This window comes from Vidua chalybeata, chromosome 14 (genome assembly GCF_026979565.1).
Source record: "Vidua chalybeata isolate OUT-0048 chromosome 14, bVidCha1 merged haplotype, whole genome shotgun sequence".
Classification (NCBI taxonomy): Eukaryota; Metazoa; Chordata; class Aves; order Passeriformes; family Viduidae; genus Vidua; species Vidua chalybeata.
In genome coordinates, this window is record NC_071543.1 from 3,736,537 (window position 1) to 3,860,540 (window position 124,004).

Below are 124,004 nucleotides of genomic sequence, written 5' to 3' on the forward strand. Positions count from 1 at the left end.
AGCTCACCTGGAAGTGGATTGCTGCACAGTGAGTCCCCTCAGCACACTCAGCTCAGTGAATCGTGTGCACTGAGCACACAGGGTACTCTGAATTAGGAGTTGTTTTATTGCCTCAAGACTTTCCTTCTCATCTTACTACTAAACTACTAATAAGGTTAAATGTGATGGAGAGAGCAAAGGGTTCTGGTTTGCTTGTGGGAGCACTCTGGAATGTCCTTTTTATTTTTCATGGTTTTCTTTGTGGGCTGAAAGAAGAAAAACACACTGGCCTCAGGAGAGGTGAGAAATTTTCATCAGAGGTGTCTTTGTTCCTCCACCCCAGTGTGTTAGCATGAGCTGTTATTAGGCAAATGCATCACAACACGACTGTAAATTCTCAGTTCCACAGAGATTGCTCCATGTTAGTCATCTTTAAAATGTACTCGGGAAAAGACAATTCTTCAGCTTGGATGTATCTGAAAATTTAGGTGGGGCTCTTTAACCCCCTGGCTGGTGCTGTGCTCACAAGTTGCGTCTCACTTTTGTAATGTGTCTCCATGAATTGCTTTGCAGTTTTTTTCTGCACTGTTGCCACTGCACTGTTCCTTAATTGTTCCCTGGGAAGGTGGGGATGCCCTAGCAGAGGTTGCCCAGAGAAGCTGGAGCTGCCTTATCCCTTGGAGTGTCCAAGGCCAGGTTGAACAGGGTTTGGAACACCCTGGGACAGTGGGATGTGTCCCAGGGTGGCATCGGATGGGCTTTAAGGTCCTTCCAACCCAGGTTGTTGTGTGACTCTGGGATGATTCACTGTGCTGGAGGAGTTTTACTCACTTTAAATTCCTATTTGTGATGAACAGCCTGGTATTTCAGCCTGTTTCTCTCAGGTCTGTGTTACCTGCAGTGGTCTTTGTCATGTTCTTTGCTGGTCAGGCTGTCAGCATGTTCATCTGAAACTGTAAAATCAATCTAGGTCATTATGAAGATGCTATTTGGAGCTGCAGAGGTAAAACCTTACTGAAGAGCAGTTACTGATTATTGCCTTTCACAGTTATCTATTTTTAGTTTTTGCCTTCTTTAAAATAGAATATTAGTAGGGAATAATAACAACAAAATGCCTGCCAATTTTCCTATTAAATCAAAGTTAGACATCAAAGGAAAAGCAAACTCATAAAGATTTTCTTCTACTCCCTCCTCGTGGATTTCAAATGTCACTCTTAAGGCTGGAGTAAAAACCTACACAGGTCACTGAAAAACCCTACAAAACCCACATAGGTCACTGGGTTTCCCCCACCCCCCCAGCAGGGTTTGGGATGCAGACATGAGGATTAGCTTGTCTCTCCTGGGCTGCTGGAATCACAGCAGCTTCCTGGTGCACTTTGTGGGGCTTTGCTGCCCAAACATTCCACATTCTGTGACCTTCCTGCTGGGTGAGATGGGGCTGGCATTGATGCTGTGCTGGTGTCACTTGGGCTGCTCTTGTCACCTGCTCTGCCTTACTCCTCTGCAGTGAAGAGAGGGGGCACTGGATTTGGAGCAACCAAATATGAGGAAAATGTCCTTGTGGAGCAGTCATTGGCACTGGCAGGGATTCTCTGCACTGATCTCAGATCTGCCACCACAGCTGGAGAAGGAGCATTGCAGCAGGTCTGGATCACACACGGAAAAGAGGGAATCTGAGAGAGACATGCAGTAAACCCAACCCCAAAGCAAGAGCTGAGATCCCCTGGGCAGGTGAACCTCCCACACCTGGGGGAGATCTGAATGTGTAAATACTTCAGTTAAAAGACAAACTTTTCTCATAGTTTTTTGGGTTTATTTCAGAAAAATTCTAGTCCTTGATTATATTCTTTCTGAAATTCCTGTTAAGCAGGAGTTAACATGAACAAGTAGCTCCAGCACTGAGTTGTGCAGTGAGGTTTAAAAATTGCTGTTCCCTTTGCCAGTGTTTCTTCTGAAATCTGGAGGTGCAGATGAGCAGATGGGTGGGTGTGTGGCAGCACAGGATTTATGCATTATTAGAAACCAATTCTTAATAAAATTGCACTTGTGGATGTCAGAAGAACCTTAAGTGAGTTATTCAGGCTGGTATTAAACTGTCACTAAATGCTCAGTGGACCTGATGTATTTGTTTTATTTCTCCCTTTGAGTACTCAAATGCTTTTGTTCTGGGTTTTTTCCCCCCTCACAATGATAACCTTTTAATCTTTTTATTCATTCTATGTTCAGCATAAATGAACCTGCCAGGAATATTTTATTAGTGTGATTAAACCCAGTAGTGGCACATGATTTCCCCTTTTTTACATGATTCTTGTAAGGAAAATCACCTGATGACTGAAATGGTGGTTTCCACTCAGATATTTATGATGCTCCCTCAGAATTTTTTAAAATTAAGTTTCATTTTAAGGTGTTGCTAATTCTTATTTATGTGTCTATAAATTGTCACCATGTCTTTCCTTTTAATAATTTTTATACCTCGTCTTCTTAGGAGGAGTAATTGCTCTGTGATGCTCAAATCTGAACTTAAACATATTTTCCATGTTGTCCATGAAGCTACAAAATTCCTGCTTTGTTTAATTTTAATTATGGATTCCCTTCTCCTTTATAAACACTGGATTTCTGAGGAGAAATCCCAGGGAATTTAGGGGAAGTTTTATATTCCCATTGTTCAGTATTTTGAGGATTTGTGTTGTGGGACTGGAATGCCACAACATTCTGGAAATTGAATTTAATCTGAAAAAACAGAATGTGGAGGGGTTGTTCAAATGACACAGTCCACCTCCCAGCAGGAATTTGGGTGTGAATCCTTGGAGTTAAACTGGCCACACTTTGGAGTCACCACCTGCCTGACTTTGAGGGAAATCTGGGCATGGAAACCTGCAGAGCTGTGGTGTCTCCACCCCACCAGCCCCATGTCGTGCTGATGTCCATGAAATACTGCACTGATTGTGCTCTAAACCTCTGGAAAATCTCCCCAAAAGCCCTGAATGAAGTTGTAAATCCATCCTAACCCGCCCAGCTGAAGTCTAATCTCATTTTTATTTATTTTTATGTGCTACTGGGAAGGATAAGAGAATATGAAAGAGGGAATGATATTTTTGAAATAAGATCTTATAAAGAATTTAGGAAATGATTGTTGAAGCTTTCGACAAGAAGTGTTTTCTAATTGCATTTCCTCCAAAAAAAAATGCCTTTCTGTAGTTTGTAGAATTTATTGGAGGTGTTTCCAGAGTGACTTCAGTGGACACTGCCTCTAATTTTTCTTACAAATTGCTCCTTAGAGTTATTGATGAAGAGCTCTCTTGATATATTAATTAATTTGGGTTTAGCAAGTTGCAGTTTCTGGTAGTAAGGTGCTAAATCTGTATTATTGACAGCCAGTTTATTTAATGTCATAATATTTAACTGCTTGCTTTGCTAATCTATTTATCCTGTGCCATTAACCTTTTGTCTTTTTATTTCCTCCTATCTTTGGAGCCTGTTTTAAAGCCATTTATTGTGCAAGTTCCTACGGCTCCCATGCACATTTGTGTTTAAACTCTGATTTTAGAGCCATTTATTGTGCAGGTTCCTACAGTTCCCATCCCCATTTGTGTTTAAACTCTGATTTTAGAGTCTGTTTCAGAGCCATTTATTGTGCAAGTTCCTACGGCTCCCATGCACATTTGTGTTTAAACTCTGATTTTAGAGCCATTTATTGTGCAGGTTCCTACAGTTCCCATCCCCATTTGTGTTTAAACTCTGATTTTAGAGTCTGTTTCAGAGCCATTTATTGTGAAAGTTCCTACAGCTCCCATGCACATTTGTGTTTAAACTCTGATTTTGGAGCCTGTTTTAGAACCATTTATTGTGAGAGTTCCTACAGCTCCCATCCCCATTTGTGTTTAAATTTTGATTTTAGAGCCATTTATTGTGAGAGTTCCTACAGCTCCCGTGCACATTTATGTTTAAATTGTGATTTTAGAACCATTTATTGTGCAAGTTCCTGCAGCTCCTGTCCCCATTTGTGTTCAAATTCTGATTTTGGAGCCTGTTTTAGAACCATTTGTTGTGCAAGTTCCTACATCTCCCGTGCACATTTGTGTTTAAATTCTGATTTTGGAGCCATTTATTGTGCAGGTTCCTACAGCTCCCATCCCCATTTGTGTTTAAACTCTGATTTTAGAGCCATTTATTGTGCAGGTTGTTACATCTCCCATCCCCATTTGTGTTTAAATTTTGATTTTAGAGCCATTTATTGTGCAGGTTCCTACAGCTCCCATGCACATTTGTGTTTAAACTCTGATTTCAGAGCCATTTATTGTGCAGGTTCCATCCCCATTGGTGTTTAATTGTGCTCTGCTGTTGCTGCAGGCAGGGCCTGACCCTGGGTTTGGGTTTTCCTTGGCTAACCCGAGGTGACACCGATCAAGAGCAGCAATTCCTCTTTCCCAGAGGCAGCCATTGACGCTCTTGCCCTGTTGCTTTGTGCCTGGCAGCAGTTGCTGAGCTGTCCCATGGAGAGCTGGCTGCTCTCAGCTCTTTCTGCAGCAGGAGGATCAGCAGCATGCAGCAGGAGCAGGCAGGGAAGGGCAGGAAGCTGCAGTGGGGAGGCCCAGCAAGGCACACTGAGACACCAGATTCCTGTGCTGTTCCTGCCCAGCTGATGAACAGGATCCTGCTGGAAAACACCATGGAGGCTGTGAAACAGGTACTGGGGGAGAGAAGGGGAAATTTTCCCTAAATTCTGTGAGAACCACTGGAGAAAGAGCCATAAGAACAGGATCAAGTCAGGCAGACCTTACTGATGCCAGGCTTAGGCCTCTGGAAGAGGTTTTGGATAGACAACTCAAGATTTATCCTTCTCCTTTCTCAGACATCAGTGTAGAACTGTTGGTATCAAATAATCACCATAAAATGTTGTCTGCTGATAAAATCCTGATCTGTGTGATTGAGCAAGGCTGGAGTCATCATTTATTTTACAAAAAGCCCTGGATCAGCTGAAGGAAAAAGCCTTTTTCTCTGATTATGTTTGCCCCAATTATTTATCAAATTATTTTGCATATTATTTGTTGTGAAGTCTTTGTGACTCCAGGATTAGAAGAATTCCAAATACAAAACCTCCCTGTGCTCCCAGCTTTCTTAGGTATTAGATAATATTGATGAAAGCAATTCCAATAAAATATTGCTGACCTCAGTCCCTGCTTAAGAAGCCTCTGTCTCATCTTTAGCCAATTCAAATATCTTTTTTTTGTCACCAGCCCAGTGGGTTTTTCCTACCACAGGATGGGTTTTATTCCCCAGCTCCTCCCCTCAGCCCTGCACCTAAAAATAACACTTGAAAGTCAGTTCTGGTGTGATAATTTCAGACTTCCTGTCTTTTAAAACAATTTTGACATTTCAGCCATCTGCTTTTTAGATTCCTATTAATGTTAACCCACCTTGCAAATTTAATGGATTTTTTTTATTTCCTTTTTATTTGTCTTACATTGTGGGAATGCATTCCCTGAGAAAAGTAATTTCATCTGCTCTTCTGCTTGGTTTTATCTGTAGCTCCACACAACAACATTTTTATCCAGAGAAGTCAGGGAAAAGGGGACAGAGAGGCCTGGGATGGCACTTCCTTGGGTTGATTCCCCTGCTTTTGTAGCAATTTAATGTGTTTATGGAGCCAGATGGAATCTGAGTCAATTAGATCGGATAAAACCATTGATATTTCATAAAAGCATCAACCCTGGGATTTGTGTAATGCTGTTAAATAAGCTTAAGATTTCATGGTGGATAAACTGACCTAGGAATCACTGAGTAGCACTGATTCTCTTACAGTCAGAACTGCAGAGTCTGGGTTGGATTCTGGCTCAGAGCTGCATGTTTGAACTAATGGCTCCAGAGTTTATTTGCATCTTAATTTATTTATAAAATGTATATATGTATAATTTGTAATTATAACCCCTCTGGCTGCTGCTTAAGGCCTTACACACAGTCAGCATAGGAACAGTTATAGATTATTGAATTGTGACTCAGAATTATTTTACCACTGCCTAAAAAGCCAATTTTTGTCTTTAGACAGTACCTCTGTGTATTTTTATTAATTGTTCTCAAAGTTGCCAGGCCAGACATTGCTCATGGCATCAAAGTTTCCTCTTCCAGGTGACAGAAGCTGAAATCCATGAGACTTCAACCTGTCCTGACTGCCAGCAGAAGGAGGCAGAGCTGGCCAAGGTTGCCTTTCTCAGGCAAAAAAAGACTCTGCTGGAAGGTGCTTTAATCCAAGAGAAATTGGAAGAAAAGTTTTACTCCAGGGTAAGCAAATATTGTTGAAAAAAAAGGTATGCTATATTTTATAGGTGCTGTAATGAAAGAATCTGTAATTCAGATTCTCCCTGATTTATGGCAGTGAGATCTGTGCAAACAAAAATAGAATTTGGGTCCATTTCATTAATAAAATGCTTGGGACCAACGTTCTCCTCAAGTCATTTGAGGAGATTTATGCCTGATTTATGGAAGCTGAAGGTCATTGCCAGGATGTCCTAGAATTTGGGTCCCTTTTGATATGTCTCCCCAGTTTGTTTTCTTCTGGGCTGTCCAAGCTGAAATGGCAAATTAAATGATGTGATAGGAGGGAACTGCCCATACTGGGCTTCCTTGCTCATCCTTTGCCATGGGAGTCTTGGAATGTGCAAGGATTCCACATCTGCAGTGTGTGATGGAGGCTGAGAGGGATACTCTGAGATTGCTTCTTGGAATTCCTGTCTCTGTGCCAGTGTCCCAAAGATGGAAGCTTTCTTGGTAGCAAGTGCCTCTGGAGCAGCTGGGGGAGCAGTGAAATATGCAGAATTCCCTGTGTCTCCTGTGGCTGTTCTTCAGGAGGGTCTTCCTGAAGGAAGAGCTCTTCTCTCCCTCCTTGGGAAGGGGTAGACTGAAGGCAGGAGCCTTCCTGCAGCTCCCAGGTCTCTTCCCCTGTTGATGAGCAGGCTGGGAGTTTGTGCTGTACCACACAGTTCTTTCTTCCTTAATAATTCCAGTCTCCAGAATTTTGACTCTTCCTCACTCCATACCTGAGATTGGAGAGCTTCAGTCTCAGGTGAGGCTTCACTTTTTCCCACTTTCCCCCTCTGCTTCCCTGCAAGGCCAGCTGCTTTTCCCTTCCTCCTTAGGGAAGTATCCTGTTTTTTTGGGCCATGCTGTTGGGCAGAGTTTTCAAACAGAATTCTTTCAAACCCACCATATTGTGGGTTGTGGAGTTGGAGGAGTGCTGCCCACCTGGCTGGGCTTGAGGGACTGGGTGTGTGCTCCAGGCCATGAGCAATGTCAGGAATACAATCCTGAATAATTCCATGTTTCCTTTCTGTTTCAGGACATGCTCTCACTTCTAGGAGAAGCACTCAGAAGCTTTCCCAAACCTTCAGTGGATCCCAGGGATTTGTGGCAAAGGCTGAAGGGTCAGGAGTGGAAAGACTGAATGAGCCATAACTCCAGTGGGTGAAGAACTGGAGAGAGCCTCCTGTGGGCAGTCAGCTCCAGAATTCCAATGATTTTGGATCTGAGCTGCTCTGGCAGTGATGGATTGGCTGCTGCTTTAATATTCCTGCAGGTGGAACCAGATCTGCCTGGCTGGGGTATGAGTCAACCCTTCTTCCTTCCCCAGTGCAAATGTTGCAATATATTGTAATCTGTCTTCATAGGTTTCTCAAATTCCAGAAGCCAACAGTTTCCATTATTAATCTGGCCAGCCAGAAGTATTGTTTTTTGTGGGATTACTGTGGGATTGCAGAGCAGCTCCCAGCTGCTGCCATCCATAAGGAAAATAAATGATTCCATTTGCCAGGGCAGGGAGGTGTAATTACTGCATTTCAGCTCAGGCTTTGCCCACTGCCACATGGTAAATTGAAAGTGAGCCCCAGGTGGAGGACAAAAAGCAAAGTTAACTATAAAAAGCAGTAGAATGAAATGCAGTATTTATAGAAGGGAAATAATGAGGTTGTAACAGAAATTAATCAGCAGGACTGGGGATGCCAATGGCTTGAGAAATGATAATAAATTAATCATGGAATCTATATAGGATAGAGAGAAAAAATCAACAGATTAAAACTGGGATAAGAATTGCAAGAAAATATTTTGGAATTTGTTGTAATTTTTCAAGATGATGAAGTCACCGTTATTCAAAGATTGGATCTGGGGTTCAGTACACATCCAAATAAAATGGAATTGTGCTGGGAATCTTTGGGTAAGACAATGAAATCATCCTCACTGTGGCCTCCAAAGCCCGGTGCTGCTCTGTGGGCACCTCTGCAGCCCTTTGTGGTCAAGGCTGACAGCAGGGGCTCAGCCCCTTGCTCCAGCCATGGCCTGACTCTCCTCAGCCTCCCATTTCCTGATTTCTCTGCATTCCCATCTCTGTGGAAGTCTTGGAGGGATATCCCTATCTATGAACCCACACTGTATTTTTGTGCCAAAGCAGAGAGAATTAAATCCCCCTGTTGCATTTTCTTCCCTCATTTTGGGACAAGAGCCCTCACTGCTGAAGTGGGGTTTGTGTTTCATGGAGTTGTTTCCCTCCCCGTGCTCTGTGTTGTTTATCAGAGTCCTTGAGGGCTGTTTAGCTTCTTGTTCTCACTTCTCACAAACCAATGGAAAACCTGGTGGGAAATGCTGGGATATAAACAGAAGTATTAGCCAAGGTCTGCCTTCTGCTGCTTAAGAATCTGCTCTGAGTGATTTCCCTGGGAGTGGATCCTGAGTAGGTCAAGCACCAGGTGGGAGCCCAGCCCAGTCCTGAGTGACTCAGAGCTGCTTGTCCCTGCAAACAGCTTTAACTGTCCATCAAAAATATTCCCCCAAAAGCATCCCCTTTTGAATTGTCCCTGCAGAGCACCTGGGTAATGAATAAACTCTGCTTGTTCCTTCCTGTTGCTCTGGAATCCTTAGAAATGTTTAAGTCCCTTAAATTTCCTGCCTTCCAATCTCTTCATGGATGCCCCACCTCTGTTCCTTACTTGTTTTGGTCTGCACTCCCTGGTTCTCTGAGCCTTTGGAAGTCTGCAAACGCTGGGAAAGGCACCCAGAATTTCAGGTGGAGCCTTAGAAGGGCTGTCAGGTGTACAGGGAGGTGATCAGGAACGGAATCCTTTGAAAATGTCATTTTGTAGCACAGATTTCAGCCCTTGCAGACCCACAAAAAGTGACTTCCATGCACATGTTGATATTTCTGTTTTCAGAACATAGACGCTTTCTAGAGCTACTGAAATTTCTTTGCAGCTGCTGTCATGGCTTTCTGTAAATCCTGAACTGTGAGTTATTTGGGTTATGTGTCTGACAGTATTTGTCTGTGGAAAAGCAGCCTGCTCACACACAGTGCCTGCACAGTTCTCGTTTGTTTGCATAAATGTTACAAACAGAACTCAGGTAACTCCTCAGGAAAATCAAAGCAGATTTTGCTGATGGCTGTTGGATGCATTTTCCTGCTGCTCACTACAGTTGTTTCATTCTTTTATCAGCAATGACTCTGAGTGTTTTCTTTAGCAGCTCTTAGAGATATGCAATGGAATGAATGATCCGAGCCCCTAAATAATTTATTTCCTAATCCTGCACTTTTTGAGGCTGGAGATCCAAAACTCTGCCAGGAAGGATGTGGGAAAGAGGGTGTATGATGTATCTTCCTTTTTCCCTTTCCAGGAGCTCCTCCCTCCAGCAGCAGATTTTTCTTTTGATCCAAAGAAACCTCAAAACTCTGGTCAATGAATATTGACTCATCTGCTGCCTGGTTTGTGCTTGCTGGGGCATAAAAGGAGCAGGGTGGCTCAAGAGGGATTCCTTGGGAAAAGCAGCTGTGGCTGTGAAACAAATCAATCTGCCTCTTCAAAGTGCTCTGCAGCTTTGCCTTTGTGGTTTTCATGCCACCCAGAGTTGGATGATTTAATCTTCTGGATGATTGCTGATGTGGGGTTCATTGCTCTGAGCTCTGTGGTAACAGAGAAGGTTTCTCCCATCTCAGTTGTTTCATGCTCTGTGTATGCTGATATCCACTTTTGGGGTGTTGGATTTTAGAACTGACTCTTTGGAGAAACTTACATTCCTCACATTATCATTACAGCTTCCCATGGGCTGGAGCACTGTAACTTTCCCTTTCATTTGCTCCAGCTTTATGAAAAACCACCCTGCACTCCAGGCTCCCTCATTCCTTGTCTTCTTTCCAGCCCTCTCTTCAGCTCTGGGAGTTTGTATCTCTAGGAAAAACTTCCATCTCAGTCCCAGCAGGCTGCTAGCCCAGCTCTGAGTGGGAATGAACTTTCAGTGTCATTAAGTCCCTGGATATGAGCTGGCAACAGAGCTGAACATTCACAAACGGCCTGTTCTGGTGGCAGGCCCTGCCCATGGCAGGGGTGGCACTGGATGAGCTTTAAGGTCCCTTCCAAGTCAAACCATTCCACAATTCTGGGATATTCGAGTTTGGATTTCCAGCTACTGAGGAAATCCTTTGTGGTCCCACTGGTCCAGTGTAGGATCACAGAAAAGTCTGGATTGGAAGAGACCTTCCAAAGGCCCCCTAACCTCCCCTGCCATAGCAGGGACACCTTCCAATATCCCAGGATGATCCAACCTGGCCTTAGACACTTTCACGGATCCAGGGGCAGCCACAGCTTCTCTGGGAATTCTATTCCAGGGCCTGCCTACCCTCAGTGTAAAAACCTTCTTGTATCTGGTCTAAACCAACCCTCCTGCAGGTAAAACCATTCTCCCTTGTCCTGAGGACACAGGGCCTGCTGAGAGCCGTGCCCCATCTCTCCTGCAGGCCCAGGTACAGGAATGTTTCCCTGGAGCCTTCCCTTCTCCAGCTGAACACTCCCAACACTTGGGTTCTCCTCAGGGGAGAGGGGCTCCAGCCCTCAGAGCACCTTTGTGGCCTCATTCCATTAATCCTGAGTCTTTTCTCTGAAGTTACAGGAAAATATGAAATGCTCCAGGCCCCTCATTGCCTCCTCAGAAATTCCCCTCTTGGGGTTGGGGTGTGGTGAGACTTGGGTATTTTTTTAGTTCTGTTTTTTACCACGGCCAGTTTGATGAGGTTCCAAGAAAAGGAGCTGAACTCATTTCTTCGTATTGGGAACTTGACAAAAGTTTTCAGCTGGTGGCACCAAGGATGAGAGCTGGTGTTCCCTGAGTGCAGTTCCCCCAAACCATCCATGTATCCTCCAGCAAGAGCTGCAGTGCTCCCAGCTCTGCATCCTTCAAGCATTTTCCAATCTCCTTGCATTCCTCAAGCTGTGGTTTTATTACCACTGGATGTGATTTTCAGAGAGTGACTTGATTGTGCCCCAGAGGGAGGCACTGGGTGTATGCAGATCAGCCCTGCCTGCCCTGGGGCTGCTTTCCTGACTGCTCTGCCTTTAAATGATGGCAAAACAGATATTAATCCTATCAACTACACATTTGCATTGTTTTCATGCAACTATTTGTCCTTTTTTTTTCTCCACAACTGATTTTGAAGATCTTTGGCAGCACTGACAACACCAGGGTGTGGATGGGAGATGAGGGGGAGTGGATTCCTTCTGTCAGGGTCCTCCATCTTCCAGATTACCCAAATAATTGATCCGGGTACTTAAAAAAAACCCCAAACATTTTCCAGCTTCTGGGCATGGATATTCACTGCTTATTTATTCATTTATTTATTCTGTAATAAAATAGTACTGCTTTCACAGACTAGGCTGTATGATCCATAAATACCCTTGTAAAATAGATTTGTAGCATGTAACAGAATCCAGTAGAATATTCTGTGAAAATACTTTTTTGTTGTTGTTGTTGTTGTTGATAGCAGTTTCAGAACATTTACATCCTTCATCCTGACATTTTGAAATAGAACATTTTTTTTCCTACAGAGGTAAGTTTACAGCATCATCACAGTATTATAGCTTGTTTAAAAATACATACAGCAGTACTGGTAATTGCAAGCAAGCTGTAGACTTGAGCAGGGGGCTGGTGGCAACTTCACATGGTTTCTACTTTATAAAACAATGACATTTATTAATATTACATCCATCACTTGGTTAGAAAAGATGACTTAGATGTGCTACTCACAAGACATCTGTCATTTCTCCGTGACATCACAGACCAGGCTATGGAAATAGAAACACTCCGTGGTACGGGTGGTGTTTAAAAAGGATTTGATGCCTAACTAAAAAAAGGAGTTTAGGCTGTCTCTTCCCTTAGGAATTTGAGTTCCATTGACACTGGATGTCCTTAATCCACTTGTGGGAATGCCACAAGCAGCTCTCAGCGCAGCCCTGGTGTGAAGGAAGCACTGAAATGTCACTGAAATGTGGGCCCAGGAGCAGCCTGGCAGCACCAGCTGGGACCCACTCACTGCAGCACCTGCAGTCCTGCTGGGACCAGTGCAGCACAACTGCCCTGCTTTGGACCAGCTGAGCTGCTTGGGATACCCAAAATCTGCCTCTTCACCTTCCAGGGGGTTTGTGAAAGAGTGAAAGCAACAGGTTGAAATTTACTGGTTCAGTTAATACACAGAAAATTGTGGTTAGGGTTGGAAAGGAGCTAAAAACTCCTCCCATTCCAGCCCTGCCATGCCAGGGACACCTTCCATTGTCCCAGAGTGCTCCAGCCTGGCCTTGGACACTTCCAGGGATCCAGAGGCAGCCACAGCTTCTCTGAGAATCTGTGCCAGGGCCTGCCTACCCTCACAGGCACTGTCAGTTTGCCCAGTGAGGATTAAAATGACAGAAGAGATTAAAAATACATCATTGCATTGGTTTTACTTTGCACAAATGAGACTAAATGTATAAATATATATATATGTATAATAAAGCTGTAGGAAATCTCCAAACTGCTAACAACTCTTAGAAATGAGATAAAACAAGGATGTATTTGCTTGGAAATTTCAAATTTGCAGTTCTCTCATGATTTTCAGGTAATTCAAGAGTACTTCATGGTGGACCCTGGATTTCTCTTTTTATGAAACAAGTCCAGGTGTGCTTTGGCAAATGCTCTTTTCTTGGTCTCTCTGATACTCCTCTTGTGCTTTCTGCAGTCTTTTCCCTCTGAGTTTCCACTTGTGGAAGCAGTAGGTGATGAGGGATGTCATCACCAGGGAGAAGATGATGACCAGCACGACGATGAGGGCGATGGTGGACGACAGGGACCCCTCCAGCTGCTCGCTCTCCGTATCTCTGGTGGAGTTCACATCAGCAAAGTTCTCATAATTTGCTGAGGCCAAAAGTGCAGCTCCAGGAGCCTCCCTCAACTTGGGCCTCATTGGGACTCGGGAGCTGTTCTCAGGATTCCTGGAGAAGCAGATCTAGGACTGCCCTGTCACCATCCAGGAGCCAGCTTTGCCTCGGGGGCTGCAGGCATGGGGGAGGCTCAGCAGTGGGGTTTGGAGGCAGGGAGAGCAGGAACTGCAGCCTGTGGCACAAAGTCCCCAGCACAGGTCAGCTTTTTCCCAGGTGCTGAGGTTAGGAATGTGCTGCCTTCTTCATCAAGGGGCAGGGAAGGCTCAGCCAGCTGCCAGTTTGGGATTGCTTGTTTTCTGCAAGAGATAATTGGAGAAAATCCAATCAGTTTTCCAGTCGTGGCAGAGCTTGTCCTGGGGCTGAAAGCAAAACAAGTGCTGCAACAAGTGTAACTTTCTATCACAGCAATTGTTTCAGTGAGAGATTTTTTTCCTTTCCCAAAATATTCCCAGAAGAGAGGGAAATCAAAGGCCTGATTTGTACCTTACCCACAGTAACAAAATCAGCTGCAAACGGGAGTTCTCACATTAATGAAGGGGTTTAACTTCCCCTCTTCTGTGTATCTGCTCTTGGACTGGGCTTGAATTTGGGATTTTAATCCTCTGGAGTTTTAATTATAGTAGGATTGGGGTTTCCTCACTGATTGCAAATCTGGGATCTGCAGAAAGGTCCTGGGTGAAAAACCACCCTGGATTAGTGGAGAGGTGAGCTCCCCTACAGGCACTGAGCTGTAAACTGGAATTTAACCCCCCCACACCCTTCCACAGTTCTGATGGAATTTCAAAGACTTTTAAGTCATTTGCCTTTCATATGAGCTGTGTGTGACAAATCCTAAAAAATTCACTCATCTGAGCGGTTCTGAAGCCCAAAGCTGCTCTGCCCTCCCCATTCCCTCCCTGATCCAAATCCCATTTTGGAGTTAAACCTGAGGAACAAGGCTGCTCTGCTCTGGATTCCTGCTTCCAATCGGGACAGGAGGATTTGCCTCGGGATATTTTCCTCTGAGGAGCTGTAAGCACGTTCAGGGCTATTTATTTCAAACAACAGCTTGCTCCAAACCTCCTCCACCCTCCTCCCAAATGCTTGGAGGGCCAAAATTAGGATTCAGAGATCTTGGAGCATCATTGTTTGGAGATGCTGTGTTTGATAGGATGCACTTTATCCTATTTATAGAAATAAAGTTCATCCCACTCAGGCTCACAGAGAACTGAGGGTCTCTTTTCCTAATTACCAGCACATTCTGATTAATAATAACCACTGTTTATATAGCTCAGCATTCTGTTGGTGCTAAAAGATGTAAATAACATTTCCTGCCAGTTTGGAACAATATGTTCACAGAGTCAGAGTGGAACAGGGATTTTGAAGGAAGTTTAGAACTCAGATTTTGCTGAGGGAGAGCTAATGGAAAGCTCATTTCACATAAGGGAACGAGTGCATCTCGGATGGACTGTGGCCCGTATTTGATGAATGCCTACAAGTGGCGCTGCTGGCAGGCCATGCATCAGGAGGGGGTGACAACAGAATATTTCAGTGTTCAACATCTCTCCCAAGTAGCCTGAAGAAAGCAACTGCAATAAAAGCACTTGAGAAGCTGAGAAATGCCCCTCTGATTTATGGAGCAGCCAAGTGCCCACCTCCCCGTGGAAGTCCAGGAGAGGGGAATGTCTCAGCACCACGGGAAATCTGATCTTGTCATACTTGCCTTAAGCTGGATCTCATCTCATCTGTGCCCACAGCTCTCAGGTTCCTGGGGGAGGAGAAAACAAAACCACAAAGTCACGATGCAGCTGGCTCTGTGCTGCTCCAGGAGGCGGCAGGGGTGATGTTTGTGACTGCCCCATCGGTGCAGGGAGGTGAAATTCCAAACCAAACCAGGAAAACTTTTAAATCCCAAATCTGCAAAGCTCTGCTTGGGCTTCGGCTGCATTTTGGGGAAGGAAAGTGCTTTTCTGGGCAAATCCCTTCTGAACAGCCTGAGGGGTCTGCTGGTGGCTGTGCTCTGACTCTGGAGTGACAGTGACCAAACCTGTGGGTGACAGCAGTGCCACCTCTGCTCCCGTGGGTGACAGCAGTGCCACCACTGCTCCTGTGGGTCACAGCAGTGCCACCTCTGCTCCCTTGGGTCACAGCAGTGTCACCTCTGCTCCTGTGGGTGACAGCAGTGCCACCTCTGCTCCCATGGGTGATAGCAGTGCCACCTCTGCTCCTGTGGGTGACAGCAGTGTCACCTCTGTTCCTGTGGGTCACAGCAGTGCCACCACTGCTCCCATGGGTGACAGGAGTGCCACCACTGCTCCTGTGGGTGACAGCAGTGTCACCTCTGCTCCTGTGGGTGACAGCAGTGCCATCACTGCTGCCTGAGGGCCAGGAATGCTCCTTGCTGCTGCTCAGGGATGGATTGGGGAAGCAGATTGGAGAGCAAAGGGTGGGAGACACCCCAAAAGGTGCCAGCCATGGCTGGAGGCCACACCTGGTGTGGGCACAGGCAGGGGCAGTGCCAAGGGAGCTCCAGGGAGAAGCTCCTTCCTGGGTGTATGGGAGGGGTGGTGGCACAAGAGTGACAGAGCTGCTCCAGCCTGGCAGAGAAGCAGGAAGGGCCAGCAGAGGTGCTGTGCTCCTCTCCAGGCTGCAGGAACACACGGAGGTTCAGGACTTGGGATGATCAGCTCACACCCCATCCACTGGAATCTCACTGGCAGCACATCCTCAGGAGGCACTTCCCATTAAAATCCCCCACACCTCTTCCTCTTCCAGGCTTTAGCTGAATCCCAGCAGCAGAGAATAAATAAAGCTGAGATTGTTTGCTTGGGTTTGTGTGAGTCATAAGCCTTCAGTGGCTTTGGCCTGAGCCCTGCAAACATTGCAGTCAGGAGCTCAGGGCTGGGCATGTTTCATTCCCACTAAAATATATTAGAAAGATTCAAGTAATGACAAAAATAATGTGATTTTTTTTAATCTGGAAATTTGTCAGAATAAACATATTGTGCAAGCACATTAGAATATCTGGAAGCTGAATTCATTTTTAAAGCTTTTAATGAAATAATAATGTTTTACCCTGGGACTTATACAAGCTCAGGCTCTTGGTGTAGCACGTCCTTGCCTTGGGATGGACTTTCCTACCCTGGCTCATGTTCCCTTGTCTTTTTTAGCAAGTTATAAAGTAAAGTACAACTCAGTACAAGATGGGGAAGACAAAATCTGCTCCTTGATTCGTAATATCCTTAGGACAGGCATTGCCTTCTCTTTGTTCTCCGAGTTTGACCTTTGAGAACCTCAGAGAGAAATAGATTTTTGAGAGTTTTTTACAGTTTTAGAGGGAGGAAAGTAAGAGAGGGTTGGAAGTGATTTGTATGAGAGGAACAAAGGAAATGACAGTAAAAAACCCCGGTGTCTCAAGATGAATTCAGGTTATTGGCATCTGTCAAATAGTGAATTACTGAAAAGAGATAAGAATGTTCATCAACAGCTTTTTGATTTCCCTGGGAGTCCTCCCTTTTATTAGGGCAAACCTTGCCTCTGTTTGCCAGACGTGGTAATAATGATGTTATCAGTGTTACAGTCAAGACAGAAATGACAATTTGCATTGTATTCCTAAAAATAAATAAATAAAATAATCAAAATACTGTGTGGAAGAGCAGACTTAAGTTTTATTGGATATGGTTTGGGGCTTTTATATAGTTGGAGAAGTCTGGTTTTTACTTCAGTCCGAGTGGCTGAGTTCAGTGAATGTCTGGGATTTTCAGGTTTCTTGGAAGGATGAAGGGCAGGAATCCCACGTGAGCTGCTGCAGCTCCAAAGGGAAGTTGCTGGCACATCCCTGACCCTCGGGATAACTCGTACCTCCTGATGGGGCTGGTAAAGAACGGCTGAGCAGGACATCAAACCAAGCAGTGAGGAAACGGAACAGCCCTGCTCTCAAAGGAACACAAAAGCAGCTTTTAAGGGAAAGGTGACCGCCCTGAAACCGCAAACCCTCCTTGGGAGCTGATAGAAAAAATCTCTTTGACAGCAGGAGAGCCTTGGGTTCTGTCTTTGTGTCTCATCTCCTCATCCTCTACTCACCGTGCTCTTCCCACTGTTGAGTTACTCCCGCGTTTATGTAACCCTAAATATATATTGATTTTAAACAAAGTTTCAGGCTTGCTTTCTTCCCTTTTGCCTTCAGCTTTCTTGTAAATCTCCCTGCTGCCTTTCAAATTGCCTCTTCCATTTTAATTGCATTAGGGAAGAATGCAGCTCCTCTCTCTCCATTTGCATCTTTTTGATGTGAAAACATTGGGATGAAAGGTGTCCCTCATGCTTAAACCTGGTGTGGAAAGGGCTTTTTCTCCTCCTCCCCCTGAGCTGGGGAGCAGAGGAGACATCAACTCCAGCACTTGTGCTCAGATAAAAGGGAGTGGGAGCAGTGGAGGAGGAGAAGGAGGAGGAAGGGATGGGAGAAGGAAGAAAATGCTTGGAAAAACACAGTGAGATGTTTTAGCCTTGCTGCATCTTCTATAAACTCATAGGAACAGAAGGCCAGGCTTTGAGAGTATTTAAAATAGGCCCATAAATATATATGTATTTAATTATGGATGCTTAAAATTCTTTTGGAAATACGCAGGTTTCAAGTCTCCAAAGTGTTGCCCAGTTTAATTCCTTGGGGTTCTGTGTCTTTTGGGGTGGGTGCTGCTCTCATACTCTGCATTTGTAGTGTCACCAGGTTCATGGGTGTTCAACACCACAGATTTCCCTGCAAAGTCCTCACATTAAACCTCTTTGTGCCTCTTTCTTCTATTTTGTTAATCTCCAAAGAGGAAACATGATCTGTATTCGATTTTTCCACGTGGTCACCATAAACCCCTTGTGCTTCCACCCAGTCCCAGAACCGGCACCTTAGAGAAAGGTTGGAGCAGGCCAATTAATCTTTTCATTAAGTGTACAAAACTCCAGCCCCGCTTTTATCCCAGTGAACAAGAGATCTCTGCCCTTCATTGCTGTTCAGCATGTTCTGCCCTTGTTATTCCTGAAGAAGAGAAAAAGGCTGGGAGTTCTGGGATCTCTCATTCCATCCCTGGCCAGATGCACGAGCCAGGGGAGAGCTGTGTTCCTAGAAAGGATCAGTATCTGGTGGGATCCTGATTCTCCCTGGGCTTGGAGAACTCTGTGTACAACAAAACCAGGTCATTTTAGAGCAGAACCTGATCCCATCTTCCCTCTGCTTGTAGGATCCTGAGCAAAACAGTCCCGTGGACATTTTTGGGATCCAGAGGGGCTGCTGTGGGCAGGGGCTGTGCTCAGCAGGGCCATAAATGCAAGGTGCTGCTTTCCTGGGCATTTGTTTGACAGAGGACCCACGAGAGGCTAATTCTGGTTATAATTTTAGTCGAGTAATCCTTGAAGAATAGATTAATTAAAGCCACAGGTGCATCTGAATTTAGGCTCTCTTTGAAGCTGATTTTCACCCCACTGATTTTCTTGGTGACCTCTGATAGTTTAATGTGTTAATTTAACCTAAGTGTGATTTGATAAACAGCAGCAGTTTTAAGGGTGTGATCACAGCCTCCTCATCACTGCCTGGTTTGGCAAATCTCAGCTTTGCTCTGTGCAAAGCCCAAATCCCTCTGGAATGGTTCCTGTTCCCAGGAGCAAACTGCACCTCAGCCATGGACACACTGAGCATTTGATGGATTCCTTCCCTAAGCAGCCACTGGAAGGCACCTGGGCAGATATTTTAACCTTCTTGCCAAGGAAATGTGAGGAAAGTTTATTATCCTGAGCACTGGAATGCTCAGATGCCATTTTTAGGGTGGCTTTAAATCTCCATGAAATGCTCCCCAGAAGCGTAAGGACTGAGTTGGCACAAACATGTGAGGAGGAGCCATTGGGGTTTATTCCCTTCACAGTAATAATAATAATAATAATAATAATAATAATAATAATAATAATAATAATAATTTTTTTTTTTTTCATTTAGGAAAGGGTCTGGTTTTTTCCTTCCAGGTATTCCCATCCAAAGAGGCTTCACTGCCTTTTAAAAGCTCTGCTGAGGTTGTTTTTCTCCAAGCACCACCACTATTCCTGCTTTTGGAAGGAATTTTCCTGCTCAGCCATTCCTGCCACAGGAGCTTCCATCACCAGCCCAAGAGTACACCCTGCAAAATGGGGATTCTTTGTCCCTTTGAAATGATATTTTGTGCTTCACTCACTGCTGATTTGGTTCAAACTCATTTTTTATGCTGCTCTTCCCCTCCAAAGACAGGGGCACTTCTGTCCTGTGATTACAGAGGCAGCCTGGGAATTTCCCCTTGGTCCATAATTTCAGATGTTATTCTGTGCAAAAACAAGCCCTGCAGTGAGCAGTCCCCAAACCTGCACTGAGCTTAAATTGCTCAGTGATTTTTTTTTCCCATTTGCTGTTTTTAGGCTCAGTTTGCCACAAAGTTACAGGATTTTGGAGCCAGGACAAGTAGTGCAGGTAGAGGTGGATGATTAATTGCTAAATTAGAAGGGAGATGGAAACTGAAAGCTGCTTAGAGATGAACTTAAATGAAAACCCCAAACCTAAGAACCCTCATGAAATACAACCTTAAGCCAATCAATGGCCCTTTTGTTCAATTCTCATTTTGTGTGCAGGTGAAGGAGGGATTTAATTCCAGCCTAACTGTGAAGGGATGAACAAATTAGATCGGGTTTTGTGTCCCCCTCCCTATTTAATCTCTCCTTTCCCATTTTCTCCTGCCCTACCAGGAGCAAGGAAATCTATTACAGCTGGGACACTGCAGCCTTTCTCTCGGATGTAAAATCTGACTGAAAGTCCTGCAGGGATAGATTTCTTTTAAAAAATACTTCAAAAGAGCAAGAGATTTGCTTTGTTTGAACATTCCAGTTTTCATCCATCTCCTTTCAAAAGAAAACTCTGCTGCTCTTGATGGACGGGCCCAGTCTAGGACTGCAATAAATTCACTGCTCAGGGAATTTCACCTTTAAATTGTGCAGGAAAATAAGAAGTTAAAGGGTGGGAGGGAGCAGGGGCTGGGAGGGGGAGTGATGAGTGTCAGTTTAGAGGCAGCTACTTTGTCTGTATATTTCTGGAAGAAAATCACATTTCTTTTCCCACCGCACAAACTGGGAATAGTTTCTGTGGGATCTGGGAGCTGCAGGTGAGCAGGAGCCCCCTTCCCTCCTCTCCCCAGCTGCAGCCCAGGGAGCTGAGCTGCTGTGCACTGAACTGGTCCCAGCGCCGAGGCTGAAGGAGGCAGGGAGGGAATGAAGCCTGGGAGCATTCCGTGTTCCAGCACTGCCCTTCCTTTGAGCTCCCAACCCCATTCCAGATGGGAAAAGTGATGTGGGTTTGGGGAATGGCTGGGAGAGGGCCATGGCAGCACTGCCGGGGCTGGGAGGGCATGGGCACCCCCAGGGGCTCAGCTCGGGGTGCGGGAGGGAGGGATAGGAAGGCTCAGAGATCCCTGGAGCCCGGGATGGAGAGCAGGGGCAGGTGTGCCCAGGGGTGCCCGCTACAGCTTTGGGAGCAGGGGTGCAGCCCCTGGGGAAGGGCGGGGTTTGGGAAGCTCTGGCAGCCGGGCAGGAGGGGCACCAACCCCGGAGGGTCACACCTGGCACACCTGGGGCCGGAGCAGGAGCCCGGTGGGGACCACAAGTGGCCGAACTGGGGGCAGCGGGGCGGGCAGGGCAGCCCTGGAGCCTGCCAGGGACCGTGTCAGTGGCACACGCTGGTACCGTGCCGTGCCACTCTGGCCCGTGGCTGTCCTGGTGCCGTGCCAGCCTGCACACCGGTCCCACGCTGCCTGGCGCGGTGCCGTGCCAGCCTCACAGCCCAGGCATCGCCGTGCCGTGCCAGCCTGAGTGCTGGTGCCGTGCCAGCCTTGCACGCAGGTATCTCAGTGCCGTGCCAGGCAGGTACCGCACTGCCCGGTGCCGCGCCAGCCCGCCCCGCTACCGTGCCGTGCCATTCAGCCTGCACGTCGGTCCCACGCTGCCCGGCGCTGTGCCGTGCCAGCCCAGTGCCAGCCTCGCACACGGGATCACGGTGCCGTGCCAGCCGTGCCGTGCCGTGTCCCCGTGGGGCCGGGATGCAGCGGAGCATCCCCGGGCTCTGCCGCAGGCGCTGCCCGCGCCGGGCGATCGCCGCTGCTCCCGGAGCCGGCTCCAGAGGCGCATCCCCCGGGCAGGGGCACAGTGCCCTGGGCACCGCGGGCAGGGCACGGGGCTGCGGCTGGGGCCATTTCGGGATGGCCCCGCTGCCCTTTCCTTCCCTCCCTCCCTCCCTCCCTCCAGCGCCCGCGGCTCCGCACAAAGGAGCCCCGCAGCCGCTCACTCACCTGCTCCGGCCACGTCCTGCGGCTCCGGGGCTGTCTACGGCTGGCAGCCCGGGCAGGGAGCCCCGAGCCCAGGCAGGGAGCCCCGAGCCCGGCCGGTGGCCCCGAGCCGACGCTGCTGGCCCGCGGTGCCGCAGCTGCAGCGAGGGTGGGAGCGCTCCACACCCCCTCGGCAGCACCATCTGAGCCCAGCCGAATTTGTCAACTTTATTTAGGGGGAAGAATGGATCACATGGGAGCCTCTCCGAGCTGGGAGGAGCATGCGGTGCGGAATCAGGTCACCGACAGAAACACGAGCTAGCCACGGCCACCGGCAGAGAGAGCCTGAGACAAAGGCAGGGGAGCTGATGGGAATTCAGCCGCTTTCTCCCCGTCTCTGGCCATTAAACCTGGTCATTTCACGCTCCTTTCATCAGGTGAGGTTTCCTAATCAAGTACGAAATAGAGTGCAATGTGCAAGAAACGTTTTCAGCTTCCGAGCGCTTTTGAGCACATTCATCCTGTGGAGCATTTCCACAGCCTTTTCTCTGCCCGTTTCTGGCTCTGCCCTGCTGTGCTGCATTGATCCAGCTCCAGAGAAATGGATGCTGGACCCATTCCCAAGCACCACATCCAGCAGTCCCGGTGGAATATCCACCTCTGTCTCAAAGCTTTAATTTGCACCTCCTGCTCAGACAAAGGCTGGAGGCTGCTGCCTGATCCCCACTGCCCCACAGGCTGAGGAATCCTTGTGGAGCTGTACCTTTTCCTGCTCCTTCTCATTCATTAATGGCTAGCAAAGCTTCCAAGCACGGGTAACAAGAAATTTGCCCCCCGATTGCTGCCAGGACCGCAGCAGGATCCGTGTGACTTTTAATATCATTGTTTATTTCATCAGCACACATTCCCAAAGAGCTGCGGTGAGTCTGGGTTATTCAGAGGCCAGGATTCAAGTGTGGATCCCTAAATACACACGGATCTTGTGAAGGAGTGGGCCTGACTTTTATAGGTGCTAAGCAACTGTTCTTGTGCATTTCCATCTGCCTTGAAGTCACATCCCACCCTCTCCACCTTCCTCATGTCCACACTCTGAGACAGAAATGTGCTTTGGAAAGTAGGCTGGCTCGTTCCTCTGCTGCCAGGAGCTTTCTGCCCAAAGGAAACTCCATCCTGCCCCACAGAAAATCCATCCTGAAGCAGGACACCCGATGGAAGGGAGTTGGGAGCCAGGGGAATTGCCACTGATGTGTCCAGGGAGGGTAAAAACCCAGGGGAGGGTGTCTGCTGCAGCCAAAAATGGCTCAAGCAGCCATGGAACAAGTGGCAGCTGCCTACAGAGGGACTTTCCTTCCTTCAGCTTGCAGAAAATTATCCAGCCTTGGCACTTAAAGGCTGGAACAGTCAAAATGTTGATTCTTGGCAACTTCTTAATGAAGCCTCTGGATTAGAGAGGATGTAAATGAGGATATCACACCAGGAAAACAATCCTCACATCAGAGAGCACCCAAAGGCAAAACTGAGTTCCTTGGTGGGCACTGCAGTCCTGGCTGGAGCAGAACTTCCCAATTGTTGCTTTCCTCTCCCCAGAACAGGGGGAAGCTGTCCCAGGCTCCTGCTTCCCGTGGCTCCAGAGGCTCCAGGGAGTGCAGCTGCCCCTGCTGGAGGGAGAATTCAGCCCCAGCTGGTTCTCTGGAGGGCAAATCAGCGAGAGCAGGGAGCTCTTTGCAGCTTTGCTCCAGCACAGCCCCAGCCTGGGCCTGGCCCAGGGAAATGGGAGTGCCTTGGGTTGGAAATGAGGGTGTGTGTTCAATTTCCATCTGTCAGAGCTGGGGCAGTTCTCTGCTGTTCACTGGGCACTTTTCTTTATCTCTCCCACAGCCAATCCTCCCTCCAGGAGATCTCTTCTCTTCATGGGCCATTAATTATTAATTATCTCCTGTTCATGGCCAGTGAGTGTCCCTGCATGGCTGAGAAAATGCCATCATCCCATGGGGAGAGGCTCCGCCCAGGGAAAGAGCCAAGCATTCCTACCTGGATACAATCTGACCTGGGGAACACCACAGCAGCCTTTGCCCACTGCATTCCCAGAGGAGCAGCTTTCTTCCCCACTGCATTCCCAGAGGAGCAGCTTTCTTCCCCACTGCATTCCCAGAGGGAGCCCAGGCCCATCTCCAGCAGCCCTGGAGCTCCAGAGGAAAACTCCAGCCTTGTCCAGGATCCTGCTCCAGCAGAAGCACAGCTGGCACTGCAGGAGGGCTGAGCCACCATGGAATGGGACTGCTGCCAGCACCCTGACCCACCGGCTGCCAGACCTGTTCTGACTCTGGCAGTGGTGTTTGTACCACTGCATTTGTATTTTTTAGTTTTCCTAATAAAGAGCTGTGATTCCTATTCCCATATCTCTGCCTGAGAGCCCCTTAATTTCAAAATTACAATAATTCAGAGGGAGGGTTTTACATTTTCCATTCCAGGGGAGGCTCCTGTCTGCCTTCCTTAGCAGACACCTGTCTGTTCAAACCAGGACGGGGAGATTTCCCCAGGAAAACCTGGGGGTTGGGACCTGGGCACTGTGCTCGCTGTATAGCTTCCCTTTGGCCTGGATTTCAGCCCTGGGAGGATCCATCCCTCTGCACAGCTGCTCCAGGTGTTTAAGGTTATTTTGTGACAATCTCTCTGCATTGCCAGGCAGGAGGAGACCTGCCAAAGGCTTTTCCAGCCCTGGTCACTCCTTATTTCTCTTTCATCCCCAAGTTCTTTCTTCCTCACCGACTGAAGTTTTCTGTCTCCTGCACTTCATGAAACTTTCCTTTTATATTTTTAGACACTGCTGCTTGCTGAAGTGTCTGATGTCAAGTGAAAATCTATACATAATGTGTATCTAAATGCATATTTATATAAATTCACCCATATACATATGCAAAGACCTGGGAATGCAAATTCCTCCCTGTTTGCATTGGTGCAAGGGGAGTTTTTCCTCTGGTTTTATTACATTTCACTCTCCCCAACACTTTGCCAATGAGCTCAGCCTATAAGGAATGTCTGAAAAGATTTAATATATTTTTATGCTACATTTAAGCTTTTCTTCAAATGCTTGTTCTTAATCCTCTATGACTAATCCACTCAAATTCCTCACACCATCAGATTTCCACTTCCTGACTCTCCTCTAAGGCTTGCCACAGGTCAGGGATTGTATCAATAATCTGAAGATTGTGGCTCTCAGGGAGCTGTTGACAGGGACAGTGTTGATTTGGCACAGCTCTATCTCCTCCAGGAAAACTTACAATTCTCAGAAAATCTGGAAAACCTTGATTTCAGTAAGACTTTAGGAAGGAATTCTGGGCTGTGAGGGTGGGGAAGCCCTGGAACAGAATTCCCAGAGAAGCTGTGGCTGCCCCTGGATCCCTGGAAGTGTCCAAGGCCAGGCTGGAGCAGCCTGGGACAGTGGAAGGTGTCCCTGGGTACAGGTGGGTGACCCAAGGAGATTATTCCCAGGGAAATGTTGTTTTTTTCCATGTCCATGCTGCTGTCAAGGTGCTCTTCTCATGCAGAGATTGGAGCAGGTTCCTCACCTTTAATGGTCCCCATCTCCTCTTGGAGCAGAGAATCAGGAATGTGGCTTTTTCTAATCCCAACAGAGCAGGGAGGCACTAAAACCAGAATTATTAAAAGCAAAGTTTCCCATCAACACCAGACCGTCAAATTCCTCCTCATTGGATAAAGTTATAAATATTGACTGCAGGGGAAGAGCAAAATTTAGAGGCAAACAGAGTGAAAGGAAAGCTCATCATGCAGAAAGTTTGTGCGGGATTGTTGCTCCCTTCCATCCTAAGTGGAAGGTTTGGCTTTATTAAGAGAGATAAAATTGACTTAATAAAAAAATCAGTTAAGAGCCCATAATGTAAAAGTGGCTCAGCCAGCACTGCTGATCTCTCAGTCTCAGTGATTTTAATTGCATTCAGCCTGGTCGTGAAACGTGGAATGAGGTCTGAGATTCCCGAGGCATTGTTGGAATTCTCAGGCTGCTCCCCCATCTCTGAAATGGCTCCTGAGGAAAACTGACAGCTCCTGAATCCTTTATTCCAGGGAGGAGGCAGGCAAGGGGGTGTGGTAGGAGCACAGAAAATACAGAAACCTGAGGCAGGAAGTCAGCAATTCCTCATTAATCTGCCATCTGGGGAGAGCAAGGAGAACTCCAGAGGAACTGAAAGGCGTTAGAGGTGATATTAATGACAGGGATGCTGCTGCCCAGGGCACAGAACTCCCCCGTGGAATTCCATGCTGCAGGTGTGCTCTGAGGCTGGAAGCCTTGAAGGATTCCTGGGAAGGTGCCTTGTGGGGGTGGGAGCTCCACAACTATCAGCAGTGCCTCTGGTTGTGACCTGGGCTGTAAGTCAGCACTTGCAAAGAGGAAATTCCCTTTGGAGGCAGATTTCCTGCTTTCCTTTGGCTCTGGGTGTGCAAAAGCAGCTTTAGAGCAGCTGGGGGTGCCCAGGTCAGGAGCTGGGGCTGCACAAACCCTTGGATCCTTGCAGACACTTCTGTTCCCGCACCATGGAACACTCCTGGCTCCGTGGCTGCTGCGTGAGGGGGAAATTCAGCTTCACAACTGAGAGATAAATCTGGATTTCCCCCGAGGTCGACTCCTTCTGTGCACGTGAATCCCCAGTGCTGGCGACTGGAGAGCTGCTAAGCTCCCTTTGCCAGATCAAAAACCTCCTGGGAAAAGCTTGGATCAAAGGATGAAGGTTCTGGAAACAGGGGCTAGAGTGCAGCTAGGACAGCCAGGCCTTGTTTTGCAGTGCTGGGATGGAAAGGCCAGGGGTTCCTGTGATGTTCTGCTGATGGGGCTCCTGTGTTGTCTGAGATGACCCTGAGGAACCCCAGGATGATCCCTGCCAGCACCACCCCTGGCATTCCTAGAATTTCCTTTTATTCCCTCTCGTCCCATGGCAGGGGGATCTGGATGGGCTTTAAGGTCCCTTCCCACCCCACCCATTCTGGGATTCTGTGAGAGAAAGCCCCTGTGGTTTCCACTTGCCTGTGCGTCCATCTCTGTTCTCTCATCCCAAGCCCAAAGATGCCCATCCCTCCTCCCTCAGCTCTCATTCCCACTGTCCGTGTCCCTCATTCTGTCCTGCTGTCCCCATCTCTGCCAAGGCCAGATTGGCTATCCCAAATTAATCAGCACTTTTACAACACAGCAGCTTCCTAACAACTTTTTCACCAGTCAGTCGAGATAAAACGGGGACAATAAGTTAATCAAAAATGCATTTGTAATGTGAACCTTGCAAAAACCAGGAATAAATTAACAACATGTGCTCGGAGCAGAACATGAGTTTGGTGAAGTAAAGTGGGTTAAACGAAGCAGGGAGGAAATGCTCTTGTTCTGCAATAAAACATTCAATCAGGGAGGTGCTCAGCTGTTCCTGAGTAACCCCTGAGGAGGGAAGGCACCAGAAATGGGCTGCACAACGAGAGGAAACACAGATGGAATTGCTGCTCGTTAATTTAGAATCCTCCACCCAGCCAGGCAGGGTCCTGCAGGAAGGTGTCCTCCAGCAGGTGCTCCAGGCAGAAGAGGTGGCACTGGAGGCTGCAGCTGGGGCTGCACCTTCCTCCTGGGATCTCTGACCCTGGGAACCTCCCAGCGTTCGCCTGAGTGTGTTCACCGGGCTTTTGTAAGCTGCAATGGGCTTTTGTAGGCTTTTGTAGGTACAGAAATGTTGTTCTGGAGTGGAGCTGGGTGGGTTTTCACACCCCTGCTGTCAGGGCTCTGAGGGAGAGGCAGCTGGTGTGCTAAAACAAGGGATGGACTTTGGAACGCTGCAGGGTTAGGGACTGCAGGGCTGGAGGCAGGGAGTGACACAAATATCAGTTTTCCTGGCAGGCAGGGACATGAATGTCAGCTTTCCTGGCTGCTCACTCCTCCCACTGATCCCCCATGCTGTTTTCTGGAGCAAAGTGTAAACATTTGCTGGGAGGTGTTTGGTGGCCCTGCTGGCAGTGGCTCCATGGGTTCTTCATCTGATGTTCAAATACAAATTTGGGATCTCCAGTTGCCAGCTCCGAGCTCAGCGTGGGGCTGAGGGCCAGACTGGTGGAACTGGGAAGCAGAACTGGGTGAACTGGGCTCTGCCCCCCTGTTTGGGCCAGGACAGAGGCCAGCTCCCACCCTGAGAGCCCTGTGGGGCTGAATAAAGGCAAAACACCAATATTTGGTTTCATCATTAGCATCGGCAGGGGCATGTTGGGCTGCAGGGAACAGGGCTGGTAAATAGGAACTTGTGGGGTTTCATTATTTACTTTGAAATAAATGAGGTTGTAATCCATCTCCTTAGTTAAGGAAATTGTTATCTTGGAGTCCTTCTGCTCTGTTTATTCTGAGTGTAAATGGAAAGTGATTCTTTGCTCTAAAGCTCCTAATCTCGACACAAAAGCAGGAGCAATAGGTTTAACCCCCCCCCCCCAGGAAGAGCAGGAGGTGTGACACTGCAGCAAGGCCTGAAAATCAATGATTAATGCTTTGGGGGTTTTAATTAATCTCCCATTTAATAATGGAGGATCAGTGGTCAAGGAGCTTCTCCAGAGCCACTCCTGGCAGTGGGATACAAGTGGATCAGGAGTGGGAAGAGCCAAGCAGGAATGTTTTGCCCAGAACCCAGCAGAGGTTACCTGGCTAAATCTGTGGGGTCGGAGGTTTGCCTTCCTCATCATCTCTGATGAAACCTCCAAGGGCCTGAGGGGCTCCAGGAGAGCTGGAGAGGGACTGGGGACGGGATGAAACGACAGGACACAGGGAATGGCTCCCACTGCCAGAGGGCAGGGATGGATGGGATCTTGGGAATTAGGAATTGTTCCCTGGGAGGGTGGGCAGGCCCTGGCACAGGGTGCCCAGAGCAGCTGGGGCTGTCACTGGATCCCTGGCAGTGCCCAAAGCCAGGGTGGACACTGGGGCTTGGAGCAGCCTGGGACAGTAGAAGGTGTTTACAGGGCACTGGAGGGCATTTCCAGTCCCTTTCCACCCAAACCATTCCATGATTCCATGATCAGACACCCTGGAAGCACCCCCAGCTTTAGCCCCTCACATCCATGATGGTGACATCACTGGGATAGCTTCTGTTGGCATGGGATCTCTGTGACAAACACCCCAGAGATCCCCTTGGAGGGTGTTCTGGAGCAATGGGTGTGTTCCCTCTGGAGCAGGAACCCAGGCAGTCAATCCCTGATGGCTGCAGCAGCCTCGGGGCTGTCTCAAACCCTGAGACAGGAACTGCAGCTGGAGGCAGAAATATGAAATATTAAGTGAATTTAATTGAAATGTGGAGGGATGAGGTTTGGAGAGTCTCAGACTGCCTGAGCTGTCTTGGGGTGATTTGTGGGCACAAATATCCCAAAGGAAGGGTTGTTCTGGGCAGGGCTGGCAGCCTGGGCCGTGCCCTCCCAGTGGGGCTCCCAGGAGCTCCCAGGTGGATTTGGAAGCGATCAGGAACAGCTCTGAGGGAGCAGCACGGCTCAGGCTGTGCCAGCAGCATTCCAGCACGAGCCCTTCCCAGGATTTACCCCGTTTTCCTTAATTTCCAGGCACAAAGGGTAATCAGTGTGGAGCTTCCCCATGGGGAAGAAGCAGTGGCTGGGGGCTGCTGTTGGATGTTGGGAACAGATCAACTTTAACTCCCTGAAGTTCAACCTCATTTTGAGGAACATATTGGGATCCCAGGGCTGGAGCTGTGCCCAAGCTCCCTCAGCCACCTCCAGGCCCACCCCAGGCCCTGGGGATGGTTTTTTCAGGACCAGGGGGAGGTTTTCATTTCCTGTGAGTCACCAGGTGCTCTAGGAATGAGCCAGCTGATCTTGTTCTTAGTCACAAGGGGTGGCTTAAGGAGACTGTTCCTGTTCTTTGTTCCATCCACTCTGTTCTGCCCAAAACACGATTTCCTCTGAGCTCTTCTGAAATTGGATTTCAACTGACCAGCAGCTCCTGAAGTTACAGAGTCAGGGAATGCGGTTTTTTTTGGAAGGGACCTTAAAGCTCTTCCAGTTCCACCTCTGTAATGATAATTTCAGGATTATAAAATCCACAGAATGGTTTGGGCTGGAAAGGACCTTAAAGCCCATCCAGTGCCACCCCTGCCATGGCAGGGACACCTCCCATGATCCCAGGCTGCTCCAAACCTGGGATGTTCCAAGGATTTCGGGGTCTGGGTGTCGGGGTGACCCCAAGAGTGTAGAAGTCCTCGTTTCCCAGCACGTGCAGCCAAAGAAGGAGTTGGAATGTGTAGGATCAGCTTCTCAAGATTGTTTATTTTCCCTTATCTATAACATTCTCTCTCTGCCCTGCTGAGCTCTGTCGTGCAAGTCGGCCATGGCATTCTGTCTGCCCTCAGGGCGGTGTTCACATTTTATACCAAAAACTCCGTGTGCCATGTTTACAATAACGTGCCAATATCTGTCATTTATGTTGGACAGTGTGTCTCTACCTCAAACTAATAGAAAAGTGTCACCATCACAGCAAGACATGTAGGACAAGGAGAAGGAGAAGGAGAAGGAGAAGAAGGTCAGGACACGCCCAAATCCCTCCATCTTGTCTCCTTGAATCCCATTCTAAAAAGCCCTAAAATTCTACTTTTTCACCCTGTGTTAATTCACCTACCACACTACTCAAATCCTTGTGGCTTGTAATTCCTCATACAAAGTTGGCAGCTTTTTCCACAGGCTAGAATCGAAGCTGCAGGTGTTTTTGACTTTATGCCAAGGTCTCCAAGCCCCAGGATCTCGAGACAGCCAGGGCAGCCAGAGGGATGTCCTGGACTCCAACACAGGGATGGGGCAAATCCCACCCCTCTGGGCAGCCCTAAGGAGACAGAACTGAAAACACAAACCCTGGCTATTCCTGAGGGAGTGATGGGAGCACACGCGAGTTCTGCATTCCTGATCCCCGCTGGGAATCTCCATGTCCCTCCTGCTGGGAGATGCACGGGGTGCAGCAGGATTTTTGTGTTTTGTGCTGCGTTCCCAGTTTTCTCTGCACAGCAGTCCCTGCCACACTCAGAAGCACAAGGAGTTTCTGCTCCCTGTCTGCTTTGGTTTTGCTCTGTGCTGTTTCTCCTGACAGCTGTTTGATAACTCTTGTGTTGCTGTTTGGGTATCAAGCTTTAGTGCTGAGGTTTTTTATTCCCAAGCGCTTGCTGGGAATAAAAATACACTTTATATCTGCTGTGTGTGCACGTGGCTTGGGCTGTGGATTCACAGTTCGGGGGGGGGGGGGAAGTCACTTCCCACTTCCCACCTGGTGTCACTTGTGAGGAGTCTGTTGGTGGCTTGTGGCTCTCAGTTGTTCCCTCTCTCAGGGCCCCCCCAGCTGGCACAGCCCAGGTGCCCTTGGCTTTGCTGGCACACCCAGCTTGTGCCCAGTGCTGTCCCCAGCACTCCCAGCCCCTTTTCCAGTTCTCCTGCCCCTCTTCCTCAGCCTGGGGTTGTTGTGACCCAGGTGCAGGACTTGGCACCATCTCACTCCAAAGTGGGATTTCAAATTCTTTTTATTTTGCCACTCCAAACCTTTATGCAGCTGCACCTAGGCTGGAAAAAAACACTTTTTTTTACTGGTGTATCTACTCTGGAGATCTCTGATAATTCTGTTACCCAGGAACAGGGAAAGCTGTGTGCTGGCCAAGCCCCTGTGTCAGCAAATCCCAGGTTTTGTGGTGTTTGCTTCCCCCCAGCACAGTTTGATTGGATTAGTTCAAAACAGCTTTCCTTCCCTTCGAGCTCTGTGCCAGCAAGGGAGGCTGAAATCCTGCCTCAGCAAATGGTGCAGGGCTGACCTCAGGAACGTCCCCTCCTGAAAAAGCCTGGAAAATGAGTTATACTTGAGAATTTTGCTGACTTTAATATCACTGAGCTGCACAGTTCTGCCAGAAGTGGGATTAGTGCCAGCAAAAGGAGCCCTTGGGACAGCTGGGAATTGGGCTGAGATTCCCACAACAGGACTGCTGTCACCTCCATGGAATCGTGTGGGCTACTCCTCATGGCTGTTAATGTGCAGATATTTAATTATTATTAATTATGACTTCTACTGATAATAATAATTAAAATACATATTAATATGATAAGACTGGGATAAATCCTTTCCCAAGGCTTTCGCATGGATGTACCCAGAGAAGACAAATCTCCTTTTTTAGAGTATTTTTGGGACGAGAAGCGACAGTGAGGAATTTCACCCCGTGAGCTGGGATGCAGATCCAGCACTTTGCAGGGAAAGCTCCTGCAAACAGAAGTTAATTATTCAAAAAGAATTCCTGTCAAAATGCCACTTCTCAGAGGCTGTGCCAACCTTCTGCTGGAGTGGCTGGAGATTCATTAGGAGCTAAGGAGAGGGTTAAGATTTATCAGGAGCTGAGGAAGGCTCCATCCTGACAGAGCAGCCCATGTACAGTTCATGGCCAGCATCTGCTGAGCACCTGCAATAAATCAGCTCCAAATTCACCTCCTGAGCCCCAAGCCAGCCCTGCTGAGCAGCTCAGGTAATGCTTGTACTTCCCAGGGCAGGAGGAACAAGCCTTGAAGCAGTTTAAAGCCCTGCTTCCTCCTGCCCCTCTCCAAATTAACTGCCTGGACACTAATTGGCATCCCCTCGGTGCCTGGAGCTGCTTCCAAGGAGCTGCAAACAAATGAACTCTGAAACAAGGCAGGAGCAGCTCAGAGAGAGCTGGCTGCTGGAGACAGAGGAGCAAAGCACAGAGCTGGGAAAACTCGGGTGCAAACAGCTCATAACACCTCTGAAAGAGAGAACTGAACTGTGGAGAGAGCAGCCCTGCCATATCCTGATTATTTAAAGAGAGGGAGGTGCAGCTGTTTGGATTTCACAGAGGAAAACAGTGGGAAAGCCTGGAATTGGTGTGGGAAGTTTAAAGCAGTTCCAGCCCAAAGCTGAGACAGAACCAGGTGGATCTGTCTCTCCTGGGGGTCACCAAGAGACAGCAAAACCCATTCCTGCTGTTCCTTTCCCAGTAGGTGATGCCTTGAGAGGCTCCTGGAACAGAGGCTGGACAGAGTTAAAGGAATAAAGCAGGGATTTATTAAAAGGCCTTCACAGGATTCACCTTGTGCAGTTCAAGAGCCCGGCTGAGGCTACACCCAAGATGGACCCTGGGTCAGGAGTTTTCACACTTTTATAAGTTTTGGTCCATTTCCATTTTGGAGTTAATTGTCCAGTTACAGCTCCAGGTTATGCAGTCCCATCCTCCCAGTCTTGCTCTCCTCAACTCCCTGTTGTTTGCACTTTTTGGGCCTGAAGCTGCAGCGGTGTCCTTGGTTCTGGGGCTGGAAATTTGTTTAGTTAGACAAATTGTTTTATCTAACTAAACTGTGAGGAGAACTTGCTAACACTTTATATGAAGTTCAGAGTTATATCCTAATGCAGTACAGAATCTAGAAAACATGAAAATTAAAACTGAAGTTGTCACAGGGAGCTGGGATTTGGCTGAGCCTGGGCAGAGCCGTCCCCTGGAGCTGCTCCCCTGGCAGGGCTGGGGGTGCCTCCAGGGACCCGGCTCCCCTGTGCCACAGGAGATTCCAGCTGGTGCCTCCTGTCCTGCACACCCTGTGGGACACATCCCTTTGTTCCTCTGCTCCCTTCCCCTTCCCCTGGAAGCCATCTCAGAAGCTGCAGTGGTTTCTCCTTTCCTTCCCGGTCCTTCTCCCTGTCCCTGCTCCCTCTAGTGTTCCCAGGCAGCTGCTGGCTCTCGTGATCTGCTGCTGAATTTTGGATTCCTTTTCCCTGCATTTCACATGAACTGGGAATGTCACCAGCTTTTGTCCCCCCTCAGGAGTGGAACCAGGGCAGAGTCTGCAACCTCCACTTCCCCTCCTTGTGCCAGCACCTGAGGCCAACTCCGAATCCATTTGATTTCCAGTTTTGATGATTTCCAGGTCATTCACTCACTCTCAGTTCAGTTTCAGATTTCTTTTCCAACCATTGAAATTCCTTTCTAACTCAGGGAGCTGGAAGTGTAATGGGATGTGACACCTGGGATTAGAGGCACCAGATTTTGGTGCCATTCCAACAGCATCCATCACACCTGAACATTGTGCTTGAGTTCACTTTAGACTCAGTCTAAGTTTAATTAAGTCTATAAAAGCTTTTGGAGCCGTGATATGTTGCCTGAAAATCAGAAAATGCAAAAGGAGACTGGAGATCCACGTTGGAATGACAGGATCGCTGCTGCAGAGGGAGGCTGGAATTAAAAACACCTCACAGAGAGATTGTTTCCAGAGTTCTGACTGAAATGTAACTGTTTAATGAGCTCTGAATTGTGTGTTTTTTAATATAAATATTACATTTGCATGAGAATATCTGGAAAGGGTTTTGGGATCATCAAATCCAATGCTCAACCAGCAGCACCAGCACTGTGTCCCAGGTTAGAGATGTGGCTGGGGGTGTGTTCTATTCCCATCTGTCAGAGCTGGGGCAGTTCTCTGCTGTTCACTGGGCACTTTTCTTTATCTCTCCCACAGCCAATCCTCCCTCCAGGAGATCTCTTCTCTTCATGGGCCATTAATTATTAATTATCTCCTGTTCATGGCCAGTGAGTGTCCCTGCATGGCTGAGAAAATGCCATCATCCCATGGGGTGAGGCTCTGCCCAGGGAAAGAGCCAAGCATTCCTACCTGGATACAATCTGACCTGGGGAACACCACAGCAGCCTTTGCCCACTGCATTCCCAGAGGAGCAGCTTTCTTCCCCACTGCATTCCCAGAGGAGCAGCTTTCTTCCCCACTGCATTCCCAGAGGGAGCCCAGGCCCATCTCCAGCAGCCCTGGAGCTTCAGAGGGAAACTCCAGCCTTGTCCAGGATCCTGCTCCAGCAGAAGCACAGCTGGCACTGCAGGAGGGCTGAGCCACCATGGAATGGGACTGCTGCCAGCACCCTGACCCACAGGCTGCCAGGCCTGTTCTCACTCTGGCAGTGGCTTGTTTGTACTATTGCATTTGTATTTTAATTTTCCTAGTAAAGAACTGTTACTCCTACTCCCATATCTTTGCCTGAGAGCCCCTTCCCTCCAAATTATTATAATTTTGAAAGTAGGGGGTTTACATTTTCCATTCCAGGGGAGGCTCCTGCCTTCCTTAGCAGACACCTGGCTTTTCAAACCAAGACAATGGCCTCCCGTGCCACATCCACGTTTTCTGAACCCTCCAGGGATGAAGACTCCAGCCCTGCCCTGGGGTTGGTCATCTAGGGACACCCAAGGACAAGGATTCCTCTGCTTTTGCAGGAAGAGGGAAGTGGCAGAGCTTCCCTCGCACAGGAACGTGTTCCACAGGCTCCGGGAGTGGGTGAGTGACAACTGAAGGCTGAGCTCTGCTGAGCAGCACAGCTAATTAGCACCTAATCTAATTAGCACCTCCTCGGCTCACCCCTCCACCCCGCCCTTCCTGAAGGCTGCTTGTTGGGATTTTTGGCACCCAGTGTTGGGCTGAAGCACAGCTTTGTCCTCCACGTGCCCATCCTGCCTGGAATGGGACCCGACAGGATGGAAAAGGAGGGATCCTGTGGGATTTGGTTCTCCAGCACATCCCTCCCAGCTTGGTGTCTCCCAGCACAGGGAAATGGAGCAGGTCATGTCATCCCCCAGCTAATCCTAGACGTTTCTCTCCAGGAATGCTGGGATTGTTGCTCCCAGCTCAGTTCCTTGGTGGCAGAAACTCCCTCACATGCAGGAAAAAGGTGGAAACCCAGCGCTTTTCCCTAAATCCCAGAACATCCCTCCAGTTGGCAGCCAGGAGCTGAGGACGTGGCCCCTTCCCCTCCTGCCTGGGTAGCTCTGAGGTATTGCTGGGGGATTTTTAGTGCCAGGGCTCCTGCAGGGCCAGGAAAGTGGTTTGTGCCCTGTTATCCATGGAGGAAAAAGCAGAAATTCCATTAACCCCTTGGAGACTGCACTGCAGGAGCATCCTGGGAGGGAGCTGGGGATGGGGATCCACAGGGGGGATTGGTGTCCAATTAATTCTTTCAGAAACACTCCAGCCCCCCTCCCAGGAACCCACCCAAACCTTCCACAAACAAAACTGGAGAGGTCCCAAGGCCTCCCTGTGCCCTGGGCATGTCACTCACTGTGAGTGCCCTCTCTGCTTTCCTCTTCTGCGGGCCAGAATTGTTTCCAGAATGATGAACCTGGAGGGAAATGCTACCACCTGGCAAAGTGAGGCTGTTGCCAAACCATCCTTCTATTTATTCCATGAGGAATCTCAACATTTTGGTTTTCTGCTTCAGTCAGGGCCAGAGGAAAGAAGTTTGGGCAGCAAAAAAAAAAAAAAAAAAAAAAAAAAAAAAAAGAATCTGAAGTTGAATCAGATCTTAAGCCTGAATTTAAAACAGGTGACATTAAAAGAACAAAAAAAAAAAATCCAGCAAAGAATAAAAAGTCCCTAATTCTCCTCCAGATCTCCCTCTGCTGCCTCCCTGTCCTCCCATCCACTCTTCCCATCACCTTCCCTTGCTCTGCTCCAATTATAGATCCCTCCAGGCAGAGACCTGCCAGTGTTTCTGTCAGGGAAGTGCCAAGCCCATCCTCGATGCTTTACAAATAATCACAGGCAACACATATTTTGTGAAATATTGAAGCTCTTCCTGTTAAAAAAAAGAGAAATCTCTCTGCCATATCAGACACGATGAAATGTCAGTGTGCCATTCTTCCTAAATTAACATCCTTCCCTCTGTCACTCCTGCTGTGGCACATGGGAGCTCAGGATCCATCTCCTCCTTCCCACAGGGAAGAATTTGGTTTTAAATCTGAGGCACAAACTTGTATACAATTGAATGCCTGAGGTGGGTAAGAATGAGGGAGAATCATCTCAAATCTTCTTTAGCTGCCTTTGTTTGCTGCCCTTCAACTCTTCGTTCCCTGAAATCACTCAACACCTGGAGGATGAGGCACCCTGATAAAGGCTGCAGAGTTCTCCTTGTTCTCCCTCGACTTTTCCAGGAGCTGAGCATGTCAGGAGCCTTGCAGCCCGTTCCAGTGCTTGACAGCCCTTTCCCTGAAGGAATTATTCCCAAAATCCAGCCTGAGCCTCCCCTGGCACAGCCTGAGTCTGCCGGATCGGTCCGTGTCTCACAAACGGGACAGACCCTGACAGGCTGCAGACTTAGGATTTATTATGTGTGTGTATCATACAAGCAAAAAGCAAGAGACACAGGAAAATAACAACATCCATGCAAACACAGATCAGAGACAAGATGGCAGCCCATGCAAAGCCTTTTTCTACATATTCTTTGAACCAATACTGTAAAAGAGAAGGTGTAAAATCATTATACTCTAACCAATTAGAAAAGGACCCACATAGTTTTAACATTAACAAAAGGACTTCTATGAACTTCAAATAATACACAGTAATTCATTATTTAAGATTGAAACATTTTCTATCTTTGCAAAGCATATATCTAGTGTTATGAATAAATCTAAGATTTAACAGTTGGTTTGTATGTTAACCTCTTGTCTGTTCATTTCGCAGTTCACTGGTTTCACCCCTGTTTGTATTCTCCTTACCTGATGCATCTGTCCTTATCCCCGGTTCTTGCTCCGGTTGTATTCCTTGTATTCTCCTTACCCGATGCATCTGTCCTTATCCCCGGTTCTTGCTCCGGTTGTATTCCTCTAGTTTTGATACCCCTGTTCCTGGGAAACTAAACCCCCCTTGTCCCCTCCATGGCATCGGGCAAGTTAGCTGCTGCTCCCTGAGACGACTTCCGGATTCCCAGGAGGCCTTGCGCAGGCTGCATATTGATTACCGGACCCCAGCCGAGGACTAAAGATGGACCTAAATCACAAACCGAAGTAGGACCTGTTCGATAATCTACATCCCCAGGACAGGAAAGTCTCAAAGGAGGAGAAAAGACTTTCAACATCCCTAGAGCTGGTCGTCGTAACCTGAGAGAGGTCCGAACAGAGTCACCACCCTAGACCAACAAGTCATAATCGAGTCTCTGGACGTATCCTCCGAGGGTGGAGACTCTGACCCTGCCATAATTGACAGGATCGTCTACCCCTCCTCTGGGACGTCGACTCACCAGGGAGTAGCAGCGGCGGGGCGAACCCCGTACCCCGGCCCCCTTAGGCTGTTTCTTTAAATAAAGGCCTAATCAAGAAAGGAGCACAAGGACTCCTGGCCCGGTCATTTACATCAATTGGGGGCTCGTCCGGGATTGGCCACGCCCACGAGGACCTAGGAGGACTGGCCATCCACCTCGGACCTTTGGTGGTCAGCTGGCCACATCCGGACGGCGAGGACCAGCCTACGGGGAGAGTCGACGGCTGAAGAGCGCCGGATTGGTAAGACCCCCGGCGGCGGGATACGGGAGGCGAGCGAGTGTGTGTGAGTGAGACGGGGGCTGGCAGCTCGGACCCCCGAGGTGATTGTGGACCCCTAGTACCGCGGTTCCGGACTCCCGCAAGGGGGCCGGCCGGGAACGGGGGGAAGCGAGAGAGGCCTAATACAGGCCCGGTGAAGCGAGTGAGACGCCTCCCTCAGGGGATAGTGGATTAGCTTCCCCTGATTACGTCGTGAGGTTGAGGGAGGGACGACCCGGGACCCGCTAGGACCTAGCCTCACGGGAGGTACGGGGAGGGAGTAGGGGCCAGGGAGGGCCCCCGAGATCTCCGCTAGGACCCGGCCTCTAGGTCAGGACCCAGGAGTGCTGGAAGGGGATAGCGCTGCCCCGTTGGGACCAGGCTCTGGGTTTCTGGGAAAAGGGGGAGTCAAGGACTGAGGGAGGGATTAGCCTGCTAGGACCTCACTCCAAAAACTTCCCCGCCCTAGGGGTTGGCTGTTGGAGGGACCCCTAGGTTTTATTTTAGTTGGTGTGGGTCTCCTATCCTCTTAGGTGTGCGTTTGGTTTAGTTTGTCCAACCCTCTGGGCAGGTGGAAGGGTTCTAAGTGGTGGTGAGTTGACCTGCAAACCCCAGGCTAACCCGGGCGCTCGGGACCCTGGGGGAGTGTGAGTTGAGCGCAGTCCAACCCTCTGGGTAGGTAGAAGGGTTTTACAGTCGTGGAGTGTTGACCTGCAGACCCTAGGTGAGTGCGTGGTGTGAAGTGTGTTCCTTCGGGCAGGTGGAGGACAGCTTGTTAGTGTGTTGACCTGCAGGCCTCAGGCTAACCCGGGCGCTCGGGACCCTGGGGAAGTGTGAGTCGAGCGCAGCAAGGATTAAGGGGACTACAGTTTTTGTTTTGTTCGGAACTGGTGTGGCCCGTTAATTGGTTTGTGGTTGGGCAAGGCCCGTTAAGAGTCTTTCCGGTAAAACCCTTAGGATGGGTCAATGTACTAGCAAGGGAAGCTCCCGTGGTAGAAAGGCCAGGAGAGTTAAGAACATTCCCCCGAACAGCCCCCTCGGGAGAATGTTAGATGACTGGGCAATAAACAAGGCAACCCGGGATTTGGATAAACTTAAAATGATCCATCTTTGTATGGAAATCTGGCCAAAGTTAGATATTGAGTGGCCGTGGTTCGGATCAGAGGATGCCTGGATGTGTGCTCAGTTAATGCAGCATTTGCGCAGTCGACCCGAGCCAGATGAGGAACAACTGGTATATGCTGCCTGTTGGGGACAGGAAAAGACTGGGAGGAAGTCTGTTAAGATCTGTAAGTTAAAAGAATGCAAGGAGGAGTCAGACAGGGAACAGGAAGGAAAGAGTAAACCATGGGATCCCCTAGACCACTTGCCTCCTCCTCTTCACCCTATAGGTCCCCCAGAACCCATACCACCTCCACTTACTCCAATTCCATTGCCCCCTCCACTAAACTTTACTTCTATACCGCTCCCTCCTCCTCCAACCCTTCCTCCCTTACCTACTTCTCCTCCTGACTCTATCTCCGTGTCACAAGCCTCCCCGTCTCAAATTACCAGTTCCTCGTCTGACCTATTGCCCTCAATTATGTCTCCAACTCCTCAGACTCCCCTTCCACAACCTCTTGCTTCAGTACATTCCCCTCCGTCTCAGGTGTTGTCTTCTCTGCCTCCCCCACTTGTTACCCCATCAGCAGCAGTAATCCCCTTAACCCCTATCCAGTCGCCCCTACAGACCCCCGTCCTTAATGCCTCCAGTGCCTTGCAAGCCCCTCAGCCCCAGATTTCCATCTCTGCCCCATCCCAACTCCCTGATTCCCTCGCTATCCCTACTTCTTCCCCAAGCACCTTGAGTTCTCTAGTATATCCTGAACACCCGTTAGCAAAAATTGCTACCCCTATGTTTGTATCTCCGTCACCAAAGGTGGTCCCTAAGCCTCCTCATCAGTGGGGGGGATCTCACTCCTTGGGGGATAATTCCATTGGAGCCGAGGATTGGCAAACCTCTACACCTCATAATAAGACCCCACAAGAGAGGCTAGATGAGGGCCCGTATTGTAACACAAGGTCTCGAACTATGCAGGCAGATCGGCTATTTCCCTTGAGAGAGGTACCGATGGGGGGAGTTTTTGGGGGGGTAGGATATGTAAATGCACCTCTCACTTCCTCAGAGGTAAGAGGCTTTAAAAAAGAAATGGGCAATCTAGTAGAGGACCCAGTAGGGGTATCGCAACAACTTGACCAGTTTCTCGGCCCTAATATTTATACTTGGGGGGAGCTCACCTCCATCTTAAAGATATTATTTAGTCCCGAGGAAGTGAAGTTGGTTCGGGCCGCTGCTATGAGAATTTGGGAAAGGGAGAATCAAACTGGGGTTCCTGCAGACCGTAAATTACCTGTAGAAGATCCAGGCTGGAACCCCAACCAGGCGCAAGGTAGGAGAAATATGGAAGAGTATCGGACTCTGATAATCAGAGGAATAAAAGAGGCGGTCCCCAAGGGAACCAACTCTAAGCTGGCGTTTGATTGTTGTCAAGAGAGAGATGAGACCCCTGCTGCTTGGCTGGGTCGATTGAAAAAGAACTTTCAGCAATATTCAAACATAGATCCTGAGAGCCAGGAGGGCCAGGTTTTGCTGAAAGTTCAGTTTGTATCCAAGGCATGGCCAGACATTAGGAGAAAGTTAGAGAGACTGGAAGACTGGCAGGAAAAAGGAATCAATGACTTGTTAAGAGAGGCTTTAAGGGTGTACTTGCGTAGAGAAGAAGAGAAAGCCAAGAGCAAAGCACGGATGATGGTTGCAGTGGCAAGAGAAAGTGTGGGGGTAGGGAAAGAAATGGCTGAAGGAAAGGAAAACCCTAATCCACCTGGTGGGAAACGTCCCTTAACAAAGGTCAGGCGGCAGCTTGGCGAGTGAGGCCCAGGCGGTCCGAGGATTTAAAATGTTATTATTGTGGAGAGGTGGGGCATTTTAAGAGGGATTGCAAAAAGGCCTCTCGAGATGAAGCCATCATGAGGGAGCAGGAGGCCCTGGAAAAAATATTAAGAGGACAGGACTAGGGGTGTCAGGGGCTCTATGTGTTAGGGGACCTCATGTACCATTCTATGGAGCCCTTGATAACTTTAGAAGTAGGTCCCTATTTCCAAGAGTTTGAGTTTTTAGTTGATACTGGTGCAGATCGTTCTAGTATTAACCAAGTTCCATTGGGAGTAACCATGGGAATTGAGACTTGTGAAGTTGTAGGGGCAGAGGGTAGGCCCTTTTCAGCGCCAGTTTTGAAAAGAATACTAATAAAAGGGAATTCCCGGGCGGGTCAGGTGGACTTGGTCTACCTCCCTGACTTAGATACTAATTTGCTGGGTAGAGACCTCCAGGTCCAGTTAGGCATAGGAATAATTCCTCAAGAGGGAAGGATGGTGGTTAAAATGCTGAGGTTGACTGAAATAGACTTGGGGGAAATAAGTCAAGAGGTTTGGGCTGAAAAGGGAAAATATGGACAGTTGGATATTCCCCCTTTAAAGGTACAGATGACAGAAGGACCTCCTATACAGGTTAAACAATATCCTTTGTCGTTAGAGAACAAAAGGGGTCTAGAGCCCATTGTCCAATCTCTGCTAGACGAAGGTATTCTAGAACCGTGTATGTCACCTCATAATACCCCTATTTTGGCAATCCGGAAGGCTGAAGGGAAATATCGGTTAGTACAAGATCTCCGGGAGGTCAACAAAAGAACTATAGCAAGACACCCTATGGTACCAGATCCTTATACCCTTCTAAGTAAGATCCCTCACCACCACGCATGGTTCACAACCATAGATTTGAAGGATGCCTTTTGGGCCTGTCCATTGGATCAGGAATGTAGGGACTGGTTTGCTTTTCAGTGGGAAAACCTGGAGGGAAGCAGAAGGATGCAGCTAAGGTGGACTAGGTTGCCACAGGGCTTTTGTGAATCTCCTAACCTGTTTGGGCAGGCTTTGGAAAAAGTTCTAGAGACCTTCACCCCTGAAGAGGAAGTACAGATACTCCAATATGTAGATGATCTCTTAATCTCGGGGAAGGACCGGGAGCAAGTTCGGAGAACCAGTATCAAATTACTAAACTATTTAGGGGAAATTGGACTAAAAGTATCAAAAGACAAATTACAGTTTGTGGAACCTCAGGTAATATACCTGGGACATATGATTGGACAGGGGTACAAAAAATTGAACCCTGAAAGGATCTCAGGGATCGTATCAATTCCGGCCCCAAAAACAAAAAGAGACATCAGGAAATTATTAGGCTTATTTGGCTATTGTAAATTATGGTTGGAAAATTACACTAGGAATGTCAAATTCCTATATGAAAAGCTGGTTCTCTCGGACCCCATAGAATGGACAAGAGAAGATGATGATAGGTTGGAAAGACTCAAGGGAGCCCTTATCACGGCACCGGTCCTGGGGTTGCCCGATTTAAAGAAGGAATTTCATCTATTTGTTAATGCAGAAGAAGGAATAGCACATGGGGTCTTAACTCAAGAATGGGCTAGTCATAAGAAGCCTATTGCTTATTTATCAAAACTTCTAGATCCCGTGGCTAGAGGATGGCCCACATGCCTCCAGGCTATAGCGGCCACAGCTCTTATAGTTGAGGAGGCCCAGAAGTTGACATTTCAAGGAAAAATAAGAGTATATACTCCGCATGATATTAAGGGCATCCTTAGCCAGGGGACACACAGGTGGCTCTCCGATGCCCGAATATTAAAGTATGAGATTATGTTGATGAACTCAGAACATCTAGAATTAGTTACCACCAAATTAGTAAATCCAGCCCAATTTCTGTCTGGAGAACCAGCCTCTGGTTTAGAACATTGTTGTGTGGACGCTATTAGTTTACAGACAAAAGTCAGAGCAGATTTAGGTGACACACCCCTTAGACAAGGAGAAATATATTTTTGTGATGGGTCATCAAGAGTAGTGAATGGGAAACGAATGTCAGGGTATGCAGTGATAAAAGTATCGGATGAGAAGGATCTAGAGGTCCAAGAGAAAGGAAAACTACCAGTACATTGGTCTGCCCAATTATGTGAAGTGTATGCTCTGAGGAGGGGATTAGAGCTTCTAGACGGGAAGTGTGGAACAATTTACACCGATTCTCGGTATGCCTTTGGTATTGTCCATACCTTTGGAAAAATCTGGGAGGAAAGGGGCTACCTGAACTCAAAAGGCAAAGACTTAGCCCATCGGGAAATGGTCAAATCTATCTTAGAGGCATTATTGAAACCTGAAGAAGTTGCAGTAGTCCACGTGAAGGGACATCAGAGAGGTAACACCCTAGAAGTGAGGGGGAACCGAGCGGCTGACCTAGTGGCGAAAGAAGCGGCCCAAGACCCAAAGGAGCCCGTTAGAGTTTTAAAATTAACGGATGCTACTAGTATTAATGGGGGAGAGGATGCCTTAAGGGAACCTATGATATTCTCAAAGCGAGAACAGAAAGTAATACAAGAACTAAACCTGCAACAAGGGCCCCAAGGGGAGTGGGTTCTTCCAGATGGGAGGAAGTTTATATGTAAAGCTCTAGCACGGAGAGTTTTAGCTGAGATACACCAACTTACTCACTGGGGGACTCAGGGACTGTGTGATCAATTTTTGAGAGAGTATGTATGTGTAGGAATATACGACATAGCCCGGGCAATAACTCAAAGTTGTATAACATGTCAGAAAGTAAACCAAAAGGTGATGAGAAAACCAATACCGGGAGGAAGAAAATTGGCTGAGCGACCATTCCAAAATGTGCAGATTGACTTCACAGAAATGCCACTGGCAAGAGGATATAAACATCTCTTGGTAATTGTAGATCATCTAACTCATTGGCCGGAAGCTTTACCCACCCGAAATGAGACCTCGGGGACGGTAGTAAAAATTTTATTAGAAAATATCGTCCCCCGGTATGGGTTAATTAATAATATTGATTCCGATCAGGGCCCCCATTTCACAGCTCGTATTCTTCAGGACACTACTGAAGCTCTGGGAATTAAATGGAGGTTACATACTCCATGGCATCCCCAAAGCTCTGGCAGGGTAGAGAGAATGAACAAGACTATCAAGACGGCGCTCACCAAATTGGTTTTAGAAACCGGTTTAGACTGGGTAAAGTGTCTTCCTCTTGCATTACTTCGGATCCGAACTCAACCCAGAGCAGACCTGGGGGTGTCTCCTTATGAAATGTTGTTTGGTCTTCCATTTCTAATCTCCCCTTTCAGTACGGCGCAACATGTAGAGGGAGAAGAAGCATCCCGGAGATATTTAGAAACAATCCTAAAAACACTAGAGGAACTCAGGAAAAAGGGATATCTCCCCCAGGCTCCTCCGTTAGAAATAAGCACTCATAGCATCAGTCCTGGAAACTGGGTTTTAATTAGATCTTGGACTACTACTCCTCTTACCCCACGATTTGAAGGACCATTTCAAGTCCTACTTACCACACATACAGCTGTCAGGACCAAGGAAAAAGGGTGGACGCACATTTCCAGAGTAAAAGGACCTGTGGAACCTCCAAGGGAAGAGACTGAACCAACAGACAGTACCCCAGCCTGGACTGCCATACCCACTGGAGCCCTAAAGGTGAAATTGAAGAAAACTCCCAAGAGCTGATACAGTCACTAAACTGCACTGGTAACAGTTTGTTATTGCATGGTATTGGTACGGTGTAACCAGTACAGGTGAATAAGTTTAAGTCTTCTGAATGTATTGAAACTGTTACATTAGACCTCCTTAAAGGATAGCTCTGCTTCCGTAAAGGACCTATCTTTCCTTGGACAATTACTCCTTAGGAATAACAAATTCCAAAACGGAGAAGAAGGGAGGGAGACAGGAAGGACGAGGTTTAAAGGCCCTAAGACTCAGTGCCCCCATGCAGTGAAGACGCGAAACGGAATCCCAGGAGGCAAGACCGGGGGAGGTCAAAGGAGAATGGCTCCTACCGGACTCCTGAGGAAAGTGGGACGGCCCTTTATGGAAGTGATGCTAATTATGGTTTTGGGCCTCTCTAGTACAGGAGGAATAGACTCCTGTATTAAGTGCTACCATCCCTTGTATGATGGGGAAAACTTGGAGTCTTTAGTAAGAGTACATACCAATTTAAGTCCTTCCTGTTATAATCAGTCCCAATTGGAAACTTGTAGCGAGGGAGGGAAGGTCTACTGGATCACAAGGAATACAGCCTCTTTTAGGCAAAGACTCCTAGGAAATTGTCCCATGAAAGATAACTGGTTATGCTTTGAGAAAAAAGATATAAGTGAAGGGGAAGTAGACATGATTAAAGAAAAGAAAGTGAATATGGAAACTAGTAATAAGGAATGGGAAAATCTAGGCGGGAAGAACTTATTCATTGATTTGGTAGAAAAGATCAGCAAAGAGTTGAATATAACTCGATGCTGGGTTTGTGGGAGCACACAGATGTTAGATGTGTGGCCCTGGGAAGGCATAAGTCTCAAACCAAGAGAGATTTTGGAGATCAAACAGATAGAGGAGGAACAATTGACCCCAGAGTACAGGAGAAAGGAGAGGTGGGAATTAAAGAACAGCGTGATTGGAGAAGAATGCATTTTACGAACGGGAAACAAGTTCCGCACCCCAGTGGGACGGATGGCCTGTAAGCGGTATTTAATAACAAAAGAAACGCCATTCATCATGCGTTGGGCTCCTCAGGAACCAAACCGGTATTGGAGTATAAGTAAAAGGGAAAGGGGGTGTGTATATAATGAGGGTTACAACTTGTTTGAATGTGCAGATAAAGGAATTAACCCCTTTTGGGGAACGAGATCTATATCGAAGTTTTGGGAATTCCCACATGAAATAGGGGAAGGGTTCTGGAAAGCTCCGGGAGATCTTTTCTGGATTTGTGGGAAAGCCGCTTACACTCATCTACCAGGGGATTGGACAGGCAGTTGCACCATAGGGATCATTAAGCCATCTTTTTTCCTACTCCCCAAAGAAGCCGGTCCCGGGTTAGGAGTTCCGTTGTATGATAATCTGAAAACATCTTCGAAAAGGGAAAAAAGAAGCCTAATAGAATTGGGAGGAACTCAGAAGTGGAAGGGAAAAATATGGACTCCTGAGGAGATCATTAAGACTTATGGACCTGCCACTTGGGCACAGGATGGCTAGTGGGGGTATCGGACCCCTATATACATGCTAAACCATATAATCAGACTCCAAGCGGTAATAGAAACCATTTCAAATAGAACTGCCCTAGCCTTAGACCACGTTAGTGACCAACTTTCCCAAACTCGCACTGTCGTCTATCAGATAAGACTGGCTGTGGACTATCTGCTAGCGGATGAGGGAGGAATATGTGGAAAGTTTAACACCACAGAGTGTTGCCTGGAGATAAATGATAGAAGTGAAGTAATTTGTAACATATCTAAAGAAATCAGGAAAATTGCCTATGTTGGAACACAGGAGTGGACTCCGCTTGTTAACACAGGTGGGATAATTTTTGGTCATGGAAGAGTAGTTGGTGGAAGAAGGTGGCATTCATTGCAGTAGCAGGGTTAGCTGGACTGCTATTCCTTCCCTGTCTCATACCATGTCTGATTAAAATAGTTGCATCTGCCATCCAATCAGGCAGTGTAATTCCCACTTCTCTAGACATCTCCTCAGGAAAAGGGAAAAAGAAGACTAAAATGATGAGGTTAGAGGGCACCGAAAGAATGACAGCCAGGGAAGTGTACGACAAATACCAAAGACTAAGAAAGTTTTACTATCAGGAGCCAGAAACGGCTAATTGACGCGGGCTCATGCCCGGTCAAAGTAAAAGAGGGGGGAATTGTTATGAATAACTCTAAGATTTAACAGTTGGTTTGTATGTTAACCTCTTGTCTGTTCATTTCGCAGTTCACTGGTTTCACCCCTGTTTGTATTCTCCTTACCTGATGCATCTGTCCTTATCCCCGGTTCTTGCTCCGGTTGTATTCCTTGTATTCTCCTTACCCGATGCATCTGTCCTTATCCCCGGTTCTTGCTCCGGTTGTATTCCTCTAGTTTTGATACCCCTGTTCCTGGGAAACTAAACCCCCCTTGTCCCCTCCATGGCGTCGGGCAAGTTAGCTGCTGCTCCCTGAGACGACTTCCGGATTCCCAGGAGGCCTTGCGCAGGCTGCATATTGATTACCGGACCCCAGCCGAGGACTAAAGATGGACCTAAATCACAAACCGAAGTAGGACCTGTTCGATAATCTACATCCCCAGGACAGGAAAGTCTCAAAGGAGGAGAAAAGACTTTCAACATCCCTAGAGCTGGTCGTCGTAACCTGAGAGAGGTCCGAACAGAGTCACCACCCTAGACCAACGAGCCATAATCGAGTCTCTGGACGTATCCTCCGAGGGTGGAGACTCTGACCCTGCCATAATTGACAGGATTGTCTACCCCTCCTCTGGGACGTCGACTCACCAGGGAGTAGCGGCGGCGGCGCGAACCCCGTACCCCGGCCCCCTTAGGCTGTTTCTTTAAATAAAGGCCTAATCAAGAAAGGAGCACAAGGACTCCTGGCCCGGTCATTTACATCATCTAGGAGTTTTCATATCGAACTATCAATAAGTTCTTGTTCTTTCTTGTTCCTTATGATAAATATAAATGTATTCACTTGGTTCTTAACTTCCTAGCTTCTTACGAGAAGGTGTTGAAATTTCTCAGCTTTTCTTAGCTTTATGTCTACTTTCTGGGGCCTTTTTGCACTTTTTAAAGTCTTTTCCCTTTTTATATTCTTACACCTGAGGACCAGAGAAATCCACTGATGGGAAGGGTCCCATGGAAATGGGAACTGGGAAGAATTTCAGTGCCCAGGAAGGTTCTGCCCTGAGATGGGGTGGGGTTGGCAATATTTGGGGGGAGGGATTGGGCAGGTGCTCCTGGGGGCTGAGATGCTCCAGCTTTCAGGTCTCTCTCCAAGAGCACTCTGAATTTATTTCCAGGCTGGAAATTGTGCCAGGAATTTGCGTGGCCAACATGGATCTTGAGGATTTGAGGTGACAGCTGGGAAAGAAATCTGCTGCTAAAGCTGCACTGGAGTTATTTCCCTCTTTCTGCCATCTCTCTCACTTCATTAAGAGCCCAGCCTTCTCCTGGGCTGGAATTGAATTATTTGCTTTCCCCTCCAATCTGCCTGAGGTGGAGTGAGCTCCAGTGGAGCTGGCAAACACAAACAAATCCCATCTCCACGGGGTTAAGGGGTTCAATTGTGTTTCTCTCAACCTCTCCTGACCAGAAAGTTGGGATTTGCTCCCTCTGCCTGATCCCTCTTGCTCCTGTCTGGAATTGTTTTGGGGAGCAGAAGGCTCAGGGCTGTGCCCCCAAAGCAGCTCAGGCTGTGTGAACACAGCAACTTTCTGCAAGTTAAATCTGCTTCTATTTCTGGATTTGAAAAGGAGCTGAAATACCAGTGGTGATGTAATGTTCATTTACATCTAGAGTCTGTTTCTATTTATTTTTGCTCCTATTAACTGCCTCTTGATTCCAACAGTTTGGTTTTTTTTTTTTTTAATCCACTGAGGCTCTCTTTGCCATGAACAGCTCATTTTTTACCTAAAGCCTGCCAGATTTTGTGCTTTATTCAGTCCAGAAATGAAGAAAAATGACAGGTAGAAGGGGAAATGGATGTTTCCTCCCCAAGGGAAGGCTCCTAAATTTGATAGGAGCTGTTTCTCCAGGAACTGCTGCCTCTGATTGCCACTGGAATGGCTCTGGAAGGAGCTTGAGGGGATCATTCACCTCGGCTCTGTCCTGGATATGCAGAGCTGGGAGATGCTTTGGGGTTAAGATTTCCTGGACCATCTTCCATAAACACGAAGAGATGGATTTAAAATACCTGCAGAGCTGATGTGCAGCCTGTGGCTCCTGGTGCTGCTCCAGTCAAGGGGTTCCTCAGCCCCAGGGCAGGAGAAAAAGGCAGAAAATCCTGGAATCACAGGGTTCTTCATGCTGGAAAAGACCTTTAAGATCACCAACATCGGCCACCACCATGGTCACATTAATCCATGTCCTCAGGTGCCATGTGTTTGTCCCTTGGACTGAGAGCTGAAATATTGCAGGTTTATTTTCCTCCCTGCTCTCATCTCCTTCAGTTTCTGGGCTCACTTTTGTTGATTCAACCTTCTGGGGTGCCTTTAATTTATCTTGTTCAAAGGTTTCGGGGACCACTGCCTTCCTTAGTGTTTGATCTGTTTTCTGAAGGGATAAATGCTCCGGTGTGGCTTTTTTAAACTGGGCAGAACTGGAGCTGGCACTGGCAGCAAGAATTAAAGCACAAGAGTTCAGCTCTGCCTTCAGAGTGAGCAGGGACTGAAGGATATTGAAGGATTTCGTTGTTTCTATGGCTATAAAATCCTTGGAGAATATAACCCAGCAGCTCTCTCAGTGCTCTTGCTCAGCAGAAGTCCAAAGAAATGCTCTCAAACCCTTTATTTATGGGGTTGTTGAACAAGGAGAATACAAAATTAAAGAGAGGCTCAGGATCTGTCCTGGAACTTCTCTGCCCCCAGCAAACCCTGTGTTTCACAGCTCACCAGCCTAAAAATGCCCCAATAAACCCAGCCAGGGGAAAGCTCTGACTCATTTTCCCCTCAGGTGGAAGTTTAAGGCTGCCCAGGTAAGCCCAGATCATCTGAAGCTGAAAAAATGTGCAGAGAAGCAACATGAAATCAGTTCTGTCCTCAAGGCTGGGCTTAACTCTCCTGCCAGGTGTTGTTGGGCTTGGTTTTTGCTGAAGGACAGAGCCCTATGCCGTGATTGAGGATCAGGCCAGGCTTAAATCTGTGTGGGCAGGCAGAGCTGGAGCTGCCAGGTGCTGCTGGCAGGGGTGTTCAGATCCAGCTGCACTCGAGTGATAAATGAGTGGGAAATGCAGATTAGCACAGGCAGAAATGGGAGGGGAAGCTGATTTATCTCCCCCTGTTTTAGAACTGATTTATTTCCCCCTGAGGTTCCAGTGGATCAGCTGAGCTTGGAACAAGCTCCAGTTGGCAGAGGGGCAGTGAGGGAGCAGGAATATCCCTGAGCATGTCCCAGGTGTGCTGTGTGTGTCCTCTGTGCATCCAGGGAACCTCCGGCTCTGCTCTCCACAGGGTTGGGGGTCGGTTTTCACTCTACCTGCACAGCCATTCATTTATTCCCTATTTTATACATTTAAGAATCTCTCTTTATCCCCACAGTAGGAGGGAACAGAAGGAATTCAGTCCTGGAAGCATCTCAGAATATCTTTACCACATTCTCCTCTTTTGCCAAATGGTTCTTTTTTCCCAGTTTCTCATTTCATAGGTTTGAAACTGAAGCTATTTAGAGCCTTCCCTTTCCCTTGCTTCTCCCTAAATATACTTTGGAGCTGCCAGAAGGGTTAAGGAAACACACAGACATCCCCTTACGGGGAAAATGGGGAAACACATCCCAGCCTCCTGCTTTTCTCTCTCCTCACAGCCGCACACATTTTGATTTTGTCATTGTTGTCTGGTCATTATGGGGAAACAGAATGAAAACAGGCAAAAGAGAGCAAATCAATATGCTCCAAACCCACTTTTTAAAAATCAGGTTGTTTAATATGGCCATGGGAGCTGGCACTTGTAGGAAAGGAAGGTTTTCATATTATAAATGTACAAAAAACTGGGAATCTGCCTACCTTCAAACTTCCAGCAGTTCCCTTGGACAATTAAACCTGCAGTTGTATTTATTGCATCCCTCATTTCCTCATTTGTGTCTCTTCCAGGGATGATATTCATCAACAATTGGGGGTTTGCTTTCCTGGCCAACACAGCTAAGGGACTGTAGGTATAAATATAAAATATAAATATAAATAATAGAAACAATTGCTCACAGTCTGTGGGTGTTACACAAGGGAATCTCCATTCTGGGATGCACAGGAACTGCTGGCTTTGGGATTTCTGGGGGAGTTCCAGCAGGGTCAATCATGAAATGAACAGGGCTATTGCCTTTATTAATGTTCAGCTCTTTATTAAAAAGATCAGCTGGGCAGGGGGCTCGACACAGAGCTCACCCCCACGCTTGTAGCTTTCCCAGGCAGCCAAAAGGAAGGAGGCGTGCAGAGTCGGTCACTGGAGTCCCGAGCAGCAGCTGTCCTTTCTCCTTTCCTTGTGGCACACCGGTGGCCCGAGGATGAGGAGGCGTGATGTGCAGAGTCTGCTGCTGAAGTCCAGAACAACAGCTGTCCCCACTCCTTCCTTGGTGGCAGCACCAGGCTTCTCAGAGCCTAATATAGTCTGTTCTTTCTTAGGTGATGGCGACGGTTAAAAGCCAGTCAGGGGATGTGTTTCCCTCTTCCTCAGCTAGGGCATTTGTCTAGACTCCTCTATTGTGTTCAGTTTTTGATTTATATTCATTTTTATCTCCTAAAAATACTCCCATGATCCTAAGGGGTTTTTATTTGCATGTTAGTCCCAGAATGGCAGCGTGGAGGGGTGGGAGGCCAGGTAGTTTAGAGAAAACAAACAGAGCAATTAGCTAATTAGCATTTCAATATGGGTACTTAGCTAGAGTTAGTAGTTTTCTTTTAGTGTTGCCATGGCAACTAGGAAAGCCCTGCCCGCGTCTCTGGGGAACACCTGGAAACTGTTCATAACAAATCAGGTGAGTGAACTCCAGGGCAGACTGTTCCCACCTCAGTGCTCCCCTCACTCCAGAGCAATGGAAATGGCAGAATTGAAGGAATCTCTGCTGGATGTTGATTCCCACTGAACCTTCAGAGTTCTCCCCTGTGGGTAAAGAATGACAGAACCACGGAATTCCAGCCTGGGTGGGGTTGGAAGGAGCTTAAAGCTCACCCTGTCCTGTCCACCACCATCCCAGGCTGCTCCAAACCCCGGAGTTTCAGGAGAATGCAGAAGTTTGGTGAATCCATCTGGGAACAGAGTGGGGGAGCAGATGCAGCTTCCAGAGCCTGAAGGGGCTCCAGGAGAGCTGGAGAGAGGCTGGGAACAGGAGATGGAGGGACAGGACACAGGGAATGGCTCCCACTGCCAGAGGGCAGGGATGGATGGGATATTGGGAATTGGGAATTCCTGGCTGGGAGGGTGCAGAGGGGCTGGGATGGAATTCCCAGAGCAGCTGTGGCTGCCCCTGGATCCCTGGCAGTGCCCAAGGCCAGGTTGGACAAGGATTGGAGCAGCCTGGGACAGTGGAAGGTGTCCCTGGAAGGTTCTGGAAAGGACATGGACTTGAGGCATTTTGTGAACCAGCAAGGAAGGGTTGGACAAATCTCATGGAGCTCAGAATTAACGATAAGAGAATATCGTAGGTGGGAATTCTCTGTCCTGTAAAACACAGGGATTTCAGGGCAATCACTCCTGCTTTTCACTCAGGAGCCAGAATTTGCCCCAAAGAGCCTGGCAGAAGCTGCTGAAGCCCTTTCCCTGAGTGTCAGGCTCTGCTCAGGGGTGCCGCAGTCAGCCCCACGGAGCATTCCCTGAACTCTGGGACTAATTCCTCCAGGAAGACCAATTGAATTCCAGAGCAATTCACTAAGAAAGAGCTGAATTGCTTGGCAGGATAATGGGGGCAAGAAAGAACCTAGCAGGAGGGTGAAGCCTGGCATGTTTCTTCGACCAGAAGAGTCCCAAATATAACAAGTGAACCAAAATTCCCTCAAGAACCATAAATAAGGAACTGAATCCCTCACTCCAGGCTCATCTGCTCAAGACCTGCTGCTGGTGTGTGTTTGAAAGCCAAGCTCCATCCTCCAACACCAGAATAGTTTTAGAGCCCCGAGCTGCTGAAGAACACAGAAATGTTGTTATTGGAGTTGTGCTAATTCCATCTCGTGTCATTACCTTGCTCAGTCTGGGGGAAAAGGATTCTTAAAGGATGGGGGTTGCTCTTTAGGGGGAGAGTGTTTGTGTGGGTTTATTGCTGCTGGGTTTTAAACGTTACGGATGATGTTGGTAAAATCATAATAAGTGGAAAGTGGTTTTACTTCTGGTTTTACTTCTTTCCCTGCAGCTTTTGCAATTATTAAAATGCAGAGGTTACGATGTAATTTGTTAAAATCTCTTCTGAGGGATGCAGAGGGAATTATTCCAAGTGACTCAGACCTGCTTAGACTGGAGGAGCTTTTCAGAAAGGTTTGGGAGTGTCTGAGCAAATCCGGGAAGGCCCTGCTTAAATAATGAGCTGCTAATTGCAAATTTATGGATGAGCACCAGGAGTTTTGGCCATTTTCTGGAAACTGCCTCCCCTCGTTAGTTCCTGTCTCCCACCATGGGAGGTGGTTTATCCAGAGGATGGATCAACAGACCCTTGGCTGTTGGTTACTCTGATTTCAGGTTCCCAGTTTGTCAAGCCAAAAGGTGGTGCTGGGGTGAGGAGGTGAAAATCCATGGGTGTGGAAAGGTTAAAGATCAGTGGGAAGGAGCTCTGGAATTTGGGAATAACAGGAGTCCTTTGGCATAGTCAGACATTTCTGGGAAAACCAGCCCTCCCTGTTCACCCCTAAAAACAAACCAGAGCCTTCCAAACAGAAACGTTCCTTGAGCTGGTTTGGGAGAGGATTTCAGGATGGTGAGGAAAAATCATGGGATGTCTAATTCCTGCTCCCTGCAGGCTCTGGACACGTGTGAGCACAAGGACTCCAAAATCCACAGGAGTTTCTCTTTGGGCAGCTCCCACAGTCCCTTGGGTTCTGAACTGACGTGCAGAAATTGGGGGGAGCACCAGGGGCCTTCCCACAGCCCCGTGTCCCTGCAAGATCCAGCTCCTGGACAGCCCTTTACCTCCAGGGAGTTTGGGGATACCTGTAGTGAACCCCCCGAATTCACGATTCCATCTCACCCAGGCTGGTTAAGACACCAATGCCCTAAATGTGATTTTAATCCCGATTTATGCAACTCATTCCATTCAGATTTGGGGGTTTGGGTGTTTTTGAGGGAGGGAAGCACCAAAGGGGGTTTTGCCTTGGCCAAAGCTGTTCTCACACCCTGGGAAGGCGATCTGCACCTTCCCAGGGCATGACTGCTGACCTAACTCAGGGCCAGGGGATATTTTACAGGATATTTTGCTCCCTGTTTCTGGCAGATTTTCCCATGGGACAGCTCCAGCACTTTGGTGAGTGAGAAGCTGCATTTTCCAGTAAAATTTTAGGGACTGGTCTGAGAGTTTTCCTCTTCAGCAAAGAGGGTGGAAGTTGAACCCTGGGTAATCAATCTGTGATTTTTAGAGATAAATGTGAATCAGATGAAGAGATTTGACCTAAAGGGTGTTGGGGTATTCCCTATCCAATAATCAAAGCTTAAATGTGGAATTTACTGCTTCCAAAAAGTTTTGAGTTGTGCATTATACAGCAAGTGGTATGCCAAAGTATTTCCTTAAGGAAAAAGAAAAATAAATAGAAAAAGGAAAAAGAGAAGAGAGAAAGGGAAAGAAAATGGAAAAGAGAAAGGGAAAGAGAAGGAAAAGTGAAAGGGAAAGAGAAAGAAAAGTGAAAGGGAAAGAAAGAAAAGTGAAAGGGAAAGAAAAGGAAAAGAAAAAGAGATGGAAAAGAGAAAGGGAAAGGGATGGAAAAGTGAAAGGGAAAGGGATGGAAAAGTGAAAGGGAAAAAAAGGAAAAGAGAAAGGGAAAGAGAAGGAAAAGAGAAAGAAGGAAAAATTAAATGTAAAAATAAAATTAAAACAAAAATAAATGTAAAAACAGAAAAAGATACAAAGAGAAAGCAAAATAAAAACAAATAAAGGAGAGAGAGAAGAAAAAATATGAAAATATGAAAAGAAAAAGAAAAGGAAAAGGAAAAAGAAGTTGTTAAAAACTGATGCATAAATTTTATAGAATCTCATTTAAATTAAATTAGAAGTTTATGTTTCCTCTAGGGATGGAACCAAGGATAACCAATGGTGCCAGGTGACATGAGTGGAACAGGATTTTCTGAGTGATCCCTGCTGAACTGGATAAAATAATAGATCCAGAAAGGCAGTTTGGGGGGTCCCTGATATCACCAGACCCTCCTCCAGGAGAAGGAGGAGAATCCTGGCCATATTCCAGCTATGGGATGCTGAGGGGTGTTCCTGCCTCAGCTCTGTCCCTCTGCTCTGCTTGGGGCTGTGGGATTGGACACCTGGGGACTCACTGAATAGGGATTTTTCCACTAAAAACCACTCAATGCCTCTTGTGCTGAGGGGCCGGGACACCTCTGAGCCCAGCTGCTTCTGCAAAGCTGCTTCTTCCTGCTGCCTGCACTCATTCCTGCCTTGGAGAACCCTTCCCGGAGCCAGCGGCTCCTCGCAGGCCTGACCCCGCTGCTTTCCCGGAGACAGGAACGGAAATGGTCTGGCTTTGCCACAAACTGCTCAGCAGCCACAAAAACGTCCCTGTCACCAGCAGGGTGATACAGCACCTCACTGCCTGCAGCACAGGGACCTCTGGCTGCCACAGAGTGAATTCCTGTGCTTCCAGGATGGATGGAGGATGGATGGATGGATGGATGGATGGATGGATGGATGGATGGATGGATGGATGGATGATGGATGGATGGATGGATGGATGGATGGATGGATGGATGGATGATGGATGGATGGATCAATGACAGATGATGGATGAAGAGCTGGATGGATGGATCCAAGCGCTGATCCCTGCACTGACAGCCACACCTGCAAGGTGCAGCCTGCTCCAGCAGAGCATTTGGACCCATGAGGGATTTGCCTGAGCTTTCCTACCTTTCCTAATTATTCTGTTTTACATGTGCAGAGAGTTAAATTTTCTCTCAGTGTCTAATTTTCTATTCTAATTTTTCTATTTCTAGAAGCTCACATTCTCTAGGCTGGAATTACACAATTCCCTTTCCCTGGGCCGGGCCCAGGAGCTGGTTTGCTTCTTCTCAGCATCCTCTGTGGCTTTTCCCAATGCTTTTCCCTTTTTCAGGCTATTTTTTGGGACGGAATTTTGCCTTCATGCCTCATTTCAGCCGTCCCAGGGTGCTGCTGTGCTGGAACTGCAGCCCATGGACAGGGTCACTTGGGCAGGATTGAAAACTGGCTGATGGCCAGCCCAGGGAGGGGTGGGAAGGGTGGGAATGGTGCCATATCCAGTTGGGACCAGTCTTGTGTCCCCCAGGGATCAGCACTGAGCCCAGTTCTGCTAAATATCTTTATTATGATCTGGATTAGGGGATGATCATCAGTAAATTCACAGATGGCACCAAGCTGGGTGGGATGTGGATCTGCTGGAGGGCAGGGAGGCTCTGCAGAGGGATCAGGACAGGCTGGATCCATGGGGTGACAGTAGAACTGTGAGGGTCAACAAGGCCAAGTGCCTGGTCCTGCCCTTGGGTCCCCATGGAATGCTCTAGGCTGGGGGAAGAGGGGCTGGAAAACTGGGAAAGGCCCTGGGGGTGCTGAGGAGAGTGGCTGGACTCGAGCCCAGGTGTGCCCAGGTGGGCAAAGCCAAGGGCACCTTGTGCCAGCCATGGTGTGACAGCAGGAGCAGGGCAGTGCCCGTCCCCTGTGCTGGCACTGCTGGGGCACCTCCAGTACTGGGGACAGCTCTGGGACACTCCCGGCAAGACCTGGAGGGACTGGAGCGTGTCCAGGGAAAGGAACGGAGCTGGGAAGGGGCTGGAGCCTCAGGAGAGGCTGAGGGAGCTGGGAAGGGGCTCAGCCTGGAGAGGAGACAGCAGTGGCTGCCACTGGCAGGAGGACACCATCCCTGCTCCACTGCTCTGTGTGTGTGCAGGACCTGGACAACAACAACCCCAGCCCATGGAATGCCCCACTGTGCCACAGTTCCGCAGGAATCCCAAGCACCAGCGTCTCTCCCACAGGGACAAACGGGAACTTTTTGTTTGTGGCTCAGAATCACCTGGAAAACTCCACCCGGCCGGGTGCTGGCACCTCTGACCCCAAAGCACTTCCCAGCCCCTGCCCCAGCCCAATCCAGAGGCTGAGGGAGCTGGGAAGGGGCTCAGCCTGGAGCAAAGGAGGCTCGGGGGGGCCCTTGTGGCTCTACACAACTCCTGACAGGAGGGGACAGCCGGGGGGTCGGGCTCTGCTCCAGGGAACAGGGACAGGAGGAGAGGGAACGGCCCCAGGCTGGGCCAGGGTGGACAGCAGCAGGAATTTCCCCATGGAAAGGGGGGTCAGGGGTTGGAACTGCCCACTGGGGTTTGGAGCGCCCATCCCTGGAGCTGGCCAAGGAACGCCTGGCGGTGGCACTCAGCGCTCTGCGCTGGTGACAAGGTGCGGACGGGTGGGATTTGCTAAACCCGGATTTGCTAATCCCGGATTTGTTTTTCCAGCCTCAGCGATCCCTCAGGGACGGGAGGGGCCCGCGGGCTCCCGGCCCCTGAGGGGCACCAACCGCGGCCGCCAGGGGGCGCCAGGAGCAGCGCGCCTCGCGCATGCGCAGCGCCCGCTCCCGCGTCCGCCACCCCGCCCGCGCCGCCTCAGACACCGCGCGGGAGGCCGAGGAGCTGTACTGCCCGACGAGGAACACCGCAGGCACCGGGAGCACCGGGAGCGGCGGGGACACCGCAGGCACCGGCAACACTGCGGGCAGCGGGAACACCGCGGGCGCCGGGAGCGACGGTGCCGCACCTCAGGAACCCGGAAGCAGCGGCTCTTCAGCCGCGGCATTGCGCAGGCGCGGGGACAGAAGTGGCCAATCGCAGCCGGCGGCGCGGCGGTTACGTCACAGGGGCTGTGAGGGGGCCCTGCTCCGGGAAGCTTCGGTGAAGGAACCGGGAGCAGTTCTGGGGCCCGGGAGCGGCCCCGGGAGCGGTTCATGGGCCCCGGGAGCGGTTCTGGGGTCCAGGAGCGGTTCTGGGCCCCGGGAGCGGGCCCGGGGGCCGGGACCTGGACCAGGGCGTCCTAGGGGTCACACGGTGGCTTTAGTGGGCTTTAGGAGGGTCAGAGGAAAGAGTCGGCGGCTGTGGGTGACAGATCTCCGTGGAGGGCCACGCCGTGGGAGAGGCTGGCGCTGTGCTGGTGCCTGGTGAGTGTTCCAGGCTGGCTCTGCTTGAGGGACCTGGAAGAGGCGGCTGCGGTCCTGTTCGTGTCCTGGAGCTGGAGGCAGCAGGAGAAGGGCAGAAACCCGGTCACAAATCCTCCCCAAAAGAAGAGTTGGAGGCGGTCGAGAGAAGGAGCTGCTCCAGGCTGTGATTTATCCATTATGAACTTCCCCAAATCGTATTCTGCTGCTGGCAGGCAGCTGTTGTCACATTCCCCACACTTCCCAGCATGGAGAGGAGGAATGTCCAGCCCTTGCCCTGGGTTGGGGTGAATATTGTGCTGATTTATGGCCGGATGCACGCTGAGGGTTAAGGCAGACACTCTGGCTGGCATCCGGATCTCCACAAGCTCATTAGCAGCTCTGTGCAAGCTGCACTTGCCCCGTGTAATCCTGACAGCTTTTTTGGGAGGATTCTGCATCCTTCAAAGCAGGAGATAAGGCAGGAATGTTGCAGGAAAGGAGGACGTTGAGGCTGGGGGCACAGCAGAGGCACACCCGGCTTTCCAAGCAGAGCTGGGAAGAGAAGCGAATCTCCTTGTGCTGCTGGAGGCTCCCTCTGACAAAGCACACGTCTCTGATCATCCCTGAGCCCCTCCTTGATCACTTGGAGTTGCTGCCAGGCAAGGCATGAAGAGCTGCAGAGGGGATCACAGAGCTGTGAAGCAGCAGAGCAGCTCTGGCAGCCCGATGTGCCTGCACAGCTCTGTGACATCCATGTGTTCTTGGGGAGTGCAACCCTGGGCAGTGGGAGGTGTCCCTGCCCATGGGAACTGGAACATGGAACTAGAACTGGCTGAGCTTTAAGCTGCTTCCAACCCAAACCAGTGTGGGATTTGGTAATTAATGACTTTGTGCTAATTACCCAGAGCAGCACTGGCACAAAGACTTTGTGCCCTCGGCACACCTCACCTCCTCCAGAGGATTTTACTGATTTTTGGGGTGTTGGAGGGACTGAGTGCTACACACAGGGCAATGCTACCCTGCATTTAAATAACATTTATTGATCCCCTGCAGTCAGAGTGGGGCCAAGGAGACAAAGGAAGGCCTGGCTGCTGACTTCTCCTGGTTTAAAATTGCCCAGAGCTCTAAAAGTGCCTCACTGCTCTGGGCACGGATAGGTGGGAGCACTGATAGCCCTTTGTGCTTGTGTGAAACACATTCCTGCTCATTTTGTGGCTCTGTGTTCCATAAAAGAGATGGAAATGTTCAGTGTGTGAAGAAAACCCTTCAGTGAAGGCAGGGAGAGCCTTGGAACAATGAGTCGGCATTTGCTGAGCCCTGAGTACAACTTTGATCAGAGCAGGGAAGCCCAGGCTGCTTTTTGTACACATTTTACACAAAATGTTTCGGTCTCTGAGTTTTGGCAGCTCACTTTGGATTTTTTTCCCTTGACAGTAAGGATTCTGTGGGGTCACTGGTTTGTCTCAGAGCAGTACTGGAGCCAATTAACACCTGGTGTTTGTCTTGTGGGCTGAATTTAAAAATCAGGATTTTTTGGGGAGTGAGCACAACTTCCTGCCTGTTTTCCTGTGCTGCTGCTGCTAAAGATGAAGGGCATGCTGGTGCTTTTTATCTCTGTGCAAACTGCCCTGCACCCCAAATCCAGGGCAGTCTGTCAAGGAAGGAGCGGAACCCCACCTCCTTCAGCTCTTTGTGGTCTGCCAGAGTCACAGAAGCAGGAGTTTGAAGTGCTCAGTGCTTGTTCAGGGGCTGCAGTTGGTTCCTGGAGTGAGGGGTTATCTCTGCACAGCCCCTGAGCTGCACTTTTTACAGCTTTTGGGTTGTTCAGTGGAAATTTGGCCAATAAAACTTCAAAAATTACCAACCTGAGTGTAGAGGATCTGTGAGCAGAAGGCTCGTGCTGAACAAGGACAGCTCAGAGCAGCTGCTGGCAGCAAGTGAATGTTGTCATTGTGCAGCTCAGTCAGAAACTGAGTTCCAAAATTGGAGACAAGTTGTTCTCCTGCAAGAACATCAGGGAATTGGACAGATTTTATCATAATACTCTTACTTTGGACCACTTTCTTCCAAAATCTGCTTTAAAAATAGAGGAGAGGTCCAGAAGGAAAGGGGGTGGGAGAGAAAAAAAACATTTTATTCTCTTCCCCCTTCACAGCTAATCAGAGTTGGATTTTTTTTTCTGTTTAATTGGGATATCTGAGAGTTCAGCAAGAGGAACAAAGAGGTAAAATGGCTCCAAATCTCGTGGAGCTTGGCACAGTTTTAGGGGACACAAAGTTACTGTCACAGCTTCTCCTGGGATTTGTTTTGCATGAATATAACACGAACACACACAGAGTCAGACAAAACTCTGCAGTTTGGGATTCAGGGTCTGACAAGGGTATTTGAAATGAAAAAAGAAAATAACTTGTTAAAATCGAGTACAAGAAGGAAGGGGGGGTGGGTGTTTTCCTGACATATTTCCTGGTTTTTAAAGGAGAAATCTAAACCCATTTGTATGTCCGTGTTGGCTTTAAAAGCTTTAAGGAATACGGGGGGGGGGGGGGAAAAGCTTCAAAACCTGGAATCCTGTGGGACCAGCACTGCCTTTCCCACTCATTAAATAATTCAAGGTTTGCTGGAATTTCCTTGGAGCTGCCTGGAACTGCCAGGTGCCAAGGGAAGGAGGGGATGAGGTGCCAGAGCTGGGGAGGGGGTGACAAGGCTCTGAGGGGAGACACCCGAAGGAGTGATGGCTGTGAGGGGGATGACAAGGCTTCAGAGGGGACACACAGGGTGATTGATGGCTCTGAGGGGGGACACACGAGGTGACAAGGCTTAGAGAGGAGACACAGGAGGGATTGATGGCTCTGAGAGGGATGGCAAGGCTCAGAGGGGACACGCAGGGTGATGAGGCTTGAAGGGGACACCCGAGGTGATTGATGGCTCTGGGAGGGGACACTCAAGGTGATGGCCCCGGCTCTGTGGCAGCAGCAGCTCCCAGGATCTCTGGAAGCCAGGAAACCCCAGCAGATCTCTCCAGATCTCCCAGTCCCGCAGGTTTGGGGGAGCCCCAGGAGTCTCTTCAGCAATAAATGAGCCCCCACATGTATAAATCTATTTATCATATGCATCTTCAGCACAATCCTATTAGCCTTGAGGACATCAGGGTGGTTTAAAACACACCGTGGGACACAAGCAGGAATTTTCTTGCTTGCGTTAGAAAATAAGCCAATTAGCAGAATGTTAATTAGCCGGGGGCTCTGTGCTCCAATGCACTTGAATGTTTAAACAGGTGGGAGGCCGGGTTTGTAGTAGTAAAGCGCTTTCTACGGCTTCAGGAGGCTCCTGGCACCGAGAAATTTTGCCGCAGAGGTGCTAAAATCAAGGCTCGAAGGAGTTCTGAGGGAGAACGTGCGGAGAAATAGGAAAAGAGGGAGGGGATTTTCCCGATCCGCAGGAAAATCTAGGTCTTCCCATACCGGGAGTCGAACCCGGGCCGCCTGGGTGAAAACCAGGAATCCTAACCGCTAGACCATATGGGAGGTACTGAAAAGCAGCTCGCCCGCGTGCCACAAAGTGATACTACCCGTCCCGCTAATCGCCACAGCAGCCTAGCTGGGCCCCGTTTAGCTCTTCCACGGGAAACACCGGGAGTCACCGGGAATAGCCGGTATTCAACGGGAGCCCCCCAGTAAACGCCCCCGCCTTGCCAGAAAGACGCTGCCCTCACCCAACATCGGGGTGGCTTCGCCCGCCCCGCATCACGTGACGCCGGGGGAGCGTGCGCGGGGGGGGGGCGGGGCGGCGCTCACGTGACCGGCGGCGGCCGCCGAGCGCTGGGTCCCGTGAGCGCGGGGGGCGGGACGGGGGCACCGCCACAGGCCCGGGCAGCCCCGGCCAGCGCCTCGGCCCGCCGAGCCGGGCACCGCCACCGCCCCCGCGCCGCCCCGACCGCCCGGCCTGCCGGGGCTCGCGCCGGCAGCGCCCCCCGAGCCGCCGGAGGTACCGGGGGTCCCACCGGCATCGTCCCCCAAGCCAGCCCCGAGCCGCCCATCGCCGCCGGAGGTACCGAGGCGCGGCCCGGCCCGGGGGGCGCGGGGTCCGGGCCGGCTGCGGAGCGTCCTGAGGGAATGGCGGGGATGGGGCTGCGGGGAATCCCGGGGGAATGGCGGGGATGGGGCTGCGGGGAATCCCGAGGGAATGGAAGGACATCCCAGGAGAAGGGGCTGCGGGGAATCCCGAGGGAAGGGGGCTGCGGGACATGCCGGGGAAGGGGCTGCGCAGGGACTGCTGGCCCGGCCGCAACGATCCCAGCCGGGCCGGTTGGTTTCGGGAACGTCGGCGGTTTCCCGGCGGCAGTGGGAGTTCCCCATGGCCCGGAGCAGGGGGAGGGGAGCTGGGGCTGTGTCAGCGCCTCCCCAGTACCGGGGGTGGCATTGGCACTGGCATTGGGATTGGCGAGCGGAGCCTGTGCGTGTGGGAAGCAGCGATCCAAGGTGGGCTTCTCTCTGCAGGTGTGTGATGCCAAGCACAGCCATGAAGAAAAAGGTAAGGACGGGGAGGAGGATCCTGTGTTTTCCTTCCCCATCCCCATCCAGGAACACCGTTTGTTGTATCCACCCCTCGGGCTGGGGCTCTGGTGTCTCTTGGAGTCAGTGCTGCATCCTCTGCTGGAAGTGCCAGGCGTTAAAACCGGGTTTAATCCTGGCCTGGATGGGCTGGGTTCCTGCAAAGCCTTCCCCAGTAGTTGCTGTTCCCCGGGTGCTGCTGGCGCTGTTGCAAAACCCTCTGCAAAACCCTGTGCTCAGGGAGGAGGATCTGCTCCTGTCCCTCCCCTGGCCCTGGGCCACCCTCCTGAGGTGTCCCAGGAGCCCCGAATCCCCTCGGGGCTCCCGGGAGGATGACATTTAACAGTGGGGAAGGAGCAGCAGCTCTGGGCATCGCAGGGGTGGGGGTGTATCCCAGCAGGAGCACAGCCAGAGCTCTTAAAGGAATATCTGGCTGCTTTTCCGTGGTGAGGTAAGGCTGGGTTCCCTGCCTGGCTCTCCATGCTGCTGTCTGACCCCTTTGCAAGGCCTCTGCAGCCTAAACTTTGGGAATTGGGGCTTGATTGGGCCATGCCTCAGAGTGGGATCAAGTTTCTGCTTAGGATTTTGTGCTGGTGCTGTGAAATAAGAGCTTGGCTGTTCTCTGGGATCAGCTCAGGGGGCAGGACAGGACAGAGCAACATCCAGGGTGGCCTCCCCAGCCCTCCTGGATGTGGAATGGCCAGGAGCACTCCTTGTTGCCAGTCCTGGAGCCTTCCCTTTGGCCAGGGTGCCCCCAGCCCGGAGCTGCTGCAGGGATGACCCGAGCACACAGGACTGGGGAGTTCTGCCTTGCTTTTGTGCGAGGCTGTGGCAGCTCCTGCCCTGCTCTCCAGGGGAGGGGAGGCTGAGCAGGCATTCACTCGGCTGTTCTCCTGAAATCCCTCCTGGACGGCAGACTTGCAGGGCTGCTGCCAGGAGCTGGATTTGACTTTGTGACTTGTTTAACAGCTGGGTTTTGTGAGCAAGGCTGTATTGGCTGCCACTGATGGGTTTGTTTTGTTTAATTTTTATTTTTAGATCACAATGTAAAGCCTTGCCTGGTGTGACTGTATCCCCTCATCCCCACCCCCTGCATTCCCTACTTTTTGGCTGCCTCTTCTTTCCCCTGAGGTCTGCAGGGATGGGGCATCATAGAGCCAAGAGTCTCCTCTGGAGAGGTGTCACTGGAGCCATAAGGGGTCTCCCCTGCTCTGTTGACCCTGACCTGGGTTGTCTCACCTGCTTTTCCCTTTTTTTTTTTTTTTTTTTTTCTTCTGTCACCTGAAACTGAGAATGTCCCTGGTATTTGGGGAAAAGAAAACCAATCATGTTGTGGGAAGAGCAGTGTTAGAAGGTCTTTAAGGTCCCTCCCACCCCTGTCTGGTTAGGACAGAGTGTTTGTGGTGGAAAACCAGGAGCTGAGGGGTTGTTTTTGTTCTGGAGGGTTGAGACAAAGCTGTTCCTCATCTTCAAAATCCTTTGGTGCTACCAAGCCATCAGGTGGGAGGGGCTGGGAATGGGGAGGCAGCTCCTGCTTTTCCCAAGTCCTGTCCACGTTTTTGGAGAAAAGAGTTCAATGTGACCATGGCCCTGTCACCATGGACAGCAGGGAGGTGGGATGACCGTGGCCCAGGGACAACCAGGAGTGGTTGGGATGTCTGTCCTGCTTCCCTCGTGCTCCTCTCTGCCTCTCCTGGTGCATTCCCAGCTGTGCTGTGTTCAGTGCCTTTGGCAGTAAGATGTCAGCTCGAGGGAGCTGGGAAGGACTCGGTGCTCTGTGGAAGCTCATTTTTCCTTCTTTCCCCATGTGCAGGTGCTGCTGATGGGTAAAAGTGGGTCTGGGAAGACCAGCATGAGATCCATTATCTTTGCCAACTACATCGCCCGGGACACGCGGCGCCTGGGGGCCACAAGTAAGGAACTGCCGGCCCCATTCCCACATCCAGGGGTCCAACCCCCTCCTTAGAGGGTCGGGGCCCTTCCCTACAGCGATCCCTGGGTCGGGTGTGTCCGTGCAGGTCCTCCCAGCTGCCACACCCTGCCGGGATCAGCCTGGGACAGGCAGGAAGTGGAGGGAAGGGAAAGGCAGCACTGGGATTGGCTTTGCAGCTTTATTGTTCAGCTTTTATCCTTAACTCCTTTTTTGGGGGGGATCAGGAAGCAGCCTTTGCTGCTTTATTGTTCAACTTTTAGCCTTAACTCCCTTTTTTGGGATCAGGAAGCAGCCTTTGCTGCTTTATTGTTCAACTTTTGGCCTTAACTCCCTTTTCTTTGCTGCTTTATTGTTCAACTTTTATCCTTAACTCCCTTTTTTGGGGATCAGGAAGCAGCCTTTGGTGCAGCTGCACCTGTCAGAGCCTCCTCTGTGTTGGTGGAACATTCCTGCTGTATCCAGGGATCTCCAGCACAGGGATCCTGCAATGCCCCTGTGGTTTTGGCAGAATGATACACTGGGCTTAATGAATGCCTTTCCTTTTTCCCTTTCCAAAGCCTTTGTTGGGAAAGAGCAAGAAGTGATTCCTCTGGGAGAGGTGGATGAGTTGTTGGGATCTGATGCTTCTCACTGGGAAGGGCCTGTGAGGATTAAATGTCAGGGATTGGTGTACATTTCCTCTTTGCCATGAATTTGGCCTCCTCCTGAAGTTTACATTCTCTGTGTTCCTGGTTTATTTTGTTAAGGATGGCTTAAAGCCCTGCAGAGTCATTCCTACAACATCCAAAGGAACAGGGAATGTGTGAGTGAAGGGGAACACTTGCTGCACTTCTCAGGAGAGCAGTGGGCAGGGAGGCCTGAATTCCTCTGGGAAATGGTGTTTTGGTGGGATTTTACAAACTGGGGCTGCTTTGTGAGGAATGCCCATCCCTGGAGGTCTCCAGGGCCAGGCTGGATGGGGCTTGCAGCAACCTGGGATAGTGGAAGGTGGCAGGGGCTGGAATGAGGGCTTTAATCCCTTCCAGCCCAAGCCATTCCATGATTTGATGCTGATTTCCATGATTTTTGGCTGCCCACCCTCTGCCCTGGGTGTGTGGTACAGTCAGTGAGCTCCTGCTGTTTCTTTGCAGTTGACGTGGAGCATTCCCACGTCAGATTCCTGGGAAACCTGGTGTTGAACCTGTGGGACTGTGGAGGGTAGGTACTGATTATTGCTGGCCTTTCCTAGCCTTTGTGGGAGGCTCTGGGGAATCAGGGATGGAACAGAGTGGATTCTCCTCCCCCTGGGATGAGGTGGTGCCGAGGGAACACTCCTTCTGCTGTCCTGTGGTGCTGGAATTGCTCACTCCAGCTCCATCCAGGTGGGATTTGTGCAGAGAGGCCATGCTGGAGGTTGATCCTGTGGCTCCTGGAAGCAGCTTTTTTCCAGGAATGCTGTCCCCTCCTCAGTTCCATGGCCTCTGGATCATCTCAGTCATGTTCAGCCAGAGTTAAAGGAGATTTAAATCCTGGGATTTAAGGCTGTACTGATGCTTTGGGTCACATGCCACCTCTTCCTGCTGCTGTGGGGTTTCACAAATGGCTCCTTAAAGCCAGCCTGAGGCCAGAAGCAGCAGGACACGAGGGAAGCTTCAGCTTCCTGTGGGACTGGGGGGCTGGTGCTCTCCAGGAGCATCCAGCTTTCCTTGGGAATGCCCAGGGCATGCAGCTCCAGCCTGGCCTCCCGAGTGGGGGCTGCAGTTCCAAATCCCAGCCTTGCCTGCCTGGCAGGAGGAGTGTCCCACAAACCCAGCGTGCCAGGCAGGAGCTGCTCTAAAGGGAGTCTCCTGCTCTGCTCCCTCAGCCAGGACACCTTCATGGAGAACTACTTCACCAGCCAGAGGGACAACATCTTCCGCAATGTGGAGGTGCTGATCTACGTGTTTGACGTGGAGAGCAGGGAGCTGGAGAAGGACATGCACTACTACCAGTCCTGCCTGGAGGCCATTCTCCAGAACTCCCCCGATGCCAAGATCTTCTGCCTGGTGCACAAGATGGACTTGGTGCAGGAGGACCAGCGGGATCTGGTGAGGAGCTGGCAGTTGCCATGGAAACACATCCCTTGTGCCATGTGGGTCACAGCTCAAAGCTCAACAGCCCCTCAGGGCTGTTCCTTGAAGGCTTTCTCAGATGTTCTCAGAGCTTTTCCTGCCTTCTTTTAAAGTGTGTCATCCTAGAATCCAGTGGAGAACAGCAGTGCTGATTTTTAGGGACAAGAAAAGCCTTTCATGCCTGGTTCCAGAGCACACCTCGGCTCCTGCCAACCCAAACAATTTTGGGATTCTGCAGCAAGACATCCCTGGGGAGGGTTCCTGGCCAGTCTCCCGTGCAGTATCCCAGAGATCCATGTGAAACTCATCTCATAAATCCATACAGCAACCACAAGAGCATTTACACTCAACCCCTAAACTTTCTTTGTTCCCCAGATTTTTAAGGAGCGCGAGGAAGACTTGAAGCGCCTTTCCCGACCCTTGGAATGTGTTTGTTTCAGAACTTCCATCTGGGATGAGACACTTTACAAGGTTGGTGCAGCTTCCTCTCCACATCTGCCTTCCCACTGGGAACAAGAGCAGGAGGAGGATCCTTGGAGCTGCTGCTGGTGTGTTCAGCTCTGCAGCAGCTGCTTCTGCAGGATGTCAGTGAAATTAATCCTAGGTTTAATTAATTAATTTTAAATATTCGGGAGCCTGTGGTAGATACCAGGAACTTGGCAGACAGGCATCCCAAATATCCCCCTGGTTCTTGAGAAGGGGGAGTTTGGGCACTGCCCCACACCTGGGTCAGCAACTGGGCAGGGAGGGGAGGCTGAGCTTGGAAAATCTGAGTGTGGATGAGCACAGATGTTGATCCCAGCATCCCCCAGTCCCTCCTGGGCTTTTTCCTGGCCTGTTGGGATAAGGTGGAACTTTGTTTGGGTCAGGGATGAGCTGCCAAGTGTCCATCTGCATGCTGACCTTCTTCAGGATTAAAAATCTCTGTGAACTCGAGTGGGAGAAGGAGACAGAAGCATTCCCAACTTAAAGCAGGGATGATTTAAGTCTGTTCAACAGCACTGTAGTTTCTGTGCCTGCTGGAGAAGAAATGGAGCCAGGGAAAGGTCTCTTCAGATCTGGGCTCCCTCTGGAACCTGGGCACGGAGGGCAGAGAAGCTTCTCAGCCTTACCCAGGCTGTCAGCATCCAGGAGTGCCAAAAATCCCTCTGGGAGCACATCTCTCATGGGGAGCTGATGGGACCTTCCTGTGTCTCCATGTCCAGGCCTGGTCCAGCATTGTCTATCAGCTGATCCCCAACGTGCAGCAGCTGGAGATGAACCTGAGGAACTTTGCTCAGATCATCGAGGCAGACGAGGTGCTGCTGTTTGAGAGAGCCACGTTCCTGGTGAGTTCCTGGGATGGATTCCCTGGGTGGAGCCTCCCTTTTCCTCCCCTCTGCTCTGGAGCCTGGCTGGGAGAGCTGGGGGTGCTCACTTGGAGAAGAGAAGCTCCAGGGAGAGCTCAGAGCCCCTGCCAGGGCCTGAGGGGCTCCAGGAGAGCTGGAGAGGGACTGGGGACAGGGCATGGGGGGACAGGACACAGGGAATGGCTCCCACTGCCACAGGGCAGGGATGGATGGGATCTTGGGAATTAGGAATTCCTGGCTGGGAGGGTGGGGAGGGACTGGGATGGAATTCCCAGAGCAGCTGTGGTTGCCCCTGCATCCCTGGCAGTGCCTAAGGCCAGGTTGGACACTGGGGCTTGGAGCAGCCTGGGACAGTGGGAAGTGTCAGGTTGGAACTGGATGAGTTTTGAGGTCCTTCCCACAATCCATTGTGGGATTCCATGGAGTTGGGAGGTGCCAGCCCCAGTGCAGAATGCCCTGATCCAGGCCTTGGGATTCTGAAAGCAGCTACTGGGACCCTGTGGCCCACAGGAACATTCCAAAATTCCCCCTGCGACAGCTGAGCTGAGGTTTGGTTGGAGTTTCCTCTTGCAGACTCTGGGAGTGTTTCATGTCCCCATTGTGTGGGACTGCTCTGAGAATCCCCCTCTGCACAGGGCAGGAACCTTTTGTAGCTTCACAACCAAACCTTTTCACTTCCTCCTGCTGGGGCATTTGAGCTGGACCTGATATCTTTTGATTTTTGATGTTCTGCAAATCCAGAGCATGGATGGGGGCTCAGCTATGATGTGATGCTTTTCCAGGTCCTTGTGCTCCCAATCCCTCTGCAGAGGTGCTGGATGAAACCACTCTTGGTACTTGTCCATATTCCTGATTGCTGGGCTGGGCTCTTCACACTTCACACCAAACTCTTGCTGAGCTGAAGGAAATACTTGAATTATTTGGAGTGTTTTCCTTGCTGGTGATTTGGAAATGATGGAGGGAATTTGGGAAAGGAGCCATGACTTTTTTCCCTCCTTAAACTATCAGAAACAAACACTCGCCATGCCTGGCCAGTTCTGCTTTTTGACCTTTTGGAGATAATGAATAGTTCCACCTTGGGGTGTGTGACAGTGTGATTGTTACAAAGACATTTTTAACTGAAAGAAATTATCTTTGCTACAAAAAGTGTGTGCTTAATTTAAGTGCAATGGTGACTTCTTACAAAACTTCTCCCTTTTTTCATATATTTAAACATTCCCAGGGCTCTCTTCTCTTGAAGGGAAATCTTCCTGTGAAAATCTCTTTGGGAAATCTTATTCTGAAAACTTTATTCTGAAATTGTGTTTAAATTGTAGTGAAGAAACCTCCTCTGGGAAGTTTAGGAAGGAAATTGAACACTGGGAACTGCAAGTCTTGAATGGGGCTAAAGCTGTGCTTGTGCAAATTTGGGCAAGCTTAAAAAGTGATGGGTTTAAGGTGGTTAAGGGAAAAAAACCCTAAAAAACCTGTTAAATGTGACTCCCTAAATAGAGCAGTTTCACATCCCTGTGCAAGGGCTCCTGACATGTCCAGTGAGAGCTGATTTTGGGATTGTGAAGAGTTCAAAGCAGCTGGCCTAAGGTTTTGAAGAGGTTCCTTTTAGGTTTGCTGTGGGGATGGAGCTGTTTGGGCAGGAAATGCAGCTCTCACTCCATGTGGCTGAGGAGTAAAGGGCTGGGGCCACGAGCTTGGTGGGAATGTTTATGGAGATGTTTTCAAGGGTTCCTAAAGCCCTTCAGATCCTCTGGGTGCTGGCATCCAGGCACTCAGAGCTGCTCCCTCTGCTCTGACTGGAGTCATGGAGAAGGAATTCCCAAGGAACCAGCTGCCTTTGAGCTGCTTTTCTTAGGGAGGAACAGCTTGATTTGGCTTTGGGATCACTGCCTGTGCAGGATGGGGAATATCCCAGCAGCACCTTAGGAGGGAAAATCCCTCACAGCACTCGGCCCATTCCTGAGGTGATGGACACATTTTTTTACTCTGCTTCCACCTATTTTGGGATCAAGATTTAAATTACTGCTGAGGTGAAGCCTGTAAAACCCACGCCGCAAAGCCCTCAGGCCTCAGGGGACAGTGGTGTCACCTGGCAGATCTGTGCCATCCTTTGTGTGCTGATCCTGTCACTGAGTTTCTCCACAAAAGCCCCACAAGAATTTCTGTAAACATTTCCCAAGATCCAGTCAGCCAAAGGCAGAGGGGATCCCTGCCCTGCTCCCCAGCCATTCCCAGAACTGCTGTGGGAGAGCTGTGCTGGAATCCCTGACTGGCTGTGCCCCTTCTCCAGGTGATTTCTCACTATCAGTGCAAGGAGCAGCGGGATGTGCACAGGTTTGAGAAGATCAGCAACATCATCAAACAGTTCAAGCTGAGCTGCAGGTGAGCTGCTCCCATCAGCACTGGGGAGATCAGGGCTATTCCAGCTTTTTCCAGAGGGCTTTCCAGAGAATCCCAGTCCCACTCCTCAGCAGCTGGAATGCCAGGGTGGAATATTGCTGGAACACAAATCATTAGATGTTAATTTAACTCCTCCTTTGCTCATGGTGGGAGAGCTTTGGTGCTGTTTTATTCCAGGCCTCTTTCTCCTGGATCAAAGCAGAGGAATTCCAGGGCAGAAGTATCAGAAGTGTTTCTCTTGGAAACTGGGAATGGAGAGCTCTGCTCCAGCCCAGGCCCACAGGGCTGCCTGGGGAGGACAGGGCTTGCAGACAGTGTTTATCCCTATTTTCAGTGGAAAACTGGGAAGCTTGGCTTTGCACAGCCCTCAGGCTCCACTGCCAGGTTAATTCTGAGGGTGTGTGGAGCTGGATAAAATGGAGAAGTTTCTGGGGATGTCTACAGATTTCAGATGTCTCCAGATATTCCCATTTTATGCCTGTTTTCTGCTGCTCATTCAGAGTGTCCAGCTGGGAATGGCTGAGCCCTGGTATCCATAGGGAGCAGGCCTGGTCAAGGGGCTTGTGTGTGGAATTTCCTTCATTCAATGCACAATCAACTGATATTGTTCTCATTTGGCCCCAAACTGAGGAATTAGTTTTTAAAACCAAGCCCAGCCAAAGCCCTGCTGTAACCACACCTTGCCAAGTGGGAATTCCAGCTCCTCCTTGTTCCCAACAGCTCAGATCAGGGATTTTGGCCATGTGGGCACAAAAGCTCTTCATTCACTCTTTTTTTCCCCTTTATTTCCTTGTTTTTCAGTAAGCTGGCAGCTTCTTTCCAGAGCATGGAGGTCAGGAACTCCAATTTTGCTGCTTTCATTGACATCTTCACATCCAACACCTATGTGATGGTGGTCATGTCAGACCCTTCCATACGTAAGTTAGAGCCAAGAGAAACCTGCTTGGGACAAAAAAAAAAAAAAAACAAACCAAAAAAAAAAAAAAAAAACCAAAAAAACCAGAAGAACCTCAAAAAAGTGGAATTAGTCCAGTTTAAACCATGTTTCTCTTGGAAAATGAGTTTTTAATTACAGAACTGATTAAGAGAGAGGGATTGAGTGTGAGCAGAACCCTGCAGAGGTGGTGGCACAGCTGAGCTGGTGCTGCTGCCACAGGGAGCCACCAAACCAGACCTGGCTGAGCAGGTCGTGCCCAAAGCCTATTTTGGGCAGTTGGGAGCTAGCAGCCCCAGTGATTTTTGGGGAGGAAGCAGAGCTGGCTCATGTTTGGGTGTTGCTCTGGCTGCCTGGGCTGTCTCGGGTGGACAGGCTCTAATTTTAGCAGCCTCTATTTATCCCAAGGAGGAGCTGCAGCACTGCCAGCCCGCAGCCCCTGGGAGCAGATCCCTGTTTACACAGCTCTTGGAATTCCTGCTGGGAGCTCAGGGGCTCCAGGGACACTGCACAGCACTCATCAGGCCTTCTGCTGTGGTTTCCCTGCCCTCCTCACTTGGGGAATTAGGGACAGTGGGGGATCCCTGGCAGTGAGGCACCAGCTGGGCATTGCTGGGCTGGGGAGCAGCTCTGGGATGAGCAGCTCTGCCTGGGAGAGGCTTTTCCTCACGTTCTTCTGGGATCAGCTGACCATCCCACATAAAATTTGCCCAGACCATCCAACACTAAACTTTGCCCAGGCCTTCCCACATTAAATTTTACTCAGACCATTCCATGCTGAATTTTGCCCAGACCTTCCCATGCTTAATTTTTATCCATCCCACTTGAAATTTTGCCCAGACCTTCCCACATTAAATCCCAGATCTTCCCCCACTGAATTCTACCCAGACCATCCCACTTAAACCTTGGCCAGTCCATCTCACATGAAATTTTACCCAGCCCTTCCCACCCTAAGTTTTGCCCAGCCCAAAATCCCACTGTGGATTTTGCCTGGCTTGTGAGCAGCAGGATGCCCCCAGGCCCTGCAGACAGAGCTGTTGGAGCCAGGCAGCCCTGAGGCCGTGGTGACTCTCACCCTTTTTAACTTCTTTTTATCTCCCCTGTTCCTTTTCCGTCACAGCTTCTGCGGCCACGCTGATCAACATCCGGAATGCCAGGAAACACTTTGAGAAGCTGGAGAGGGTGGATGGACCAAAACACAGCCTGCTTATGCGCTGATCCCTGGCACTGGGGCTTTGGGGGGAGAAAAAACAGATCAGGACTACTTCTTTTTAGGAGAATCTAACACTGTCCATGTGTTTGTTGGGCTTTGAAATGAGTGTGCTGCTTGTTTTTTCTCCTTATCATGTTGGACACTAGAGCTGGAGGCTGGCTGGATCCACTGCGGACCTTCCCGGAATTCCCTGGCACGGGAGGGTGGGGAAGGAGCAGGACAGGCGATGTGCCCGCAGGGGGTGTGGCAGAGCCCTGGTGGATGCCTGGCTGCCGACTGATGGGATATTTACTGTTTCCTTGAATGGTTGCTAGAATAAGTTTATAAATTTCTCCTCATCTTTGGTCATGGAAATAAATTTTTGCTACCAGGGATTTCAGATCTGAGAGCTTTGCAAAGTGGCTTTGCTTTCTCCCAAATCCCAGGGCAGCTTTGGGAAGCAGGAGCTGTAGGAGCTGCATGGCTCCATTAGTGGTTTTGGGGGGATTTGGCTGAAAGCATTCCAGAGTTTCACTGAGAATTGCTTGGCAGCATCTCCGTCCCTTTATTCTCTCTTGCTGCATCAAATTACTGTGTAAAAAAGGGTGTGGTGCCTCCGTGCCTGTATCCCTGCCCACACACCCACTGGGAAGGGAGAAATCCACGGGGGTGAGTCCAGGAGTGGGAACGAGGAGCTAAAAGGGCCGGAGAACCTGGGGGCTCTGCACAAGAGCTCCCAGCCCCACTCCATCCTCCCGAATTCAACACCCGCGTCTCGCACCGCCCACCCGGCAGCTGCTGTGCCTCAGGCTGGGGAGTTCCAATGGGAATCGTCCCCGTGGGAGAGGAGCTGTTCCCAAGGAGCCCCTGCAGAGCTGGGAATGGGCTGGGCACGTGGCCCAGGTTGTGCTCGCTGGGGTGCAGGTGTGGAATACCTGGAGTGGGAATCGTGGAACAGCCCCGGCACAGCTGCTGTTCTCCTGTGGAGCTGCTCCGTGGCTGGGATCAGACCCTGCTGGGAATGTCACAGCTTCCCACATTGCAACCCTGCCTCGGAGCAAGAGCATGTGGGTGTTGGAGCCTCTGGAATATCCCATCCCACTGGGAAGGGCTTCAGGAGAGCAGGAGAGGCCACAGTTGCAGGAGCTTTGGGCAATTTCTGGGAGCCGGGAAGGAGGGACGGTGGGAATGCTGCTCATTGCCATGGTGACTGGAGCTGCCCTGGGTTTCCTTAGGGAATAAACCACAGCAGCACATGGAAGTGGGATCATGCCAAAGGGGGAATGTGGAGTGTGGGGCAGGTGACAAAGAGCTGTGAGGGACAAGTGGCCGGAGCTGTCAGTAGCCAAATCCTGAGCTGGAGCTCCTGGGAAAGTGACCCAGTGGGGGTTGGGGTAAAGTTCTGCTGTTTTCCCGCTCCAAATCCCTTTTCCTGAAGTGCATGGGTCTGGGGGCTCTGTGGGAATTAGCCTGGTCCTTTTGCTGTGGCCAAGGTGCCACTGTGCTCATCGAGTGACAGCCTGTGACAAACATAGGTGCCTGTGTCAGACCCTGCCCTGCCTGCTCCGATAGCACCGAGGTGTGTCCTTTGTCCCTTCCCAAAGCAGATCCCAGGCCTTTTTGGGGTTGGTAGCTGCTCTGGCTCCTTCCATTCCAAGCAGCGAGGTTTGGGAAATCAGGCTCATCACCCTCATTCCACCCTCTGGTAGGAAAACTCTTCCCACTTTCTCTGGCAGCTCCTTCCCTCAGGAAAAAAAAAATGATGCCTGCTCCAGGTGTTTCTCACACAAACATCATCGCAAACCTGGACGAGGTGGCCGTGTTCCAGCCTTTTCCTTCACCACTTGACCTTGAAATGAGGAGAAACTTGATGCCATGTGTCACTAAGATCCTGAATAAATCCCCCCTTGGCCCAGTTATTTTCCCCTTGGAGCTGCTCTGGGGCCTGGGGTGAGTTTCCTTGGGACAGGCTGTGCTCCCTGAGGCTGTCTTAGAGCTACTTCCAGATTTTTTGACCATTTCTTTCTTGCCTTGGAGCATGGATGGCTCCAGTGGGGTCAGCCCCAGGGTGTTTCTCCCAGGATGAGCTGTGTAGGGTCAAGAACTCCTGAGGGTCTCCCTGGGGGTGTTTCCACTTGTTTTTCCTCCTTTGTGGCACAGAATTGTCCCCCAGAGCTGCTGGGGGGGGATGGACATGGGGCAGTGGTGGTCGCACGCTGCTCTCCAGCTGGAACCAGCTCCTCCAACACATCCAGGGGGTCATGGATTCTCCAAAGTCACCCTGAACTGTCACTGCTGAATTGTGCCTTGTGGACACCTCGTGAGGAGCATCTGCATCATTCCCTGCCCAAATCAATCCTTGGGGAGCAGGAGAGGGGACCTTGGGGGGAACCCCTGCCCTGCTCCCCCCTTTCTTCTGTGTTTGTTCGGAGGTCACCTGTGCCTGCTGCTGGTCCTTCAGCTTGGTGACATTGGGGCGGGGGAGCCTTTGCGTACAGGGCCCACTCATCCCCCAAAAGCTTTTCTGGTCCCCAAAAGGGGACCAGAATGTCCCCAGGGGACATTGGCCAAGGGAGGGTCTCTACCTGAGCCTGTCCTGGTGCTTCCCTGGTGTTTCCTGGGGAGGGGAAGGGTTTTCTTTGCCAAATCAAGGTCAGTTTGGTGCTGGTTCTGGTGTGGTGGCTTGGCAGAAGTGGGGGGCACACGGGGGGCCCTCCTCACCCCTGGATGAGCTCTGTGTGTGCCAAGGTCACCGCCTTGGTGGTCATTACCTGCTCCTCGAGTCACCCCTGGCAGGGACATTGTGAGTAGGGGTCACCTGGCTGAATCCCCATCCGCAGGATTTCCCATCCCTGGGGATGAGCTGGGTCAGGGCTGGGGGTGGGGCTCCTGCCTTTGCGGGGTTATAGGGTGATTAACCCGGGCTGGGCCTGCCCCAGCAAACTCAGCACAGGGTGGGGATCTGGGGACACCCTGAGGCTGGGGACACCCTGAGGCTGGGGACACCCCAAGACTGGGGACACAGCACTGGGAGCAGCCACGTCCCTTTGGGACGAGAGGCTGGAAAACCAGTGGGATTTAGGGAGTGGGGGATGAGTGGGAGGTGGATTCCCACTGGCAGTTCCATCCCAGGCCAGGGGCTCCCTGAGACCCCCAGACCCCCCCCAGAAGGGGCCAGGGGACCCCCAGACCCCCCCCCCGTGGCTGCAGCCCCCTGGAGCGGCTCCCCCAACTCTGCCAGGACCCTGCCACCCTGGGGGACCCCGCTGGGGTGCTGAGGGGGTACCCCATATATTTGGGGGGCTTACCTGAGGCTCGGGAGGCAGAGACTGGGGGGAGTGCAGGCAGTGCCCCCCGGGGACCCCGCGGGTGCTCGGATTTGGGGTTGCTCCCAGCACCTGTGGATGGAGGTGCAGGAGAACCCCAGGACCCCAAAAGTGGGGGGGGTCTCTGCTCCCCCTCATCACTGCCACAAGTTCCCCAGGTCTGAGCCCTCCAGCACCCCCATGCCCCGGTTTTGGGGTGCACTCCGTGTGGGGGGGTGGGAGCAAGTTGGGGTCCACCCCCCCTCCCACAAATCCTGCACGTTCCCATGGCAACGCCGGATGTGAGGGGAGCCGCCCATTGGCTGCCGATGATGTAATCTCAAGGGCGGGGCACCCCCACCCCAAAAAAAAGAGGGTGGGGGAGGGTAGCTCCGCCCCACGCGGCCTCTCCCCGCCCGTGGGGGCCCCACCCCGCCCCACCCGGCACCGCCCCGGGGGCAGCGGCGGCGGCGGCCGGGGATGCGCTCGGAGGAGGCGCGGGGGACGGTGCGTGGGGCCGGGGGCGCGGGGGAGGCGCGCGTGGGGAGTCTGAGGGGCCTGGGGGTGGGGATGGGAGCGCGGGGTCCGGCGGGGGGAGAGGGGAGAGGGAGGGAGGGAGGGGAGGGGAGGGGAGGGGAGGGATGGAGAGGGAGGGTCCCACCCCCCGCGCCCCCTCAGGCCTCCCGTCCCCCCTCGCCCCCTCACGCGGGGGTCGCGCGTGGGGCGTCCCCCCCCACCCCGTGCGCCGCGCGCGCTTCCGGGGAGGGCGCCCCCCCGCGGCTGGGAGGTCACACCGGGCGGCGGCCCCGCCCTTCCCTCCCCCTCCCACGCCCTTTGCTCTTAAAGGGCCAAACCCCGTTTGTGCTCCGGCCCCCTCGTGCCCCCCGCTCCCGCCCCCACCCCCGGGTGTCCCCCCTCTGTGTGCCCTCCGTGCTCCCCCCGCCGTGTCCCGAACGGCCCCGGCGGAGGGTGGAGCGCGGAGGAAATTCCACGGGGGGGTGTGGCGGCGGCGGCGGGGTGTGACCCCCCACGCCCACGGGTGGGGGACACGCAGCGGGGGGAGGGGGTGGGGACACGGAGGGGACAAAGCGGTGGGGGGGACTGTGGAGGGCGTTTTCCCACGCTCCCCCTCCCCTCCCAGCCCAAGGTCACCTGAAATGCCTCCTTAAGCTGTTTAGGGCCAAAAAGGGGGGGCACTAACACTAATGATTCCTGGGGTGTGGGGGACAGAAAGTGTTGGCAGGGGTGCACAGCACCCCCAGATATGTGGGTTTGAAGCGGGACACCCCGAGCCCCCAGCCCACACCCCTGGCTGGGTTTGGGGTGCAACAGCCTGAGGACGGAGGAATTCAGTTCACCCATAAAGGGGGGGGGGGTCAGCAGAGGTGGAATTTGGGAGGCAACGAGCCCCCCCCGCCCACTTAGCTGCCCCACGCCGCATCCCCTACCCCCGGGGGGCTTTGGGGTGCAAGAGATCCCCAAATTTGGGTAGGGGAGGACGGGGCATCGCTTTTGTGCCCCCATCCTCCCCCCACAATGAGCCTGTTTGTGGGGAGCCCCCGTGTGTGAGGGGCTGCTCCTGGAGGGCTCTGGGGGGACATTGAGTCCCCAGGTGCGGGGGCCAGTTGGGTGTCTGTCTGGGGGTGTCCCCCGCTGTGTTTTGGGGGGGTCGGGCTGGCGGGGCTGCTTTGAGGACCTGGGGATGTGTTGGAGGGGGTCCCTGACTGAGCGAGGGGTGTTTGATGGGTGTCTCTCATTGTTGGGGTGTGTTTTGGGGTTCCCTGGATTTGGGGGGAGCCTGTGGGGGTCCCTGCCTGAGAGTGGAGGTTTCTTGGGGGCGCTGGTAGTTTGTGAGTGTGTGAGGGGGGTGTTTTGGGGGTCCTTGTCTGGTTATGGGGATATTTGGTGGGGGACCCTGGCTGATTGTTTGTGTTGGGAGATCCCCCCAATACGTGGGTACTGGGGAGGGGGTCTCTGTCTCTGTTTGGGGGCGTACTGTGTGTACCCCCCTTGGAGGGGGCTCTGTGTGTCGGGGGGTCCCGAGGCGAAGAGGTGGGTTCTGGGGAGGGGGGATGTCTCTGGCTCTTTTTGGGGTGTGTTTGGGGGGGCTCCCGGCTATATCCGGGGGTGATTCGTGGGGGGCTGTGTTTGGGGGTTCCGTGGCTCGCTGCGTGTATTGGAGGGGTCCCTTGCTGCGGGGGGTGGCGGTTCGTGGGGGATCCCTGCCCTGAGTGTGAAGGCGCTTTGGGGGGACCCGGGTTTATGGGGACGGTGAATTCGGGGCTCCGCGTGTCAGCGGGGGGTTCGGCGCCGGTGCCTTGGGCTCGGTGCCGGTGGTGCGCTGTAGCCGCCGCCCCCCCCGGGCGGGGCCGGGCCGTGTGCGCGGGGCGCGGCGCTGGGTGTGGCGGGGCGGGGCCGCCGCGCGAGGCCGGTGCGTGGGGGCTCTGCGGGCGGGGACGGTCCCTGCGTGGGCAGGTACGTGCGGGGGGGCTCGGGGCAGCGCCGGAGGGGTCCCGGGGCAGTGCGGGGGGCGACGAGGAGCTCGTTCGGCCAGGGGTTTCCCCGTACCGGTTGCCCCCACGCGTGCCCTGGTACCCAGCGTGGTGTGCGGTGGGGCTGGGGGTCCCGCTTGTCCCTCGGTTGTGTCGCGGTCCCGCGGGGGCGCAGCGCCGCCGTGCCGCGGGTGGGGCCGTGCCCCGTGCCTCCCGCGGGGGCCGGGCCGGGCCCTTTAAGAAGCTCCACCCGCGGCCGAGCCCAGGTGGAGCCGCGGGGCCGTTCGCACCTCGCCCGGCGCGGCCCGGGAGATGGTGCTGCGGGCAGCGGGAGGGGGCAGCGAGCGCGGCGGACACGCGTGGGAGCCCGGCGGGTCAGTGCGTGAGTGACCGCGGGCGGGGGCGCGCGGGCCGGGGGGTGGCGCGGCCCCTTTAAGGCGCGGGGGGAAGGAGCGGGGCGGGGCCGCCACCGCCCCGCGCGCGGATACGCCCCCGGCAGCCCCGCCCGCGGGGGGCGGGGCCGGCCCGGCACAAAGGCGCGGGCGGGGGGGCGGGGCCTGCGGTTCCCGCCCTCGGCGCGCGCCGCTGCCGCCGTGAGGGGCCGGGCCCGCCCGTCCCTCACGGACCCGCCCGGCCCCGCCTCAGGGCACGGGCGGGCCCCGCCATGCCCGGCCCGGCGACCCCCGGGTGGCCCCACGCCCCGGCGGAGCCGCCCCGAGGCGCCGCCCCGGTCGGTTGGTTGGTGAGAGCCCGTTAAAAAAACCCTCTTCGCCCCCGCCCCGTGCCTCAGTTTCCCTGGCGCCTCACAGACTGCGGGTCTCTTGTAGGGCCAGGGGAAGGCGACGCCCGCCATGAGCTCGTCGGCGCTGCTGGCTGAGGGCCCCCTCGACCCACCGGTGCTGCTGGCCGACATCAAGACGGAGCCCCCCGAGGAGCTGCTGGCCAGCGACTGCAGCCAGCCCCAGGCCGAGCCCGTCGATCTCTCCCTCAATAAATCCAAAGTCGCTCCGGCCTCGGCCCTGCCGCCACCACCCCCTACCTCGGTCCAGTCTTCCCCCATGCTGGTGGCTCCCCCGCTTCCTGCTCCCAGTACCGTGTCCATCCCGCCCTCTGGCCTCAGCTCCACCTCGGCCATCCCGGCTGTCCTCTCACCTGGCTCCATCCTGGCCTCCACGCAGGGCAGCGGCGGGCAGCAGATCCTCCACGTCATCCACACCATCCCCTCCGTCAACCTGCCCAGCAAGATGGGCAACCTGCAGACCATCCCCGTGGTGGTGCAGTCCCTCCCCGTCGTCTACACCACCGTGCCCACGGACGGCGTCACTGCCATTACCGTGCCCCTCATTGGGGGGGACGGCAAAAACACTGGGTCTGGTAAGGGCACCTGGGGGGAACCCTGGAATCTGGGGGGTGGAGAGTGTTTGTCCTGCCTCGTGGAGGGGCACCCTCGAAGGGAATCTCATTTTTCACTGTGGAGTGTCCTTGCCACAACCATGTGCCACTCCCATACAAAGCCCCTCAGCCCCCAGCCTGTGCCCCCCAGGGGACATGGGGAGGGCAGGGACACACAGGGCATGGCACTGCCTGTTCTCCACCCATTCTGCTGCTGGCAGCCTGCCCTGCCCTGCCCTTCCCACTGGCTGCCTGCTGCCAGCAGCTCTGGTTTCAGCTCAGCTGCTCCCTGTGCCCCCCACAATCCCCTTTCCCAGGACATTCCCAGCTTTCCACTTTATCTGGGGTGGGGGACCTGGATCTGCCCTGCTCTGGGCAGGAGCAGGCAGCCAAAAGTGGTGCCCCCAAGTTATTTCCTCCCTTCGGGGGTCCTCCATCTTCCCACTTGGATTTGATTTTCTGTAGGGATGGGCGGTGCTTGGAGCACCGCAGGGACAGGTAGAACACTGCACCCCTGATGTGGGGTGTGTGTTTTGGGGATGTCTCTGTTCTGTGCTCACCCCTTGCCTCTTTGTGCTCTAAAGCTTTCCTTTCCCGGACCCCTCCAGTGAAAATGGACCCTGGCTCTGTGTACCCCATGGACATGAACAGCGACAGCGAGGACAGCGCCTCTGAGAGTGGCCCAGCGCCTTTCCAAGACCTGCAGAGAGAGTGAGTCTCCTCCTGCCTGTGCCTCCCCACCCTTTATGCCCCTGAACCCCCCGTGGGCTCCGGGGCCATGGCTCCAGCTCTGTCTGCTCCCGGCAGGCCGGCGGTGCGGGGCCCCAGAGCCGATTCCCCGGACCTGAAGAAGCGGCGCATCCACCAGTGCGACTTCGAGGGCTGCAATAAGGTCTACACCAAAAGCTCCCACCTCAAAGCCCACCGGAGGATACACACAGGTAGGGGTGGGATTGGTGTCCCTGGATCCCCCATGGGATGGTGCTGTGTCCGTGGGTGGCCCTTTGGGAGCGCTGGGTGGAGGGATTCCCCTTTTGGAATTTCTGTGAGGGCTTTGGGGGCTCCCTGTGGCAGCGCTGACCCCTCGGTGCTCCTCTGGCACAGGTGAGAAGCCCTACAAATGCACGTGGGAAGGCTGCACCTGGAAGTTCGCCCGCTCGGACGAGCTCACCCGGCACTTCCGCAAGCACACGGGCATCAAACCCTTCCGCTGCTCGGACTGCGACCGCAGCTTCTCCCGCTCCGACCACCTGGCCCTGCACCGCCGGCGGCACGTCATGATGTGAGCGGTGCCCGCCGCCCTGGGAGCCGGCGGCGCCTCCCTCCCTCCATCCAGCCACACCCCGCGGCTCCTGCGGGGCGGGGCGGGGACTGCGGGAGCGCCGGAGCCGAGCCGTGCCCGCTGCAGGAGCCCCGCCGGCACGGCACGGGACGGCAAACAATGGATTCTGGACTGCTGCCCCTTCTCTCTTGTCCCCACCTGTTTTTATTCCTGGGTTTGTCCTCGCCTGGAGGCTCCTCGACTCCTCACCTGGAATTCACCCAGCAGCTGCCTCAGCCTCTCCAGCCTCCTGCCCGTTGTTGTCCCCCATGTGCTCCCTGTCCCCTGCCCTCCCAGTGCCTGGGAGCCGTGGCAAGGACGGGGCAGGTGATGGGGGGTGATGGGCCCCCGTGGAGGAGCTGATGGCCATTCCCACTCCATCCCCAGATTGTCCCAGCAGGAGAAGGGACATCACCTCCCTGTGTGTCCCTCAGCACGTGCTGGGCTTCATGGGAAGTGCTGAGTGCACTGAGAGCCAGGAGGAAAAGAGGAATCAAGAAGGGGGGGAAACACAACCCAGCAGTGACCCACAAACAAGACCATCAGCACTACACAAAGGGAAACTTTGTGGAACATGGAACTTTTATTTTATGGAATTCTACGAGGGGGTGGGACAGGGTGGGGGGTATGAGGGCCAGCAGCTCTCGGGTTTTTTGGAAGACTCTGGGCCACTTGAAATGTTTCTAAGTTAAACCAGCGGCTGTGGCCACATGCTTTGCTTTTTAATAATGGTTTTTGAGGAGTGTTTCTTCATCCCCTCCAGCCAACCCCCCTGGTTGCTGGGAGGATGTCAGGATTTGGGGTTGGATGCTCTGAGCTGTTGGATGGTGGGAAGGGTGATGGGGACCATGACACCGCCCATGCTCAGGGCAGACCCTGCAGGGAGTTCCCAGACTCCCTCTGAGCTGGTGCTTTTGCCCCGGCTCTGTGGGGATGGGGGACCTGGTTTGAGGAGGGGGTGGGGGGATACTTCAGGGACCTGTGGGCCCTGAAAACAACTCACAGCTGCTTGGGAAAGTGCCTTTCCTCAGCTTCTCATCCGACAGCCAGGGTGTGCCATGGGCAGAGCTTGTTCCTGGCCTGAGGTGGTCCCTGACCCCCATGGCCTGAGGGAGAGTCTGGGGCACAGGTGAAGTGCTGGGACCTGTCCCTGCCACAACCACCCCACCTGTGCTGCAGGCCTGGGGCAGAGTGGCTGGAAAGCTGCCAGGTGGGGAATGTTTGTTCAAATCTATTAATGGCAAGAGGCACTGTAGAAATACCATGGATTGGCCTGGTCAGGGTGAGGATGTCACCTCCCAAAGAGGACAGGGCTGTTCAAGGCATTCTGTGTCCAGAGGATGGACCAAGGGGCTCCAGTGCCCTGAGCTGGATGAGCAGGACTGCAGGAATGATCTTGAATGAACTTGTGCAGGATCTCCTGCTCCAGCTGGATCCCTCCAAATCCCTATGGGACCTGGTGGCATTCACCTGAGAATCCTCCAAAGAGTTGCTGATACCATCACAAAGCCTCTCATGAGGATTTTGAATGGTCTTGGGAATCCAGGAGGTCCCAGCTGGCTGGAAACTGGGGACAGTTGTCCTGATTTTCCAGAAGGGCAAGAAGGGGGACCCCGGAACCCACAGCTGTCACTCTCACTTCAGTGCCCAGTAAAATCATGGAAAAGATTATTCTGGGAAGTATTGGAAGACACCTAGAGGACAACACAGTTATTGGTCACAGCTCCATGAGGGGAAAGTCCTGCTTGTCCAGCCTGATTTCCTTCTGCAACAGGGTATCCCACCTGGCTGATCAAGGAAAGCCAGGAGATGGAATCTTCTCGGACTCCAGCAAAGCTTTTGATCCTGTCTCTCCCAGGGTCCTTCTGGACAAAATGTCCAGGCTGCAGCTGGATAAACACATGGGATGGGGGAGCAACTGCCTCCTGGCTTGGGCACAGAGGATGACAGAGTGGGGTGACACCTGCCTGCCACCTGTCATTACTGGGGTTCCACAGGGCTCCAGCCTCATCCCAGGTCTCTTCATCATCCTGATGTAGGAGTCTAAGGAACACTAAGGAAAAAAATCTCTAAATTCTTCAATTGAAGCTTTTTGGGGTTTTTGCATGAAAGATGTCCTATTCCAGAGAGAAAAATTCAAAAAAAAAAAAAAAAAAAAGATAAAAATACTCCTTACAGAAATGAAAAAATCCTACTTTTGGAGGATTTGGGAATTCTGTCACCTTTTGAAAAGCCCCGCGGCGCCTCCTGGGCTCGGCCGAGGGTGGAGCTTCTTAAAGGGCCCGGCCTAGCCTCCGCGGGGGGCACCAGGCACAGCCCCACCCGCAGCACGGCCAGTGGGACCCCCCAGCCCCACCCCGCGCTGGGTCCCGGGACACGCGTGGGGGACTCGGCATGACGCTGCCACGGGGACCTCCTGCCCAAACTGGCTCCTTGTCACCCTCAGCACTGCCCTGGGACCCCCGGGGCTCCCCTGCACGGACATGTGGGCATCCTCAGGGGTGTCATTGGGGGTGCTGGCAGCCCCAGCCAGAGACTGGGGGTCCCTTGGGGGGCACATGGTGCTGGCAGTGTGTGTCAGGCCTGGGGGGGTTTCCTCTGGGGGCACAGGGGGACTCTCGGGAGATGCGCTTTGTGGGGACAGGGCACTCTTTGGGGGTGCTGTCACCCTGTGTTAAGGTGGCAGCGTTCAGGGTGGCACTTTGGGGCACTTAGGCTCTGTGCTCGCCCTTTTGGGGGTGCTGCTAGGCAAAGCCATGCTCGGGGGGACCCTCCTGTCCTTCATTCCCCAGGCTGGTCATGGGGTGCCCCACCCCCAGCGCCCCGCAGTCCGTGTGTGGGGCTGGGACCCCGGCAGTGCCTGGGGGCTGCTGGGGCGGGTCCCACTGGTCGCTGCTCGCACCCCAAACCCGGCCGGGCCGCGCTGCTCTGACCCGGTGGCGGCGATCGGGCACCCGGGGGCGCCAGCGGCCCGCGCTGGGCGACGGCTGGAGGAGGAGCCGAGGGATTCCCGTTCTTTGGGAATTTCCCCGAGCGCCTGGGAGCCGCCGTGGCAGCGCTGATCCCTCGGTGCTCCCCTGGCACGGGTGAGAAGCCCTAAAAATGCTCGTGGGAAGGCTGCACCTGGACGTTCCACAAGCACGGGGGCATCAAACCCTTCTGCTGCTCGGACTGGGGCTGCAGCTTCTCCGCTCCGAGTGCCCTTGGCAGGGACCGTTGGCACAGGTTGGGTTGGGCAGTGGGAATAGGGGGACAACCCCCAGGTCTCGGGAGGAGCTGCAGAGCTTTGGGGGTCACAAGGGTCCTCTATCAAACGTCCGTGACGAAGGGACAGCGGTGTGTGGGCATCACCCTGCGGCTGGAGAAGATGCCGGGGTCCTGCCACACAGGAGCAGATGCCAACCCCTCCCCAGGGGCTGGACCCGCCATCCCAGGGGCTCCAGGCTATGCTTCCTCCCGGCTCCCTGTCCTGGGTAAAGCCCAGGATGGGTTTTAATTGCTCTGAGCAGCCCCGCTTGAGATCCCAACCCACATATCTGGGGCCATTTAAGCTCAGCAGGGAGCCTGGGGCCTCCAGCTGCTCCCTGTGCTGTGCTGGGGCTGTCGGAGCTCTTTCCACAGCCACAGACCCCACCTTGACCTGCGCATCCCTGGGACTGTCCTGCAGCACGTGCCAAGGGCAAGGTGAACCCCAGGGAGGGCTGTGCCACCCCCATTCTGGGCACAGGTGGTCACTGAGCTTCAGCAAAGCCTCTCCGGCAGTGGCTGCCAGACCCTGTGGCGTGAGGGGCACATCCAGCTCCACATCCCCTGGGAATTCTCCAGTGCCTGGGGTAGTGGAAAACCCTCACGGTTGTTTTCCAGGCTTGGCAAAGGTCCAAGGCTGGGTTTTGGGGGGGAAAAAGGCCATCCCCTTTCTCCCACCCTGAATTTTTGTCCTGGAAACTCACCTCAGCCTCAGGCCCTTCTGCTTCCTCACCTCCCTCCTTCTCTCCCAGGAATGCCTGGAGCTCCATCTCCCTGCCGGGGGCTGTGGTACCTCCCAGTGCTCCCCCACTGCCCCACTGGGGATACTGGGGGCCTCCCCATCTCCTCTGGGCTCTTTCCCCATCACCTGCCTGCACTTTTCCATGGCTGAGAGAAGAATTTAGCAATCCCCAAACTGCTTCCCTGCTGAACGAGCAGTGCCTGGGAGGGGTTCTGCAGCCTGCTGGGGGGTCCTGCCGGCTGGTGGCACCCCGTGCCCTGGGGGGGCAGTGGGGTGGCGGTGCCCTGGCTCTGGGATCCCCGAGGTTCCTGCGGACGGTTCCTTGTCCCTGTCCCTGTCGGGGGTGCGGGAGCCTCTCCCGCCCGCCCGCCCGGCACTGCTCAGACTGGTTTTGCAAGTGGATGGGACGGGGCGGCCGCTTTTCCTTTGAAGGGCTCCCGGGAAGCATTTGATGGCTGGAAACCTCCCGAGGAGGAGAAAGGAAAAGACAAAAATAGGTGGTTTTGGGTTTCGGTGGGGGAGCGGGGGAGGCGCGGGGCTGCTCCGGCAGCTTTGCAGACCTTTGTGTGCCGGGCGTGGGGACAGGCGAGCGGGGCGTCCCCCTGGCCACAGGGAGCCCGAGGAGCTCCCGGCCCAAGCTCGGGGGGGCCTCGGCCCAGGGAGGCAGAGCCAGAGCGGACTGGGGATGTCCACCACGGCCCCGAGAGAGGTGGGTGCTCCGGGGGGGGGGGGGGGGGGGGGGGGGAGGGGGTTGGGGTAGCAGCAGGGAGGGAAGAGCTGCTGCAGGAGGAAAGCAGGGCCAGGGACCGCCAGGCAAGGCCTGGCTCCTTCCCCAGCCCCCCCTCCTGGGTGGGACCTGAGTGGGGTCTCTTGGGGGTCCCTTGGGGAGCCAGCCCGGTGGTGAGATGTGAGGGTGGCTGTGGGGATGCTGGGGGCAGGCTGAGGCTGCCTCTGCCTGGGGTGATCTGGGGAGCGGGAGCTGAGGTTTGCTTCCCAACCTGATCCAGGTTTCCTCAAAATTTGGTGCCTTTCTTGCCTTTTAGCTCAAGTCTCTGTAATTCAGGGCTTCACCTGCCTCCTGCTTCCTTGTGAGAAGAGGACATGGCTGTCCTTCCTCACCATTCACGTGGACCCGGGATCAGGGGCTGGCTCCCCAGTTCTCCCCCAGTGACCCCCAGCAGCCCCAGTCCCTGGGCTGGGACCCCCCTTCAGCTCCGTGCGGCCCCTCCATCCCTCCGTGCACAGGATCTCCCTTACCAAACCCCCTTCAGCCTCTCTGTGTCGGCTTTTCAGAAGGGATCTCTGCGTGGGATGAGGGAGGAAAACGTGAGGGACGTCGGGAGGGGAGCGCGTTGGTGGCCGGGTCACGGGGAGCCGCCCTTATCTCTGTGCCATCGCGGGTGGCACGTGGGGACACAACGGGACCGGCGGCGCCCCCCGGGGCAAAGTGCCGGTGGCAGGGAGGGACCCAAGGCCGTTCTCCCGGTGCAGATAAGGGCACTGCCTGGGTGTGGCCCATCCCTGCAAGGAGGGGCAGCTCCGCCTTGGGAAATCGTGGATTGCTCTCTGCTGGGCAGGGTCAGCCTGGAGTGAGCCCTGCTGCGGGAACGGGATTCACCCGGCTGCGCATGGGATGGAGAGAAAGGGAACACTTGTGGGTTTTATAATGGAATCATGGAATGGTTTGGGCTGAAAGGACCTTAAAGGCCACCCCATCCCACCCCTGCCATGGCAGGGACACCTTCCACTGTCCCAGGCTGCTCCCAGCCCCAGTGTCCAACCTGGCCTTGGGCACTGCCAAGGAACCAGGGGCAGCCACAGCTGCTCTGGGCACTCTCACCACCCTCATTACAAACTTCTTCTTTCCATGTGTGGTCCTGCAGGGCTGGTGACACATCCCCCTGTCCCTGGCATCACCTGGGAGCCCTGGTGAGTGTTCCAGCTGCAGCACAGCTTCCCTGGAAAACAAAACCCTGCAAGGCCTGAGCTGTTCCTGTGTTTGCTCTCCCAAGGGCTCACAAGCTCTGCTCTCTGGGATGCTCAGCCCCCCTAGCTGATGTTTTGGGTCCCTGGTGTGGGGTGACAGCTGTGACACCAAACCTCTGCTCTGGCTCCTGCTCTGAGCGGTCACAGGTCTCACGTGAAGGCCCTGGGGTGGCAGGAATGCCATGGGAACAGGCATTCCCCTGCCCTGGCAGCACTGCAGCTGTTTTCCCTTTGGCCAGGGGGTAGAGCAACCTTGGCCCCCTGCTCCTGTGGTCCCCTGGAGCTGCTGGGATGTCCCCAAGGTGGTGACAGCAGCATCCCTGCCTGTGTGAGATCCTGCCTGGGACACACAAGGAAGTGGGGAATCTGGGGCTGATTTGGGATGGGTGAACACAGCAAGGGGGAGGATCCAGGCTCTTCCTTGGGGAGGGGCTGGGGACAGTCAGGGCTGGATTATCTGGTGCAGAATGGCTTTTTTTTTTTTTTTTTTTTTTTTTTTTTTTTTTTTTTTAGTTCTTTGCCAGAAAGGTGATTTTTATTCCCTTGTATCTCTGGATCTTTACACTCCTTTCTTTCCAGAAGTGAAACCCAAACACAGTTGCCGGGTGTCTTCATATGAACCCTGTGCTCTCCTACCTGTCTGTGCTTTTGCAACTGTTGCTTTTCTTTTCCTTCAGGGTTTGTCTCTTTTATTTTTGATCCTTCCCTTTTATTTTTGATCCCTCACTTTTTCTCCGTGGGAACGAGAAGTATGAGCAAGCAGGAATTTCCTTTCAAAATTAGTTTTGATGCAAAATTGACCCATTCACGGGAAAATGGCATTTTCTCATTGAAAAGTACCCATGTCTGTAAAAAACTAGAATATCCCCCTTGTTTCAGTGCAGGGGACTCCATCTGGGGACAATGGCCCAGCTGGGGGGGGAAGTGTTCCAGGCCTCAGGGTTGGGGACTGACTCCTCCATCCTGGTAGGTGGGCCCTGTGGTTGATGAGACTCCTGGAAGAGCTCAGAGTTTGGGATTGGGATTCAATCCTGGAGTGCTGAACTTCCTGGGCTCCATGTGGGGTCATGGCCGGTGACAGAACTTGGGTTTGGGACTGGGGATCAAATCCTGGGGTGTGGAATCGTCCTGAGCTCTGTGTGGGACCATGGCTGGTGACAAAGCTCCTGGCCACCCACTTGGGGCTGGGATTGGGATTGAATCCCAGGATGTGGAAGCTTCCTGAGCTCCCTGTTGGAGCATGGCTGGTGACAGAGCTTGGGGTTGAGATTTGAGTCCTGGGTTGCTGGAGCTTCCCAGGCACGATGTGGGGTCATGGCTGGTGACAGAGCTCCCGGCCACCTGCTCAGGGTTGGGATTGGGATTGAATCCTGGGAGTGGGATCTTCCTGAGCTCCCTGTCAAAGCACACCTGGTGGCAGAGCTCCCGGCTTGGGTTTGGGGTGCTGCAGCTTCCCGAGCTCCCTGCCGGAGCTCCCGGCCACCCTCTCGCCCTTTTATGAGCGGGTGTCCCAGCGGGGCCGGCGCCGGGAGCCTGATTGGCTCTGCATCACCGCGCCGCTTCCAGGCGGCGTTTCCTCCTCCCGCGGCCAGGTAAAGCCTTCCCGCGGCCAGGTAAAGCCTTCCCGACCCGCCACCAGCCTCCCACCAGCGCAGCTCGCTCCGGCTCGCCTCAGGGTGGTTTTTTTTTTCCCTTCCTCTTCCTTGTTTCTCCCCCTTTTTCCCCTTTTTCCCTGTTTCCCGGCCCGGGCCCGTCCCTGTGCGGGGCGCGGGGGGATGAGCAGCGGGCTGGTGGACGCCGCGGTGTTGGCACCGCTCAAACCCGTCAGCATGTCCGGGGACCCCAGCGAGGACACCCCGGTCTTCGAGGACATCAAAGCCCCCTCCCGGCCCCTGGAGACCCCTCCCGACCTGGCGCAGGTAAGCGTTGGGAAGGGGCCGCTCCCGCCTGCTCAGGTGTGCGGAGCCTCCCCAAAACCTGTGGATTTGGGTGGAATTCTGCTTTGTTTTTCCCATCGTTGCTGTGACACCTCCGTGGCTCTGTTGGCTCCCGCTTCCCCCTCCGCTGGGTTTTCTCCTGGGCGTGTTGGGTTTCGTTTGGGAATTTTGGTTTGGGTTTTTTGCCTCCTGTCTGCCTTCAAAACTCCCCAGCATCTGTGTGGGCTCTGCTCCCACTCCAGGGTCCAATCCCTGTCCCCTGGGGTTGGCAGGCCAGGGGGTGTCCAGGGGCTCTCCCACTGGGAAAGGTTTTGGGATCTGGATTGCTGTGCCTGCGTGTGCTGGATGGGACACAGGAACTTATTTTCCATTTCATTTTATTCTCTGTACTTTTCTGCCACCGCAGCGGGGAAGGAATGCTCCTTGAGATTCCCTGGTAGCATTCCCCCCAGATAAAGACCTGGATAAAGCTTTGGGATGTTCCTGCAGGCCCACCCCTCTGCTGCGCCCTGCTGCCCACCCCATGGGGGGGGACCAGGCTCCGTGTCCCACCAGCAAGGAAGAGCCTCCAGGCCGCTCTTCCTGCTGGGAAGGAGGGTGAGGCAGGCCCGGCCGCACCCTGGAGCCGAGGTTTCCCCTTTTCCCGCTCCGTGGGGCGTGGGGTGCCCGGGGTAATGATTAACCCCAAGCCCACGGCCCCAGCGCCATTTTGATCGGGACAGGAGCGCTCCGGGCCCGGCTCCAGGGCCACGCAGGGACCCCTGGCCTGCTGGTGCTCCCCTGGAGAGAGACCCCCGGGAGGCCACCCCAGTGTGGGTGGCACCAGCCAGGGCAGGGCCGTGTGCCCACTACCCTGCGCTGCTCCCCACGTCAGCAGTGCGCCAAGGGCCATTTTGGGCCTGTGTCCCGCAGAGGGAGGTAGAGGCCGTGTCTCCATCCCTGGGTTTCCTGGAGATCTGGGATCCACAGGGGCTCTCAGCGGTGCTTGTGGGTGTGGGGTCAAACAGGGGAGCTGTTCCTCCCTTCCCTGTGGGGTTCCTGCTCCTCTGTGGAGCTTTGGGGATCACCTGGATCAGAGCTGGGTGGTGGCTCTTGGAAGGCTGGGGACTGTCCCTGGGCCTGTCCGGGGGGAAAAGCTGTCAGCTCCCTCCAAACCCCCCAAAACAGGCTGGGGGAGGGTGAGCTTTGCTTCTTGCCTTTTTCCCTCCGGGTGGGATGGGGCAGTATGGCCATGGCCATGGCTGGCCCTGAGCCACCTCTTGTCCCCTTCATGGGGACACCCATGGCTGGGAACACCCATGGCTGGAGACACCTTCACCCCACCCCATCCCTGCTGCGCTTCCAAGGGAAAGGTGGTTTCTCCTCCCAGTTTGGTCCCACTTTGCTCTGGGGTGGTGGCAGCTGAGGGGTGGCCTTGGAGGTGTCACCCTTTGCCACTGACCCTCCTGTGTCCCTTTCTGGGCAGTGGGATCCTGGGACAGTGGCTGTGGAGCTGAGCAGATCCCGTGGATTCCCAAACCCAGGCAGGGAGCAGGGCTGTGCTGGGACACCCCGAGAGCCCCGGGCTGGACCCCACAGCCCCCGGGTTGGAGTTTCCATGCCCTGGCCCCTTTCTCCCAACGAGTTCCAGAGGCTGTGGTGCTGTGGGAGCCATGCCTGGAGGCTGGAGCAGCTGGAAGCCTTTGCTCCAGAGGGTTTTTATCAGCTTGACAAGGCTGGTGCCAAAGGCTGTCAGGCTCCAGCTCGGGGCAATTCCCTCTGCTCTGGCTGCCCGAGCTTGGGAAGAGGGCAGGGGCAAATTATCCCTGTGGTTTCAAAGTCCCACTGCCATATATCCCCCTAAAATTGCTTTTCAGGTGGGAGCTCTTTGCTGTTGAAAGTTTTATTGGATTGGACTCAGGTGGAAAGAAAGTCTTTGTGGAATTTCCAATCAAATTTTCCCTTTCCTTGGCTTTTCCAACCAAAAAAAAAACAACAAAACAAACCAGAGAAAAGAGGAGGGAAAAGGGCTTGTGAGAGGAAAGGACTTTTTCTTCCTGATATGAGACAGATCAGCCAGAAAAAGCATTTTCCTCTTTAAATCAGTGGTTGATGCTGGAGGGAATAATAATAATAATAATAATAATAATAATAATAATAATAATAATAAAAATAAAGGCACCTCCAGAGAACAGTTCAGGAGAGGAGGAGCTGATCCCTTTGTGTGGCTGTCAGGTCTCCTGGATGAGTGAGGGGCCTGGGGGATTTATCCTTGCTCCCACCTGGCTGCCACAGCATTTCTGGGCACCTGGGGCTGGGGAAGCATCCCGGGATCACCCGGGGCCTGGAGGGACAGGGCAGGAATTGGCTCCTCCAGGCTCCCCTGCGGCTGTGGGGAGGTGGCTCTGCCACCCACTGTCCCTGGAGGTTTGGGAAGGCAATTCCTGTCTCTGTGGCTCCAGCTGGGAATTCTGGTGTTGGAGGCTCCGGGGCTGTTGGGAGAGGGCAGGAGCTGCTGGGAAGAGACAGAAGGACAAACCCCTGACCCTTGGTTTAACCCCTTCCTGCCTGTGCCAGGCCCCAGGGCAGTTGTGATGGGGCTGGTGAGCTCCCAGTGGGGCTGAGGCTGTGGTGGGAAATAAGGAAGACGGTGATGAGTGTGGAAAGGGATTTTCCTTGGCTGCAGGCTGAGGAACAGCAGCAAAGGGCTCCCTTTGTGTCCCCTGATCCCAGTTCCTGCCCCACAGGCACTTCCCTGTCCTTGGCTCACTCTGGGCTGGGGGGACTCAGGAGGAATAAAACATCTCCAGCATCTGGGGGGTGCTTGGACACATCAGATGGGATGAGGAAAGTGCTGTTCCCAGAGCTTTTCCTGGCACTTCACCTCCTCAGTGCTGAGAATGGCACTGCCAGACCCTTCCAGCAGTGTGGAAGAGCTGTGGAACAGGGTGCAAGGGCTGTGGTGTTCCTCTGACTTTGTCTTGGCAGGGATTTTGCTCCTGGATCACAGGAGAAGCTGGAGGCAGCATCTGTAGGAATGCTCCAGCTGTCAGGAGCTGTTTCAATCCTGCCCTGTCCCTGTGCCACATCCTGCACCTCCTTTGCTGCATCCTTGTCATGAATGTGGCTGTGGTGGCTTGAGGGTGGCTGTCCCTTGGAGCAGGGATGGCTTTTCCTGCTTCTTGGTGCTCCAGTGACTTGGAACCAGGGTGATGGGTCCTGGTCAGGGCCAGAAGAGTTCTGCCTTCCATAAATAAAGCTCCTTTACTTTTTAGGAGAGATGTTGGAGTGCCCAGCACAGCTCCCAGGGCATGATTAATTTCCTTGGAATCTCAGGAGCTGCAGGCAGGGAATAAATTTGGCTTTTCTTCAGGGAAAGGGGAGATGGCTGCTTTGGAATTTTGCTCTGGACCTGGAATGAGATACCTGGAGAGAATTTCCTCCCTTGGGGATCCTCCTGGCTTTGAAGAAGGGTTCAGAAATTCCATGGAAGTGTGCAAAATCCATTTCCAAAGGGTGCTGGCAGCCTGGGCAGACTCCAGAGCATGCAGGAATGGGGTGGGAGAGATGGGAAGTTAAATCTTGCCAAGGAAGAATGGAAAAACCTGATCCCTCTGGCACGAGGATGGGTTTGAGTGCTGGTGGAGCCTTGCATGAGGCATCTCCAGAGGGAGGGATCCTTCCCTCTGTTTTGCTTTGGGATCAGCTGATCCCAGCCCGTGGATCCCAGCCTGTGCCTGCAGGTGTCTGCAGGACCACAGGGAACTGGGACAGATTCCCAGAAAGGATCCATTTATCCCTCTAATTTTTCAGGAAGACCCTCAGGAGAGTCCCCAGGCCAAGAGGTGTGCCAGGGGTTGGTCCCACGGCAGAGCAGCTCCAGAGCCTGCAGGAAGCTCTGGGTCAAACCACTGAGCCTAAACCCGACACATGCGGGGGGTTCATCCACAATATCCGTTGTTTGATTTTTCTGGAGGCCCCGAACCTCGCCGAGTTCCCCAGGTGGGTGCAGGAGGGAGCGAGGAGCAGGATGGAAGGAGCAGCAGGATGGGGCAGCTCTGTGGAACTGCTCAGCCGAGCTTTGAGCGCGGCTCTGTCCCGCTGGGACAAAGGCTGATTGTTCTGCCCGGGAAGGAGGGAGCGAGGGAAGGGGACGAGGATTCCAGGTGTGCCGTGCTCGTCCTCCTCCCTGCACCCTGCCATCCGCTTGGATTTGCTGGAAAAACGCCGGTGGGTTGGTGTTTTTTTTCCTTTTTGGAAAGCTGCAAAAGGAGGCAATGAGCGGGGCACTCTGGATTTCCCTCTACGGCTCCTCCCGAGCGCTGTGCGGGAAGCAAACCCCGTCACCTGAACTCGCTGCCCGGGCTTTGGGGAATGCATTTCTGGCCCGTGCATCACCGCTCTGGAGTTTTCCCCCTCTCAAACCTGTTCGGTCACCTCCCGGCGCTGTTTTGTTCTCCTTCCCTGCTCCAGTGAGTTCTTTTATCCAACCCATCCACTGCAAATAATCGCACTTACGAGCGTCTCGGGAGCTCGATTACAGTGTTTGCTTTCCTCGTGCTCCATTGGCGAATTCCCGCAGTCACCGGGTCCGGCCGGGCTCTGGGGATTGGAGAACTCGTGTTTACAATTCAGATGTTCTCATAACTTGAGCTAGCATGAAAACCCTCCAAAAAAAACCCCATGGGCTGTTTACCACATCAAAGAACTTCAGCCCTGTTCGAGCTCGGCTTGAAACTCAAACAAAGAATCTTTCAGTGAGTTCAGAAATGCTGCGAGAATTCTTGGAAAATTATTGTTTTCAGTGTGATGGGGAGGGACCTTCAAGTTCCCACCCAGAGCAGGATTTGTGAGTATTAAAATGCATTTCAGGAACTGGCTCTTTGTAGGATTCCCCGTGCAAGCAGGAGAAGGGAACGACAAGGAATTCATCCCAGTGTAGCTGCTCTGAAAGCACAGGTTCATCCCAAAAAGCAAGGTATTACCCATCCCTTATCAGATCCCTCACACCTGAGGTGATTTACCTCATGGATCTGAACCCATCATGGAGAGGCCAGAGGACGTGGATGTTCTCCAGGCCATTCATCCATGGGTTTTTTCTTGTGTATTTATTTACTCCAAATATTTTAATGTTGTCTCTACAAAAGCGTAATTTTGCTGCTCCTCAGGGATATTTCAGGGAGCTAAACCCAGGAATGGCTGGATATATTAAAATCCCTCACAATGGGCAGGTTTGATGTTCTCTAAGCTGTGGAAAAGCCCCAGATTTGTTGGGAAAATCAGGGCATCTCCCCAGCTGCTCATCCAAAACACTTCAGAACGTTTTGTTCTGGGCAGCTTCCAATATTTGGGGGTTTTGTGGTTCTGTGGTGTGGAAGGAACTCAAATCCATTAATTTGGGGTTTGCCATCCCCTCGAGGATGCCAGGAATGTCCCAGTCCTTGTGTTTCCCAGGGCTGGCACTGCCCAGGCTCTCAAATGCTCCTGCTGGAGCTTCTCCAGGGCTCGGAGGCTTCTCCTGGGAGCTGTTATTGGCCTGTGCCATAATCAGCTTCCCTTAATTAACAACAACTGGGGATTCCTTTATACACAGGGAAGCTGTGGAAAGGGAGGCTTTGGGTGGAAGGCCCTGGATCTGGAGGAGACTCCAGATTTCTGCTCCCAGGATCACACCAGAAGCACAGAGTCCCTGCTTGTGACAGAATGAGGTGATGGTTGAGGTCTCTTCCAACCAAAACCATTCCATGATTCCATGAAATAGCACAGGACACATGGCAGGAGTGGACCTGCTGCCATGTCCCCCTCAGTCCCTGTTTCAGCAGGATCTCCTTGGCCTGGAGATGTTCAGGCTTTGAGGAAGGGTTTGAAGGCTGCCTCAGGGCTTGTTTTGTTTTCCCAACTGTTCTGGGAGGAAGCTGGGGCCACAGGGATGGGGGGATTTGCTCTCTGCCCGTGACACCTGCCTGGGGTCTGCCCAGTGGTTCTCCTGGGAAGAGCAGGATTTGTGGCCTCTTTGATGGGATCTGGATGCCAGGAGGGCTCCACAAGCCCCGGCAAGCAGCCAGTGACTCACTGCATTGTCAGCCCCTGGGAACGTGCCTTGGAGAGGAGAGTGAGCTGCCACAGGGCTTGAGGGAGGCAGAGTGAATCCCACCAGCTGGGGATGATCCCTGGGAGCTCCAAGCCTCTCCCACAGCACCTTCAGCACTTGGGGCAGGGATGTGGAACTGGAGGAACTGGAAGGCTCAAAGACAATCCCAGTGTCCTGTGGCTAGGAACAGGTAGATAAATCTGTCCAGGTAATCCTGGGGATTGTGGCATCCAAGAGTCAGGGAGAGGCAGTTCTGGGATGGAGCTGAGTCCAGAAGGAGCAGTGAAGCTGCAGGGGCCCCCTGCTCCTGGCTAATTCCAAATCCAGAGCTGATTTGTGCCCATGTAACCCAGGGTTCCTTGAGTGTTTTGGCTAAGGCTGGAGCAGCTCCAAGCCTCTCCATCTTCCAGGAGTTGAAATGACATTAAATCATTTCATTTTTCCCAAAAAATCCCTCCAAAGGGCTGTAGCAGCTCACACCAGGAATCAGTCCAGATTGACCTCCAGGAGCTTTGATGGAAAACCTCCATCAAAAGGCCACAGGGAACTGGAGCCTTTCAGGGGCATCACCTCAGCCTTTGCTGAGCAGGAGCAGCTCAGAAATCATGGAATGGGAATATCCTGAAAGCTGTGGAGGTTCAGCTCCCTTAAATCCTCATGTCCTCCCTTCCCACGCTTTGAGAGTTCTCCTCACGCTGGGTGAAGCGATGGGAGAGGGGAGAGGCCATCCCTTCCTTCCAGCTCCATCCAGGGCTGAGGTGGCTCTCAGTGGGATCTACCCCAAAAATGGGGATCAACCCCAAAGTCAACATGGGACCCCCCCACCCTCACATCTGGAGATGCTCCTGTGTCATTCCCTTCTCGCTCCGGGCGCCGTGTCTCCAAGGTTTTGTTATTTTTCAATCCTTTATGGCTTTATTTTTGGAAAGGTTTCTGCTTGCTGCTGGAGCCTGGCTGTTCCCAGCTGCTCCTCTTCCAGCCCCTTGACCTTGGAGTTGGATGAGGCTGTTTTCCCTGGCTCCCTTGGCCTTTGGGATTGTGGCATGATCGCAGTGATAAATTCCTGAGGTGGATTGCCTTTGAGGGAGCCTTTATCAGCTGCTGGAGGGAAGGAATTGCAAACACAGCCAGCAGGTCTGGGAGTGGGGCTGCCTGGAAGGAGATTCCCAGCCTTCCTGGTTCCTGGGAAGTCATCATCTGCTCAGGGAGTTCCAACACAAGGGCAGGAAAGAGCACTGCAATAACCTTCCCCATCTCCTGGGCCATCCATGGACACAAACCTGGAGAATGAATGAAGTTCCATGAATGGTTTGGGGGCAGCACCTCATCCTGGAGTGCTCTGAACACCCAGCTTTGGGCAGGATGGGGTCTGACATCCTTTGTCTGGCAGGGAAAGGGGAAATGTCTGGAGTGGATGATGCAAACCTTGGGCTTGGTCACCTCAGAGGTGTTTTCCAAGCCAAATAATCCACAAATGCCCTGAGGGCAACCCCTCGCCCTGGAATTGCTCGGAGCTCTTGAAGCAGGGGAGCCCATCCAGGGCCTCCCTGGGCCCAGCACATTCCCACGGGAGCTCAGATTCCATCTGGGACAGGCTTTGTTGTTTACAGCAGCCAAACGTTGGGCACTTGAAAGGAAGAGTCCCTTTGCTAATCCCGTTTTACAAAGAGTTCCAGGAGACTTGAGGAACAAACAGAAAATAACGTCGATCCAGGTCAGTATCAAACCCAGATGATCAGAGGATCAAATATTTACCCAGGTCAATATTTAACCAGGAGACAATAAATGCTGATATTGAACCAAATCTGGATATAAATACAGGCTATTTATAAAGTGAGCCTGCAAAGGGGCACTGCCAGGGCTGTGCCAGGGGGGTTGATTGATGATTATCCTGCCCATTGTTTGCTGATTCCCTTGGAGGCTGCAGTTTCATGCAGGTGCAGGGAGGAGAAGGAGCCTGGGCTGGGCTGTGGCACAGCCGTTGTGCCACACCTGTGCCCCCGGGGTCCCTCATCCTGGGACAGGCCCCCCTTCCTGCTGGAGCCACCTCCTGCAGCTCCCCCATTCCTTTAGCTCCCAGAATCATTGAGTCATGGAGTGGTTTGTGCTGGGGGGACAGTGGAGACCACCCAACACCTTCCACTGTCCCAGGCTGCTCCCAGTCCCAGTGTCCAGCCTGGCCTTGGGCACTGCCAGGGATCCAGGGGCAGCCACAGCTGCTCTGGGCACCCTGTGCCAGGGCCTGCCCACCCTCCCAGGGAACAATTCTCACTTCCCAATATCCCATCCATCCCTGCCCTCTGGCAGTGGGAGCCATTCCCTGTGTCCTGTCCCTCCATGCCCTGTCCCCAGTCCCTCTCCAGCTCTCCTGGAGCCCCTCAGGCCCTGGCAGGGGCTCTGAGCTCTCCCTGGAGCCTTCTCCTCTCCAGGTGAGTACCCCCAGCTCTCCCAGCCCGGCTCCAGCCCTGGAGCAGCTCCGTGGCCTCCTCTGTATGTACTCCAGCAGTTCCACATCCCTCTGATGCTGGGTCTCAGCTCTGGACGCTCTTGCCTGCCTGGCATGGACACAGGTGACATTTTCCTTGCCCCCTGTCCCCAAAGCTCTTTGCAGCAGCGACAGCACCGCGCTAGGGGCTGGGTGTGAGCCGGAGCCTGCATCCAGCTGAGAGGGAATATCCCATCTGGGAGATGGGCTGGGAGCTCTGGCCCGGCAGGAGTGGGCACAGGGCTGGTGAAATACCCCCACGTGCTCCCCAGCCCCTCCCTGTGCCACCTTCAGAGCTGCTGCCTGTTTAGCAAACACCCATTTCCCTATTTCTCTCCTGCCCGGGTGGTGACAACACCTGATGTTCCTCCCCGGGCCGTTTGTTATTTATCACCTGCAGATTAGGAGGTGTTTAATCAGGGGACAGCCAGTCCCACCCCTGCCCCGCAGCCCCAGCCCAGCTTTCCGTGCTCGTGGTTAATCCGGGTTTATCTGGGGCCTGCCAAGAAATGTTTGAGTTGGACTCTGCTTGAATCGATCTCTGTGCTGATAACAGCTCCCTCAGCCTGGGACATCTGATCCCGGGATAAATCCCAGGCTCCTGCAGGATTTATGGGAACTGCCAGGGCTGGAGGGGCTCATGTCCACCCATATGAACCACTGGAAAATCCTACTCCTGGAAAATCCACTCTGGAGAGGTGGGATGGCATTGCTCTCTTCATTGAGCCACTGGTTTTACTGGGGCTGGGGATTCACATCCTGCAGCTCTCCCAGGGGCTGCTCCTGAGGTTATCCCATCCTCCAGGGAACTTTGGTCACCAGATTTGGGTGTGCTGAGTGTAACACTGCTGCTCCAGAGACACAAACTGGTGTCCTGTGGCCTTTCTGGAGTGGACAAAGTGCTGGTTTGTACCTTCTCCTCGTTTTTATTTTGGTTTTCTTTCTCTGCCAAGTTGAGGAGATGCTTCTCCAGGATCAAACTTGGGTGACTTTGGGGGGAAAATCCCCCCAGAATTCAGTGCTTTGGCTGTGTGAGAGGAGCTTCTTGTTGGCTTTCCCTTCCTGGACACGTGAAGACGGCTGCAAATCAAAGAGAGTGGGTTTAGGTGGGATTTTGGGAAGGAATTCCTGTCTGGGAGGGTGGGCAGGCCCTGGCACAGGTTCCCAGAGCAGCTGTGGCTGCCCCTGGATCCCTGGAATTGTCCGAGGCCGGGCTGGACAGGGCTTGGAGCGCCCTGGGACAGTGGAATGGGATGAGCTTTGATGTCCCTTCTTGCTCAAACCAATGTGGGACTCTGTGAACGATCCCAATCCCTCTGACCTCCCAGAAGGTTTGTTGGTGTTTCCTCTTTGCCCTGAGCTGCTGCTCCCTGACTCTGTGGTGGCTGCTGGAGCCTGTGGCCATGCAGTCAGTGTTGTCTGGTGCCTCCTGCCCTCATCCCAGTCCCCAGGGATGGCAGGGATGGCCTGGCCATGACTGTGAGGGAAACTGGGCCCGTGATCCCTCTGAAAACCTGGTTGCTCTTCATCTGCAAGGCTCTGAGGCCTTTTGCCATCAGCTCACATCCCGTGCACTGTGCGGATGAGCTGAGCACCCTGTGTGCGGGATAAGTTCAGTCCTGCCCCAAAAGAGCCAGGAAACGTCTCATTCCTGGAGGAGGGGATGGGCTGAGCATTGCACGTCACTGCTGTCCCATGGGAGGGGGACAGGCAGAGGATGTGGGGTCTCCAGCTCTGAGATCTGAGATTCTCCTGGAAGTGAGCAGGAGAACCATGTGGAATGAGAGCGAGCCCGCAGGAGCCTCCTAAATACTGCTTTGGGACTTGGAGGAATCCCAGATCTCTTTCCCTCTTCTTGGTGCTGGAGGGCTGTGGCCTATTTGGAACACTGCCCTTGGAGAAATGATCTGGGCCTGAGGGATCTGGGAAGAGCCCTCAGCCCTCTGTGGGAATCTGGGAGAGGCGGATGCAGGAGAACGGCGAGGTGCAGGACATTTGTGAGCACACTGTGTGGGGATGATAAAGGGATTTAGGGTGCCGTGCCTCAGTCTCCTCGGGAGAGCTCGGTACTTCCCATTTGACCCTTCTTTCCAAAGTGGCCTCCCTTGAACAGGCTCCAGCCATGGCAGGCAACCATCAACCCATGGTGGGCAACCACCAACCCATGGTGGGCAACCACCAGCTCCTTGCATGGCAGGGGGTGTGGGGTGGGAGGAGACACCACTGGCAGGGGGAACACCTGGAGCTCTGGGAGCTCTGGGAGGCTGTGGGAGGCTCTGGGGGGTGCTGCCCTCCTTCACCAGGGGAATCTGGGGGGGTCTTTGGGGTGGCCAAGCTAAGGAGGACCCCCAGTAACCCAGCCCTGCCTCCCACAGCTGCACCCCATGAGGATGGACCAGCGGATGCCATCGCTCATCCTGGAGGTGAGTGGCTTCCCTCATTCCTTCCCCTGCATCCTCCTGCTCCTGGTGGGAAGAGGAAACACAGGAGTCCCCAAGAGACTGAGCTGGGACATTCCCCAGTCCCCATTCCCACTCCCTCCTTCCATCCCCCCTTCCAGCTGGGACACGTCCCTCCCTCTCTGCCAGTCCCCTGTGTCAGTGTGTCACTGTCACCTCCTTGGCCTGTGTGTCCCCACAGGCGGTGACAGGAGTGACAGCCAGGAGCACCCGAGTGCCTGAGTGGCACTTGGTCACCTCAGCTGTGCTGATCTGAGCTGAGGACTTTGTAGGATCACGGAATTGTTTAATTTGGAGAAGCCCTCTGAGACCATCAGGTCCAACCATTCCTTAGCATTGCCAAGGCCACCACTGACCCATGTCCCCAAATGTCACATCCACATGGCTGTTAAATCCCTCCAGCAATGGGGACTCCAGCCGGGGCTGGACAATCCTTTTTGGGCAAGATTTTCCCACTCTCCACCCTGCCCCTCCCCTGGCCCAGCCTGGGGCTGTTCCCTCTCCTCCTGTCCCTGTTCCCTGGAGCAGAGCCCGACCCCCCCTGGCTGTTCCCTCCTGGCAGGAGTTGTGTAGAGCCACAAGGGCCCCCCTGAGCCTCCTTTGCTCCAGGCTGAGCCCCTTCCCAGCTCCCTCAGCCTCTGGATCGGGCTGGGGCAGGGGCTGGGAAGTGCTTTGGGGTCAGAGGTGCCAGCACCCGTCCGGGCAGAGTTTTCCAGGTGATTCTGAGCCACAAACAAAAAGTTCCTGTTTGTCCCTGTGGGACGGACGCTGGTGCTTGGGATTCCTGTGGAACTGTGGCACGGTGTGGCATTCCATGGGCTGGGGTTGTTGTTGTCCAGGTCCTGCACACACACAGAGCAGTGGAGCAGGGATGGTGTCCTCCTGCCCGGTGGCAGCCACTGTTGTCCTTACCAACCCTTTCTCCAGGAGCCTGAAGGGGGATTACTGTGGTTTTTTAATGGAAAGACCAGGAAAAGACTGGCTCTGCAGGGAGGGGTGGTTCTGGAGGAAGGGAGGTTGGGTGATGCCAAACAAGGGCCCTCCATAGAAATTTGGGCTCTTGAAGCCTTGTGAAGGCTGCCCTAGAGCAGAGGCTGGATGGAGCTAAAGAATAAAGCAGAGATTTATTCAAAGGATCTCCTCAATGGATCCACCTTGGGCAGCACAAGAGCCCAGCCAGGGCTGCACCCAAGATGAACCAAAATGGTCACAAAATGCACGACCGCTCCCGGGGGCTCTCACTGTGATCAGTTCTGCTCCATTTGCACGTTGGAGTTCATTGCCCAATTCCAGCTCCAGCCCATGAAGTCCCATCCTGCTTGTTTTTCTCTCTTCAGCCCACGTTGTCTGTGCTCTTGGGCCTGAGATTTGGATCATTTGTCCTTGGTCCACAGCTGGAGAAGGAATTGTTTTGTCTCCCTACTCTGTGAAGAGAGCTCACCATCCCATAATATGAAGCCCAGACCCACACACTAAAGCAGCACAGAATCTGAAAAATAGAAAAGCTAAAACCTGAGGCATCACCCTCCATGGAAATTTGGGTCCTCCATGGAATCCTTTAGTTTGGAAAGGCCCTCTGAGCTCCACACCTTTCCCCATTTCTACCCTGCGGCAGAAGGACCTTCCCTTGGGAACTGGAGGTGAGAAAGTGAAATGCCAGAGATAAGGGAAGTGTGAAGGAAAATGCACCCAGCACTTGCCCTGCCCCTGCTCCTGCCAAGTGGGGCCGTTCATGGCTCAGGAATGTGTGGCATCCTGAGCTGCCCGGGGCGAGCTGATTCCCAAGGGAACCTGGCCCGTGCCAGCCCAGTGCCAGGAGTGCCCAGGGCTGGGCTCCAAGTCTGTGCCATGGCTCTCCCTGGGGAGGAACCTGCCCAGCGAGGAGCAGGGAGGGGCTGGAGCTCTCCATGGGGATGGAATGGAGCTGCAGCTCTCTGAGTCCCTTCCCTTCCCTGCTGATGCCTCGGGGTAAAGAGGGAGGGCAGCCACCAGGGGCAGGACCCAAGGAATGGCTGGAGCTGTGCCAGGGTGGATATCAGGGAAAGGTTCCTTGTCCAGAGGGTGCTGGGCACTGACCCGGCTCCCTAGGGAATGGGCATAGAGCTCCAGGAATGTTTGGTCAGTCAGGGTGAGATTGTTGGGGTGTCCTGTGCAGGACCAGGGGCTGAACTGGATGATCCTTGTGGATCCCTTCCAACTTGGGGTATCCCATGACTCCACAAGTAGCTTTAGGTTCTGCCTGAGCCAAGGTTCCTTCTCCAGGAGGACTTTTGAGCTTCCTTTAACCAGGACAGGAACTTCCAGCACTTCCATGTTTGACGAGGACAGACATGTCATGGTTGATGCCCTTAGAGGTCCTTTCCACACGTGACAATTCCCCAGTTCTGCAGGATTCCCAGCAGGCTGTGTACACACAGCGTGGCCCTTCCCAGCCCGGCCTCCCTGAGCTCCTTCCCGGGTAGCCCAGGGTGGATTTGTGGCTGTCCCCGTGCCTGGGTGACAGCCAGCTCAGCCATGTGTTGCCAGCACGGCACCCAGCAGTGCAAAGGCTCTCTGAATGAGCTGGAAGCTCCGTGATCCTTTCCCTGTAAAGCACAAGGCAATCTCTTGGCTCCCACCCAGCTTTGTCAAGAGCCCTGAGGAGGCAGCAGGGCTGACTTTGGCCCCTGGCATCGTGGTGACACAGTTCAGGGCTGGAAACCTCGGCTCAGGGCGTGGGCTGAGCTCAGCTCCCACTCCTGGAGTGCGCTCTGGGCTCTGCCAGGGAAACCTGGTCCTTTTCCAGCTGCTCTCCATGGGAATGAGGGCTTTGACACTTGGAGAACCATGCAATGAAGGGCTGGAGCGCTGCATGAGAGTTTTAGTGCTGGGATCTGCAAGCTCAGTGAGCAGAACCTGAGTCACCCAGTGCCAGAGGATGAATTTCCTCGAGGATTGCTCCATCAGGGTGCTGGATTGTTGGGCCTGGATCCAGTGAGATGCCCCAGCAGGCAGGAACCAGGAGGGGAAGGAGCCAGAGCCAGAGGTTCTGGTAGCTTGGAGGAACCAGGCTTGTAAAAACAGCTCTGTAAAACCAGAACTAAGCGAAAGGTTAGGCCAGGGCTGAGTCACTGCCCAGGTGAGGCGGGAAGGCAGGAGCTGTTCCCATTTCAGGCTCAGAACACACTGACTTACTGGCAACATCACTTAGATTTCTAGGCCCAAACTATTCCCAATTAATTAAATATACTGTCCTAGAATTCCTCCGTTCATTAAAGAGACTGTCCCAGGATAAAACACTCCTCAGGCTGCTGAGTTTAAAGGAGACAGAGCCAGCATGTCTGAGGTGGGCTGCAAATCCAACCTGCCTGAGATGTGATCCTGGCTGGATTAATCCCATTCCTACTTCTCCATCCTGCTGTTTGTGTGGCCAAAGCTTTGCACCCAAAGCTTGCTTCCCTTTATCAGGTTTGATTTCTGTCCTACCCGCATCCTCTCCCACCTGCCCGGTGTTATCAGGGAGATAGGGAGTGGGGAAGTGGGGCAGAGGACGCTGATTCAGCCGTGGGGAGCCTGGCTGAGTCAGACCCGGAGCTAAATCACCTCAGCTCAGGTTCCTGGGCCGTCACCACTGCTCCCTCCATTTCCTGCTCACTCAAATCCCCGTTGGACCTTGGCCTCCCCCCGCTGTCTGTCAAGGTCACCTTTCCCAGCTCCCGTGTCCGTGTTTCTGCCGCAGGCACGCTCGGAGATGGACAAGTACCTGTCCAGTGAGGTGCCGCCTGTGCCGATGCTCCCGGACAAGAAGTACCGCCGGGAGAGCGCCTCGGTGGTGGATGAGTTCTTCTCCACGGAGAAGCCCAGCTCGGCGCCCTACAGCGTGAACATCAACGTCATCCTGCCCGACACCACCCACCTGCGCACGGGGCTCTACCGGCCCCCCAGACCCATGGCCCCCTTCCCGCAGATCAAATCCGAGCCCGGCACCGGCTTCTCCCAGCCCTGCTCGTCCTCCTCCGGTCCCACGCAGACCCTGCCTGACTTCACCAGCGTGTTCAGCATGCCCCAGTCGGTGGCGGTGAACAACATCTTCATCAAGCAGGAGATGCCCACAGAGATCCCGCTGTCCACCCTCCCGCAGCAATCCCAGCTCTTCCAGCTGCCCCTGGGCGCTGCCGGTGCTGACATTCCCACCCTGGTGTCCTCCTCCAGCAGCACCACGGCCATCAGCTGCCTCAGCGGGGTCACCATGTCCACGGGCTCTGTGGCCAGTGTGGCACACAGACCTGTGCAGCCAGCAGGGCCCCTCAAGCAGTACCCACACGTGGCCCAGGGACAGGGGAGCTTCGGGAACATCTCCGGGCAGTTCTACCCCGCCCCGGGGGTGACTCTGCCCCCCTCACCCCCCAACTCGCAGCCTGGCAGCCCCGAGAACCAGCCTGAGCTCATCAACACCATCTCTCCCCCGCCGTCCTACGAAGCCACTTTTGGACTGAAGCTGGTCCAGTCGTCCCAGATGCCCCCAGTGCCCAAAGGCATCGGGGGCCTCTCCCAGGGGCACATTGTGATGCAGCCCCCCAAGTACAACCGGCGCAACAACCCCGAGCTGGAGAAGAGGAGGATCCACCACTGTGACTACCCAGGTGTGCTCATGGGGGACTTTGGGGGTCTCTGAGGATGGGTAGGAGCCTCCAGGGAAGATAATCTGAGATCCTTTTGGGATGAAGTTGTGGATGGAGCCCCAGGGAAGTGGGAGGGAATAGAAGGGGTTGATCCCACCAGCATGATCCCAACAGGAACAGGGTTCCTGTTTTTTCCCCTTCCCTCTCCCTTTACACTCTGGCAAAAGCGACTCAGCAAAGCTCCTAAGCCAGGGAGGCTCCTGGCAATCTGCTCCTGGGAATCTGCTCCTGAGTTTTTGCTTTGCTCTGGTCTTTCCCAACCCCGAGCAGCCACTGAAGCCACTCTGCCATTCCCATTCCCATTTCCTTTCCCTCTCTCTCACAGTGGGTGGAAAACCAGCAAGGAATTCCCACCAGGAGCCCTGCTGGACTCTCTCTGAGAGTTCTGATCTTCCAAAGAGGCAACGAGCTGAACATCCCTGTGCCTTCCTTCCATGGCTCCATGTGCTGCAGCTGTGGAAGGGCAATCATGGAGTGGTTTGGGTTGGAAGGGATGTTTAAAGGCCATGTCATCCCACCTCCTGCCATAGACAGGGACACATCCCACCATCCCAGTTTGCTCCAAGCCCTCAAGCTGGGGATCCTACCCCAGAGCAGCTGTGGCTGCCCCTGGATCCCTGAAAGTATCCAAGGCCAGGCTGGATGGGGCTTGGAGCAGCCTGGGATAGTGGAAGGTGTCCCTGCCCATGGCAGGGGGTGGAACTTGGATGAGCTTTCCTTCCAACCCAAACCAGTCTGGGATTCTGTGGCACACACCAGGGAAGCAAATCCTATTTAGAGATCCCAGTGAGAGCCATCTGAGGGCTTGGAAATGGCCACTCCAGGAGCCAGGACACACCTCCCAATTCCTGGGCTGACCAGCTGTGGATTAACAAACAGTTTTTCCCTGGGGGTGTGTGAATGGGGAAAGTCACTTCCTAACTGCCTCAGTGAGATTTAGTGACCCTTTCCCTGGCATGGGAGTGGCTGGAGGCCAGCCCAGAGGCTCTGCCTGCTCCAGATCCTGTCTCCGGCCGTGATGCCAGGAGCTGCATAAGAGCAGGGCAGGTTGAGAGCGATCTTTCTGTGCTTACACCTTCCCACTCTCTGGCATCCTGTGGATCAGGGACTTTCTGAGCCAGAAGCTGTCAGTGGTTGATGGCTTGTGCTGAATTTTTTACCTTCTGCTGGTTGTGGTGAGGACATGAAAGTTGGGATTAGACCTGAGACACACTCCTCGTGTCTGACTGCTCAGAGGCTCATGCTGCAGGATTTGCACCAAGACCAAGCTGGTTTTAGCTGGTTTTTGGTCTGTGGTAAAAAAAAAAAAAAAAAAATTACCCCGATCTGTGCTGAATAAGTGCTGGGTCTGTACATGCAGAGATAGAGCAGGGGCCCATGTGATCCCTCCCTCAAAGGTTCAGCTGGAGGTGGCTCCAGTCAGGAATAATGGCAAGGAATTCTGACCGACCTGCTCTTTCTGAGGAGGTGAGGGGGGCTTGGAGACTTCACACCTGGAACCAACTCCCTGTTGGTAAAAGCCCCCATCCAGAACCTTCCAGGGCCTGAAGGGGCTCCAGGAGAGCTGGAGAGGGACTGGGGACAGGGCATGGAGGGACAGGACACAGGGAATGGCTCCAACTGCCAGAGGACAGGGATGGATGGGATATTGGGAATTAAGAATTGTTCCCTGGGAGGGTTTGAGGCCCTGGCACAGGGTGCCCAGAGCAGCTGTGGCTGCCCCTGGTTCCTTGGCAGTGCCCAAGGCCAGGTTGGACACTGGGCTTGGAGCAGCCTGGGACAGTGGAAGGTGTCCCTGCCCATGGCAGGGGTGGGATGGGAAGAGCTTTGAGCTCTCTTCCAACCCAAACCCTGCCTTGATTCCATGATCTCTCTTCCAAATGTGAGGGGCTGCTAAAGCTTCAGAGCCCCAGAAGCAAAACTGAACGGGGCCACCAGCCCTTGTCCCTCCTGCCAAGGAGGAGAAAAGCAGCTCTTGCCTCTCCTGAGCAGGACAGGACCAAGGGCTGATCCGGAGCAGGAGGCTCCTCTGGGCTGGGTGGGAACACTGGGATTAAAAATATCTCCATGCTGCTTGTGCAGGTCATAAAAATTCAAATTCATATTTGAATGTCCTCATCAAAACACAAAGCAGCAGGGCCAGAAAGGGCAGCAGAGGCTTCCTTAAGCTTTCTCCAACTTAAACTTCAGAGGAGTTAAACTGACTCCTTTTGAGATACCTTCTGTTGGAACTGTTCCCCAGTCATGGTGTTTCTGTTAAACCCTGTCTTTGATGAAACCTGTTCATGCTGGTCTTGTGAAAACACTTCCCCCTGGCTCTGCTCTGGGACCTGGAAGCCAAGTTGTGACTGTGCCTGGCTGTTTCCTGCTTCCTGGAACATTGGTACCACGTCTGCTGGGCCAGGACTGTTACAAAACCCAGCCTTGCAAAGTCATATCAGCTATGAGTGGAGACAGGGCAGCACAGAGCCAGAAACGTGGGGGAATCAAGTCTTTTCATCCTGGGGGTGGAAGGGGGGTTTGAACCTGTGTGCTTGACTGTCCCCCTCCCTAATTCCCAGTACAATTGCCATGGGTGGCAGGAGAAGGTGTTAAAGTCTGCCTGCCTAAGAGCAAACACTCCTTAGTTAGTGCTGAGCCCAAGCCAGGCTTATTTGCGTGGCCCAGTTCTGTCCCTCCCCTCAAACATCAGTTTGTTTGAGCAACGGCCCCTTTCTCACAGGGAAATTGTGCTTTTTTCTGTCCTTGCAGGTTGCTCAAAGGTTTACACCAAGAGCTCCCACCTGAAGGCACATCAGAGGACTCACACAGGTAAGCAGCTCCAGGAAATGCTGCCAGCCTCAGGTACCAACCCCCCCCCAAAAAGGGCAAGGTTAGATGGGATATTGGGAAGGAATTGTTCCCTGGGAGGGTGAGCAGGCCCTGGAGTGGGGGGCCAATGCTGCCCAGAGCAGCTGTGGCTGCCCCTGGATCCCTGTCAGTGTCCAAGGCCAGGCTGGACATTGGGACTTGGAGCAGCCTGGGATGTGGTGCAAGATGGGCTTTAAAGTCCCTCCCAACCTGATCTGTTCTTTGATTCTTTGATTTTTTTGTCACTCTGAGCTCTTCCCTTGGCATGTCCCAAATCCTGCCCGAGGCTGATCCTGCTGATCCTACAGGAAGGCTGCCTAAGGCCTGTGCTGCACGTTTAGGATCTCTGAGGAGACCAGGGCATCTCTTCTGTGTCAAACCCCACCCCAGGGCTCCCAGGGAGAGGGAGGAACCCCTCGTGTCTCCCTGAGTTCCACTCCCTCTGAATCCACATGGGGAAGGGCTCCCAGTCCCAGTCCTGAGGGGCTGGGCTGTGCCCCCGCTCCTGAGGGTGCCACGGTGCAGGCAGTGACCCGAGCTCGGAGCAGCTCCAGCACAGCTCCCCTGGGCTGATCCCAGCTCCGTGACACTCTGCATTCAAGCCCCGGCGCCCTCATTAAGTCATTTATTATACCTGAAACATTATCAGATCCCCAGGTAGTCCAGGAACCATCAGTGCCCTCATAAATCTCTTTTATAGGAGGGCTGATCTTTACTGAGAGCAATTAAGCCAGGCCCAGAGTTCACTTCTCTTTTTTATGAACAACGACCAAACCCCGTTCTGCGGCTGGGAATTGCTTCTTGCTCTTGGCTCCATTCCTCCCTCCCCTTATCAACCCTTCAAACAAAGAATTTCACTTTGTGCGTAAGCCATGATGTTTCTTTGGCAGGGGCTGGGGATGAGGGGGCTGGAAAACAGCACGGAAGGGGTGGAAAAACAGGAACAGGATGGATATTGTCCCAGAGCTGGGTGCTGATAGGGGTTTATCACAGTCTGGAATCAGGGCTTTGAAATTGAATTAAATTAAATATCTCTTGTCCTGTCTGTTGGGAGCTCTGTGCCCAGGACAGGATCCATGAGTTGGGCACCTCCTTACCTATCACACATAAAATGTAAAACTTGGGTGAGTTTGAAATCCAGGAAAACTCAGTGGTTTTTCCAGGTTTCCCAGTAATTATGCAGGAAATCCAAGTGGCTTTGCCTCCTTTCCTTTCCCTGCTGTTAGAGGGAAGGGTGGAGAGGTGAGGGAGGGTGTGAGCTGAGGAGTCAGGACAACTGGTGGTGGCGTGGGATGAGCAAAAAGCAGGGACTCCAATCCAGAACCATCCTACAGTCCTGGCCCAGGATCTCTGCATCCAATGCTTTTAAGTCTCGTGTTTTGCTTTGGAGGCCTTAGCCTTGCTGAAGTCCTCACCAGAGCTGCAAGAGCTCACCCCAAATCCTGCCTCAGCTCCATCACCCAAAGGGTTAAAAATGTCCCTTCTCCCATTCCCTGCCTGAGAAGTCCCTGGTCTGGGAGCTCTTTCCTTGTGGTTTCCCGTTGCCATGGCTGGGTGTTTTCCTTTGCTGGAGCCACCATTCATTTCCTGGGTGCCATTGTGAGGTTAAACATAAACCCCCGGGCCGGGAATGCCACCTCGGATCCTTTGTTTCAGCCCGCCCTGCCTTGCTGTCCTGGGAGAGGCAGCCAGCTCCGGGGACAATGGGGAGCCCGGGACAATGGGAAACCTTGAGCTTCTGTCCTGGACATCGACCTGGCATTGTTTGAAAGCAAAGGGATCGGTGGGCTTGACCCAGCCAGGTGACCTGGAGAGGATAATGTCTGGGCTGCAAGGGACAAATCCTGCCTTTGGGAAAATCCTATTTTGGGGCAAAATCCTAATTTTGGGAAAATCATGCCTTTGGGAAAGACCTGCCTTGGGGCAAATCCTTCTTTTGGGAAAATCCTACCTTGGGGCAAATCCTCCTTTGGGAAAATCTTGGCACATCCCAAGTCCCATAAAACCTCCACCAACTCCTTGTAAATCCTCTGCAAGCACTATGTTTATCTGAGCCATAAAAATCCCTCTCCCTTTCCCATGGGGCAGCATCCAGAGGTTTTTGGAGGAGCAGGATGTGCTCGTGCTGCTCTGCCTCCTCCAGGTTCATGTATCCATGTTTTTGTGTTTTATCCACTGCAGGCAAGGCACTGGAGACCTTGCTGTGCCTGATTTCACTTCCCTGGCCACACGTGGCATTCCCAGCCCTGGAATTATTCAAGGCCAGGTTGGATAGGACTTGGATCTAGTGGAAGGTGGAGCACGGTCTAGTGGAACCTGCTCTGGAGAAAATGGGCTTTAAAGTCCCTTCCAAGACAAGGCATTCCAGGATTCCCTGGCTCTGTGGAGCAGCCTGTGGGAGGAAGGGCTCCCTGGGAGCACAGAGAGGAAGGAATCCCTAGAAGTTGATGATGGAATCCCTGGAAGTTGGTGGAAGCTGGTCTGGGCAGGGTGGAACATGAAGCGCTTTGTGGTCCTTTCCAAGTTGAGCTGTTCCAGGATTCCCTGGTTCCATGGAGCAGCCTATGGGAGGAAGGGCTCCCTGGAAGCATGGGAAGGTCTCCCTGGAAGGTTGGGAATGAAGGAATCCCTGGAAGCACGGAAGGGCAGGGCACACATGCCCGTGCACGCGTGCTGCGTGCGGACGTGCACTCCCGCGCCGCTGCGCCCGGCAGTTGGCCCCGGAAAGGGTAAATATTTGAGGTCGGGAATGTCAGCACATTCCCTGAACTCTGCCTGCCTGTTCAGGCTGTTAAGAGCAGCACTAATATTTGAGAGCACCACGCCCTGCGTGGGGACAGGGCTGCAGCCAGGGTTCAGCACCGTGGCCTGGCTGGAAGCGGACGCGGGCTTTTCCAGCTCAGTCCCCAGCTGGCTGGGAAGGTGCCTGGTTGAATGGATTTCGGTTGGGAATGGGTGTGTTTGGGAGGGAGGGGGAGAGGGCACGGGGATGACATCACCTGAATGTGCTGAGGGAAACACAATAGGTTGTGTACAGAGCTGCTGGCAGGGGAACTCGGAGGTGTGGAGCATTAGGTCATGGAATCCTGGAATGGTTTGGCTTTGGGAGGGGTCTTTAAAGGCTGTCTTATCCTTTAGGGACATCTTCCAGTCGACCAGGTTGCTCCAAACCCCATCCAACCTGTCCTTGAGCACTTCCAGGGATCGGGCAGCCACCAACATTGGATGACAGTTTTTGAAAAACAATTTAGATTTTTCAGATTAAAATTTAGATTTAGAGCCCTGTCTTCCTCCTGGTGCCTCCCACCACTCACAGCTTCCTTAGGAATTTTTGGATATTTATTTAAAAAAACCCAGCCTAATTCACAAGTTCTTTTTAGCCAGAAAGGCTCCAAAATCCAGCAGGAACTTGAAAAGCACTAGAAAGCAAAGTGGGAGGGGGTGCAGAGGGACAGGACCTGGTTGGTGCAGCTCAGTCCCTCGGTGGTGCTGGGCTGTGTGCCCTGGGGAGCCCTGGCAGTGCCAAGGAATTTGGGTGTCTCCCAGAGGCTTGGGGGTGTTTTTGGGAGGCTGGGCAGGGGGTGAAGAGGGACAAGACCTGTGTGGCGCAGCTCAGCCCATGCTCCCTCAGTGGCTCTGGGCTGTGCACACTGGGGAGCCCTGGCAGTGCCACTGATGGCGGGCATTTCCAGAGGCCAGGGGGGGGTTTTGGGGGGCTGGGCACACGTGTGACCCGTGGCTGTCCCCTGGGCAGGCGAGAAGCCCTACAAGTGCACGTGGGAAGGCTGTGACTGGCGCTTCGCCCGCTCGGACGAGCTCACCCGGCACTACCGCAAGCACACGGGGGCCAAGCCCTTCAAGTGCCTGGCGTGCGGCCGCTGCTTCTCCCGCTCTGACCACCTGGCCCTGCACATGAAGAGGCACCAGAATTAGGAGCTGCCTCCCTTCCCACTTGTCCGAGAGCAGCTCAAACTCTTCCCTTGTCCCAGGGAAGAGCCTGTACATAGGAACGACCCCGCGCCGCCATCAGCGAGGCGGCAGGAGAGCCCTGCCAGCCCGGCCCCGACGCTGTCTGGCTTTACGAGAGACTGGAACCCACCCAGCTCACTTCAAACGAGCCCTGACTGCAGACTGATCTCCTGACGAGGCTCCTGGTGGCACTGGGGCGCTGGAGCTTGGATGCCCAAGGGCTTTCTTCTGGCAATCCTGATATTTATTTGTCACTCAGGAGCAACTTGGTGTCTCAAGGCCTTTTGGGATGGGTTTTGCCCCTTTGGTGAGGCCCAGGAGGATGTGTCAACTTGGCTGCGACAGCTCTCACTTGGACTCTCTTGGACAGTCCTATGGCATAGCCATGGATGTGACACTGTGTGACCACAGATGTGGCACCTTGTCCCATGGTGTGACCATGGGTTTGGCACTGGTGCCATGGTGTGACCATGGATGTGGCACCTGTCCCATGGCATGGCCATGTGTATGACACTGTCCCCCATGGTGTGACCATGGATATGACACTGTCCCCCATGGCATAGCCATTGATGTGGCACCCGTGCCATAGTGTGACCATGGATGTGGCACTGTCCCCCATGGCATGGCCATGGATGTGGCACCAGTGCCAGGGTGTGACCATGGATGTGACCCTGTCCCCCATGGTGTGACCATGGATGTGGCACCCGTGCCATGCCAGAACAGGAGCTGTGCCCAGGACTGTTGGCGGTGACAATCCCAGTCTCTGTGGGGGCACAGAAGAACAGACCTATGACAAACTCACCATTCAAACAAGGGGCAGCAGAAAAGCAGGTGACAAAAGTGTCACCTGTGTTCCACTGAGCCCATCCTGGCAGCCAGCTTGGGACTGTGAGCACCTGCCCTGCCTTGCCAGGTTTTTATGGTTGTGTCCTAAGCATTTCTGCTTCCAAGAGGAATTTGGACTTTGGGTGTCTCTGGGAGGACCAGCGTGGGTTTGAAGCCCCCCAGGGGACAGCAAAAGAGACTCTGCTGAAGGTCTGGTGTCCCAGAATCCACCAGTGGTGCCCTTCTCCAGAATCCCACAAGGACTCGGTGGCTGCTGGTCTCACCAGGCCTGTGCTGTTGCCATTCCATCAGATGGAAAAAAAAAAAAAAAACAAACAGGGAAAAAAGCATCTTGGAAACAAATTCCAATAAATCCTGCTGTTCAGAGTGGAATCACATGACTACCTCACAGGTTCACCACCTCAAGCTCCCAAGCTCTTTCCCCCATCCCGTGGGATGCACATCCCTGTTCTCCAAAGCCTTCTTGGGGTTCAATTTGGGCACAACAAGAGCCACTTCCAAGACCAGCTGTGAGCGCTGTAAATAAATCAGGAACAAATAATGGGTCTGCTGTGTCCAGCAGAATATTGATTTGTTCCACACCCTCCTCCTCCTCTCTTGTTTCTCCTTGGATAACTCACGGGTTGATGTGTGGGATGAAGGGACAGGCTGGACCATGGCATGGTTGGCTGGAATTTGGAGGCCACTCCTCTCTGCTGTTGCCAGAGCCACTGCTGGGTTGCTGCTTGGCCTTTTCCGTGGATAAACAGAGCCAATCCCGTTGGTCTGTTTGACAGCAGAGGAGGGCAGGAAGGATTTGGGGTCTGTGGTGTGCTGTTGGCTTTGGGATGGATGATGGTCCAGTTCTGCGGTGGCTCTTCCTTGTGGCTCCTCAGCCAGGAGCCTCCCGTGCCACCAGGGAAGGTGGGAATGCAGGGGGGGAAAGGCCATGGAATTACTGGATGGCTTTCCCAACAGTGGGAACAGTTTTCCAGCCATCAGCATCAACCTCCACACTCCAAGATGGTTTTTTGGGGCATCTCTTGTGGTTGGACCTCCCCAGGGCAGGAGCCAAATCCTAAGGCACAGGGTCCCCATGTGTGTCACCATCAGCCCCCCACCATGGCCTTCTCAGAGGGGTCTTTTCACCCCCCCTTTGCCTTTGGAGAAGGAAACCTCCTCTTCCCATCCCTAATTCCCCTCCTTCCCCACCCTGTGATGCCGATGGAGCCCAAAACCAGTTTGCTAAAACCAGTACAAAGCCAAACCTACCGACAGGCAGCTTGAAATCCGAGGGGAATTGGACATAATTTTCCTGCTTATCTTGGGAATCTTTTTCCCTACAGCCTCTGCTTGTCCTCCCCTGGTCTCTGTGTGTGTAAATATATAAATATATAAATATTTGTTTTCATTTGATAAGGGGCAGAAGTGTTTTAGCACCCACCCACTGCTCTGTATGCAAACTCCTGACATTCAAATGCTTCTCTATGCAACAATTTTTTGTTTTTAAAAATGAAAACCACAGCAAATCCTCAGCTTTTATTCCTTTATTTTTCAATGGACAGAGTGGACAGTTCTGGGCCAAGGGCAGCTGTTTTTGGGGCAGAAATCTGGGGAAAGGGGAGTGGTGCTGCTGTAGCCACGTGACAGTCATGACAAATGAAGGTCTCTCCATCTCCGGTCCCCTGGGACATTTTGGAAAAGCTTTGCAAGGAGTGGATCAAATGCTGGAATGTGGGTGCCTCATCTCTGATAACGGGGAGAAAATTGCTGTAAATAGGCCAAAAGTGCTGTGTGACTTCATGGGTTCTTCCAGGTGATCCTTTATTATCCAAGATGAACACAATGAGGAAGAAATTGGGACCTGGAAAACGTGTGTGGGGGGGAAGATATCTTTTCCTGGGATGCTGTGTTGGTTACAGAACCCCTCTCCCCCACTGAACTCCCCCAGGAATATTGATCCATCTCCTATTTTGTAATAAAATTTTATCACCTGCAGACCTTGTCTGGCTTCTGGTCCTTCCTGCTCCAACAGCTTTACTTGCCTTCACCCCCTGCCTTTCCTGGCATAAGGAAAGGGGGAAATAAAGCTTTTTTATTGGGGAAATGGGTGTCCAGGCAGAGAAGGATCCATGGACAGTGTCAGCCTGGAGTTGTCCCAGTGCCATGTGAAGGGACAGGGGGGACACAACCCTTTCTTTTGATCCCCTCACCTTTATGTGCTCCCATTCTTTATCCTGAGAAGGGAAATGGGCATCCACAGATCCTGGAAGGAGCTGGAGCAGAGCCAGGAGGGGGAGAGGGACAAGACACCTGAACATTCCGTGATCCCCTCCTGTCCCTGGGGACACCGCTGTGCCCTGGGCTGTGCCACCAGGCTGTTCCTGGTAAAGTCACCAGGACAGTGAATCTTGGGGATGTCAGGGATGTTTAGAGGGTGCCTGATTACTTGGGAACCTGAAGTGTCCTCCCAAAGTGGGGAAAACCCCAGCCCAGAGAGGACCCCACTGGAGAGGTGTCAGACCTGGCTGAGGTCCCTTTGGGCCATCTCCTCCCTGGAACCTCCTCCTTGAGCAGTGGCAAATCTGGGACAGGGCTCAGAGCAGAGATGAAAGTTCAGGCTCACCCCTCAGCAGGGTCTCAGCAGAGCAGGATCCCAAGAAGCCCTTCTCCCTTTCCCACACCATGGCCCTCCCTCCCTGCAGTGTCCCCCTGTGACCGTGCCCTTCCTGGCCTTGTATGTGCCGTTGGTGAAGCAAGGGCTGTAAAAGCCGGGCCGATGCACAGACTGTTCCTGCCGGGCTGTTAAAGCTCCAGGAATGCCAAGATCCCTCTGGTCAAGGACGGGAAGGGAAGCAGGAGGGAGAGGGAGGGGTGAGATCCTGGGGGAAGCCTGGAGGAGGCCACACGGTCTCACAGGGCACGGCCAGGAGGTGACAGCACCAATGGGAGACTCCCCTCAGCTTTCTCTTTGGAATTCAGAAGGCAGCGATGCTGATCCCACCACACCATGTCCAGGACCTGGAAAACACATGGAGGGAAGGTGGGGATGGGAAACTCCCTGGGGGAGGCTCCATCCTTCCTCTGCTCCCCGGGTCCAGAGGGAGAAGCTGGAAGGTCCCACAGGACAGTGAAGGTTCTGCTCAGTGCCACCCTGTGCCCAAGGTTTGCTGGCATGTGGAGGGAGAAAACCCAGCCCAGCTTCCCTGGGGATCTGGAAGGGCCTTGGAGATGCCCCTCCAGCCTGGCAGTGACTTTGAGGGTGGCTTTAATTTTGAACTTTGCTGTCCCGACATCTCCCAGGCAGATGTGGGCTGCTCTGTTTGATGTGCCCGGGCTGTAAAGTTATCCATTGACTCAGGAAAACACAATTACAGCGAGAAGGAGCGGCCGGGCGGGTTCTGCGGGTGTCCCCGGAACTCAGCAGAGGATTGTGGCATCGGGACACACGTGTGGCTGCTGGTGGCTGCGGCAAAGCCACCCCCGGGCTGCGACCTGCGGGGACAAATCCCGGCTCCCAACACTCGGGAAAACACCGGGGAGAGATCCAGAGGGGTGAATTTTGGGGAAGGCGGCACAGAATGTTCCCGTGACAGCGGCCACGAGCGCTGCCCTTCAAACCCTGCCCTTATCTCCCGCATCCCGAGGACTATCAACCCCTCGAGTCTCCCGCTGCAGCCCAGCCATTAAAGTTAACGATTACCAAAGTGAGTGTTTATTTGGGATAATCCAGGCCCGGGGGAAAGTGAGGGACAAGGGGGAAGGAAAGCTCTCGGTTCTTTTCTGCGAGATAGGGCTCGTCCTGCGGCGCTGAAGTGGTGCTTGAACAAGATGAATGCTCAAATAACACACGGCAAACAGCGCGGCCGGGAGCTGGGCTGGGAGAGCTCCGGCCACCGGGACACGCAGCATTCCCGTTCCTTGGGGACACCCGGCATTCCCATTCCCTGGGGACAGTCAGCATTCCCATTCCTTGGGGACACTCGGCATTCCCAGCCCATTGGGACACTCGGCATTCCCATTCCTTGGGGACACTCGGCATTCCCATCCCAAGGGCAGGCTCCCCCTCTCAGGGGGATTTTCAGCACCCCAGCCCGTGGAGGGCTTTGTCTCCTGCCAGTGGTCTGTTCAAGCTTTCCCTGGTTTTTTTTGTTTGTTTGTTTTGTTTTGTTTGTTTGTTTGTTTATTTGTTTTGCTGCCTTTGGGAGAAATTCTCCTTTTCCTGATGAATTTTCCACTCTGTATCTCCAAACCTGTTGCATCCCTGTCCTGTTCCCTGCTCCATCCCCGTACAGAGGCAGCAGTGGGAGCCAGGACAGGGAACATCCACACCCAGACCCTTCCCTGGATCCTGGAGGGGCCTCACACACCTGCAGCTCCAGAGCTGAACAACCCCAAAGCAGAGGGATCCCAAATCCAGCCCTCCTCCAGACAAGTCACTGTCCCAGAGTAAAACTCCATTTTTCCCACTCCCAGAATTTTTTTCCTCTCCCTGGAGGTGGGGAAGGGCAGAGGCATCCCCGAAGTTTTCAGCACCAGGTTCTGACCCCAAATATTCCCCCAGCGCTGGGACAAACCCTTCCCCCTCCCAGTGGTGCCTGGTCGCTCCTGGACTCGGAGCCTTCCAGAGCAGGTCAGGCAGGAGCTGTGCCCGGAGCCGTTCCCGGAGCCGTGCCTAAGAGTCCCCGGATCGCGTGCGGAGGGCTCACCTGAGCCCTCTAATCCCCTAATCCGTCACCAAGGAGACCCAGCGTTCCCTGGCCTGTGCGAGCAGAGGGGCCCCGCGGCGGGAAAACTGGTTCTCTCCCGTGCCAAATCCCTTTTTGGCTCATCCCGGCGCTCCAGGACTGCGGGTGGAGCAGGGAACTCCCTCCTTGCCGCATTCCCATACCAGTGCCCCCAGCTCAGGCATCGCGGGACCCCTGGGATTTATCCATCCCTGTCTTCCTGAGCACCCCCACCCACGAGGGTGGGGGGTGTCCCCATGGCCCGTTTGGAGACAATGGGGACCCCAAACTGCTGCGGGGGGGGACACTGGGGTGTGTCTGCTCTGCCCCAAGCCCACGGTGGGTGGGTTGGAGAGTCACGGGGATGGGCACAAGCAAACTGGGTAAAATTTCGATGAAAAATTCCCTTTCTGGCAGCAGGGAGAGCGTGAGGGCTTTAAGCCAGATGGAGAATTGTCCCAAGCCCCACAAAGATGAGGACAAATCCCGAGCTGGAGAGGATCAGAAGGCACAGGACACGGGGGTGGGGGGTGTTGCCTTTCCTACAACCACCTGGAGGGGCTTGTGGAGACCTGGATGGTCGCCGAGGGTCCCAGCAGGGGACAATCCAGCCACTCGTGTCACCCTGGTCACCTTCTGAACACACCATGAGTGGGAAGGGTGAGGAGAGCCAAGGATTTCTGTGAGAAAGGCTGAATTCCCTCAGGGAACATCCTTCCTGCTCCCTGGGCTGTGGGGCACTTCAGCCCTGCCCGAGCATCCTCAGGGGTGTCCGTGGAGGTTCCCATCGCCTCCCAGTGGGCTCCAGTTCGGTCGGGACCTCGCGACCCATGGCACGGGGGGTGAATGGGATTTTTCCAGCGGCGCCACCGATCCGTGCCGGTCCCTCCCGCTGCTCCGGGCCCCGCAGCCCCCGGGGATCGTCCTGCCCGCCCGGAGCGCGGGGTGCGGCTGGGGACACGGGGAATGCAGGGACATCCCGCTCCGGGGACATTCCGCTCCGGGATTATCACCGCTCCAGGGACATCCCCACTCCAGGGAGATCCCGGTCCAGGGACATCCTCACTCCGGGACCATCCCGATCCGGGACCATCCTCCCACTCCAGGACCATCCCTGCTCCAGGACCGTGAGCTCTGGGAGCCTGGCTTGTTCCTGGGGGATGTCACCTCCTTCACCCAGGACAGAGGCTCTGAGCAACCCGGTCTAGTGGGAGGTGTCCTTTAGCCCATGGCCTTTTTGAGGTCGCTTCCAACCCCCAAAAATCTGGGATTCTACAAACTATTTTCTCCTACAAACGATTCCGTGACTCTCCGACAGCTCAGGAGGAGCCGAAGCATCCGCAGGGAAACTCTTCCTCCTTCCCACACCTCCACCCAGCGCAGGGGGTGATCCAGACCTTCACCCCGATCCTTTGCTGTCCCGGAGCTCCTCTGGCTCCATCCCGCGTGTCCCCCAGCTCCATCCTGCGTGTCCCCCAGCTCCATCCCGTCCCTCCCAGCTCCAGCTACCGGCGCCATTCTTCCGCGCAGCGCTTGGGGCAACAGAGCCCCGCGCTCGGCCGGAGCCTCGACAGGCTGAGCTTTACCCGGCCTGGCTCAGCTGAATTTATGGCCTCTTCCACCCCTTATCAGGTGTTTATCTACCCCAGAGCCCCGGGAAATGTCGCTGTTTCCCCCGCAGTGCCCAATATCCCCGCATTGCCGTGCCAGGACCGCGAGTGGCCGCTGTGGCTCTTCCCGGTGCTCGTGGCTCCGGCATTTTTGGGCAAGAAGGATTTGTGTCCTCGCTCAGCGCTGGGAGGAGCCTTCCCCTGGGCTGGCCGTGCTGTGATTGCCCCAGTCCATCAGGAGCAGGGACAGGGTTCCTTGGGAAGCACCATTCCATGGCACTTCTCCTCGGGGGCTGTCCCCGCTGAAAACAGCACCGCCCTCGGCTGCAGTGCATTAATTGGCCACTGACCCTCTGGATAATCCTTTCTGAGCTGGTGGAGCTCTCCAGACCTTTCACACGTTTGCTGGGAGAGGAATGGAGCCTGATTTTCGATTTTCCTTGGACAGGAGCTCCGGGGAGGGGAGGTGGGGTTGTCACTGCCCCTGTGCCAGCACCACCATCCCACAGTCCTAAATTCAGAGCAGGGGTGTGGAACGGGATAATCCTTAATCCCTCCCATCCCAAAGTCCCAAATTCAGAGCAGGGGTATGGAACGGGATAATCCTTAATCCTTCCCATCCCAAATCAATCTCTGACCTTCCCACTTTTTAAGGAAGAAGTAAATTTTGGAGACAGGTTCACAGGTGCCGCTTGTCCTTCCCACCCCAGGGACACTAACTCTGCTCCCACCCACGGAATCTTGGATGGATAAAAAAACCCCAATCCCTGGAGTGCAGGGGATGAGCTCCAACAAATTCCCAGTGGCAGGAACTCTCCCCTGCTGGTTTTCACTAACACTGAAATATTAAAGCAATCTGGTTTTTATTTGGGAATTTTTATTGGATTTGTCAGGCTCCGGAAGCCACAGCAACAAACAAACCTGACAGAATCCTATTAGCCCCATTAATCACCATTAAATGCTAATATCTGTGTTCTCCCTCCTTGGTGATATTAATTAGCACAACCAGAGAGGGGCAGAGCTCCAGCTCCGACCCTGGAGGAGCTCTCAGCATTCCTGGGAAGGGGCTGGGACTGGTCCAAGCTCCTCCTGACTGCCAGAAAATCTTCCACCAGCACCAGCCTAAAATATCCTCCACTCTGGAGATCCATTCCCAGATTCCAGATGCAGCACCCATCCCGGTGCCTCTCCTTTGCTGCCCCCAGAGGCAGCTCCAGCAGCTGGAGTAGAGGCTGCCTATTCCTGGTATTTCCTCTGCTGCCTGCAAACCCTCTGGGGCCTCCCAAGGTGTTTTGGGGTTGGGGTTTTTGGGGTGTAGGACTGGAATTCCCAGCCTCCCCTGCCCAGGAAGTTTTTATCACAGTGTAGGGACAGAATTGGCAGGATCCTGGGAACTCAATCAGCGTGGATGTGGCACTTGGGGACATGATGGCCTTGGCAGTGCTGGAGGAGAGGCTGGGCTTGATGATCCCAGAGGCCTTTCCCAGCTTAAATAACTCCATGGTTTTATAAGGTCCCTTAGAAACACTGAGCAGCTCCAGCTTTTCCCTGGAGAGGCTGGCACTGGGAAGAGGAGACACTGGAGGCTGCAGGGTTAGAGATCAAAGCCTTCCCAAACCTTCAACCCAGCGGGAGGGGGAGCAGGGCAGGCACATGGAGCAGCAGCAGCAGCTGTGGTGACCTTTGCATCCCGGGCAGCAAAATGCCAGCCCCGACAGGAGGGATGGCATCCCAACCATCCTGTGCCAGCCCCACAGGAGGGTGTCCATCCCAACCTTCCTGTGCCAGCCCCACCGGAGGGTTTCCATCCCAATTTTGCCTGTGCCCCCCCCCCCCCCCCATAGGAGGGTTTCTACTTTCCCTGGCTCCTGCTGCTCCTCCAGCCTTGACCTAATCCCACTCTTGGCTTGGTTTTGATTTATTTTTGGATTTGTGCAGAGGGAAAGAGTGAGAAATAAATAAATAAATAAATAAACATATCAATCAATCAATAAATCACCCTCCACCCCCAACATCCCAGCTCCTGCCAGCTCCACAGGGGGATGGAAATCAGCTCCATCCTTCCTGCTCCTCCGGCTTCTCCCTCTCCAAGCCATCCATCACTCCCGGCCCCAGCCCGGGAACAGGAGCTGTGGGCTCAGAGCCACCCTCTCCTTCCTCTTGTCCTGCTGATCCCAGACATCCCTGGGTGCTGGGTGGGAGCCCTGTTCCCTCGAGCTCTGGTCCAGGTGGAGAAGGAGAGGGAGAGATATCCACACCCTTGGGAGTGTCCAAGGCCAGCTTGGACAGGGAAAGAGTATCTGCCAGCCTGGGATAGTGGAAGGACTATCTGCTCATGACAGGGGGTGGGACTGGATGGGCTTTAAGGTCCCTTCCAACCCAAACAAAAACAAAAATTCCATGGAGCTGCTGGAATAAATCCAGGGGAGGCCATGGAGCTGCTCCAGGGCTGGAGCCTCTCTGGAGCCCGGCTGGGAGAGCTGGGGGTGCTCTCCAGGGAGAGCTCAGAGCCCCTGCCAGGGTCTGAGGGGCTCCAGGAGAGCTGGAGAGGGATTGGGGACAGGGCATGGCAGGACACGACACAGGGAATGGCTCCCACTGCCAGAGGGCAGGGATGGATGGGATCTTGGGAATTAGGAATTGTTCCCTGGGAGGGTGGGCAGGCCCTGGCACAGGGTGCCCAGTGCAGCTGTGGCTGTCCCTGGATCCCTGGCAGTGCCAAGGCCAGGCTGGACACTGGGGCTTGGAGCAGCCTGGGACAGTGGGAGGTGTCCCTGCCATAGCAGGGGTAGGACGGGATGAGCTTTCCTTCCCTTCCCTTCCCACCCAAACCATTCCAGGATCCAGCCTCAGATGCTCCTGGCACCGCCCCAGCACTGGTGCAGCTTCCCAGAGCAGCTGGAACCTTCCCCCTCCTGACATCGAGTCCCAGCCGCTGTCACTTCCCGGGGATTTATCACCCAGATCCTGCAGACTGCGCATAAAATGCGGGGAAAAAAAAAACGGGGAAAGATCCTGTCCGTGCTGGCTGGAGGGGAGAGGGAGCAGAGCGCTCTGCAGCCCCCGTGTCTGTGCTCGTCCGCACTGCAGCTCCGCGGGGCATCCCTCACCCCGGGCGGACAGCGTGCGCCCAGCCCTGCCGGCATCCCGCCAGAAACAGCCCCGAGGAGCCCAATAAACCAGCACTAATTAACTGCCCGGGAGGAGGCAGCAGTCAGCCTCACCGAGAGAAGGTTTCTGTGTAACCAGAGCGTTCCAGGCCGATCCGAGCTGGGTTTGGGTCCGGAACGGAGCTGCGGGAGGCTGTTCGTGCGGCTCGGGGTGCTGCTTGGGGGTTAATTAACAAATGATTGGATACGAGCAGTAGTCAGGGCTCATCGTCGCGGGGGGATGGGCACGGCCGCACCTGCAGCATTCCAGAGGCCGGGAGGGGACAGGGCTGGGGTGACTCTGCCATCCCGGAGCCCTGTCCCTGTGTCCGGGACAAGGGATGGGGCCGGGGAGCAGGGAGGAGGCAGCCGGGGGATGATGAGGATGGAGCCAGTGGGAGAGGTGACAGTGGCCTACAAGGGGTGGGAGAGGTGACACTGCCCTCCCGAGGGGTGGGAGGGGTGACAGTGCCAGCCCAAGCTGGTGGGAATAGTGGCAGTGCCATCCCAAGCCGATGTGATGATGACAGTGCCATCCCAAGGAGGTGGGAAGAGTGGCAGTGCCATCCCAAGGCAGTGCGATGGGGACAGTGCCATCCCAAGGTGCTGGGAGCGGTGCCAGCGCCATCTCAAGGCGGTGGCAGCCCTGGCAGCGCCTCCAGGCTCTGCTGCCGTGGGCAGAGAGGAAACCCGCCCGGAGGAGGCGGCACCCCCATAAATCAGGGCCTGCGGGTCCCTCCCGCGGCTCTGCCGGGAACGCTGCGGCTCCAGCCCCGCTCTGCCCCCGGAGCGTCCCGGCCCCTCCCGGCCCTGCTGCTGCTGCTGCTCGTCCCAAAGCCGCCGTGCTCCTTTGGGAAGTGCCCTGCGCTGTGCCCGCAGCCCTGCTCGCCCTGGGCACGGATGGCTCCCGAGGGGAGCTGGGAATTCCCAAGCAGCTCTGGTTTGAGTAGGGTGTGGGAGATACGATGATGAATTAGAGGAATATTGACTGTGTGATACCAGGAAAAATTAGACAATATTTGCTGAGGGAAAGGCTTGCAATGTGCCCAAAGCTGTCAGAAATCCAGGGGAGATACGGACACATCCTGGGGTTAATTGGTATTTCCTGGAGTTATTAAATCCACAAAAATCCCTGTTGGGTGGCGGGCTGTGATTAGAGCTTCCCATTTTTAGGGGACAGGGATGTGTCAGGTGTTTATGAATGATAAATCCCAGAGTTTTCCCTCTGGTTTAAAGCAACCCTGCCCAGATTCCCCCTCAGGCAGGAGCCGTCCATGTCTGTGGGGGCTGGAAGTGAAAGGTACCCGCCCATGGAATGGATGGGCTTTAAGAGCTCTCCCAGTCAGCACCATTCTGGGATTTTGGGATTACCAAGGACTGTGGGTGTCCCAGGCTGAAGGGACAGGGCAGACCGAGCCATTTCCTACAGAAGCTCAGCCTCATCCTTCAACAAATCCACCCCAGTTTTCCGTCCTCCAAAAAGATCCTCAGAGCCAGGCAGAGGGGAAAAGTCTACCAATGTTTCCACGGCAGAAATTGGATTTTTGGGACAGGGACAGGGAGGTTTTACTGCTTTGTGGGATGTCTGGGCACAGTGAGCATTCCCCACACACAGATCTATAATTTTAGGACTCTCAGTGCATTCCTTGGAGCACAGTCCCTGCCCAGGGAAATAGGAGCAGCAGACAGGAGAACATTTGGAAGGGTAAAATGAAACTCTGTCAGCCAGATCCCAGCTGCAGATGCATTTTGGATGAGCTGCTGTTTTATGGATGGGCTGGGGGCTGCTGGAGCCCCAGAGTGTGAGGACAGAGCGGCTCCAGGATGGATTTGAACGTGGATCCCACAGTGTCCAACGGAGCAAATGATTGAATCCATCCCATCAATCTTTCAGTGCCACCAGAGGAGCGTTCCTGCATGGAAAATCAGTGTCTGCTTCTGCCCTGAGGCAGCAGGGAACACATCATCCTGGGATGGCTCCCGCCTGGAGGCAGCCAGGAACACGAGGAGCCTCTTTGCTGCCCAGCTGTGGGTGTTTCATCCTGGAATCTGGGATGTGCAGGAGGCCACGCCTCCCAAAAATTTCGTCTCCACCCTGCAGGAACAGCAGAGCTCATTCCATGCTCACTCCCAGGATGCGCAGGGAGCTTTGTCTGCGAAAATGGAGACAAATCCCAGTCTGGAAGGGGATGGAGAACAGCAGAATGTCCCTGATCCCACCTGTTCCCTGGAGCCAAAGCGTTGAGCCATCCCTCCTGGGAAAATATTACACCAGGTACAGTTCTGGGTGGACATGAGCTTCCCAAGGAGAGCAAACGCCCAGATAATGGCTCCTGCCTTGATAGATGGCCTCTGCCTGCTCAGGAAATGCATTATCCCAGGGCTGAGAGCGATTCCTGACCTTCTTTGGGATGATGGAACAGGAAAATTTCTTTCTGGGGGCTGCGCCAAGTGTTAGGGAACAAAGGAGTTCAAGTCCAGGGATTTCCATCACCCTGCTCCCCTCCCCTCCCCTCCCCTCCCCTCCCCTCCCCTCCCCTCCCCTCCCGCCCCAGACCCTGCT

The 124,004-nt window shown here is 53.1% G+C and overlaps 4 protein-coding genes, 2 long non-coding RNA genes and 1 other non-coding gene across 13 annotated transcripts in view; 5 read left to right on the plus strand and 2 right to left on the minus strand.

The window, feature by feature from the left end:
• C14H8orf48 (chromosome 14 C8orf48 homolog) overlaps positions 1-11,655 on the plus strand; it is a 15,583-nt gene extending 3,928 nt beyond the window's left edge. The window contains exons 4-6 of one of the 2 annotated variants that reach the window (XM_053955923.1): positions 4,455-4,666; positions 6,106-6,258; positions 7,313-11,655. In XM_053955923.1, the coding sequence (XP_053811898.1) occupies positions 4,455-4,666; positions 6,106-6,258; positions 7,313-7,417 (470 nt within the window). In that variant the 3' untranslated portion in view covers positions 7,418-11,655. The remainder of the gene's footprint in view (positions 1-4,454; positions 4,667-6,105; positions 6,259-7,312) is intronic. The other variant, XM_053955924.1, reaches the window with a different exon arrangement.
• Positions 11,656-20,271: 8,616 nt separating this feature from the next.
• LOC128795279 (uncharacterized) lies at positions 20,272-23,874 on the plus strand. Its single transcript, XR_008433465.1, has 3 exons — positions 20,272-20,341; positions 21,733-21,933; positions 23,375-23,874. It is a non-coding gene; the product is annotated as an uncharacterized LOC128795279 (long non-coding RNA).
• Positions 23,875-61,225: 37,351 nt separating this feature from the next.
• Positions 61,226-61,297, minus strand: TRNAE-UUC (transfer RNA glutamic acid (anticodon UUC)). Its single transcript has one exon. It is a non-coding gene; the product is annotated as a tRNA-Glu (tRNA).
• Positions 61,298-61,664: 367 nt separating this feature from the next.
• On the plus strand, positions 61,665-72,622 carry LOC128795392 (ras-related GTP-binding protein A). 2 transcript variants are annotated; one of them, XM_053956124.1, is made up of 10 exons: positions 61,665-61,820; positions 62,270-62,303; positions 64,137-64,236; positions 65,387-65,453; positions 66,100-66,322; positions 66,722-66,817; positions 67,552-67,674; positions 69,980-70,071; positions 70,891-71,006; positions 72,144-72,622. In XM_053956124.1, the coding sequence occupies exons 2-10, from the start codon at positions 62,277-62,279 to the stop codon at positions 72,239-72,241; spliced, it is 942 nt and encodes a 313-aa protein (XP_053812099.1). In that variant the 5' UTR covers positions 61,665-61,820; positions 62,270-62,276; the 3' UTR covers positions 72,242-72,622. The 2 variants fall into 2 exon arrangements, with proteins under 2 accessions (XP_053812099.1, XP_053812100.1); XM_053956125.1 differs by having other exon boundaries at positions 61,698-61,757.
• LOC128795393 (uncharacterized) lies at positions 70,853-75,612 on the minus strand. Its single transcript, XR_008433511.1, has 3 exons — positions 75,524-75,612; positions 72,099-72,256; positions 70,853-71,028 (listed from the first exon to the last, which is right to left on the minus strand). It is a non-coding gene; the product is annotated as an uncharacterized LOC128795393 (long non-coding RNA).
• Positions 75,613-75,962: 350 nt separating this feature from the next.
• On the plus strand, positions 75,963-82,846 carry KLF8 (KLF transcription factor 8). Of its 5 annotated transcripts, none has more exons than XM_053956120.1 (5): positions 75,963-76,027; positions 78,840-79,386; positions 79,989-80,115; positions 80,212-80,345; positions 80,509-82,844. In XM_053956120.1, exons 1-5 carry the CDS (start codon positions 76,001-76,003, stop codon positions 80,688-80,690), a joined length of 1,017 nt encoding a protein of 338 aa, XP_053812095.1. In that variant the 5' UTR covers positions 75,963-76,000; the 3' UTR covers positions 80,691-82,844. The 5 variants fall into 5 exon arrangements, with proteins under 5 accessions (XP_053812095.1, XP_053812098.1, XP_053812094.1 ...); XM_053956123.1 differs by lacking the exon at positions 75,963-76,027 and adding an exon at positions 77,940-77,995 and having other exon boundaries at positions 80,509-82,843; XM_053956119.1 differs by lacking the exon at positions 75,963-76,027 and adding an exon at positions 78,645-78,754 and having other exon boundaries at positions 80,013-80,115; positions 80,509-82,846.
• Positions 82,847-88,403: 5,557 nt separating this feature from the next.
• Positions 88,404-114,003, plus strand: LOC128795389 (Krueppel-like factor 5). The gene is made up of 5 exons (XM_053956117.1): positions 88,404-88,618; positions 99,567-99,614; positions 103,369-104,272; positions 107,063-107,122; positions 110,916-114,003. Exons 1-5 carry the CDS (start codon positions 88,475-88,477, stop codon positions 111,092-111,094), a joined length of 1,335 nt encoding a protein of 444 aa, XP_053812092.1. The 5' UTR covers positions 88,404-88,474; the 3' UTR covers positions 111,095-114,003.
• Positions 114,004-124,004: the final 10,001 nt, after the last annotated feature.

Bases quoted from the DNA above. Each gene is read 5' to 3' on its own strand.
- LOC128795392 (XM_053956124.1), top strand. From the start codon at position 62,277: ATGCCAAGCACAGCCATGAAGAAAAAG. The intron at 65,454-66,099 runs GTAGGTACTGAT...CTGCTCCCTCAG, and splicing joins AACCTGTGGGACTGTGGAGG to CCAGGACACCTTCATGGAGA. The intron at 66,323-66,721 runs GTGAGGAGCTGG...TTTGTTCCCCAG, and splicing joins AGGAGGACCAGCGGGATCTG to ATTTTTAAGGAGCGCGAGGA.
- KLF8 (XM_053956118.1), top strand. From the start codon at position 78,677: ATGCCCGGCCCGGCGACCCCCGGGTGGCCCCACGCCCCGGCGGAGCCG. The intron at 80,116-80,211 runs GTGAGTCTCCTC...TGCTCCCGGCAG, and splicing joins TTCCAAGACCTGCAGAGAGA to GCCGGCGGTGCGGGGCCCCA. The intron at 80,346-80,508 runs GTAGGGGTGGGA...CCTCTGGCACAG, and splicing joins CCACCGGAGGATACACACAG to GTGAGAAGCCCTACAAATGC.
- LOC128795389 (XM_053956117.1), top strand. From the start codon at position 88,475: ATGAGCAGCGGGCTGGTGGACGCCGCGGTGTTGGCACCGCTCAAACCC. The intron at 88,619-99,566 runs GTAAGCGTTGGG...TGCCTCCCACAG, and splicing joins CCCCTCCCGACCTGGCGCAG to CTGCACCCCATGAGGATGGA. The intron at 99,615-103,368 runs GTGAGTGGCTTC...TTTCTGCCGCAG, and splicing joins TGCCATCGCTCATCCTGGAG to GCACGCTCGGAGATGGACAA.